Here is a 144,179-nt window from a genome sequence, read left to right as displayed (position 1 = left end):
TTAAATAAGTAAAGAGGCAGACATGGGCTATAATGGGGGACTAATCCATCTGTAAGACCCAGGTCTGATTCTTCTCTTTTGCAGCGGCGTGGAGAATTTGTTCAAGCCACCGTGAAGTCACTGCAAATGTTTCTGTTCACTTCTCTGCCCTTGAACTAGATTTCAACCTGGAAGCCCTGAACTCAACTGCTAAAAGCAGCACGAGCGAGAGACCTCATTGTACTGCTGCGGCTTCAACAGTAAAATGACAACAAGAACATACCTCATTTTTAGCCCTACTCCAAACAGAAGGAGCAACTCTTTGTGTAGCTATCCTCACAGTAAAATGGTTAATGCCAGTACCCACTGAGAAGGCAAGCCTGAAGGAATGTGGTATTTTGTGTCTGAGATATATTTAGATTAACATTGTTTACTATTAATCTTCTCTGCAAAGCCCTTTCTTTCCCAACAGACAAAAAACGACCAGTATCGCTCCACCCTTGTTATCGTATGTTCTTTGGAAGACGACCTTTTCCATGGCCCATCAGACAGCACAGACTATAATTAAGGTGCTTATAATACAACATAGTAAAAGCAGGAGCTGGGGCACAGTAGCATTTACTGCTGTGATTGAAAGCCTTAAAGGTTATGTGGAATTTACCAAGTAGTAATTTTATCTGTTTGGAGCTGGCAAAAAAAAGAAACTTTGTGCTCATTTGAGAAGCTGGTCTGCCACTAATGAAGTCGAAGTAAATAGGCTGCTTTCCTACTTCTCCTGAATGCATGCAATGAAGTATTATCCCAGACAGGTGCTCTCTCTGAAAAGAAAACACGCATAAAGATTTAGCTACTTTTTTACTCTGGATTTCTTTTTTCTCACCTTAAATATGCCTAAAACAAACCTGCAGGCTCCCATACTGTTACCTCAGGGAGAACACACAGCCCACCTTCGCTGGTGACCTCTCCTGACTCTAACGTGGACCATATTAAAGTCAGGTTCAGAATACGATAACACCCTCATGCAGAGCAGTCAGTCATTTCATACCAAGAGTGACGGCTAATACTAATACAAAGGAAATTCAGTGCCAAAATAAAAATTTCTTTACTTACTTCTGGCATTTCATTGTACCTTTGTGCAACCACTCCTGAGGTTTTTAAGCAGGATTGTTCTCTGAAACAGGACTCTACCAGCAGCACAAAGTTCAGACATCTGGAGCTGTAAAGCCATCCTCAGTATCAAGGCCATCATAAGGAAAGTGTCAAGTACACAAGTCAAGAGAAAATTAATCTAACAGCAATCCTGGGGTCTGGAAGTTGGTCTGACTTTTCTGTTTGCTTTTCATACTATGCTAGTATTGCAGACATTTGAATGCTTGCCCTGTAGCTAAGGCAGCACAGTAGGGCTGATTCTGAACGGTTCTGTCCTTTACTTACTGTCTGAAAGAAGAATAAGGAAGACAAAAAGCCCCCCTTTTTCAGTTGATACTCCTATTCAGTTTCTTGATGGGAAGATATGTGAGGTTACAAAGACAAAGTCTTGATGGGTGTATCATGAATTAAACAAGACTGAAGGTATTCTACTTTCTGAAGGTAATTTACATTTTTAGATTAATGCCTAAGCTGGAATACACAATTTAACCAACTCTAAACTTATTTTAATCCATAGTCTTCAAGGACAATCTTCACAACAGGAAGGTGTTAATTGCTGAAACTCTACTGGGTTGTCAACGGTGAAAGTTACTGAATTCTTGGATGTAGCTTTGTATTAGCACCAATTCCTTTGGTGATTATTTAATGTGGAGGTTGTTTGGTACCTAAGTGCCTTAATCTCATAGCCATTAATTCCTGGAGGATAAGAAAGGTAAGTCACCCATGCATGTAGCGCATGAGGTCTCTAGGCTGCGATGGCACAGGCAAAACAGTCTGTAGAGAAAAAGAGCGCTGCTGCAAAGAAGGATAAACAACTCAGGCCTGTGAACACCATTTATTATTGTTTCTTTTTCACTAGGAAACAAAGATTGTGTTTCTCAGCAGCAGTTTTACCATTACAAACAGCAATCTGATTCCATGGTATCACAGCTTATTCCTAGCACTAGGAGTGGGTGCACCAAGGAAGGACAGATGGAGGCTGTGCCGCAATCAACATTCAGTAGGGTGTCTGTCCTCACCCACTCATCTGCCTTCTCATTCCTCTCTGACTGCACTGGGACTACTCTGACCCCACCCCATAAGCTGTTTCTTCCATGCTGTCTCCTTAGTTGTTTTTCAAGAACTTTCTTGCTGCCCACATGTGTCTCCTTCTCCTCTTGGATGCTGTGTTTTCTACAGAAGCAACATATTGCTGTGATGTTGTCCTTTTGATCTAATGAGAAAAACTCCTACAACAATGATGTGCATGTGTTTCTCTCCACATTATTTAGCAAGGAGGCTTGGAGGAACACATCTCTCCCAGGATCCTACTTCTTTTGTAGGTCCTATCTTGACTGCCACTGCTCTCTCACCTTAATAAGCTTTTCTCTCCCCCAGCCCTAAATCTGCATCGTTTCTTCTTGCTGTCACCACGTAGCCATGAGAGTCCCCACACTTTACCTGCCCTCCCTGTGGACTGCTGCTACTATTCTCCGAAGTAAAACCTTTTACACACAGCAAGTGCAGGAATTATCTCAATCTCACTTCACGTAACCTGATGTGCAATGCTTACTAAGTTTTTAATCGTTGTGTATTTGTTCACGGCTTGAGTACAACACAGGGTTTTCCGAAGCCAGACACACAAGCCCAGCTGGCTTCAGTTGGGGCAGAATGGGCTCCAGGGTCACTGCTAAAACACCGTACAGCACTTGTCCATTTTTTCTGCTATCCCATCTCTGGTAATAGCTCATCAACAGGATGAGCTCTTTGTGGTTGAGCTTTACAGGGATATCAGGTTTCTTTCTCATTTTTGCTCATGATCATTTTATTTCTGAGTCATGGACTCCAGGATGGATTTTAAAACTGGCAATGATCATTCCTTTTACTGATACTGTTCTAAGATCTCAAAAAAACTATATTTTCAGACAAATAAATTTAGCCATTCAAATCATCTGGCGAAGATAAGAAATAGTTGTACTCATCTTACTACAGGCAGTGAGGTAGTTACAGATCTGCCAAAAGACCAACCTGGGTGCTGGTAGTAAGAGAACCCAGCTCCAAAACTTGCTCCCCAAATCATTTTCTAAACCCCTCGGAGCATCAGCTAACAAATCAGCTGAGTCTTTGTGCCGTGGTTAATCTCAGTGCAGAAATCGGCACTGCTTAGCACAAAAGCCAACTCTCACCGACCGAAGGAAGTATAAAAGTCCATTTTCCTAGTAATAAGAGTTGTACCTATCAAAGGGAACTTATTGCAATAGGCAACATCAGTTCTTTGCCTCTCGTTCCCTTCAACAATGTAACCCACCTCGGGATTCTCAGTTCTTTTTAGAAAATTCTCCTTTACATGTCTCACCTTCTTTCTCAGCACTTTACTGGATCGCTTATATTTCTCTGTAAATGCCACCGGCCTTCCAAATTCTCCCGTCTCCCCCCACAACGGCACTGGTGGGCTCTCTCTACCACTGGTGTTGACTCAGCCTGGGACCATGTACAATTCGCTACAGCTCCCAGGGCTGCAGTTTGAACCCCATAAAACAGCTACTTCACTTCTGGAGGCTTGAAAGACTATGTATGCCAAGTGCTAGCTTGGCTCCTCCCATGCAGACACCTGGTGAGAGTGTCACAAACTAATAAGGGACCGGTGGGCAAGGGTGCTGTGCTCTCTTGAAGGAGACAGTCAGAAAAGCAGATCTGACACAGAGTGGGAGATGGGCTTCACACACAAAGCCTGGCTGCCCGTACGCCTCCCTCCCAGAGCTCCACTATCAAGGCCACAGTATTAATACACGCAACATGTCATGTGTACATGGAGGAACCTCATAGAAGTTATATATCAGCTCCTGTGTGAAGCCACGTTGAAACATCTGGCAAGCCCCAGGCACAGCAAGGTTGCATACATAACTTGGAGTACGTTTCAGCTTACTCCATTCAGCATATGATGCAGAGTCCTCTGCACGTTTAGGGACTAACCAGGAGCAGGCCCCCAGTGTGCTGCTGCTGCTATGGGGTCCTTGCCCAAATCGGGGATCCCGGCTTTATGAGAGCACCGGACATGGGATTCTTATCCAAGAATAAAGCGTCTTTCCATCACTGCCAAGTGGACCGAATCTCTCTGAGAGGATGTTGACACCTACACAAGGCAAGTCTCATGCATGTACATACCTCTACTCTTCTCAGTAGAGAAGTGACCCTGTTTTTTTTCTGGTGTTAAAAGTGCCTTTTTGGTCACAGCATGGCAGGACTATGAGCACCCATTCTGAACATACCCTCTGAGAGCCAACCATGCACTCAGACTGCTGCCATGCGCTGTGTTAAAGTGGAAGAAAAAAGAGCAATGGTCCTGGAGCTCAGTTAGGTCAAATAGGAGGTTTCATTTGCCCATTTGCCTCATTTTGCCGTCATCTTGAAGGCAAAAATAGAGGGTGAGGAGGCACCAGGAGAGAAGAGCATCATAAATCATTCACTGTATTAGCAGGAGGCTGGATCGGCAAGCCTTGCTCATTTAGCTACCTTAAACTTCATCCAACCTGCTTATCCCCCAGCTGCAGGAATAACAGGCCACTTGAAAGGTAATATTTTTGCTATTAGTGAAGAAAGGAAAAAATGTGATCTTTGCTGTAGCATGGGAATAATTTTTCCAGAGCTACACAGAATGAGCCTGAGTGAATACTGCTATTTTTGGCAATAGCCCTCCTGCTTAGCTCACATCAATAATTTTAATGCTTTATTTGTGGTTTGGGCTGTAAGCAATGGTGAAAGTCTGTGGAGAAAAAAAAGTGGCAAAATTTGCTAAATAATTTTGAGTTCATGACATTCATAAAAATACACGAATGTTTTCAGAATTCTTAAGAGTCCATACATGCTCATAAAGTTGAGCTATGAAAGCATTTTATTTTACATATGCAAACATCACTGAATTACTCTTTATGAGGTTTTAATTGGAGCTTTAAGGTTTCAGTGGTTACAATGACAGACTGTCAAACACGTTCTTAGATTCCTGTGTCTTGCAATGTCATTAGTATAGAGAATCTCATGTTTTGTCCCAGTAGTGTTTCTCTCAGTAATTTTCATTTTTTATATCACAGCAGCACCCAGAAGCCCCACTCAAAGGTCACGGCTCTGGTGTTTCAGGTGCTACATAACCAAAGAACTAAACCAGACTATGAAGGTCTCAAAGCACTTCATGTTTTATGGGGAGATATTTCACTATGATAATTACAGCTTATGTTGTATCGTCTGCCTTGCGTTCCTACAGCAGTTTTGACCCCTAGGTAGGTGGCCTGCTTTTCAGAGCTGCAGAGATCCTAGTGCTCCTTCCGAATATCACTTCTCCTCCTGCGTGCCACTGCTTACTTTTTCTCTTTCTAAATCTGCTTTGAGAAAAAAAAGCAGTACCACTGGACTGTATTTGGAAAACGATGTACCATGTGGGGACTTATTCAGCCAAAAAATATATTGTCTCCCAAAGCTTACTGCAGACTGGTCACAGGGCTTAAACCACTATTTCTTTCAGAAGAAAAAGCTTGATTCTTAAGTGGAGAAAATCAGCAAAGCTCCATGAATCTACACTGATCAACCCTACGTATCATTGGCTCAAGTCACAGTACTATGCACTGAGCAAAACCATTTCATCATGGAAGACCAGATAAAAACCGCAGGCACATCTGAACTCCTAGGACTGGACAGAAAAGGGCTCTCTTGCTCCTGAAAAGCGTTCCCTTCCTCAATTTACAGAACTTATCAAAAGTATCTCTAATTTGTCAAAAATGATACCCAAAAAAGTATATAGTTGACCATCCCTACAAAAAACACATTAAAGCATGAACTGGCTCATAACAGTCCCAACCCACCCAAATATTCACAACCTCTTAGGTACAAGAGGAATCATACTCTAGTTAGTCATACTACTCAGGTTACTGTAGTTAGGCATGTACTTAATTACTCAGTTGGATCAGAAGTATTAGCTGGGACAAATTTTGTCTCAAAAAAAATCTATTAACATTCATGAAAGAATAAAGATATTCTTGTTTTTTTAACAGGCAAACAACTACACAAGCATCAAATCGGGCTCAGCAGATCTAGTTTAGGACCGTTGCTAAGTGAGTAACTTGGGCTAGAGGAGGAATAATCATTTTTACTACTCCATAGCAACTCTGTTTTTTCCTTAAAATTACATGTTCTGCAAATTCTGCAGCCAATGTCAAATTCAAAATGATCACATTAACAGAAGAAAGTGTAAAAGTGCAAGAAGGGAAATTCTATTGCCTTCCTCCAGTCAACAAATACACATTAATGATGTCAGGCTGAGACTTACACATACAGGGTTAAGTGACCAGTAAATTTTATTTTATTTTTTTTAAATTGGAAGCTAACAGGGTAGCAAGGCCATCTGCATCATGTTTACAACACCATGTACTGGTTGCAATTAGAAGTTGTGGATTTGATCATTAGTTCACTGGTTTAAACACAAATGCATTGGCTGAAATACAGTCATGCTGGGTTTAATAACAGCAGTTGCAGAGTACATTATTTTAGTTCATGCTAGTACTATGAAGACTTGGGGAAAAACTGCTTGGCAGACAAACCCATCTTTTAAATTTTGTGGAGCAAACAACTGACACGCTGGCTCCATGCCCCTTAATCAAAGTATACCCAGAAAGTTTATCTGGACCAGTTTCCCAACTAGGCAGTACAGTGTATTCTGGGCTACAGCCCCAATAAGCCCCTTCTACTGGTACTCCTCCCTTATTTGAAGAACCTCAAAAAGCATCAAGCCAGACAGTAAGAATGAGAATGACCTACAAATCAGCAGCCCTGTGGACTTGACACGCACCTCGAGGGCAAGAGACCAATTGCAGTGAGTGATCCAGAAAACACAATGTTCTCTCTTCAAAATGAAAACCCAATCCTAAAATGTAGTGATTAAGACCATTCCTGGAAGCTGGAGATAGAGGTTAAAGTCCCTCTGGAGAAAAGGGACTAGAACTCAGCTTTCCTACAGCCTGGGTAAGAATTCCCTTTATTAGACTCACTCTTTTTTAATTCTATAAATCTAATAAGTAGTATTTAATAAAACAGCGATGCATTCACACCCAAGAAAATATTACCGATTATCAGACAAACTAAAGATGAAACTAACTGGGAGCAGTAACAACTGCATTTTCTAGCAAAATTACGGTTCTGAAAACTAAGCTATAATTATAAAATATTAATGTACAGCCACCTTGATCAACTGAGTGTGCATCCTCAAACGTTCACAACCAATAACTACAATTGCAGCAGGATCTTCGCTTAGAAGACAGGCGTTTTCACAATGTCTCTCTGCAAGATGATGGATTATCTTTCACCATATTGCAACATGTTCAAATTGTATAGACTATCCTCAGCCCAAGAACACCCCTCCCTTTTCACACATCTCTTCTTTAAAACCAAAATTGATATTTTAAAGTATTGTAGCTTTGCTGCATAACCTTCTAGCTCAAGTCACTGCCTGAGGCACAGTTACTGTGAATCATTATATAGAAAAATATTACCCAGCATAAAGCGGCAAAAGTACATTAGAAAGAATATCAGTATCTATATACCTAGAGCCTGACACACCAGAGAATCAATCCAATATAACTTGATGAGAACGAGCGAATTTACAATAGCATAAAGCTGGAATAACAGCGGTTGAAAGGAACTAAATAGGAATCAGCCTCAAACTGATTAGGGGCCATAAGGGAACATGTGGCCTCAATCATGACAACGCTGGGTTTTGAGAACAAAAGCTACTTCTCCCTTTCATAGGGACACTTCTTGAATTACATACTCCTTTGAGACAGGAGATGTGCTAGGCCATGATACGCAGATAACCACTAGCCTAGGCAAAAGAATTCCTTCTGCTCTACACTACTTCAGTTATCTTAAGCAGGATTTTACAAATACAAAGCACTACTTCCTAGCCCCTCATTTCAGTATATTCCACCCATCACGATATATTCCAGGGACCACAAACCACATGCCAAATATGCCCTCTGACTTCAGTTCAAATAGCATATGGCCAAGGGCTTCCGAGTTATTATTTGGTAATACTGAAAGGTATTACAGTGTGTGGTCTATCGAAGGCATCTGAACAGTCCATTCACCCTACAGCGAAGGAAGGTTTTCCCATGCTGGTATATCTTAGCCTGCCTGTAATTTGAAAAGGATGATTTTTAGAGCTGGTTACAATTTAAACCTTCCAACTTTGAGCAGTTTTTGGACTATAATGTCAACATTCATTAGGGAGGGAAAGATGAGAAAAATTTAGAAAGCTTGAGACAATTGTATTTCATAGAACCATAGAACAGTTTGTGTTGGAAGGGACCTTTAAAGGCCATCTAGTCCAACCCCCTGCCATGAGCAGGCACATCTGCGACTCATCAGATCAGGTTGCTCAGAGCCCCGTCCAATCTGACCTGGAATGTCTCCAGGGATGGGGCAACTACCACCTCTCTGGGCAACCTGTGCCAGGGTTTCACCACCATCTCTGTGAAAAATATCTTCCTTCTATCCAGTCCAAATCTACCCTCTTTTAGTTTAAAACCATTACCTCTTGTCCTATCGCAACAGGCCCTGCTAAAAAGTTTATCCCCCCAAAAAGTTTGTTTTACTTCATATTCGGAGGGCTTCAGCATCCTTGTACAAGTGGTATTAGTGGTAAATGCAGCATAATGAACTGTAGTTCAGAAGGGGAGCACAGTTTTATAGAGTCGAAATCATGATGTCTCCTCACACATCAGAAATTTACATTTCAGCCTAATGTGCAAAAACATTATGTAAATGTCCTTTCCCCCTCCCATCCTTAATAACTATTAAACCAACCAGCAGATTTCAAAGACATTTAACAGAGCAGAAGAGATTTCTAAGATATTAAATGTCTATGAACTGTGTGAAAGTAGGTATGTGGGTAGACAAGAAAAAGGTGATTAGTGCTTCCAGCAAGGGAACGGTTGCAAAATGGGCTTGCACTTAATGAGACATGGCCGACTATTTTCCACACTGGAAATGAGAAGTATGATGCTTTTCCCAGTGGTGAGATATTTAATTACAGTTTTGACCTTATAGTCACTAAAAAAATCCAACACAGAAAACCAGAGTCAATGCATTTTACTACTCCTTGTTTGGACTAAACTCCTTGTTTGGAAAACAAGGTAATGAGAAAACTTTCTGATTAAAATGTGACAGTTGACCTGCAGGTGAAAGGAAGTGTGCAAACAAAGAGAAAACAATATCAGCGTTTTAATTAAAAAAAAAAAGGGAGCACCTCCTAAGTTTCATCAGATTTCCTCCTCTCACCCCAACCTGCAAATATAAACAGATGGGGTGCCTCAGGTAGAAGATATCTGGCAGCATGGAAAGATCTCTTCCCACTGGTAACTAGTAGATGGATCATATTTTCTTAGTAAAGCAATTATGATTTTTAATAAAGTGTCATGGGGTTTTTTCCTTCCATTTCTGAACAGATCATGCTGGGTTCAAGGTGAAATCATCTGGCATGTTGCTAGGATTGATCTGTAGAAAATGATGGATTAAAAAAACCCCACCCAAACCAATACTAAATGACCAAATGCTGTCGCTGTCACACATTTCACTTCGATCATTGTTGCAGCCTCAAACCTATCATTTGTACTGGGCAAAGACCTCCTGATGCAATTAATTCCTTTTAAAGAATTGTAAAGACAAGTAATGTTCATGAGGTTGAGTGCGGAGTTTCACCTTGTCGCCTGTGCAGGAGTCCAGGAAGGCTGCACAAAGCAGTCATTCAGAGAACAGGAGGGCTCTCATTGACAGAAACACTTTCCAAAACATTCTTAACTGGAATTTTGGTGGAAGGTGTTACACAGCTCCAAATATTTGTTTCTTTGTTTCCATGGGAGCAACAGCACTGTGGTTTAATAATAAAACAACATCGATCCTCTGAGTTTGAGAGAGCTCCTTGATTTTTGTTTTGAGTTAAAAATTTAGTTTTCCATGTGTTTCCCCTCTCCCCAACAACCAACAAGTTGCACAGTTTAATGCCCTTTCAGCACTTTGCAGGAGGGATTCAAAACATTAAAGACAAGTCTTGCAAAACTTGTGTTATCCCGCTGCATATTATAAGCCAAGCACTGCATTAAACACATTCTAAGAAGTCTGTAGGTTATTTCATATCAGATCCTCAACATACACAATTCTTCAGTCATCCTCTCTCTGTATTATGGAGAGTTGGCATAACGTCACTGGAGGAATGGAGGCCAGAAGTTAGGGCATAAGATGTTGCCAGCACTTTAACTTCTAATCCTAGTTGCAAAAAGAAGGGAGGAAATCAAGAGGTGGTTATTCACACAGGTTTCTTTTAAAATTTTATTCTACCTAATTCAGACCTTCTCTCCAGTCCATAGGAAGAGGAAAACTCTTCCAGAGGGTGATTCAGAGCAGAAGTTTACTCGAAAAGCTTCTGCAAAAGGCAGCTTAGAGTCATCTATTCATTAACTACACAGAGAACCCAGAGACAGTGCCCTCTTATGACAGACACCTAAATTAATGTTTAAAGTTGGGCTGCGTTTACATTCCCCAAGGATTGTGTGTAATTTTGCTGAAGTTACTGTACCTGAAAGTGGTAGGTTTGTTATGTAAAAAACTGGAATTGTGACATTCATTTCATTGGTGGTTTTGAGATTGAAGAAATTTTTTCCTGATGAGACAGAAATGTATGCTTATACCTTATTCCCAAACCTGATGTATATATCTGAATATGTACAATTCTTATTAAAATACCTGATGCTCTTGGGCCATCAGCTGTAAGTGGAGATTCTCAAAATACACAAAGGAATTTCTTGCCTCTTAGTGAGATGTGGACGTTTAGGTACATTCTATGCCTTTCCTTCTCCTAAGCATTAGTGTCACTAATATTATTTTTAAAAACATGGAAATTGTGGCCTAGGTAGCCGCTCGGCTAGAAGTGAATCTTGTATGATAGGCTATGGAAGAGTTTAAGGCGAATCTCAGCACTACTAAATACTAACCATGCCACTGGAAAATAAATAGACTGACAAATTATTGTTGACGTAATCCCTGTGAGAGTGTCTAGACTAAGGGAGTCAAACCTACTGTCCGTAGGCTGAAGCTGGCTCCCTGGAGTCTTTCCACCAGCCTACAGTTTCTTGTGCAATATCCACTGCAATTCAGCCGACAGGCACCTGCTTGCTCGTCGTCCACGAAGGCCAGAGAGTGTAGACAGAGGGACAGGGAATTAATTCTGCTCCCCCCCACAGCTGTCTTGTCTTTCACTTCTGTGCCTGCAGCCCAGAAGCAATGCAGGAAGCCCCCAAACATCTACTATCTCTCCATCTCTCCATCAGGCACAGCATCTCCAGATCTGGAGAACACCTGATTCTCTCAGACTCACTTTGCGTTCCCAGGTCTGAAAGTGGTTACTTTTCCACAAGCAGTGCCTCCCTTTCGTCTCCTGCCAAGGGAAAAGAGAGTCAAGATGCAAAGGAGAGATTTTTTATTTCAAGTGGAGATGAAGAGAAGGATACTGGAAGAAACCCAAGCAAGAGCCAGAAATGACTAACATGGAGAGAAAGGCCCAGAACAATCAGAAGTTGGAGAAAAAGCTGGGACAGAGATTCCCTGAAAAAGCTACTCCTGAGGAGTGAGAAGGAAAGTAAGAGACACCGAAATGCTTCATTAAGGCATTTTCTTCTTTAGGGGAAAAAAGTCTTTTTTTACTTCAAATGAAATCTGTAACATTCAAAAATAAATAAATCTCTCAGCAGTGTGACAGGAGTGCAAAATGTGTCTCTTCACTTATCAGCCACAGACTTGAACTGAAATAGTAATTTGGCCCTTGCCAAGGTGTACAACCACTTAAATAGCAGTGCTGTAAATCAAAAGGTCCCCACAGTCTCCACACAAGCAAGAGTTTGAAGGTCACTAAGCATGATGCAACAGTCAGGCATGAAATATCTCTAATCAGACCTGGACCTTGTACCTTATCATTAATATTGGAGAAAAAAGTCTTCTACCATCCACCTGCGCTCCTTCACATCTGTCAGGATGGGGCAAGATAAGGCAAGCAGAAGCTAACAAAGGTAGACAACACAGTACAGCCACCCTGCTAAAACATAACAAAAATAGCTTCCCCAAGCAGGGTGGAAATTATAACTTCCCTGAGATTTGGCAGATCAAATAGTTGTGGGCAGTTTTGACATTTCCCTAACATTTAAATCTCTCATCAGGCAGGTGACTTCATTCTTTATGCCAAATAAACAATTCAATGCTTGCTCACAGTAAGGAGGCTCTTGTACTTATCTCCATGCCACCACATCATCAACATCAAAGAGTATGAACACCCGCTTCCCAGTAATGAAAAAAACCAGTACCTGTGGTAATTCAAGGCCTGATCCACCTCCCATTTTGTGAGACATGGCACAACATGAACATCAACTGATGTGCGAGCTACTAGAGACAGTAATTCCCAACAGAATCTGCTTTGCTCTCAGCAACTGCACGTGGCCTCGATGGCCAGCTGTGTACACCACCACCATGGGATGAACAGTCCTGCTGTTTTCCAGGCAAGTGACTGTTGCTGCCAGTTTGATTAAATTACAGATGCTTTCAGAGACTTAAGCAAATTATCAAAATGAACAGAGCAATCAAAACTATCAAGCACAAGAAATCATTAGTTGTCATTCAGCTCAGGAGGGAAGAGGGTCCACAGCTACTTTGAGTCTTGGGAGAAAAGCGTTCAACTACTCAGAGAGAGAATCCAAATAAATCCCATTTCCTTGGGGAACCTACATCTTGCTCTCAGCCTGCCTTTCAGATCAGTCTTTATTTAAGCTCTTTCACTGGACTTTTGGCTGAAGCCCACTACCTATGTGTTGTTTTCCCAGCAGAGAAAAAACAGCTGCTTTCCCAAGGCCTGAGAAGACCCATCTGACATGTTATACTCAGGGCAGAACAGGCAGCCTACAAAACAGGCAGGGAACCCTCCTGGCTCTTGGTGACATTACAACCGATCTACACAAAGAGACCTAAACCTCTGGTTTTCTTCCAGACAAACAGTGCTTTCATTTTTTAGCTGCTTCCACCATCTCTATGTTACCAATGACTACACCAAAGAGAAAAACAAAGTACACAGAAAGAAAACAAAAAAAACCCCCAACCAAGCAAACAAAAAAAAAACCCCTCTGTGAAAAAAATATTCCCTGTGCCAGAACTATTAATTAACAAGTCTGATTACTGGAAGGCATTCTAAAGCCCTCCTTAACTAGAACAAAAAACCCAACCAAACAAACACTAACAACAATATATGAATTAACTCCTCCCCAACCTTTACTGGGGGCTGTAAACTCTCTGCAGAGGGAACCATCCCCTCGGTTAATGTATCCCCAGACACACACCACGTGCATCTTCCCTGGGCCCACAAAGGACTAACCACGCTGTGAGGCACAGGCAGAAGACCCATGAGACGGCCGAGGTAAACCCACTTTTTCTTTTTTTAAATAGATGTCACTCAACAAAGAAATCCATCTCGTTCAAGCTCTTCTGAGATTTTGCCTCCTGTTTACCTGCATCTCAAACAGCTCCAAAAACACCTCAAATTCTCACAATTCCAAGCAGATGTGGTAAGGCTCCAACTTTTTGCTTTGAGATCTCCAGACAAAAGGAGATATTCAAGTGCCAAATACCATAGGTTTCTAATGGTCTCAAGTATCCTGAAAATATGCTATTTTTAGTATGTGGTTGGCAGAGAAAGGAAGTGTTAAATCTTGGACCAGTATCAAATCTGAGTGAAAATTAGCAGCTAGGAACATCCTCTTTCATTACCTATTCCACTTTCCCATATCCAAATAGCCCCAGAGGGGTAGTAACAATGACAATCACTAGGAAAACACCTGATGATAGCAGGTTAGCACAGAGCTCTCCCCATGAAAACATCCTAGAGTTTGTTTTCTCATTTTTGATGAGCAGACTCCTGGGGTAAGCGGGACGGTCTGTCAGAAAAGGGCCCCTCATGCTTCACTGCAACTCCTCCACTGCAACACTTGTAACGGAGCAGAAGGAGACAAGAAGATAATCCCAGACAATCCACTTCCAGACGCTTTTATTATTTTCTCAGAGGTCCTTATGGTGAGAGAACAGCCTGCAGAGTGCCGAGTCAAGTTGCTTGTATTTACAAACACAGCACAAGAAGCACATTACAATTTGTCAGTGCTTGTAGAGGCTTCAAGACCTTTCCTCTCAGTATCTGCTAGCTTCTTTCTAAATTAAGAAATGTGATCTGCCGCAGTTTTAACAGCATTTTGATCTCGATTACATTTGGCATGGTGCTGGGCCAGCCCCGTCGAAATCACTGGAGTGTCTATGGGCACCAGTCAGCATAAAATTGGAATTCACGCCACTTGCCTGTGGGGTGGATGTGGCCTAAGAGAGGAATGGTTGAGCAGGACACAGCTCTAGCATCACATTTCTCATTTATTTAACACTAAATCAAAATTCAGATGTCAACACTACTCGCCCAGCACTCTTGGTTTGCCCACACTGCCAGACAGTTGCTGAGTCAATGGCTGTCAGCTCTTCAGCACCATCCTCAACAACCAGCACATCTCCTGCACCGCAGGACAGTCTCACTCATCCGCTTCCTGCTCACTGTGTCCGAATCTCGCCCGCCCGCAGCACCACACTGGGGTCTCTCTCTGTCATGTTCCCTGCCCGTTAAAGGCAGCAGGCAAGCTTGATCTGTGAGACATCAACCAGCTGCATCTGCACAGGGAGTCGCAGAGCAGGAGGGGATCTGTGGTGCTGCACTGCAGCTAGCATGGGCATGTTTGCTCCCGAGGTGCAGAATATATGATGACGTCCTTTAAAGAAGTTGTTTTCTTAGTGGCAGTCAGTGCAAAACTATTGGGAACCTTTTCCCTTGGCAACCTATGAGGCTTGGCTGCCATCTCCTCTCACCTACTGAACCAGCCAAGCTTATCACCATCAACCTGCTCCTAGCAGCAGAGGTTTGGGTTTTGATTCCCATTTTGGCTGCCTTGCTGCAGCAGAGATGAAGACTTAGCTCCCATATGCACAGAACAGCCTCTACTGAACTACAAAGCAGCATTCAAACACTGCTCCTCACCCCCCCAACTCCTGGCGTGACCCCAGAGCACACTATGAGGTCTCAAAAGGGCAGGCGTGCCAGGGCAGGGCATTTCCTCCAGCCAAGGACAACACAGACAACTGTCACACATGCGCTGCACCAGAGGCAGTACGCGAATAGCTACAAAATGCAAGGGGAAGCCTGCAGTGTTGCTAACTAATAAGGTCAATACAAACGACATCAACTCCTTTAGGTCAGAACGAATGACAACTGGGACGTGCCACAGAAGGCTGCATGGAGAATTCACAGATGGACAGGCAATCTCAATTAAACTGTCCTCCCCTCTCATTCTCCTCTGAATTACTGCTCTAAAACCCCTTAATTATCTAAATTCAATTAGTCTTTGAATATTTGAAGCTTCCTGTTCAGACTAATTTCTCTCTCTTTCCTCATTTGGAGTGCTTGACTTGCATTAAAGAACACTTAGTGCCTGTGGTAAGGAGAACTTTACAAAGGCAGGTCAGGACTTCAGGGTATTCACAATCTCCCCTCTATCCTTCCAGCGCCTGAGAAGATCGTGCACTCAGTCTATGCTTATATGTATCCAGATGAAATTTCAGCATCTCTGACATGCTGCTTTTTTTTTTTAATACATACCTTAAGCCAAACATTTTCATTGCTAGTAGCAACTATCATCCATTGCAGCTATTTTCACTCCTAAAGATTTCCGCATGTACCTTCCAAAATTATTCACAAAGCAGTAATTTTCTATTACTGCTCTTATTATTCCTGAGAACAAAAAACATCGTGTTAATTCCAACAAAAAAGAACATCAGTGACAAAGTAGATAGTAAGACAAGACAATAGAAGGAAGCAGTTAAAAGATTCCCTTTCGTTTCAGCAATGCAACTTCTTTGTGCAGACTGAACCTGCACATTTTCATTCAAAGGGCAGCAATAAAATCACTGAATTCGGAGTCTCCTACTGTTTTAGCCTCTGCAATGATGGAGACCAATGTGAAGACCTCTCTCACTCTGTATTTCCTTCACTTTCTATTAGAGCCTTGCAAGAAACCTCAGTCACAAGGTTTTGTGCCCCTCCTGAAGTCCAAGTATCTCATTCTCCCTACAAAACACATATGAATATAGGGCCTTTTCAGGTAGGGGAGCCCACAGGATAATGGCCCAACTAATAGCTTTGTTGGTAGACTCACACCTCCAGGATTGCCTAGAAATGATTTGATCATTTGTGCAGGAAGACAGACAAAAGGTAGTTTCTGTCCCTCCAGACAAGGTTTAGAGAAAAAAGTATTTTTTAACTGCAAGGACATGTGTACACAGACCTATTAGCTTCATTATTTTGATTCAGTCAGATTTTTAGCTGTGCAAAATATGTACATTGAGTTGAAAATCAGCTACTTTAGCTTAAACCTATTCCAAAAAAGCTTAAACTAACCTTAAAATGGTTACCTTGCTTAACAGGTTGTACTAAATTATATCACATCTGTACTTAAACCAGTTCACTGATGCCTCATGCAGGCAAACTCTCACAGATAGGAAGCTGAAGCACAGACAGATTAAATGCATTGCTCAAGATTAAATAAGAAATCTCTGGGCAAGCCAGAACTGAACCTAGTTTTGAGTCCCGATTCAGCACATTAACCACAAAGCTGTCTCCATTAGTGTACTTACTGCCTATGCTATGGCTGCTGTGTGGGATCAAATGCAAACTGCTTCATGGCAAGCTCTATCAGGGAACCAGACATCTCCTCTGACTAAGGTGCAGTAGCAGGATTACACTTCTCCTGTTTAAGAGGAAAGCTCTCTCTCCAGCCCTCCACAAACATGAAATTGTTCTGGCCCAGAACTGGCTGGAAAACAAGAATTCCCATTTTGCAACAATTTTTGAGGTTTTCGTTTTATTCTTGCATTGGGATAACACCAAAATTGAAAATCGGACTTATTTTTCACCAAAGCTGAAGAGAAAAGAAGTCAGGTAAAAAAACAAAAAAGCAGATGCAAACCTTTCTCTCCCATGTCCATTAGAAGTGCTCCTATAGAGAATACCACCCATCCCCTGCACTCTCAGACCCTCATATCCTGCAGTCTCTTCCCTCCAAAAGATTCATCTCTGAGTGAAGAAGTTTTCCAAGAGACCAGTTTCTTTGAAACTAATACATTTCTACCTAAAGTTCTGTTATTAGCAAGGCATTTTTTCCAGCATTAGAATTATATTTTCTTTAGGTATATAACTACAGGAAGAGAAGGCCATAAACCACGTGTTAGTCCTGGGCCTCAAGACACAGATTATAATGCAAAGAATCATTTTGTGCAGTCTATAGTTGAAAATGTCTTGCAGGCCCATTTATCTTTTCAGGTCACGTTTTGGATTTATTTTTTTAGGGTTTTTTTTTTGTTGGTGTTGTTTGTTTGTTTGTTTTCTCTTTATAGCTGTTGATACACAAGGAAATGATTAAGCTTTGAAATTGTTTTGTAAGTTTTTAGGCTTCAATCTAAAATACACTCTTCATATGAACCAGGCAATAGTGTAACTCCTCTTTCAGGCGAGCATCAATTTGTTATTGTGCCTGTTTCACCTTTTACAGGAAATCTATGTACAGAGTTTGGAAGAATGTCACTTAGGTTCACAGCCCAGGTATGTTCCCACCTTGCAAAAGCCCAGATGGGCTCCAGCTACTGCTGAAAATGCCAGGTTGTCATTTTATCAGAGAAATTTCTGCAGTGTCGAATTTGTATGAACTTAAAGCCTGGCCCTACAGGTATGAGCAACACTTTAGCCAAAAGGCTATCATTTATGCAAGTTATAAAAACCTGTGAATACTGATTATTTCAGCACCCAGACAGGAATAAGAAAACTTTCAGCTTTGACTTGGGTAAGAGCCTCTTTCTTTCACCAATAAAACGTTGTGGAAAAGACTAAAGTAAAGCTAAAACTATATAAACCAAAGTTATTTTAACAGCTTGTAAAGACAGATGAGAGTCATTACATTATTTATGCACACGAGGGTACTGGGACAGACAGGATTAGATGATTTACCCAAGATCAAACAATGAGTCAGTGACACAGTTTTCTGCTGTCCAGTGAAAACACGGATGTACAGTAAGCTGAAAAGAATTCATTTATTCCCCATATCAAAAGGATAAAGGAGAGAGCATTCCCTCTGCTATCCGAGCTCGTGGTTCCAATAAGTGTTGATAGAACCGAATTTGGCAAGCAGGAAATTAGCTGCACTAGTCACATATGCAAAGCATTTGCTGAAAACAAAAATCTTGAGTTACTCAATTAACAACAGTTTTCACTTGCCGAAGCCACAGGCCTATCTATCACAGCAGCGATTTACTCTTTGCCGTTTCCTTGAGAAGTTAGAAGGATACAACCCGGAATGAGAAGTTAGAAGGATACAACCCATTCAGTGTCCGAGGCACAGCATAATCAGTCAGGACATTGTGCAATTCCAGAGTCTTGCTTCATGTCTGCGTTCAAATTGCACTAAGTAAGTGAGTTACTTGGTTTCAGTCAACACCAACTTGGATGGTGGGATTTTGAATTGTTCATGGATCAGATTTTAGTGGGTCGATAGGATCAACATGAAGAAGGAACAATTCAGCTGAAGGCTTGTCAACCCTCAGAATGCCCTGAAGTGGGACATATCCTGCCATAAATATTTGCACAAAAATCCTGCTGACCTCAGTGGTGGTTCTCAGTACAAAATGATGGCAGGATGTGGTCACAGTGATCTTTCTAATAATAGGTTTTCCATTGAGATCAATGGACATTGGGCCTCATTTCATTGCCAAAGCTTGGTTCTGAGTTCTAAAGAGAGACATTGTTTTCCTGCAGCAGGGAGCACACAATTGCCAAATTTACTTCTGGCAAAGGCAGAGGTTTATTTTTAATGCTGCATAACACCAAAAATGTCTGATATTAATTAAGAGAGTGTCTTCCTTCTGCATATCTCAAAAAAATTTTTTTCCAGTGTTGCTGTTGGAAAGACACACAGAAAACAGGAATATATCCATATGCAAAGTCAGACATAAAATAAGTGAAAACCACTTTTCTGTTACCTGAATGCAATTTTAAGGTGAGTTTCGCATACGTGGAAGTAGCAGGTGCTCAGCAATTCAGGGAAGTCAAGTCAACTTAATGTAGGTGTTGAAGACCCAGGCCCCCACATCAGTTCCTCACAGGAACATTCCTAAGACTGTGGGCAGCCCCCTTCACTCCATTTTTCCTGAGCCTATTCCTCCCTTGGTGTTCATTACAGCTTTGATGCCTATATGTAGAAATCCTTATCTTCAGGATGCTAAAGGATGACTAAATGTTTTCCAGTGTTTTATTCATTATCTCAGTTCAACTTTGACTGATTTTAATCTTGTGGTTCTGCTATAAAGATAAGCAGCAGCCTGCCAGGGAAATAAGCATTTCACAGGTTAACAGCAACCTTCTAAAGAGGAAGGAGGTTTGTTTTCTGCCTTATTTTCTGGAAAATGTTAAAACAATAAAACGAATGAGAAGCAGTGGAGAACAAGTTGTAAAGGAGCTGACTTCCTGCTCCCAGCGGCTCTGATAAATTTCAGCCTTAGATGACAGGGGCTGTGGAGAGCGAGGGGAGGGGCGGCTCTCTTCCTGGAAAGCCAGACAGGATAGGATTGATCTGAGACATCTTCGTTGCCAGAACAGCCGGTATTGGCTAATCACCAGAAAACAGAGACTTCAACCTACAGGAAGCGGAGAGCAAGGAAGAGGTCTGAATCGAACCTTCAGGTTCCAAATGTGTAAAAGAACAAAATAATAACAACAACAACAACAACAAAAAAGCCCCCACTCACACACAAGCCTTCCTGGAGACTGACAAATGCCAAAGGAAGTGCCAGTGCCCTGACTAACAAAAGAATCCTGAAACGCTGCAGGCTCCGGTGCCAGCAGCGGCAGAGCCGGCACCCAGTTAAAAGTGGGTGGCTGCCTGACACGACGGCTGCCGGATGGAGCGGACAGCTCAGCATGAATCATGGGGCAAAGGATTCCTTCAGTCCGGGAGGAATCGGTACAATACACAGGCTGCCTGCTGCTTTTTTTTTTTTTTTTTTTTTAAATACTCCTGACTTTGAGAGACCAGCCGTTTCCTTCCTGATGTGCTCTGTGGGCGTGCAACCGGCAGATGACTACTCATTGATGGCACTGTGTGTATGTGAGCGAGCGCATGAACGCGGTCATGAGAGGTGCCAGACTGAAAAGCCCCAGGGACTGAACTCCCCTGGGTAGCCCACGCAACCACTGCTGTGGCCAGCTACTAAGAGAGCAGATCTCCCATCATCACCCTCTCAAGAGGACCTGTTCACACAGGTCACACTCCTTAGACACACACATATAGACACATGTCAATCCTACAGCAGATTTAACGCCTTTGGAAATCCTTCCTGGAAGGAGAAGTCTCGCCATCTCCCTGGCCACAAGGCTGGAAGCACAGGGTAACAGAGTAAGGGGAGGGCTGGCTCTCTTCCTGGAAAGCCAGACAGGATAGGATTGATCTGAGACATCTTCATTGTCTACTACCTCCAAAAATCTACAGGAGCTCCTTAATTAGGGTTACAGGCAAAGCTGGCTTTGGTTTACTGACTCCTCTTGCCCCAGAATGGGGAGGTAAAATGCTTCTATTAGCCTAACCACATATCTTCAGTCTCATCTCTGTATGTCTCGGAACAATCTGAACTATCTTCAGTCTGGGGAACCACTTGAAATTATTCTCACTAGCTATTAAGACTTTTGGTCTCTCTATACACCCCAGGTCTGTTATCAAAGGTAAGGTTAACATAGTAACAGGCTATCTTCTCTAGACACTTCTAAAAGGAGAAAACTGATCACAGTCTCCAGATATGAGACCACCACTGTGGAAGTTTTTAAGTCCAAAAGATTCACTCAACATTTCAACTCTATTCACTGCTATTACCTTTTGACATGTTCCTTCAGATGTATTTTGATTTGGACTTTTCATACTGTAGCTCTCCTAAACACTTCAGAGAAAGACGGATTGAAACCGTAGCCAAGGGAAAAGTGATTTTTAATCAAATATAGACTGATCCAATACTACTGACATCAGTTGGAATCTTTGCATTTATTTCAGTGGGCTTTACATCAGATCTATCACCAACTGGCAGGCTACTCTGAGAATCAACTGTTTCAAAAGGTTGTCTCTGATGTGTGCTACAGGAGTGCCTATATGGAGAGAAGAAATGAGACCAAACCGATCAGAACAGACAATGCAAGGGGAAGGTCTAGTCAAGTTGGCACTCAGCATTCAAAGAGCAGGAAGGACACACTTCAGTCAGATCTTATGGTATGATGAAGGTGACAGTGACATGCATCTCTGCTCACATCAGAAGAAAGTAGCTGCAGCAGTACTCTGACTCCCTCACCTGACTTCGTGAAAGCTTTTTGTACCTTCCACTGCTCTGCTGCTGAGCTTCCAAGTTCAGTCATTGCCTAAGTATCTTCCAGCATTGCTTGGCAGGGATCGTACATCTGCGCTTTCCCATTAGCATTAGCGACATCTTGCCCGGCTTCAAACTTTCTCCATACTTTTATCTTCCCTTTCTCCAGTCAACAAACTTGATGCTCTCTATGCTTTATTATTCTCTGTTAATCCTTGTATTTCTTTTCCCATACTTGCCTTCTCTGCTGCTTTTGCAGAGGAAAATTTCTGCCTAAAGTCTACCCCTGGAAACTGATTTCCATCCTTTTCTGTCCTGCCACCTTTCTACCACTAGAAATTCACCTCAGTAATTTATCTGTAACCCACATTCATGACCTTAGCAGTCTTTTCAGCTCCTTTGACCAGCCCTCAAAAATTGCTGCCCAAATACTCCCTTTCTTCTGTCCCCATTTCTCTCTCTGCATTGGACCTGGCTTATTACTTCCAAGAGATAAACCGATAATGCACAATGTGTTCTTTTTCTTTTCTGCCAATAAGGACCTCTCGCATCCCATAGAGAAATCTCTTATCTCTTTCCCTCTAGCTTCTCCACTGATCCACAAATGAACCTTGTTTTCTTTTTGTTCACTCTTACATCTTTTCTTCTGCTCCTGTGCTTATTTTCTTTCTCTCTACAGTACATACTTGTGCTTGTTTAAATTTCTGCTAACTTAAAAGAACTCAAAACCATTCTTTTTGCCCAGCTTTGCCTTTTCTGGTACTGCCCATTCAGTGTCCCTCAACTCCCACCTCCTCCTTTTGTTTCTAAGATCACTGGGTTCACCACTTGCAAGAACATCTGGACATCTCCTCCTCCCAGGTTCATGCCAGACTCTGTGCAGTCCACCTCCTGCTCCTCCATTCCACTGAAATCACTCTTCTCTGTTTCAAAAGGCACTTGCCAAAATTTCAAATCAGTATCTTTTCTCTCCGTGGTTTGTCAGCCAACTTCAACACTTCTAATCAACCTCTTCCCGAAGTCCTGTCATCCCTTGGCTTAGATGATTCTTTCCTCTAATGATTGCCCTCCTCCCACTCCAATCACTCTGTGCACATGTTCCAGTAAGGATCATCCGCTGGCTCTGTGTTACCCATCTTTTAGGGGCTTCTCAGTTTCTTTCTCTACACAGAGAGCGCAAGAAGCAAGTAAGAAATCTCATCCACCCACAGTCATGAAAAAAAAAATCATAGAATCATAGAACCATAGAATAGTTTGGGTTGGAAGGAACCTTTAAAGGTCATCTAGTCCAACCCCCCTGCCATAAGCAGGGACATCTGCAACTCAGTCAGGTTGCTCAGAGCCCCGTCCAACCTGACCTGGAATGTTTCCAGGGATGGGGCATCTACCACCTCTCTGGGCAACCTGGGCCAGTGCTTCACCACCCTCACTGTGAAAAATTTCTCCCTTATGTCTAGTCAAAATCTGCCCTCTTTAGTTTAAAACCATTACCCCTTGTCCTATCGCAACAAGCTCTGCGAAAAAGTCTGTCCTCTGTCCTCATCTTTCCTATAGGCCCCGTTGAAGTACCAGAAGGCTGCAATAAGGTCTCCCCAGAGCCTTCTCCAGGCTGAACAAGCCCAACTCTCTCAGCCTGTCCTCACAGCAGAGCTGTTCCAGCCCTCTGACCATTTCTGTGGCTGCCTCTGGACCTGCTCCAAGAGGTCCTTGTCTCTCCTGTGCTGAGGGCTCCAGAGCTAGACGCAGCACTGCAGATGGGGTCTCACCAGAGCAGAGTAGAGGAGCAGAATCCCCTCCCTCGCCCTGCTGGCCACGCGGCTTTGGGTGCAGCCCAGGACATGGCTGGCCTTCTGGGCTGCGAGCGCACACTGCTGGCTCGTTTCCAGTTTTTCATCCACCAGTACCCCCAGGTCCTTCTCAGCAGGGTGGCTCTCCATCCCTTCATCCCCCAGCCTGTGCTGATACCAGGGGTTGTCCTATCCCAGGTGTAGGACCCTGCATTTGGCCTTGTTGAACCTCATGAGGTTCACACGGGCCCATTCCTCGAGCTTGTCCAGATTCCTCTGAATGGCATCTCTATGCAGACAGAAATCCTTCTGTACTCCAGACCTTCAACTCAAGTTCAAGTTCCAACTGAACACGTTCTTGTGCAACCTGCCCTATGTGATCCTGCTTTGGCAGTGGTGTTGGACCAGATGATCTTCAGAGGTCCTTTCCAACCCCTACCATTCTGTGATTCTGTGATTCCATCAAATACATGCAAATAGCACCAGGAGGTTAGAGTTTGGTTTTAAAACAACAGGAAGGAATGAGATGTTCAAACAAGAGAGCATTATCACCAGCTTGAAAACAACTGCAAACACACCCAATGCATATTATTTGCCATATTTTTCACTGATTAATTAACGGCTAAGAAATGTTTCAGAAGCACATAGTATCCTAAGAGTGGCAGTCAATGGCCCTCTCTACCCTCACTCTCACCTTTTTCCACTCACTTAATACAACAGCTTGCGACTCACACTGCTCTTTGTACTTGCATTTATCATGACACTCAAGGCTACCAACAGCAGCAAGTTAACGTATTTACTTTGGGAAAGGGTGAAAGGAACAAGTTCTGGTTATGGTATCCCATGTTTGGTCAGGAACCATAAACTTCCTGGTCTTGCCTGTTCAGCCATGCTCTGCCATGGCTCCTGAATCAATCCCGCGTGGCTGAGCTGTGGATAGGGGAAAGCTCACAGTTAATTGCTCACTGCTAACAGAAAAATGGTTTGCAAATGAGTTGCTATAATCCCAAAGAAGTGTGTCTCCAATGGCTAAATTTTTTAATGGTTACACTGTACTCTTTTAACAGGTGTTTCATTCCACTAAGTAGTTCTGATTTTGTTGACAGCAGAGTATGCTGCATCTTTGTAGAGTGACAATATCATCCTTTCTACCCACATTATTTTACCTTCTGCCCAAATTGTACAAAGATTTTGTTTGGTCAAGGATCCATTAGTCACTTATCAATTAGAAAAACCTGGAACGGTAACTTAAATGCAACAGACTAAACAAACCAAAGTAAAAAGTAAATTCTTCACATCTGTCTTTCCACTATGTCTGAAAATTCACCGATTCTGACCTGCCACAGGAGATACATCCTTATATAACAACATCATATAAACAATTCTCATCCCGTTTCTGTGGTTTCAAGAGTCTAATACTCATATCCTCAAAAGAATAATTTAACTTTATCTCCACATCCCAAAGTGATTCAGTCTTTGAAAAAAGAGTACTGATCTGAGTTCATCTGACGTTTCCAAATTTCATACAACAGGCTGAAATAGAGTATTGGCATTTACAACAAAACCACAGCATGGTAGTTCCATCAACCACTCCTCCAGCTTCTAAGACCTAGTTGCCTTCAGTGGACCACCACTTCAAACCTGAACTTTGCTGACCAGCTTAACAATTTGTTCCTGGTATCATGTGACAAGCTTTTGAAGCTCACATGTGTAATGGGGCATTTGCTGCTAGTACCAAAAGAAGACAAAAAAATTTAAAAATGTAGTACAACATGAGGTTCCAATTGTATGAAAAACAGAAACATCTGTTGAAGTCATGAGCAGCTGATTAGTGGAGTTCATTTCTAGGGTAAGGCTTTGGTAGATCAGCTCTTCTACCGAAGTATATAATTGTAGTCACTGGAAGCATTACAAAGAGTTACAAAGAATAGGCAGGAGAGAGAGAAACAATTTCTTAGGGTGCTAGTATCCTTAAAAGGCAGCTATAATGTACCCATCTTCAGCACAGCTTTACATGATACCAGCATGTGAAACTAAAAGCTGTACTTAAACCTTACTTTTATCCACAACAGCTAAACATTTGCCAGTCTTCCAGTTATAAACCTATACTATTTTGAAGCTTGTAACTAGAGACTGTAAAAATTCTTTTGGAAGATAAAACACAACATACAAGCTGTCAGTCTGAGCACATTTCTTACTTGCAAAACAATCAGACCAAGTTGGGTTCAGTCTGCCAGTCAAGACAATAACAAAAACATTAGTTGTTTTTTAAGATGCTGCTTGGATTTCAACCTAAAGCTTTTCCAGCTCGTTACACTAACATAAGGATTAACACCCTGGAACGTTTGCACAGAAAGCAGAGGTTAATCAGAAATGCTAATTCAGCACTCTAAAGCACCAGTGATATTGGACAGGTAGCTGAGCTGTATCTATCTACTACTTTCATTAAGGCTGCTGTTGCAGATCTGTGTTCATAACACCACAAGCCTTGGCACCCAGGAGTACAAAAAACCACTGGGAAGAGGATGTCTTTAAGGTTAAGCTTCTCTTTCATTAGCTTGAATATCTAATTGAAGGTTTACTAGGAATCTTAGCCCTAGCTCTTGTTCAATTCCCGGTGACAGTGGCCTGACCTAACCTCCCAGTTTCCAAGTGCTCCATCTGCATCCATCTGTCACCTCATGTGTACTCCCCATACAGGAACAGGGTAGTGTTACATTAAAAATAACAACTAGACCTTGGTAGCAAGAAATTTCCTGACTTTACTATTTCATCTTTAACAAAACCATAAAATAACAAATACAAAATAACTTGTAAGATTGGTGGATTTTGTGTTCAGGTACATAGTTTGAGCCAACATATTGTGCAACCCTACCATGACTCTGGGAAGACATCAGATGGATGTTTTATTATACAGAAATTAAAAGGTGTCCCCCTTTTATCATGAAGGACAAACTTCCAAGATGCTACAGCTATCTAAGAAAATGGCAGTTACTGAGGGATAGTCAGTGTTTTGAGTTGCTTTCAGTCTACCCTAAGGCAGAAGAAACTCTTCACACTTTTTGAAGTAAAATTCTATTTGACTGTGGAAACTACTATGAGAGGTCCCTAAAAGAAACTGTTTCCGTCTGAACAGATTCAATTTTTGCAAGTATTCTTCTATCTTTCAGAAGGTATTGCACTCCCACCCCTGAAAACCCTTCCAACCTTTCTGGTTCTGTTTAAGATTCTTCTTTTAATCTTCCTATCATTAAGACCCTGCTATGAGCCTATTTTCTCTTACCTAAGCTAATAGGCGGGGGGGAAATCACCTGAAAGCACTGTGCTTGAGATGCTAGCAAAAGCAGAGATGACCATTGTCTCTAGATGACAGATCTGATCATGCTTCCCTATTTGAACATGTAATCAACTTCTGAATCCACACGGTACAATCTGTGGTGAACCTCTGTGGAGTGAACAAAGTCCAAGCATCAACCTAGTTTGGCCTTTCTAAGCACACAGTGTGGATCCTCTTGCGAGTGTTCCTTCCTGAGAATGAAAGTCCAATTGTTGGACTTCTGTTGACCCTGATGATTCCCTTGTAACTTGCATGCACTCTTCCCTGTAACCTCAGCTGGAGAAGGAGAGCCCAGCTCACTTTGTAATCCTGGTGGGCCATATAATAGTGAAACCACAGCAAAGCAGACCAACTGCGAGTTTAGAAGTATGTGCAAAGCTTCTCTTGAAAACTCAAAAATCAACTGTGTGCAGATTACCTTCTCTCAGCTTCCTTATAGCTCTAGTAGAGTCTCTGTGTTATATTAGGTCGTCTGTGAGGGTACAGGATCCGGGCAGATGCAAGGACTTTCTTCTGAACCATACAGCTCCTTCAGACCAGCTTGCTTTCTATGAATTAGACTAATCCTTCAGCTAAACCTAACCTCTGTGGAAAAGGTACATTCACTTCTTCTCCTCTCCCACATAGCCTGAGACTTCCTATGTGAGGTTTCCCCCTTTGTTTCTTCAACAAATCTTTTTACAACCCCTTCATGATATACACGAACTGTCTTTTACAAACTAAACTGAACTCACTGGATGCAAGTCAGATGGAACATGAAGTTCAAAAACCTACACAGGCACGGCTGTATGCCGAATAAGCTAGCTGTTGACCTAATAAACTCAGGCCCTTAGTAGGGGTTATTGATTCAGGCCACAAGCTACTTTAACATAAGCGCTTAAGTCCTCTAGTAGAAATAGTCTACACTTGGCTATCTTGACATCTGCTCTATATGAGCAGACAAAGCTGAAGTCCATCCACAAAAGACCCACAGACCTGCCCTAGGTCACTCCTGTCAAGCTGGAGACTTTCACTCCCTTGTTAACTTTATAAGTGCCACTTTTTGTCCAAAACTGCAAGCATTTTCATGGATTGCCATTAAGATTTAATGACAGGCTTTGCTTCTTCAAAGACATCTCATGACACAAAAATGTCATTCCATCAGCTTCTTAATATCATAAAATTAACTCAAATTTATATCAAAGACCTCAGTTCCCAAAATTATTGGTGCTGCCGCACCTCTAGCTCCATGATGAAGATGACAAGTTCTTAGCAAGAAATAAGAGCTGAGATGAAAGATCTTTGGTGAGCCACATTACCAGAAGCCTTGGGGACTCAGATGTTAGCTTTCTCTCTGCCATGATTTATGAACAATAGAAATCTCTACCTGATCTGCTCATCGGTGAGTGAGCTGTGGTACAGCTCTGTGCACCTTTGCATCAGAGATGGAAGAAGATGCATTGAACCGGTGCAGAAAGATATAGAAGTGGGAGACACAGCTCTGTCTCTTCTCCACATCATCCCCCGTGCACACTTACTGTCTCTCAAACTGCAAATAGCAGACTTGTGCTACCAACGTAGAGCCATCACTAGTACTGCTACAGAAAACACACCCAAGCTTTGGATTAATAGTGGTTTGGGGATTTATCTCATTAGTGGGCTTAGGAAGGATAAATAACACTCAGCTGGCAGGATCTGTCTCCTTTCTGCCTCTCTTCCTGAGAATGGATGGAAAGAGCTCTTGTAGGAGGCTTTGGGCTAGACAGAACAAAGAGAAGGGGCATGTTTCTTCCAGCACTGAAATGCTTCTAGGAGCCACAGAGCACACAGAGCAGAGGAGGGACTGCTTGGTTTCAATGTCTCTCTCCGTTATGAGTCAGTGGTGCCCTGACAAGAAAGCCTGAAGAAACTGGGGTGTGGCAGCTCTTTGGTGCAGCAAGAGAGAGCCCAGAAGCCTACACAGAGGGTTTCCTCTAGGATAGGCTGGAGTACGAGCCAGGGCAGGAGGTTCCTGTGCCACTGTGAGATGGGCTCCAGCCTCTGCCAGAGCCGTGTGACTCATGAGGCCGGGGGGGGAAAGGCAACACTTGGCAACCTGGGCTGCCTCACACAGTAGTAGGTTTTGTTCTCCATGGGATAACCCAAGGCCTACGTGGCATGTGGTCAAACCCTTCAGTAAAGGACTGCAGTCCTTGTCGCTCTCTGGTCGTCGTCTTAATAGCAATGAACCCTATCACTTAATTCACGCGGCATACAGGGCTTGACGTGTCCTGATTCTCCCCGGCACCAGCTGCCCAAACGATGGTTAGCAGGCTGTGGAGGAGTGATGCTGGTGGGACTGTCAGTCTCCTGCTCTTTTTCCCCCTGCAGCAGTTAGACCAGCCAGGCCCCAGAAGCCAGCAACATCCGTCTGGGACACGATGCCACTCCCACGCAGCATGGTGAAACCAGCACTGTGATTCACAAGTGGAACCACTTCCCTTGGGACAGCTGTAATGGCTCCCATTTCCTGCTCTCTACCCTACCCAATTTTTAAGGTTCCCATCCTCACCACAAGAACCAAACAGCTTGCACAATGGATGCTGGTCTGCTGTAGTTTACAGCCCAGCACTTCAAGGTGTTTCTAGTTAGTACCTTTGAAAGCTGGGCGTGATGAGAGCCCTAGAAAAGGCCATCTTCCTTTTGGTAAACTCCTTTAGCATCATCATACGTTACTCTTAGGGCACATGAAAAAAAACTTGGGCCTAATGAGTTGTATTAAGCACCCTGACACTATTTTAGTACTTTGCCTTTGGCAATGCAAATAGCATGTAAATTATACAACCTGGAGAATACAGAGAAGATACCTTTAGTCACTTTTTTCCACAACAAGTCTCACTGAATTAACTGGAGATTGATGATTAGACAATGAACAAAGGACTGAGACTGCACACAGAGCTAACACGAGGTTTACCATTAGATAGTAGGACTTCAGACTACGTCTGTGATTGAAAGGGCCCCAAGTTTTCTACTTTTCAGCTTCAAAAGATTCACAAGTTTTCACTGTTTTATCAGTATGGTTAAAGCAGTGAAACCTTCTGAAGTCGGTAGCTTTGTATTTTCTGAAGTGTGATTCTACAATTAACTTAATTCGCATACTGGAAGGAGAATATGTCCTTGATTTCACTATAACTGTGTTCAGACAAAGGAACGCAGTTGGAATATTCTATAAAAAATATTAACATCACTAAAGTTGACCGAGTTTCTCTGCTACAAATTTGTACGTAAACAAGGACTAGGGAGAGCTCCATGCAGAGCTGCTACGTTTTGGACGAAGAAAAGCAACACAACCACAGGTTGGGAATGGCACTACTGAGCATGAGATGAGGGCTGTTAATTCAGATTGACTGTAGTTAGGGTGCATTCAAGTGCTTTCTGTATATACAGAACTTTTCTAAGAGACAAAAAAATGCTAAATTTTTCTAAAATTTCTAAAAGACCTTGACAGTTTAGCCTGCTTTAATGACACAGTATGGAAGACAGGAGACTTTGCAGCAAAGTTGCTTTTCACTTTAAAAACTACATGTGGGCACTTTCTGAATTCAGAATAACTAATTGTGCTTCTGGCAGTCCTCCCACCATCATGTGTGTATCTTCCCAACAACATACATCCTTCCAAAGCTCTGGGTTACAAAACGTGACACACGCTGTATGTTAGGACCTCTGCCAGAAGCTGGCCAAAAATGCTAAGGGGAAGAATTTCTTTACTGAGTGGTATTTCCCATATTCCAACACAATTTTTTCTGACTACACCCTACCCTGTTTGGCAGAGGCAGGAGCATCCCTTTACCAACGAGGATTTTGTTAAATGTTACTCTGCCGTATTTAGTGTCCAAAACCTATAGCTGTAAATGGTTTTTCCCCCTAAATTATCAAATTCCATAGCCATTGGTCAGACATGCCATCTCCTGCCTCATCATACCAGAGCTGCTATCACCCTCTTCCTTATTGCCAGATCAACGTTTCTCTCTAATCATCCTCTTCCTTATTGTCTGATCTCTGTTTCTTCCTAAATATCTCCTTTACTACCATTCAAACATGTGAATAACTTGTTTTAACATGTTTTACATGACAGACATATTTAAGGAACCAGCAGTATAAAAACAACACTAGAAAACACACAACAGATCTCAGCTAACGATGTGCACTAAATGAGTGCATGGCATTCTGTTTTGTTTTGTTGGGTTTTTTTTAAATCTATACCATTAGTACTGTTAACCCCACCTACTAAATCTACAGGCACACACCTAGCACTGGTACAAAAAGAAAATGAGCTAGAAAACAGTTTATAATCTCAGAAAAAGAGAAGATGGGGATGGTCTGACAGATTCATAAAGAAAAGCAGTATTCCATCCTTGTAACCGTGGAATCCGGTTTTGTAATAATAATTGTTTATGCTGCTGACTTCCTTCAACACCTGTGACCCTGCTTGTCACGGCCTCATTGCCTGCTGGAAACTTGGCAAAAGACAAGAGAAGAGATATTAGGGAACCAATGCTACATCCTGAGAGAGGCCATAAAGTCCAAAGGTTGAACAGAATTGCCAGGAGCAGTCTGATAAACTACGGAAGTATGTGGCTCTGAAGGGACAAACCGCTGTGCCCAAGGACAATATGTTCAAGCTCTGCGAGCTGCACCCCAACATCTCGCACGCTCGAAAGAGCACACTATCCAGGGACTTTTCCCAAATAGCCCCCTTGAAAAAGAACTATCTTTAACGCCCCTTTCTGAAACGAGTATGTGCACTTGGTGCACTGCACATGCCAGAATTTCACAGATCTTAAATTTGTAAAACAATCCTCTATTTTTTCAAATTAAGCTAGGATGATTTGTTGATTTAACAAAAAGAAAAAAACCCATGTAAAACCCCTTCTGAATTAGCATATTCAAGTCTTTCCAAAATCTGGCTCCAGTAAAAAACTTGTCCTTAAAAATCTATCAGACTGTAACTAAGCTTGTAACTTGGCATGTGAAATAAATAAGACAATAATCAGACCCTTCAGAAATTTTCAATTAAACCTGTAAAAATACCCAATGAAATACTCAGCATTTGAAGAGTTTTTGTTCAGGAGAGTACAGCAGCTTCAGTTTCATGCTAGGAAGAGCATGGGGCATTAATAACCAAGGGTTTTTCCCCCCTCCTTCCTATCCACCACTCACTCAGTTACACCAGTACAACTTTTTGTGAAGCAACACTGTAAATCTGAGCAGAAAACTCTCTTCTGGCTTTCAGAATAAATCAAACCAAGAAACACAGCATGGCCCCCACAAAGAACTGAGCAAGCACAAGCGAAGAAGCACAGGAATGGCAGCCAGGGGAGGGAGCAAAAAGGAGGCGAATTGCTTTGAGCTCATATTGCTACCGAGTGCTTTCTATTATAAAACCCATAACCTAATGCGCTTTCAAGACTACAGCTCTGAACTGCTTCACACGATGCACCTCCTTCCCTACGCGGGACCCTACAGGGATCCATACCGATGCAGAAATGTGCCTGCGCAGAGAGGCTTGCGGGCTCAGACACTGCACCCTATTATACTTTTCATTATTCACTGCCTATTCACTAAACGAGAGGATAACCCCAGCAGTGCTTGTAAACACAACGGCCTCCTTGAGAGGCAACAGCAAAATCCATAAGTACGGCTCTCCTTGTAAGTAAAATGCCTGACTTGGGAGGGCTGTCCTCCCTGGGGAGCTCAGCTGTGGGAAGCGGGAGCAAGGAACTGCCTTTTTAGGCCTGCGGCTGAGCAGAGCTGGGAAGCGCTGGGGCAGGAGCAGGGCTCCCGCAGCAGCTCGCCGGCCTTATAAGGAGAACGCCAGGTATTTCCCCAGCCCCGTGCTAGGAGCTGCACGGCCAGCGCAGCCAGGTAAGGCGAGGCAGGGCTCCCCAGCGAGCCTGGCCCGCCACCGGCCGCGGCGACCCTTGGTGCTCCTGCTCGGTGCCGGCTCCAGCCTCCGAGCTATTTCAAATAGGCCTTATTAGGAAGCAGAGAAGCTTAATTAATTAGAAAGATCGTTTTCAGATCTGTAAAGCCAGATGGTTTGTGGGCGAACCGTACTTGATTTTAATGTGACATTTTAAGGCATTCAAGGCAATGTTTCGGAGTGCGAGTCTCTAATGTCAGGCATCTTTTTAGCTACCTACATAAGAGGGCAGGTTTTCAGAGGTGATGAGCAACTGGCTTTTCTGAAGACTTTAACAGAAGGGGCAGGACACTCGAAGCCTCAGACACTCAGCAATTTGTTTAAGCACGCTTTAGGAACACACATGATTAAGACTCCTCCCCAGCTGCCTAAAAATTAAGGCTGCTTGACAGAAAAGCAAAAAGATTTTAGTTTCATTTAGTTTAAGTTACATTTCTTTTTATGACCTGTTTTACTGTCCTAGGGAGCAGAACAAACTAAACCACTTCAGGCCAAATCCATCTATATGAGATATATAGGTAGGCACCCTTGACCATGAACTGTCCCACATTGTTGTTCTTTTTACTTTCCTGACTCTATTTTTTAGAAATAAAAAGAGGAGGCTGTCAGTTAAACAGGGAAAAAAAATTTTCCCCAACAATATTCATTTTTATATTTGATTTTTAAACCTTTCTTAGAAAATGGCAACAAAAATGGAGTGTCCTTGAATATTTTTCTTTGGCCAAAAAAAAAGAGTAATTTTTCTTTAGAGATGGTTAAAAAAAATAATTACAGTGTAACATTAAAATGAGACACTACCCATCCAGGAATAATATATCGTCCCAGTTCTGAATAGGGAATGGCATACCGAAATTCAAGGAATTACCCATACATTTTGCCATCTTAGTTTCTTGAGGTTAAACTTTGATAACTGCCTGCCTTGAGATGCTGAATAGTATAGGTTTAAATGAAAGCCGCAACTTTTAAGCTAGAGATGTGAAAATAGCTCAATAGTTTTGATCTGTACAACTTTTTAAATCCACAGGCAAGTGTCTGCTCTACATCACAAACTACTGCCATCATTAGTGCCTTCAGGTAATAATCGCAGCAGGAAGACCAAAACTTTGATTAATCTTGCCACATCCCACTTGCAACATATTGGCAAGAAAACATGGGGAAAGTACTAATTACCCATGGATAATCACAGGGCATCCATTTCTAGGACTCCTTCTGAGAGCCCCATCAGGAGAAACGAGGCCACAGACAACAGGAAAAATTATATTAAACAACTGAAAAATACCTAGATATGTGACAAACTTACTCAGCATGAGCTCAGATATTGCGTAGGACTTTCTCCAATTGTTGATTGGGCTGGGATTACATTTCTATAGCTCCAAAGGAGCACTAGGGTAAGACTACTTTCATAAAAGGAGCAGAAGTTCTGACACCAGGTTTCATATTGTAAATTTCTCCTTTAAAATAACTTGCTTGCCAAAGCAGTTCAGCTGCCAGAAAGGCAGAAAAGCAGGCAAACTATTCCCTTAAAAGTAATGACTGTGCTATGCTGCTCAGGTACACGAGGCATTGCTCCAGAACTAGGGAACATTGGCTCATTAGGAGCAATTAAAAAAACTCTGAGGGGATTTTAAAAACAACAACTTCCAAAAACAAAACATGCATATATACCACATGCATTTGTTTATGCAGCTGTAATGAGTGATGAAATCCATTTATGAGCTGAAGTCACAAGATTCTAAGCAGGTCTTTGTTTAATCTCAGTAAGTTATGACATTTCTCTACTACTTATAATAATGTGATTTGGATCAACATTTTCAAGCTTATGCACCTGGTTTTTAACAGTGCTTACCAATTGCATTGCTCATCTGCTTCGCTGGAGACTGAACAGTCTACTTCTGAGCCACTGCTTTGATTAAGCATCCTAAAGACAGATATAGAAACATTGGTTTAGTTTAAAATACAACTGTAATTCTTGAATTCAGCATATATTCTGAAATTCTTACTCAAACCGAGACTCTGTGCAAGCTGCAAAGAGTGTAAATAAAAATCAATGAGACCATTAGTGGAATTAATACTTACAGCATCAGGCCTTCTACAACCATAAAGTCTATCCAGATGGATGCCCTTAAAAGACTTAAGGTTTGCTGTAGACAATGGCTTTCATTCCAGCATGTTGGTGTGGCTTGGAAGAATAAAATGAAGATAAATGCAGCAGTTTGCTGCTTCCATTAACGCAGCATTAGTGCCCCAAGTAACAAAGGTAGGACAGAGTGTGCAGGGGAAAAAAAGATTCAGCACAAATAACTATCAAGTTAGACATGTTTTCTGTGTTTATACAATGTGCTAGGCTTTAGATGTATTATTATATAGCTATAACAGTACACGAATTGGTAATACTGCATATAAATCAAGACAACATTTTTAGCTTTGATATTACGGAGGAAAAAAGAAGAAAACAAAAAGGTATTTGCCACTGCTGCTCTTGCCGTTACATTTCTATCAGCTTTTGCAAACACCTGAGTTTATTTTCCCACTAATATATCTAGCATATATAAATTGATGTGGCATTAAAAATATTACAGATTCTTGTTTGAAATGTCTATATATGTTTTGTGACTTTTTTACTTGAGTGATGCAGCCATCCTAAGAAAATGGAAGCCAACAAAGCCTTTATACTGTCCTGTGGAGACTGTCATCTCTCTTCCCGAGTCCATGTAGTGCTCATGTGTAATGTAAGAACACATCCAATAGGTGCATGTAACTGAAAATGGCAGAAAAGGCATTTCCCTGGCTCACGTTGATAATTATTTTAGAATCTTTTTTTAACATTTGGAAAGGCACTGGCAACAGTGCATATTATTTTCCTACGTCAACAAAAATAGATTGTAAAAAATGCAAAGTCTGGGAACATACTCTGTGCCAGTTAGGTTTTGGGGATCTACTGTGCCAGTGTGCCAGAAAGAAAATGGCTGTAACTACTGAAGTCAGAGTAACAACTGAAAAATACGTATCAGTAGAAAACATTATTTAATATGCTAGTCCATCTGAACTAAACCCAGCTGAAAAGCTCTGAAAAGGCACATTAAAAAAATAACTGTGAGTTAAGTAAACAGTTCCCTTACTGGATTTGCTATAACTGACTAAAACCTTTCTTCCCTTTTCCACATTAAAGGAGAGCCCTAAAACCACATTTTGCATATTTTATTAGTTCAAATCTTTTCTAACATGGTTCCCAGGGCAGGCCAAGTCTAACAAACTTTAAAAAATTAATCTAACATTGTTCTAAAATAACAGTATTAGAATCTGGTGGAGTGTGAACAACAGGACTATCAATAACTGCCTACTTATTCCCAGACCCAGATGGAATTCTAAAGAATTTTTAGCCCCTAAGATTCACAATGTATTGAACCTGAACTTTCACACCACCTTTAGGAATCAATGTTACCCATCTCATGCCTCTGATTGCTTTCATCGGAGAGAAGAATTGTACATTTGGGGAAAGAAAAACATTTTTGTGACTGTTTTAAAAATCGTAGTTGACAGATTCTTGAAAGGTGAGAAAGCTAGGAGTTAGCCTGCTAGAAACAGATTAGCAAGCAGAGGGTAGGCAATGTGGTCAGGGGTGTATGGGAAGTATAATCTATCAGATTGATAGCACCACTATGTATACGCTACAATTATATCTTATCTTCCCAGCCCTGCAACCAAAATAAACCACATCGAAGTCTTGGAGTCTGATTCTGTTGTCTTTAAGTACACACCCCTTAGGGTGGCGACCCAGGACACACCACACATCTTTTACTTCATGTAAGACAAAATCAAAACAAATATAATCAGTATTTTTCCTTTTAGGACTCTCACAGAGACTCTTTGATGTGTTTTCCCTAATTGTTTTATCTTTTTAATCATCACACTCAGGGGTTTCTCTGAGCTTACAATGGTCTAGTTTTCATGTAACCTCTTCCATGCGGGCGCCTTCCCAAGCTCCCAACACAGCAACTGCTGTAACAGTACACAGCAACACTACACCGAAGAATACCTTGTCCAAATGAAACCAAAAGGGAAATTTAGATGAGTACATTCTACTTAGGTTGGAATTTTGGCTCAGACACAAGAGTTAATACTCCTGGTCTTGCAAAAAGAAGCTCTAATGGAGATACTGAAAATGAAAGTATCCTACTTCAAAGCTGAAAATCTGTCCACTTCTTCAAAATGTTTCTCTGCTCAGGGAAATTTTACTTATCTATACCCATTCATGAAGGGGAAATCCTTGGTCCTGTGATTTAGCAATGGGTATGCCATTCACTGACCAGACCTGAGGCTCCACCAGCATGATTTAGTACTTGTGGTGTAAAGCTAGTTAAATTTCTAATTTCTATCCGGCTGCTTGCCAATTTTTCTTTGTCTTAGGAGCAATTATTCACATTTACGTTTTATCTTGACTCTCTTTAGCAATATCCCTATTTACATAGAGAATTCTTAAACAGATTACCACATTCTTTTCAGTGTTACCTAAGAGGTCCATTGCTGTACTACAGCTGTAAATTTTTCCAGATCCACTATTAATAAAATGCCTAAACTTAAAATAGGCACTACGCAAAACCCGCATAACTGGAACACCTATAAAATGCTCTGTAAACAGCTGCCTTACGTTGAAGCTGCCAGTAGATTCATGAAGTTCTAGAGTTAACTTCCATTTATCAGCTAAGATTTACTGAAACCGCCAATACTTATTTCTGTTGTTCTCTGCTGTGCCTCGTCAAGACACTGCACACGGAGGAAGCAGGACCTAAGACAAGAACTGGAAACATTTCCTTCATATGGGAGGGTGCCCTGCTAAGAAACTGCTTATTGAACCTGACAGCAAGCATATAAACAACATTAGAGGGAGTGCTCACACATGTACTCCCAATAAAGGGGAGGACAAGGCGGTGAAAGTCAGAGCTATTACAAGACAAATACAAATTAAAGACACTTTTTAATCTCCAGGATACTAAAATATTTTTCAGAGCTCCCAGTGTTTGGGGGAGGCGGAGGGCAGAGAAGAGGGTAAGGGGAGCAGAAAGCTCTACCGAGACTTTTCTTATGGTTTGTATCACCTTCTGTGGGAAAATCATTCTAGAAAAAAGCAACAGAAGATTTTGAAACTAACAGAAAAACACTTGCTAAAAGGTAGTTTGCTCTGTGTAAAACTTCCCATGAGGCCTGAAAAACCACCCTGAGCATGCGCTTTACCAGACAGCTTTGCATATGAAATGCTGTTTGTTTCAGAAACAGTTGTATATTTTTACCAGGGGGTTTATTCCTGTCAATTGTCCCCTGATTACTGATCTGTGAGAAGCAAACAAAGGAGTCAGAGCTACCACAAAGGTATACGCATAACTATTTAAGTTCATGGGATTTTCGACATTCCCCCTCCTTACCCTTAAACTTTAACCCTTGAGTGAATGCTGCCATATATATATCCTTTGTTTGGCTGTCTGGTGGGCCACCTGGAAAGCATCAGCACTCGAAGAAGAGAACTGCTATTGTTTACTCGGAATGCCCTTAAAACAAAATCTTGCTGTCCATTACCATTTCCCAGAAAGGTATATTGTTCTATCACCACCCATATCAAATTCAAGTGCAGAGACATGTTTACGGTACGTGCAGCGGCTCAGATAGGCTGGGCTGTTGCAATCCTGTTGCAATCCTGTGCAGAAAACAGAATGTTAACAGTGGCATGCTGCTCCCACGCCCTCCCCTTTTCAAGCTTTATACTAACTCAGTGACACCCTGGTAGGCACAAGGTTTATTTACACAAAACAAAGTCTTGAGACGAGCCTTTGTTCGACTGCAATGTTGACAAGGCTTATGAAGCACTACCGACTATAGTAAAGGTGTGTTAAGAATCAAGTGAGGACCATGTATGAATGAAATGTTTTGAAACTTGCTCAATTGAGTTTCCAGCGGCAGTGCAATTCTCTTTTAGCTAGAAGCTGTTGGGACAAACTAGTGAAGCTCCTGGCTTTCATGGAGACCAGTGAATCGCACTAACACGGTGGTTCCACAAGGACTTTAATCCAGGATACACTGGTGACACCCTGAAAAGAAGCAAATGCCTCTCTCCCCAGCCATTCAGGTTTTCTGCTGGGACAGATTTGAACGGGATGTATTTCCCAACACGCTTCACCTCATGGCTGTGTCAGCGCCAGGGAGGGGATAGCGTGGGAGCAGGAAGAGGGCAGGACTGCCTCCTTTGTCAGCAGTGACGGCCGAAAGCACTTGGGGAACGAATGACATTGTGAATTGTGCTGATCTACGCCTGCTAAAAAGCGCCCCTTAGTCTTCCTTAAAAATTATTGCTATACGTATAGCATTTTAAAAGTTAACGTACATGTAAAAACAGGCAAGAAAGCTTAAGTGCAGATTTGCTGAGTGGAACTGTCCAAGGGGGGCTGCAAGCTTCACCTCCCCAGGACGAGCAATATCCACTCCTGCAAGGAGGGAGCGGCTGTTGCACTCACCCACTTTCCCAAGGGATGTATAATGCAGAAGAGTTCCTATGTTTCACGTGATTATCTTCTTGTCAAAATTCTGGACTAAGTATCAAGGCTTTTTCTTCAAAGAAACTATCTGTGTGATTCTGGAGAGGTGCTGATCGCTGTGCCTCACCTTCCCCCTTCTGGGAAGCTGTCATGTAATACTTACTCCTACACAGCATTTTTGACATTAACAACTCCCAGTCATTGTCAGAGCCTCTCACAGCAGAGACGCTAACTGCAAAGGGGAAAAAAAAAAAAAAACCTCCAAAAAAGCAAGCCCATAGCAACTGGAAGATATTTGGTCAAAATGTCAGAGAGTGACCAGAGAGTGAAAACGGCAGAAATCTAAGTGCCAGCATATGCTTCTACGTAGTCCTGGGTCAGATTCAAAACACATTACAAGGCTGATGAACCAATAAAAATGTCAATGGTTGATATCCTAAAAGCAAATGGGGCCAGTAACAAATATTTTATACCAATAAGTTAATCCTAGATGGTCTTCCAGATGAAATTCCATTCCTTTTCTGTACATTTTTCCTTAAAGCATTTTTTAAAATAAAAATAGTTCATACCACTTGTACAGCATTCATTCCCTATAGATCTACATGATTTACTACAGTCTTATTATGCCCATTTTACAGGCAGGGAAACCAAGCCAGAGAGATGCAAAAAGTGATTAAGGGTCATTCAGCAGGGAGGCAAAACTGGAGAAGACTACAGTTCTATCCCATTAGAGTTCATTCTGCTCTCCTGTTTTTCTCTACTGGTATAGAAAATATGATTACTTCTCACTATACTCACGAGCTTACGTTAAAGAGGTGAACAAATTTTTGCTTCACTTTGTAAATTCCCTTGGTTGTCTTGAAGGTATATATATTCCCTACCGCTACTGCTACAGAGTTAGGTAAATGCTTTGCAGACCAATAACATAAATGTGAAACACACCACTGTTCTTATTAATATTTATGTAATCATCTAGGGCTGAAATTGGCTATCATTGAATTGACCTCAGATCTTTGACATAAATGCCTATTTGAAGCACCTGGCAATAGGCTGTAAGCATCCACACCCAGAACTGCTTTGTCCGGGCTTGCAGTTTTGCCAGCCACACACCTTTTCCTATACTGACAGTAAGGAACGCAGTAACTGGAAAACATCAGCACAAAACATGCTTATATAGAACAAGGCTGTGTTGTACCATTAGCTCTTACAACACGCGTGCTTAACCTCTCTCACATGATTTACCTGAGTCCACAGACCATTCTTAGCTGAACAGAAGCCTCTGCAAATATGTGCATGCTGGTGCTGGTACCCAGATCTCTAAATACTATACAGCCACTTTTGGAATGTCTTTCTAGTTGTGCTCCCTAAAAAAAAAAAAATTTTAAAAGAAGTAGAATTTTTTAAAATCTGAATTTCAGTTACGAGTCCTCGTAGCCCTTAGGCCTTTGCTTTATTGTTGTCCTTTTATCCTAAAAATTTTCCTTGATCTCATGAACTTGTTTATAATATATTCAAATGTTATGGCCTTTTATACGTTTCATATGTTCTCAACAGACTGTGTAAACAGTCCTGTGAGCTGACCAACGCGTCTGCCAAATGCACTGCCGGCTGTTCATGCAGTACTTTCTCTAGCACATATGTAAGCAGTGCTCCTGAACCCGCTGTAAAAAACCAAGATATCAGATAGGAATCAATACTGATTCTGGACTAAATTTTCCATCTCTGCTTCCTTCTGAAACAAGGGAACATACAGACACTGCAGTGTTGGCAACTGCGTATAAATTTTACTGAAGAAAAGAGGAAAGAACAGCAATTTTGAGGCTTTTGAATATCCTGGTTCTTCTCCTTTGGAAGTCCTAAGGGGTTGCTGTGGACAAGACCAGGACATTCCCATCCTGTGAAGGGACAGGGCTGCCCGGACCACTGGGGAGCAGCTACACAGTCGCCGTGCGATATGTCAGCTGTGATCAGAGATCAGATTGTTTATTATTAATCAGACGGGATTGAAGAAGAGTAGCAGTTTAGTAGCATCTTCTCCAAAACTGAAGTCTTTAACTCTGCCTGTACTTTCAGGTATTGCCCTACCCAGGCCATGCCCTTTCCTTCCTACAATGCCTTCCTTGGCTATTTGGCAACCCTAACTGCTCCCACACCATGACTCCAACATAAATGACTGTCATCCAGTGTGAATGTTTCCATTTGCATTACATGAGCAGGCACTCTGTAAACTTCCCCACAGGCTCCGCCACTATAATCCCTGGGAAGAAGCAACCTGCAGGACCTACTTTCACTGTTCAATGCTTTCTCTGTTTATTGGTATTACTGTCAGAAATATCACTCAAATTCAGAGAGGTGTCCTTAGATCTGTCAGCCACCAGCCACTGGTGACATTCAGTAACAGAAACTCACTTCCTATGTCCAAGCCTGAACCCACATCATAGAGAAGGAAAGCTTGATTGCTCACTGGAAATCCCTAAGCTCTATGGTGCTTTACACTAGGCATTTTTGGTCTCACGCAGACTCGCTTCCTTTCCTTCTCCTGTCGCAAGCACTGCTTTATCCCAGGTTGCCAGGAGCCTACTGTTCCAACAGCTGCTAAGACAGAGTGAGGTATCAACTTTGACAGGATGCCAGATTGTTTATTAATTAAAAATCCAAGCATTTTTTATCTGTTCTCAGACCCTAATCAAAACGGAGCTATTTCACCAAGGGCTCCAAATGGTTAAATCCAGTTATTCTGAGGCTTTCAGTCATGACTGGCAACGATAAATCAATACATTTTGTTGCCGCTACTTTAATACGTGTTTATTGAAACATCAAAATACCTGAAAGCTAACTTCAGTTCTCCACAGTGAAACTGGGCCTCAGTAATCCCTGAACAAAAGCACACTTCCAGCAGAATCTTTGTCCCCAAATAGAGCAAATATCCTTTCAGAGGTGTTCATCTGCCTCCTCAGCACTCACCATTAGTATGCTTCTATTTGTATGGTAAATTTTTTCATGCTGCCAGCTCACAACGCTGAGCGCAGCCGTCTGCTTCCCATATGCCACATGTCCTCCAGTGCCTCCTCTACTGCTTACCTTCACTCTTTGGGCTCCTGTTGCGGATCAACTGCTATTCTGCCAGCCTTGTTTGTGTGTAGAGGATTTTTCCGACTGTAAGCTCCACAGGACAGGAACTTTGCCCAATTCTCTATTTCTCGGAGCACCAGCTATGCTATGGTATAGAAATAATAAACACAGGGACATTAATGGTGTGACATTTAGATTTGTAACACTCTAAAAAAGCATGGGGAGCAAGGCCCCAGGGTTCCTTTCAGACACATCTCTAGACAATGTAGTTAACTTCTACTTGGTCATTTTTTTGATCAAAGATTATACAATATATACAGCTGTGTGAATAAAAAAAAAAATATAGTTTATTACTTATTTGAAAATGTATTTCTGAGAACTTGCAGTGACCACTGAAATCCTCTATAAAGCTAGCTGGGAGTGGGAAAAGTAATAGTGAGAAAACTAGTATAACTAACTATTGGGTAAAGAGGAGATCATCCTATCTACTTTAGAGACAATCATATCAAATCTTTCATTCAGATATTGCTGCACATAAACATCCAGGGTTTGTATTGCTCAGCATCCTTAAGAAAATGGAAAATGTTTTTAGTGGTTCCTCCCCTACTTCTGCAGTCTTTCTCTGTGTTTACAGTAAGTGTTGCTGTCCTGCCCCAGAGGTAACCCAACAGGTCTTGCAAAGTCTCCTAACTTTGCCCCACCTCCATCATTCACAATCTTGTCTCTCTAACCTACTCATTTTCCTCCATTCCACAAACTAGCAGTTTCAAAGAAATTCAGAGATTAATTAAAATGATTGGTGGGATGAGTAGGTGAGGGGGACAGGCTAAAGGGCTTGACAAGAATAAAGATGAAAAGGACTAAACGCGTATAGCTTGGTTATGCGATGACTAATTGAGGGTGGAGGAGATGGACACGATACTCATTTACAAGTGCCTGTAGTTCTGAGGAGCATTTTTCATGTGCCAAACTGAAGACTAGCTCAAGCCTAGCTTTCGGTCTTGTTGTACAGATACAGTTCCAGGGTCCTTCACTTCAAGCTGTGGGTCCCACTCTTCCCCTGGCCTATGCATTCCCACACGTCCCTTGTATCCTCAAATGCTTGTTTTTTTTTTATTTCAGCTCAGCTTTCAGCCAGATTCAGTTCCTGGATCTCTACCTGGCCACATGAGCCCTACTGGGGGCAAAGAGCAAAAGGAGAGGCCATGGAAGCTGGGGGTGGATGAGGTGGCACTCCTTTGCCACACCTCTGCTATGCTGCAGACTTAGGTGGACTTGAACCAACTATGAAAATACACCTTGAGGAACCAGGGAGGAACTGGGAACAAGAGCACCTGTAAATTATTTTACTTCCATTTAGCCTAAGGAAACTCTGATCCTTGTGCCCTCTCGCTCCCAGCTTCTTTTACTACGCTCTGATGTAGCAAATAAAAGAAAAATACTTGCTCCTTCTGACTCTGCAAACTCTTGCCTCTAACTATAGAGCAGTTACTGCTCTATAGTAATTCCTTAAGCAAGTGAAAAGCAGTACGAGAAGATCCAGTAATTCCCACTCTTATTCACTTCATGCAGAGGTGAAGCAGGATATCACATTTGAAAGCATGGAGAAAAAAAACAACTATACAATAAAAATGATTGTCTATATAACAAAAATATTGTGGAAACATCTCTGATGACGGGAAAAAGCAAGACGGTATAATACATCTAAATTTTTTTAAAAACTGTACAAAACCAAGCCTTTTCTTTCTGTGAGCACCGTTTCCAACATAAAAGAGCAGAAACCATGATTTATCCTTTTTTTTTTTTCCAAATGGTCTAGAAATAAGTCAAAAGCATTTGTGATAGAAGAGTGAAACAACACAATGAATCCATTTAATCCTGGACACGAAATATAATTTAGACGGATGTGGTACGTATAAGAAATTTTAATTTGTCCCTGAAAAGCCATTTAATTATTCAGATTATCTGATTGCCTCAGTCAGTCTTGTATTGATTGATTAGAGAACTTTATAAATCAAAATCTGCATTACTGCTGCTCCAAGCATCTGCCTCTCACAGCAACAGAGATATATAGTTCATTTCCAATCCCTACCCACAAGTTAGTTTATTGAGACATGTAAATGGCTATGGTTTATAAATGGATCAGTAAGTGTTCTTTCATACTACTAAAGGAATATTTACTTGAGGACATCAGGAAAGGGGGAAAAAAGCCCTAAAGTAATAGCTGTTTAATAAATCAGAGCACAGTCACCAAAATTCCCAGCTCCTTGGCTAATGGCCACGAAGGATCACTGTGTCTCTGTTCATGGGGCCGGCTTCTGATCTGCGGCACTCAGCAAGTCTCGGGTGGTGAACTTGGGGCACTCAGATGAAATCTAAACTGAGACCTCCGTAAGCATCCGCTCACCAGTCAGGCCCGAATTAGGTAGAAAATCCCCTCGGAGCAGCAAAGAGCATTTGTCTTTGATTTCAGAGCTCTCCTGCTATGCACAACCTTTATGACCAGCTTGACTGCCTATTGCCAGCCTCGACCAAATAACCTCTGAGTTGCAATTAACATAATGAGTGGACTGATGGGTGTCCCCCATAGCTACAGGCCTCAGTAGCAACACGTCTCTGGCAAACTGGAATGTCTAGTCCTGAAACTCCACCTCTGTAAAAGGAAGGAAGTAGAAAACTAAAATGGGTGGGGGAATAAAAAAAAAAAAAAAAAGAAATTAAATTACTTTAAATTCATATCTCCAGCCTGACCCAACACTCACTGAAGCTAATGGAAAACTTGCATTGATATCAGTGGGGCTGAACTGGACAGACTATAAAGGCATGGTTTTTCAGATTATACAAATATGTATTAAATAGAGAGGTTAAAGCTACACTGACCATGTTCCTTATAGTCCAAACTTAGCTTTCTAGGACAAAAGAAACATGCAGAAAAAACTCCAAAAGATAAAACTGTAACAAGTTAAATATGTCAATAATTAATCAGAACAAACTTAATTACTATTATTACTCCTCCCAGAACACTGACTAAAGCAAATTACTTGCATTGCTTCCTATGTAACAGAAGCCTGAAAAAAAAATTTTTAGCTTTATTTTAAAATAATTTTTATTTCGCAACAAAAACCTCCACACAACACAGCAAACTACTTAAAATTCATGTCATACATTTCTCCAGAATTTCTTCCTTGCATAGACAAGCCCTTTACAAACATCAAAACTGCATGCTGACACAACAGAGATCATTTATGGACTATCTTGGGGGAATTTTAATGCAGCAAGGACCGCCACATCAGGTCCGACTAGATACCCTATCTCTGACAGGAGCCAAGAGTGGATACCTGGAGAGGCACACAAAAGCAGAGCACAGCAGTTTTGCCTCGGGATGCTCTCCAAGGCACAAGCCATTTGCAGCTTTGGGATTTCCAGAGCCAGAGATGCACTGCCTTTGATAGCCCTTAAATGATTTCTCTTCTACAAATTCATCTAATCACTTTTAAATCCCTCAGTCCACACAGTACTCTTGCCAAGGAGTTCCACAGCTTAACTACACCTCTGTGAAGATATTTCTCTTGTTTGTTCTGAGGCTGCCAGTTTCATTTGATGCCCCTTGGTTCATGTGCCAGAAGAGTCAGTCACTGACCTCTATTCATCGTGTATGTAAAGGTTAAAAAGGAGTTAAACAACTGCTTCTAGCATTCACTGCATTAATGAATTTCTGAGATTTTCTTATGTGTGTGCAGTTTGCTGTTTGGCAAAACTATTTCCCGCTGAAGATACCAGCAGCAGTTGAGTAGTTTGAGTTCCCTGCAACACAGACAGATGCTGCCTATGAGAAGGCTGCATGTATTCTAACGGCACACAGTGAGCCCCGCGTTCCCAGACAAAACTTTGTATTTCATGCCACGGATTGTTCACACAAATGTACAAAAAAGTGCATGTATTGCTTGCATAATTTCAGTTAGTATATAAAGCGACACCAGTGCCCACCATGTGGTCAAATGAACACAGCGGCTCAAGTCAGGTGGGAGCACCAGGAGAAAATGGAGAAGGAAAAAAAAACCAACCACTTCAAACAAGAAGCTAGACCTTCACTTTTCTTTCACAGCTGCTTGTGTTTCTGTTTGTTTCATTGTTGCTTCCTATACCGTAACTGCTAATTATGTCATTATGTCTAGGAAAAAATAGCACTGAAGAATTTGAAAGTGCATTTTCAAACCTAGACATAAGTTTGTCAGCTTCACATGTCGTGAAAAGTGATTGAACCTGATAGACCAAGTTCTTCACTGACATAAAAAGCCGGACCACCCAACAAGAGCAGGTAACAGCTCTGTGTTGCAAGCGGAAGGAGCACTTGTTGCACTGTTGGCAACATGATACAACAGTACACCCCTTCAGTCCCTGTCCTACACCGTACTGTCGCCGCCTGTCCTTAAATAGCTGCTGCACTTTATTCCAGAGGTAGCTGCCTGTCAGCATTCACAAACTCCCAGAGAGAAGGGCGTGTGTGGGGCAAAGTAAGAAAAATGAATCCAGGCAGTAGGGCACACCCTTTTATTAGAGATATGCGCTGCACCGATGCACGCCACGTCCAGCGCAGAGCAGTTACAGCGAAATGGAGATCACCCATCTGTTGCTCTGAGGTGACAGCGGCAGCACAGACTTTTCTCCTCTATTGGGACCCTTCAGCTCCTGCCTTCACCTTCCCTCCCCGACAACCTGCACTTCCGCAGTAATGCCAGGGCCCTCTTTCTAAAATTAGGCCGTCGCTGTCCCCTCCCCTTGAAGGACGAGTTTAGGGAAGCCCATCTGGAACCAGGCTTTTTCCTGTCAGGTTTTATTTCCCCCCTCTGTGATCCTGGCACGTTTTTGAGCCGGGAACTGACATCCCCGATCGCTGTAGCGGCAGAGCCGTGCCCCTACAGCGATCGGGCGGCATCGGACGACAGCCCCGACAGCCGCTGGGCTGGGGAAGGGGCGGCCGCGGGGCCCCTCAGCCCCGCCGGAGCGCCCTCCACACGGCCGGCGGCGTTGGCGGCGCTCCGGGAGCCGGGACTCCCTTCCCGCACGGCGGGGCTCCCCCGAGAGCCGCCGGCCCCGGCTGGAAGGCGGGCGAAGGCGAGGCCTCGGCCGCCGCCAGCCCCAGGCACGCCCGGCCCGCTGGCGGGAGCGGGGCGGGGGAGGCGCCGGGCCCCTCGGAGGGGAGCGAGCGGGCGCGTGGGCGGGGGCCGCCCCGCGGCGGTTGGTGCCCGCCCCGGCCCCGCGTGCGGCCAGAGCACCGCCTCCCGCCCTGCCTGGAAGCCGCACAGGCGGCGGGGCCGCGGCGCGCAGGGGAAATCACGTGAGGCCTCCCCCGGAGCGCCACCTGAAGGACCGTACCACTAGCGAACGGGGGGGGGGGGGGGGCGGTGGGTCCGACAGGCCGAAACCCGCCGGCGCGGGGCGGAGCACGGCTCGTCACCAGCCCGCCGCAGGGACCGGCCGGAAAACAAACTAACGGAGGCGAAAACAAACCGGGGGAGGCGACGGTTTGCGGGCGACGGCCTCAGCGGCGCGAGGGGGCTGAGCGGCGCCCCCGCCCCTCCGGCGGGCGGGTGGTACGTGGCCGTTAAGGAGGCGCCGCCGGCAGCCAACCCCGCTCGCGCGCTGGACGCGGTAACCAGATATTCAAAAACAATACGTCAGCCCACAATGCCCCGAGCCGCCGCCAGCATTACCTCATCCCACAAGGCCCCGCGCCGGCGCTGAGAAGCTTCTAGGGGCGGGGTGGCCATGGCGACCGGCTGATATGCACCGGGCCCGGCCAGCGGCCCGCCTCCCCCGGGAGAGGCGGCGGCAGCCAATGGGGAGCCCGCGGGGTGACATCATGGGCTATTTTTAGCGGGCTCCCGGTCGCTGATAAGTGAAGGGCTCCACGCCGGGAGCGGGCTCAGAGCGCGGGGCGGGCGGCAGCGCGACTCCGGCCGCCGGGTGGAGGCGAGCGGAGCGAGCACAGCGCGGCCGCGGCCAGCACAGCAGCGCCGAGCCGGAGAGGGCGCGCAGGAAGGCGGGGAAAGCACCCGCGGCAACTTGTGGCGGCGGCAGGAGGAGGAGAGCGGCGAGGCGCCCCGCTGAAGCCCCGCGCCGCCCCGCCAGGCCAGGCGGACTCTCAGCGCGTCGGCGGCAGGGACCGCGGGCCCGGCCCGCGCCCCGGCGAGAAGTAAGGCTCGGCTTTCTCCTTCCCCCCTCCCTGCGCCGCCGGGAGGACCGGGGCGGCCGCGCGGAGCGGGGCGCAAGCGGCGGCCGGGCAGCTTCTCCGCGCTGCCGCAGCTCCCGGCGCCACTCCGCGGACTCTGTTCTATGAGTGCAAAGATGGAGCCTACTTTCTACGAGGATGCCCTGAACGCCAGCTTCGTGCCGCCGGAGAGCGGCGGGTATGGATACAATAACGCCAAAGTGCTGAAGCAAAACATGACGCTGAACCTGTCCGACCCATCCAGCAACCTGAAGCCGCACCTGAGGAACAAGAACGCCGACATCCTCACCTCCCCCGACGTGGGGCTCCTGAAACTGGCCTCGCCTGAACTGGAGCGGCTCATCATCCAGTCCAGCAACGGGTTAATCACCACCACGCCGACCCCGACGCAGTTCCTCTGCCCCAAAAACGTTACCGACGAGCAAGAGGGGTTCGCGGAAGGCTTTGTGAGAGCCCTGGCGGAACTGCACAACCAGAACACCATGCCCAGCGTTACCTCGGCTGCTCAACCTGTGAACAGCGGCATGGCACCTGTGTCCTCTATGGCCGGCAACAGTAGTTTCAATACGAATTTGCACAGCGAGCCCCCCGTGTACGCCAATCTCAGCAACTTCAACCCCAACGCACTCAACTCTGCACCCAGCTACAATGCAAACAACATGGGCTACGCACCTCAGCATCACATAAACCCCCAGATGCCCGTGCAGCACCCCAGGCTTCAGGCTTTGAAAGAAGAGCCTCAGACTGTACCTGAAATGCCGGGGGAAACTCCTCCCCTGTCCCCCATTGACATGGAGTCGCAGGAGAGAATCAAAGCCGAGAGAAAACGCATGAGAAACAGAATTGCGGCATCCAAATGCCGAAAAAGGAAGTTGGAAAGGATTGCCAGGTTGGAAGAAAAAGTGAAAACTTTGAAAGCCCAGAACTCAGAGCTGGCATCCACTGCCAACATGCTCAGAGAACAGGTTGCACAGCTCAAGCAGAAGGTCATGAACCACGTCAACAGCGGGTGCCAGCTAATGCTAACACAACAGTTGCAAACGTTTTGAAGAGACTGTCTTAGACGAGAACTGTGATATTGTTGTATAACTAAAACAACAAAAAAACCCACAAAAGTGGAAGATGCATAAAGCTAATGGTAAAAGCTGAAAGGCTGAGTCCTGCCTGCACTCTGCAAAGCGCATGTGTGGAAAGACTGGCAAGCCTTCAGCTTGAGTTAGTGAAGCGGCCAGCACCACTCCGAGAAGTGCTGTTCCTGCTCAGATGAGACGTCAGATCTTCGTTTAACATTGACCAAGACCTGCATGGACCTAACATTCGATGATCATTCAGTATTAAAGGTTAAACTGCAATAGAAACTGTAGATTGCTTTATGTAGTATTCCTTAAGAAAAAAAAAAAAGTGGGAGGGAGGTTTGTGGGAGGCTGATAAACAAAAAAGAACTATTCTGCCTGCCTTCAAGTAAATTGTGTATGTACATATCTTTTTTTATTTTATTTTATGAAAGTTGATTAATGTCAATAAACTACTTCATGACTTTGTAAGTTATTTTTATGTTGTTTATTTGGGCACTGCCCAGTATTGTTTGTAAATAAGAGGCTTTTTTTTTTAGCACTCTGAGTTTACCATTTGTAATAAAGTATAATTTTTTAATGTTTCTGTTTCTGGAAAAAATCTAGAAAGTTATATTATATTTAAGAAAAATAAAATACTTAAAATGCATTTCCCCCTCACACTTTTTTTTGCTAGTAACTGAGTTGGGAAAATGCCCTTTATGCTGAACTCTGAAGGGTAGGGATTATGTGAGGTTTACTCTGTACAGGCATCTCCTGGATAATGTGTGAGGAGGAGAGGGAGAAGCTAGATCCTGATCACCAAAGTAATACAACTTTTTGAGTTGTCCTGAAGCTGTAGTTCCCAAGTGTAACCTGACCAGCTTGCCTGCCATAGGCTAACTTCAAGGAGGTTGTAGAGGGGTAGAAAGCCAATGCATGAAACTGCTCCATAACTGGAGCAACTGGCTACTTGATCTGATATGCTTTTTATTAATGCCCTCAAGAAGATAAGGCAAGTGATTGTAGTTTAAAAAAAAAAGTGCTGTAGACTTCAAAAATAGAAATATTCCCTTTTATTCCTCTGTGTTCCTTCCTAGGTAGGTGATCCTTGTTTGTTGATATTTATGACAATGCTGCTGTTAAAATTATTTTACTGTTATAACCCTCTCCCTTTTGGATGGGTTAGTATGGGTTCTAAACTTTTTAGCAGTAGAAAAGCTGGGAACATGGAACCTAGTGAGAAATGAAAAGAGCAACTTGCTGAAAAACAGCAACTCCCATTGCTTGTTTTCAGCAACTTGCTGAAAATGTCAACTTATCTGGCACTTCCCATGTTTTTTTTTTTTTTTTATAAAATGATCGTGGTTTTTAGTACAATGACAATATATACCTTAGAAACATGCTACTTAACTCATGAGGGAGGCAAATAATTGTTATACCAGGATTTTCAACACTGTACCCAATCCATTTAGTTTAATAAGAATATATTTGAAGGGAGACCAGATGTTTTTCTTCTTGCTGTTTAGAGCCAAACAGCTAAGAGGAAATAGATGCTATCAAAAGACAGCCAGAAGATATTAGAAAGTCATGATTAGTGAATGCTAACTTTTTTAGAGTAGGCAGTCTTAAAAATATCTTTTTTTTCCTAAAATAGGAATAAGCATAATTTTAATGGAAGTGACAGTCTTGTTTAAGGTCCCTTCACAAGACAATGAGATAATTGGAGCTATATATACATACCTTTACTGTTATCAAAATGATATCCTGAAACTTGCAACTACTGTGGGTCAGTTCCTTACAGGAAGCATAGAATTATCATTCCTCTATTTTTCCCCCCCATATTATATGCATTTTACATATGAGGGGTTGTTTTAATGTTTAAAATATAATATGTTAATCTCCTCCCACATCATAATCCAAGTGTCAAGGTAGGCACTGTTTAGATGGTGTATGCTGCTGTCAGAGGAATACAATTGTAATAGCACCAACCAAACAAAGGGTTACTAGGAGGATACTGTAGTTTGCCAAGAGTACATTTTGCTGATGTCAGCAACCCGGAAGGTAAGTTGATTTTGACCATATGTAGGAATAGACAGCAGAGGGATAATACACAGCACTGCTGGGTGTGGTTTTACAGGGATTTAGCAAGTGCCAACTAGCAAAAGAAGCAGGGCAAGGAGATTAATTACCTGCAAAGGTGCATGTTTAACTCCCAACAGTGCTGGGTTATGGAAGAGATGTTACTAGCAAGCATTTTGCTTAATCACCTAATTACGTAAAAAATAAATACATTATATAAAATACTATGTTAATTAAATACAGCTGAGTGACAGTCTGCTCCACCCTATCCTAATACGCACACACAGACATTCAGCATTGCAGTTACGTGTTTTCTCTCTCAAGTACGACGTTCTGTAGCACAGGCAAAAAAGTTACTGAGTAATAGGACTCAATTAACTCAGATGCCCTTGATAAGTGGGCATCATCTGACCGGCTGCTTCTGTGACATGAGTTAACTTGCCTTGGTCCAGCTCAGGAGGTATTGGTGTCCAGTCAGAGAATGTACCATCAAGCAAGGTGGTTTTCAGTGCCAGTTACGCAGTTTCACAAGGAGACGAGGGGCGATTTAGATGAACCCTGTCTTTGGTTCCACACTTTGTTTGACGATCAGGCCTAAGACAGGGCAAAGTAAGATTATATTCCCTCCACCTCCATCTGTTTTGTAAACAGTGAGGTGGGCTATGAGCCTGTTGCTGTCTGTTTCACTTCAGCATAGATTAAAATTCAGCACTCTTAGTATATCACTTGGTGATCAGTAAGCACAACTGTAATGGAAGACGTGCATTGTATGCATTTGTATGTGGTGAAATGCAAAGTTTTAACACTTATTTAACTGCCAAGATTAAAATCACCCAATGCATTATGTGCCTTGCTTCTATAAGGAATAGGCAGTACTCTCTGAGATTCAGAGAGAAACTCTTTTTGTTGCCCCAGCTGTACTCACAAGGGAATATTTTGCAAATAACAGCATTGTGAACATGTATTTTGTTTGGCTGTGAGTGTTGTCAACGGATTCAGGAAGTGAAGTCAGAAAAAGGCAGGGTTTCAAACAGGGCAGGCTACACAGAAATGCCTAGGCAAAGAGCCTCTAATCAGAACAACATGTCTGGGACACAGAAATATTAATTAGAATTTGGGTCTGTACTAAAACCAACAAAACCCTCACACTTCTACCCCATAAACAGAAGTGAGCTACAAGGGGGGATTTGACCATGATTACTCACTGAGTAATTTTAAATGCAAAGTACTTGTCATTACAGAAATAACAGTAACAATCTAACTTATTTTACAGTGGGAAAGAGTTACATACCAGCCAGTTTCAATCTCAGGACACAGTAGCAGTTACTAATACAGTCCCTATCCTTGAATTGCCTATGTCTCTATAGGTCTAAAAAATACTGACCTCAAAACATGGCACTTCAAATACCAGCCTAAGGCAGCACATACCCGTTCAAAGATGAAGTCTAGCGACCAAAAGATGCCTTAGCCATCTTTCCATTTTACAGGAAGCTGTCAAGAAATACAGACAATATCCCTCCAAACATACATAAAAAATGACTGACAGTTTTGTCCCATGCAGAAGCCTAAGAAATCCATTGTAATAATTACTGTCTGAAAAAGTAAATAGGCCTTTCAATGAAGTATATTTCTGCAGACGCATTAATGATCGTATGCCCATAACTCTGCAGGAAGCAAAGAATCTAACTTAAAGACGCCCAGGTTACTGTACAACAGGCTTACATCATTTATCTAGTATCCCACAGCACATATGGACACTTGCACAGTGGAGTGTCGAGCCTGAACCAGCGGCAAAATTGGAAGTTATAGAACTGGATCAGCACAGTACTCTACCCGAGTGAATAACCCTGACCAAGGCTCTGGGGTTATTAGCCCAGGCAGCGTTCCTGAATAGACTGCGGAGGCAGATGGACCAGCTCAGGCTGGAACAAGCTTGGGCATCTGTGGAGTACACCACGGAGTGTGGTGTACCATGTCCGTGAGAAGTACAGGCAAAACTGAGAAAAAAAGAACACTTATCTTTAGTATCAAGCCTAGCACTTTCTCTGTTCTGCATGTCTTCCTCTCTACCCTCGTTCCTGAGACTTGGGTATAACAGCATAGAGTTACCCACATCAAGAAACTAAAACCAGTTCAGGCAAAGTTTGCTATGTAGAAAAAAAAAAAGTTGCAAACATCGTAAGCGAACACAAAATACTGCTAACAGGCAGATGGACAGCAAGGAAATAATATTTGAAATTACCATATACACAAGCCCATTAGGAAATAGAATATACCTTAGTAACATCTAGCAAAAGCTTAGGGACAGGACAAGGAAGGTGGTATTAGCCTTCCAACTGAAGAAAAGGAAAATTCAAAATATAGGTGGTTTGCTTTTTGAGAAGGTAATTCTTCCAGAGCAGTGCTTGTTCTTTAGAACAACATGCTCTGCCAACACCAGCGTCTGCACCCAAGGACTGGTGGCAACCTTAATTCTACACATATACATTACTGTTGACATGAACATTATAATATATCCTGTGAACAGAGAATGGTACTTCTTACAAAGAAAACTCGTAGAAAGTCATCATATAATTTACCGTGAAAGCCCCTGATTACTTAAACAGTTTTAGAGTGGTTTTGCACAGCAGGGCCCTCTTTTCCAATTTTGCACATTATTCTTTGCAGTACATTTTTGTTAAGGAACAATGGAACTACAAAAATCAAATTAGACGTTCATCACGGTCCCTTCTGTCCTTAAATATTCTGAAATATTAGAAACACAGTTACAGTGGGGAAGAATGGCTTTTTAAAAAGTCAATTGAATATTGAAAACACTGCTAATTTTCTTACTTACAGAGTAACAACAGACATTAGGGGAAAACAAAATAAAAAACTAAATCAGAAAAATGAGCAGAGTAACCTATTTTTGAAATCTCATACAGAACTCAATAGATTATGACTGACCTGATTAATCCAAATTTCTATAAAATATATAGCAACTAACTCTGTAAACAAATGTGGAGGAAGAACTAATATTTCTTTTCCTCAGTCTCTCAATTATTTTGTGTTTTGAGCCCTGTATTCTCCAAGCAATCTTTAGGTTGATTCCTTAAACAAAAGGACCATTGACTTGCTAGAAATTCCTCCGAACTGTGAACTTTGTTCCTTATTCTCTTTTAAATTAAGAACAACTCCTGTGAAACCTGGCAGCATAACACCACCAAAGATGTGGGAAACAGGACACAATTCCAGCAGATGGAGCTCAAAAGCAAACAGTCCTGGAACAAGCTGCACAGATGCATGCAACAGGAGCCTTTCCTCAGATGGTGTAGTAGCCAGAAAAATCTTCAGATGAAACCTGCTATCATGTAAACATACTAAAAAGAGATTAATTTTAACAGCTTCACTGAATTCTTAAAATAATCAATGCAATGAGTAGGGAGATCCTGCATCATTTTAATCACAGAATAACCACAGTTATTTCAGAGGACACTAAGGGTTCAAAACCAACTGTCCATGGCTATTTTTCTGAATTCTCATCCACAATGATGCATTGGTGGGCATGAATTCTAGACGTCTGCTGTTATCATGCCTTGTATGTCTCAGATAACAAGTCATGAAAACATGCACAATGCAGGCATAATCCAGTGAATGTTGCTATTCAAACTCACAAAGCCATTCACATAGCACTCATCTTGAAAAGAGATAACTTAAGAAGTTTTGAATCTCCACTGAATGGATTACTGGTAGGTTTAAGAGCACAGCCTAGCACTACCAAAAATTGGAGCCTACCTATTTCAAGTGACGTGATTCTCAAAGTTGCTGACCTCTGTGTGACCGCAAGACAAAGCACCTTGGCAACTATGAAAAGTTCATTTTCATTTGTGTCCAAAAGTAGTTTTAGAACTTTTAACAGTAGTAAAAATTGTGAGCTGCTGCATCCACCTTGCAAGCTCTGGCGGTTGTTTTGTTTTCACCTTCAGAAGTCAAACAAATAAAGTTCCTTTTTAAATGAAGCTGTAACACTTTAAAGATATATCTCAGAGTTTATTCAGTTTAACTTCTGACACCTAACCAAGTTATCTAGGTTAGGAGGCACCACAGGTTCTCCTCACAGTTAACAGAAAAGCGATATGGGTAAACTAAATTGCTAATTGGAACTGCCTATGACTCAGCAGCGTATTTTTTTTTAACTTAGGAGCTCTAGTCATATAGGATAAAATCAGGGTGTAATGATTACCTGATTAGAATCAGGAGACACTTCCTTTAATAAACAGAAAAGTTCTGCAAACATCCACCATGTGTTAGTGATGAACAAATTTCCATATGCAAAGTTTTACTCTACTGCATTATATACATAATGTACACTCTTTTTTCCCTATACAAACACTAAGGTATCCCCAAACGCTAACTGTTCAAAACTCCTTACAAGAAGTCATTAAAAACAAGACTTGCTATGAACCCTGCAGTGGTGTCTCAGGGCCCAGTCAAGATATGATCTTGCTAAATAATCACCAAGTGTCTGACCCAAATACCTGAAGGGGAAAAAAAGAACCCAAATTCTTAGGGCAAAATCTATTTCTAGTTTTCTGCTTTGGCTTTGCCATCATACAGATTGTCCATTCTCCCTGCTTCCTGACTGAACCACATAAAGTATTTCTAAATACATATATTCCAGTTAGTTAACGAAGTGCTTTTATATGCAAAATTACATTAAAACTATGTAAAGCTCTGCAGCAAGTATAGCTGACTTCAGGACTGAGAGTACAAGGGTTTACAGTTAGTCTGCAACAAGGTTACTGACCAAAGCTAACCCTTGAAAAGTTAACAGCAAAGTTTCCTTCTTTAAAGGATGTAATGTAAGCAGAATTCAGTGGTCTTTGCTCAGGTTCCTTCTCCTTGAAGCAGAGAGTTCTAACCAGTAACTTTCCAGTGCAGCACGCAGGTAGCAGCACATCTTACTCTAATTTCCCACCACCTCAGTTTTCAGGGCTGTGACTTGTGAAAAAGCAGTCTGCTTTTCTCTATGCAGATTTATCTGTGCTTTTAGCACATTTGCTTAGTTAAAGACTTCTGAATTTCATTTCCCACCTCCGCACTCCCAAAACCACCTCAGCTTAGTATGTGTAGGGAAGTGCCCCTCACTAAGCTTCACAACTACTGACAGCTTTTGCTTCTGTGTAATTTTGCGAAAGTAACAATAAAGTTGACCAATTTGATTCTTTCTCAAACGATGGATTAACAGTTACCAAAAAGTAGCACAAGTCCTAAAGACGCTGGATATACCAGTTTTGGAAATCAGGCCACTGATAAATATTGGGAAGAATACATGTTTAAAAATCGTAATATCATCTTATGTTGGGAAACAGGGATGTCAGGATTTCCAGAGCAGAAAAAGAAAGAAAGAAAATGAGCAAGGGCAAAACATTTTGTCCCAAGAGACTTTTTTTCTTATCAGGAATTTGCTGAGCCTCAGACTAAACTTTTATTTTCATAAGAAAGTTACATAGCTCTAGCTTTCTAAAACGGATCGTTTCAAACTGGTACACAAGTGTGCACAGTCTTACTTTTTCCATATAACTTGGGGTCTTGCTGCATGACTTCGAGTAGCTTTTGCTGTGGTGTTTTAAGAAGCTGCCAATACAGCAGTTTAGGTTTATATGCCAGTTTGTGGCCTGCAGTAGCTAACAGTTGGCCACTACTGCTACAAGGGCTGGTGCTGCCAGGCGAGCACTGACAGATCTGCCTCCTGGCCTAAGGGAGCTCAGCTTTGATCTGCGTAAGCATTTTTTTCCACATTGGTGCCAGCCTCAGCAGCCACCTTTTCTGTCCTCCCTTGCCTCTTCTTTTCCACTCCGTCATTTGTGCTGGTAGTGCTTTTGGGAATATTGCAGGATACCCATTTTAATCTGCATTGCTCCCCTTATTCTGTTAACCACGCAGCTCTACAACCACCTGAAATAATGGGGGGCAATAGGAGAGGTGGAACATAAATGCAGGTACAAGCAGTAGGGATGTGGCATCTTCTGAAAGAAATGCTCACCAGCAATCTTCAGATTACTGCAGATTGAGTCAGAACTCTTGAAATCATTCTTCCCAATTTCAATTACACTACAAAAATGCCCAGGAAGATTTTGCACTGGTTTAGCTAACTTAATTTGAATTCACACTTTTGGTTAAACAAGCTCAGCTTCCCATATGGACAAACCTATAAAACATGGTTTGACTTTCATGGTGAACATTTTTCATGCACCCATTAACTTGAACAAGAACTGTGAGTCCTTAGTATACCTGCCTATGAAACTCTTTCTGTTAGATGACTAACTTTATGCATATATATTTAAAATTATTTAAGAAGGCAGTGAGGTTATTATTCAAAGTCTTATAAATAGAATTTCTTGCACGTGTTCCTGATATTGGCTTCCATGTCTGTTTTGAATTTACTTACAAAATCCACTACCACACCCAAAATTAGTTTCAAGCTATTTCCTTGGCCCCCTCTGTACACTGCATTATCATTCATATGTGTAGAAATTCCTTGTCTTTTTCACTGGAAGGGAAATGCCAGACTGGCAATATGAGAAAGGCTTGGGTTTTAACTTAATGTTAATTGTTGTTGCTTCCATGGTTATGTGACTGTGTGTCGAATGTGGCAACTTGATTAACAAAATGCCTTCACAGTTGGTATCTATAATATCTATTTGCTACTAGCAAAGCCAGTTACATTTCCAAACAAACTCTAAAGATAACAATGACAAAGTATGGTGAGAAAAGCAACAGGGAAGGAAAGAACTTACGAAAATCTCCTTCTCTTAAGAACAGGCCTATCCCCAAACCTGTTGCAAATTAGGAACACCAGCAGCTCGGTCGAAGAACAGTGCTGCCTGATTTCCTGTACCCATTCTAACAGTATTCTCTCCTGAAATTTCATTCTAAGTCTTTTGACACATCAACAGAAAAGGTAACCTTATCCCCTTTGGGAATACACTGCCCATCACAGCACAGAAGTGCAGGCCCATCAATCTGTGAAAGCACACTACCAACAATCTCACCGGTTCCCTGCCTCTTTAGGAGGGTCTAACATCTATGGTGGCAGTAGTGATCTAAGGGCATTAAGAAGAAATAAAATCCCTTGTCTTGTACAACTGTACAGAAACAGGAACAAGCGAGACCTAGCAATTAACATACAAAAATAAAAGCAGCTTCCTCGGTGTTTCTGGGGTTCAGCTGATACCACATCAGAGAGTGGCACAATAAGTGATGAATTTGAGTTCAAATTCCACCTACAGCTTTACATGAGGAGCTACTTCATAGTCCCACACATGATTTTCCCTAACTGCTGGTTATGTGAAGCAACTTCTACAGTGCAGAAGAGAAGTACTGTACTTAATTCTTCCTTTTGCAGGCAGTTCAGATCTTGGCTTAAAAAACAAAGCTGAAAAGCCGCAAACCAAAGAACTATGTCTTGGCCTATCTCCTCCCTCTGGTTTGGATCTTCAGAAGAATACTGACTTCATGGAGACCTACACTCTGACTTAAATGACTCTGCAACTCCATGAGTCTATGAGTTAAAAAAGAGAAGTTTTGTAAGTCTAAGTTGAAAACAAACAGAAACTCTCCATGTAGCCAGTAAAAATTATCACTTTTGCCTACACAACCAGAAATGATTATCTATAACGATGAAGCTCCAAAAATAGATTAAAGGCTCTTCAAATTCATGAGAAGAGTCAGAATAGAAGTAGAGCTCTCAAATACTGAGAATTTTTAATGGCTTTCTGTTTCTTGACATCCGTCAGTATTTGCATAATCTAAAGCCTCTCACCTATGAACAATGATATATTAAAATGTATTTTGATTCACTTATTGAACTATAGTTAACTATACATTGCTGTATTTTGATCTAAAACTGGAGTACTATGATTCACCTCATTACAAAAGCCCTGTGATTCTTTAAGTTCATTTGCCCAGTATATGCTTGCCATGCCTAATATCACAAGACTCATCCTAATCTTGAATTTAGCTATTATTTGATACTTTATGCTCTGGGATTCCTTCCTTAAGTCTGAAACCTTAATTGAAGCCAGCTGTTCCACAGTAACTCAACATGTGTGGGATTTTCCCACTGAATGAAAATGATAACTAGGATTTTTTTTTTTTTTTTAAAGAGACATAATGTCTGTTGTCAGATGGCTCCTTTTAAAGACAGACAAAGAAACTATCAAAGTTGGTTCACCCATGTAATATGAAAACGATCCTGTGAAACATAGCTGTGTTACTTTCATGCTTTGACCATTATGGTTTAATTTACAAAGTTATGTTGGCTTTTTTAGCTTTCCATTTTTACTCAGCTATACAGTTTATTTGAAGCTGATAATTAACATGTGAATATTAATATGTTTGCCCTCTCAGCATCATGGTACGATTCTGTTCTTTAAGGCAGTAATATACTGCTGACACTAAAGTTCACATCCAGTAAATCCTTCTCTGAGCACAGTGGTAGTCCTACTGCCATTGACAGACTACTACCATAGCGCCTACGGTGCACGTGAATTGCTGGCTGTGGTAACCTGCTATTTTGCCTCACTTTTATTCAAGACAGTATATAGCTGAAGAACAGAGAATTAATGTAAGCTATACACCTAATCTAAAATTTTACCTCTGCCAACTGATTATTACGTTGCTTGGCAGTGGTGGGCACCTTTCTAACAATAGCTGCAGAAGAGGATGGGTGACAGGTCTCTACTGTCCCCTCCACAAGGTCACACGCTGACGGCAGTGTCTTGCACCAGTACACTGTGCTGTGGATCGGCACATCCCAGCCTGCTGCCCTGTCTCTGGGAGCGGTAGGGGCAGAAGGGTGGGAAAGAGAATGAGTTAACCAGCGTAACTGCACACTGCAAAGCCCGTTTGCCAAAGCTCTGTGCTTCTGTGAACACTTTTTTTTTTTTTTTACCAAATATTTCAAAATACTTATACTGTATACAGTAGTTTATGCAATATATTAGTGTGAGAATTAACCATGTATATGCAACTATAAAGAAATTCTACATCTTTCTATTAGAAGCACTTGGTTCCCTTATATTGAGTACAATATTCCAAAACAGGATTTTTTATTCAAATTAATTTACTTCTGAATAGCATACACTGAAGACTATTGATGTTCATGGTGGGGGATATACGTATACAAATGTATCTATAGAATGTTACTGGTATATTATTAAAATACAGAAAACTTTAGCATTGAAATACATCGTTTTTCAATACCATTTTGATCACAAGAAAATGAGCTCTAGAAAAACAGCAGTTATACCAGATGCAATGGCATGTAAAGGGTTAAAAATCAACGCAGTATTTAAAAGTAACAGAATGTTTTCCTGTAAACTTCTACGGCGTGATCTAGGGGAAGGTCCAACTTAAGTGCTGGATGTTCATACAGGATTTCCTATGACTAATGCTGTCAGCATTCAAAACTTTTAATTTAAAATGTGGGCGTTCTACACAGATAGGAAATTTACCATTTAAAATTTCTTATTCAAAAATGAATGGAAATTACTCTGATTTTCAGATTCATCTGCTGTACGTGGAATGATAGCATAAAATAAGGAAGTCACTAAGTGGCATATGCTGGGATTGCCTGCCAAGCTTTTACACAAGTCTTTTGTATCTGGATAGGATTCACAGGAAGCTTGTACAGGAAGGCCTTTTCCTTCCTTATTTTTGAAAAGCTTTGTTGGATGGAAATTATGCCAGTGAGTAAAAGAGGGGAAGGGGGAACAAACTACCATTCTGGTGGTTTTGGTGCCAATCCATGCAAAACCGAAAGTCACATCCAGATAACGTTAATGCAACCTACTGTAAAATAAACTAACGAAACGCAAGCCTAGCGAGCACAAAAGAAGTTTAATCGTTTTTTTATTTAAAAGAGTCAAAAAGAAAACAATACAGCTACCAAACCAAAACAGTTTGGAAAGTGCAAATCGGAGATGTGATTTGCTAAAATTAAGGTAAACTTTCCAATATTTCTTGCAAGTACACCATGGCTCTATATACTCTCTAGTAGGTTTGCTCTGAATTCTATTGCAAGCTCTGGCTGCTTCAGACAAATTTTAGGGATATTTTATTGAATTAAACATGAAGTTGCGAATATAGCTTGAGCTGTCGCTACAATATCCCTTCTTTCATTTCTTAATGTCATGTTGATCCCATTTTCATGATGTTATATTAAATTTTAGTTGAAACTAAGCTTTCCCTACGTCTTGTGACACAAGGGAAAAAGAAGGTTGATTCTCTAGCTCATCTCTTTACTTACTGCAGCTAGTTCACAGCACAAGTACTTGCTAAAAAAAAATCACTATTCTTTCCTTAATTTGGGTCTTCTACAATCCCAAGAGGGCATATAACTATTCTGTGTACTATTATGCTAATACATATTGAGCCAAAGAGTTTGGGGAACCACAGCAGTACAAAATATACCTACAGGTAGACTACAATGGATCTAGATGCCTCTTCGGCATCTTTCACATCACCTGGTAGGAGTCCTAGAAGTCTCAGAGAACACAATTTAATCCTGAGAGTCTTGTAAACCCGGAACTGCTAGTTAGGCAAGGGGAGAAAAACAAAAAACCCAAGAACAAACCTTAAAAACTTTCTCAAATAGGGAATGCTGCTACTCCACAGTAAAGGAGACCAAAGTTGTAAATGAATGGGTTTGATAATACAGGAATAATGGCAGAAAAGGAGACTCAAAAAGGCATAAGGCAGTAATATTCAAAGGATGAAGAGTAAAGTAGTACAGGGGACAATGGAAGACATCAAAAACTTTAGAAAGAATGACTGAAGAGCATGCAGGTCTTGTAAAGACTGTTGGTGGAGGTGTGCAATTCTCTCCAGCTGGACATCAGAACCAAACATTCAGAGTATGAAAGCTATTATTAAAATAAAAGGATGCTGGTATAATGAGTCAAGCTTGTGCTTTGTCCACAGAGTGGCTACAGCACAGGTAACAACCATTTGTATTCATCTGCTGTGAGAAAAGGCATTCCTAGAGGAAATAAAATCCATGATGATGTGTTTTCATTGCTCCTGTGACCAAAGCTAGTGTTGTTTTTTTTTAAAAAAGCCCCTTCATGCAGCAAACATTTTTCTGCTCACAGTGCAGACTACAGGAGTAAGGAATAGAAGAATTAGTTCCAGGAATGGGAATAGAGAAGTCTGAAATGAAAGCTCCAGTTCAGATGAGACTGCACATGATTTGCAAAGCGATGGAAACTGAGGGGGCAGCTAGGTCATGCCTTTCCCCTGCTGCATGAATCACTCTTTGAATGGAAATTTGAGTAGGAAGACATAATGGCTTGGGAACAAAGAGTGCTGCTGGAATATCACAGGTGCAGCTGAACACAGAAGGATGTTTTGGGATATGCCAAGGAAAGCAAACACCATGAATCTGGAGGAGTTGTCAGGACTTTGTGATTTAGGGATCTATCCAAATCAACAAGGGTATGTCTCACAGAGTCAGACAGACAGGAGTACAGCTGAGGGCCTGATTCAGTGTTCCAATTAATCAATTCCTTAATGTTAAAGCATAATTCAGAAAAAGATAGGAGGTACTAATGTCCTCATGAAGTTTCTGGGAGTCAAACTTAGACTCCGCTGAGGCACCTCTCTATAGTTAGATGTATAATTACATACTTTGCTGAATTGGAAGTAATGAGAGGTGCAGGAATCCAGATCCTGACATACAAGACACATACATTCTAGGGGAACCAAAGTAGTCAGACAAAGCCAGAGGGTTCAAACAGAAGACAGGAGAAGCTGTCAGAACTGGAAAGAGGAGATAACATGTGAAAGAATCAAGTCTATATTCCTCAGAAAGCCCCCTAAGCAATGAGAAATACTGTGAAACTGAACAAAAGTTACTCACCAAGTTACAGAACTATGAACAGATTAAAACACTAATAAGAAAGAAACAATTACATGCCTATGATTTTCTAACATTGCTATACTAGGAATGTTAAATTTCATTTTGATGTACAGCAAACATAAAGTGAATGCAAGTAAAAATCCAAGATTATTTTAACTAGTTGATGAGGATGGAGTACAAATGAATGATAATAAAGGTAATCAGGAAAAAAACCCAAATGCTTCCATATATTTTTCCAGAATAAGGAAGGAAAAAATACCAATTTAAAAAAAAAATGTTGTTACAAGCAAGCCCCTTGAGTAATTTGAATTTTCTAAAGACTAGGAAAGTGCTATACATAGGGAGACTTAGATATACTGGTAATAGATATCTGAATAGTAAGACAAGTAGAATTTATATGAAAGTTTTATTTTAGTCATTTAATATGAAATAACCAAAATCAACTTACTTCTTCTCTAAATATAAAATTCTAGACAAAGAAAAAGTAATGAAGACAAGCTAAACCTGCATTGCCAAGCAATCTTTCTTAATCCTGAGTTGCCTTGCTTTTCCATACTGCAGTGACAATGCTATTGAAAAACTGAGAAGCAAAGAAGTAATGTAGGAATTGGAGTCACTCAAGGGTCACAAATAAGCTTGCACAGAATTTTTTAAATGGTGCTAATTATTATCAGTCTTCTGTAAAACTATAGCAATAAAAAAAAACCCTGAAGGACTAAAAATGTGATAGCCACCTTCCCGAACTCAGAGAGCAGGGAATACAGGAACCATTTTCAAAGTAAACAGAGAAACAAGAAGCAAAGCTAAAAGGGAAAGAAAAAAATACCAAAACAAAACAAACAAAAAAAAACCCCAAAAAACACACAACCTTGTGGAGGCCTAAAATGACAGCTGTGGAGAAGGCAACAGATGCAGGGAATCTTCTCTGTTGTATTACAAAATATCTATCAGGAAGACCAGTTAGACTCAGCCAGGCCCAACTGCTTCAATTGCCCTCTAACAGGTTTAAAAAGGGAATTAACTGAACCCTTATTCACTACTATCTGCTCTCCCACTGGCAAGACAACAGTATCTTTTTGCTGCTGATGGTGTTACTAGAAACTAAAGCTTACCATCACTAACTCAGAAGACATGCTGCATTTTTTACAGAGTAATTATAACATGATTTTTCTTACTGGAATAAAAAAAAATATTTATATTGTTTTCCACACTGAACTGAAGTAAGTTTTAGATTTCTTCAAGTTCAGGAAAAAAACCCAACCACCTGTGGAACGAAAATAAATGGCTTTGACATAATAAATAAAATTTATATACATTTTACTGTAAATGGATTCCTCAGGGCAAAATTTCAAAGTGTATGTGTGGAAACTTCATTAGCAAGACATTGTTTAGATAAATGTCTGTGCTATGTCTGATGCTTGACATCTAACTTCAATAACTTAATAAATAATAGCAATTATGGCAAAACATTATTTCCTTTCAAAGTCACAGTAGTAGTCTCTAGTCATATCTACAGCATTTTATAATCAGTAAGAAAAAAACCTCTGCCTACGTACTGGTGTAAATTCACAATAATTTTTCACAAATTGCTCCACATCTACAAAGCAAAACTGGCCAAAAGGCTTCTGTGGGAGATCTAGTGGCATCACCATATTCACCTTCTGGGACTAATGCTGCCAGTAAGGTTGGCCAAATGAGTACAGGGGGTGTAAGGAGGATCTTGATCTTCAATAGTTAAAGCTCTTTTATAAAGTATTTCCTCTGTAAGATTTCACTGACAGAGTGTATGTTCCTGACTCAAAACCACAAGGGCTTGTTTGGTTTAAAATGGAAAAAAAATCTGCCCATTTTGGAGAAAAACCTTGGCCCTCTCCATTTGGTTTTGCTGATCCTTGAAGCTGCCTCAGCATTTGGTAACTTAATACTTTTACATGACTTACATTTTATGCTAATGATATGAGGGCTAGCATTTTGCCATAACTGCTTTCTATTAGCGCTGGTCTGAAAGGACACATTTCAACCTCTGAAATTATAAGATAAAAATCATGACACTGATACAACTTTAAGCCAATTAATTGGAAAATGGCAATCTCCTCATGAGTAAAATCACTGTTAATGTCCAGGTTTAGTTAACAGATTAACAGGCAAATTAGTTCTTAAATTTAAATTAAGCTTGTGAGAGTAAAGACTTCTGCAGAATAGATATGAACAGAAACAAATAACTAGTAATACTCATCACTTAGACAAAACAATTGTAATTTTTTTTTGCTTTGCATTATGAAAATCGCAGTAACTAAATATATATTTCATCATATTACCACTAACATTTTTTGTGTTTGTTTCAAACCAAATTTTATTTTGTTATGTTCTGAAACAGGAACATTGCTTTTCCTTTGCTCTGTGAAGCTAAGTTAGAAACCTTTTTTTCCTTCTAGCTCCACTACGTAGCTTCTCAGATAACTACGGGGCAAGTATTTCCATGATGAACTTTGGGAAGATATTTAAGCCTAATTATTCAAAAATCTGAATGGCAAAAAATGGTTTCTAAGTATTTTGGTCACTCTTCTTGAACTTCTCTAATATGCGTGGTAAACTTTAAAACAACCCTAATCCTCACTTTGGCTGAGCTATGTATGGTAAGCCTCATTCCTGCAGTTCGATCCAGATAGACAACCTGCTTTATCAGCATTTACAGCCATCAGTGACACTTTGCAGATCCGTATTATCCATTTGCAATTACCCCATGCTGGGAACTTCACAGAAGTACAAGCTAAAGTGCAGGGAAAAAGAACATTTTGCATGTACGGGTGCAGCGTTTAACACAATTTTTATTTGTTAATACTTGAGGAAATAGTACTATAGTGTTGGGATAACATCATGACTTGTATACTTAGTATTTTGAAAGCATCCATGAATAGTGCTACCCCTTTCAAGTATAGGACCTGGTACAGGACTCCGCAGGGGTGGTTATGCCCTGCCAACGTGTAAGCTGCAGAGACGATAAGATGGGAGCCCGGCGTGCTAGTCTGAGATGCAAAACGTCAGCCTGGGCAAATCAGCTTTCCCCTCCCTCCAGCAGGCCACGCTCAGGCCCATGATGATACATGTGTTCTGTGTGTGCTCACAACCACTCAGAGGATGGCACTACTCTAGGGAACATCTCATATTTAAATACCAGCCAGGGTAGAGATTTCTCGGCACCAGGAAGGCCCCAAGCCTACTCTCTACAGAAGTATGACTAACACAAACAAGATCACTCAGTGCCAAAACTCCCCTTTAGACTTCCCCAATTTACTGCAGTTAATCTTTAGGCAAAACTAAACTCTACATTTTGTCTCTCTCGCAGACATTTTGACTAGTCAGCTTCTCTTCCAGTGTTGTAATAAGTCAAGTACACTCTAATCATCGTCATCATGAGCACTTCTAACACTGCTAGAATCTAGCTATACCTAAATATAGTTCAACCTTAACCAGCTAGGCCACATGTAGATTCCTGGTTATCCAAAACAAAGCTTTTCTCCTGAGCCATGCTTATTAATGAGAATACCTTGATTGCCTAGATGTACTTCTCCATCCCTCATGATGTTTTGATAATGACGGTGGCTTTACTATCTCTTACAGACCAGTTATTCTACAGTGAGGTATGTTCCCAATAAACAGTTGGCATTACTGCAAACAATTGTCTTAAATGAAATTAAAATACACATTGGGAAACATAAAAATATCATGGTGAGTGAAGCCGTATTATTAATGTTTGGCTTTCCATCACCTTTATCAAGAAAATGCCCTAGAGACCATAAGAAGTTACTGGAAGTCATTCAGCTGCACTACATGCAGTTTCAGCAGAAGACGGGAAGCACAGCTGCAGGCTCCAGGCAAGCCTCGGTGGAGAAATGGTGACCTCTTCAGGTTCCTCACTCCCACAGCCACATCCCCTCACGCGTTCATTTAGCAATATGCAAGGTGTAGTTTGGGTTGCTTTCATCTTCGAGAAATTAAAATGGAGAAAATTAAATGTGTATTTCATGATGACATAGCAACAGAAAATAAGCTAGAAAACAAGGGCACGTGTTAATTTAAGAAATAAATGTTCATCTTGGAGAAGTCAGAAAACAATACTTCAAAGGACAAAAACTTCAAAGCACTCTATGACTTCAAAGCACTGCAGCACCAACATTAATAAACACTTAGGACATGTCTGTGAGGTAGAAAAAAAATTTCCTCTTTTAATGCTTGTGTAAACAGGGCACATAGATTAAGTGATTTGCCCAAGGACACAAGTTAGTAGCAAAACCGAGATTGCACGTCAGAAATAACTGGCTCAAGCCTCCTTTCTCAGACCAGCTACAGCTGAGTTAAAACAGTGAGCAGATGTTCCCTATATGGACACTTATTTAGCAGAGCCCAAAACAGAGATCTTTCCTATCAATAGCATCATCTGCCCTTTTTCAGGTCTGCTCTAAACTCTGCCGTGTTGTTTTCAGCTGATATCCTCCCACAGAGTCAGTGCCAAGTAGACACAGATCGCTCTGAATTAAGGTAATCTTAAATATACACAGAGTCTTACTTCTGCATTTAGCAATGCTATTAGAGCTTAAGTGGTCTATGTGAAGATTTTTGTTATTTCTATGTCATGACAAACTACTCGCTACAGGCTTCTTGACAATACACTGAATTAAAATACAATCAGCGCACCTACAGCGTGAAGTTTCTCTGATGACACTGTTGAAGTTGAACGTGCACTAGTATCAGTGTTTTACTATGTCCTTCTAGAGTAAAACATACAATTTCTTCAATGCATATAAAAAGATCTGCTATATACCCATACTGCTGAACACAAAGATCCTTAAGTGCTATCTGACAAAGAAGTCAGAAGCAAACCCCATCATTTTCTTTTCAAAATAACCTAATAAGGAACAGTCCTTGGATACGTGGTGCTAAAGAAGCCAGCAGAAATAAAAGTGCCTGTGAAGTACTTAGCAAGAAAAAAAAAAAATCACCTTATGCCCCTCAGACAACAAATAAATGTAAAAGATAACAAAGGCACCCAGAGATTTGCTTCTTCCTCTTTTTTCTTAGATCTTTAGTAATATTAAATTTTGCCACTCTTATTTTTAATGAAGAGCTTCCTGGTGATCCCAGGAACCACATGTGTTTGTGGTCTCATGCACTTAATTAAAGGAGAAGAGGTGTGGAACCTTAATATTTTTACCCTTCTGTAAAACATTTATATGTCAAATAGACATATAAGCTAAAAATATATAAACAAAAAGCATGCTTCAAAGCCAATTCTGAAACTCTTCTCAACTGTTTGGGTTTTTAATCTTTTTGTGAAGTCATTGTTGGAACAAAGGCTTAATTCTAAAAGTAGTTAAAATACTAATTAAAAAATAAAGCTTTTAAAAATATAGTTTCTAAAAACCAATCCATACAACATGCTTCCAAAATTTTATTGTCAAATGTGAATCTTGTTTTAAGACAGAATTTCCTTATAAGTCACATACTTATGGTGAAGAAATTAAAAAAAAAAATGTACAATTATATTTTGAAGACTGTGATTGGCATTTAGTAATAAGTAATTTGCTGCACATTATTTTCCCAAAATAAAGTCCCACGGTGGCCCTAAAAGAGATGCTGCCTGCATATATTGTTCAAATGTTCCTCCTCAAGGCCAGTTAGGAGTACTGCACCCTTTCGTTTGTACTGTTTACTAGTAAAATTTCTGTATTCAGAACACTAGGAAATTACTCTTAGAGAGTATCACAAATTCTGTTTTTAATTTTTTCAGGAGTTCCAAAAATTCTTGTGCTGCCTATGTTAATGATACTGCTGAGCACTCACATAACATTTTCCATTGCCAGAACTCAAAACTTTCCGGTGAATGTAATCAAGTATTGCTATCTCTAGTTTGTATGGGAACAATACTAATGATGACATAAGGATCCCATTTCACCAAACTTTAAGTAAGGACTATTAATTTACTCAAGACATGGATAGATCTTCAGTACTTTGTTAAGTCAAATCTGAAGACTAAATAACTCGCAGATCACAGACTGAGTCATTAGCAGATTTGGGAGCACAATTCTGACCTCCTGACTCCCTACAATAAACCATAGTTTTCCATGTTATGCGTTAACAATCATTAACTAAATGACAAAGGGTTTGCCGTTCTTGGTGTAGTGCCCTTCTTTGCATTTCAGAGGAATTGTTGGGCTCTTAAATTGGCTGTCAAATTTGCTGACTTGGTAACTGGCTGGCTTTCAAAATATATATTAAAAGTCTTGTCTTTCCTGGCTATTTCTTCAATAAATCTCTTTTTTTTAATAGACTAAGCTTTGCGATCTTACTTATAAAACTAAAGTCAACAGAAAAAAATTAAAAATCTTATCAGTCACATTGTACATACTATTAAAGAAAATACAAGCAAAGGCAGCAGGACCCAACAGAAAGGGCACTGAACTAAGAAACAGATGGAAAAATTTTCCATTTGCTTAAATAAGGTCAAACTTTCAGCTTTCCAGCTCATTTTACTTCTAGCTTTTACAGAACTCTGTAATCTCAATTTCTCTCTCAATTGGTTTCAAAATGTGTAGATGATTATTATTTTATTTCCTTCTCTCCATAAGGAATTTTAACACCAATAAGTTAAATTAATTACAGCTAGATTCAAAGGTCGTAGACCCATATTGAAGACTATACATATTCACAGATTTGAAGCTCTATTTAATTTTACTTTAAAGGTTGCATACGGAATCACACGCCTTGATCCACCTCATGTAAAAGAATTAAGTTCCAGACAGACTCCGAGTTACAGCAGGAATGACAAGCTAAATAGCCTTTAAGTAAGTTAAATATACCTCATAGACTGAAGTTGTAACTCATATTAGAAAGGCTGGATCACTTTTTATAACTAGCCGCTTATACAGTTTATTTTTATCTAGGTCTTTATGTTTTTATTTCATTACACTACAGAGCTTTCACCTACCTAGCTGGCAATGTGTACTCTTTCATTTAAGATCATACAAGGTATGTAATCATGGCAACAGTAACTATGCTGTGAATTTTCTTTTGTCATGTTTAATAGACTGGTCATTTAGGCACCTACAAAAAACAGCTTGGCCAGAGGAACAGAAGAACTGGATAAACAAGTATCTTCTATTCAAATATCAGATTCACAAAAGCATTTCTTTGTCCCCAATTGTGCGTATAAAGTCTGGAAGAAGTCTTCCAAGTGGAATATCTTTACATAACACAGGTTTTTGTTTTGTTGTTAAACTCACTTGTTGCTAAGGAAGAACAGAGAAGATCAAAGGACTTCGAACAACTAGAAAACCAAAGGTGAGGGAGTTTTGATTTCTTTCTCATTCTTTAAAGATTTATTACTGAACTATAACAGTTGCTGGTTCATAGTTCTATGAAAAGAATGGGTGAAATGATGAGAGTCTGATTTGCTATCTCATATTTAACTTCAAACATTAAACAATAGTTCAATTAACATTTTGATTAGCAACATGATCATGCATTCAACTAGCCTGTTTACAAATCCATACGCAATTGAAGTCCTAAGGACTAAAAAAGAAGAGCTAGTAGAAGGCATAAATGACCCAGACCATCTTCTGAACTGGCTGATAGACAATGGTATTTTTACCCCAGAAAAAAAGATGGTCATGAGTTTCTACAGGACACGGAGAGAAAAGAACTCTCGAGTTTTAGACATACTAATTTCTCAAGGTGAACGAGCCTGCAGGCTCTTTTTTTATCCATGTCTAAAGCAGGTGGAGCCAAAACTTTACAGCAAGATGAGAAAATATGTCAGTGAAGTAAATGAAAGCATTGGAGATGCTAGAAGACAACTGGTAGGTTATTTACTTGAAAAAGACAAGGTTTGGTCTGAGAACAGCAGTGAGAGGCATGAGGAAAAAAAAGACAGTCCTGGAAGAAAAAAGCAAGAATGGGCTATTAAGAAGAAAGGAAAAGAAACTCAACTTTCAAGGGCAGCAAAAGCTAGGAAAGGTCATGCCGACGTTGACATCTTTGATGCAGTTGCTAAAGGCTATCTTTCTGAGTTAGAGAAAACATTGAAAGACAATGATATTAATGCACTAAACTCTTCAAGTGAAACACTTCTGCATGTTGCAGCTGCTAATGGACATCTAACAATAATGGAATATTTGATCAGCAAAGGTGCAAAGACAGATGCAAAGGACGAGAAAGGAAGAACACCACTGCACAGGGCTGCTGAGAACGGCCATGGTGATGCAGTGAAAGTGCTTCTCCGATGTGGTGCTTATATGTACAGTTTGGATACAGAAGGCAAGACACCACTTCATTTGGCTGCACAGAAAACCCACAGTCACATATTGAAGACGCTCTTGACAGAAGAGGCAAGAAGCTACAGGAACCAGCGCAACTTTTTGCACATGGCAGCTCTTAACGATGAGAGCGGTCTGGCAAATATGATTTTAAAGGCTGGCATCTCCACTGATGGAAAGGATGAAAGAGGACAGACTCCTCTCAGTTACGCCGTTTCTCAGGGGTCTGAAAACACTGCAAAAGTACTGCTAGAAGCCGGAGCCAGTGTTGATTCCAACACGGCCGAAAAAGCCTTCAACAGCAACCACCCATCCATCTTCAAAATACTACTAGAATGTTCTAAAGATTTGTCGTCTGACATAATGGAGTCAGCTCTTTTTAGAGCTGTACAGAAAAATCTGCATGGTATTGTAGCAGGTTTAATTGACAGAGGTACAGACATAAACACCTACAATGAAATGCAGTACACTCCTTTACTCCTGGCGTGTGAAACAGGCAAAGCTGAATCAGCAGAAGTTCTAATCGAAAAGGGAGCAAACTTTGGAGTAAGGACTCCTGCTTCAGACACAGCTTTGCATTTGGCAGTTCAAGCTGGGGCTGCTTCCATTGCAAATCTGCTTCTGCGCAAAGGGATGGAAATTAACCTCAAGAACCAAGCTGATGAAACCCCGCTCCATGTTGCTGCACTTCATAATAAAGGAGCATTAGTCGGCCTTTTAGTTAATGCTGGGGCCAAAATTAATGCTGCCACAAAAGAGTTTGTTACTCCCCTGCATATTGCAAGTCAAAGGGGTAATGCTGATGTTGCCCAACAGCTGTTGCACCACAAAGCCAATGTTAATGTTAAGGATAAGCAGTCAAAATCGCCTTTACATTTTGCTGCTGAAAGGGGAGACCAAAGGATGGTAGAGATGCTTCTGAACGCTAATGCTGACCCCAACTCACAGGACAAGGAGAAAAAGACTCCTCTGCACACTGCAGCTGTGAGAGGACATCTCAGTATCATGAAAGTTCTGTTAGCTAAAAAAGGAAGATTTGGAGCTAAGGACATGGATGGATGTACTCCAATGCACTATGCAGCCATCAAAGGAAACACGGAGATCGTAAAAATTCTTCTGACATCAGGGAAAAATAAAAATATTGATGATCAAAACATTTGGAGAAAGACCGCACTGCATATTGCAGCAGAATATGGACACAGCAACTTGATAAATCTGTTACTGAGCTATGGGGCAGCCATTAATGCCTTAGATAGCAGCAAGGATACTCCACTGCATTGTGCATGCAAGGCTGGTCATTTTAATGCTGCAAAGTCCCTCGTAAACTGGTCACAAGGTGAAAAAGCAAATTTACTAGCTGCTAATAGTCTCAAAAAGACCCCATTGCAAGTAGCAGAATTTAATAATACAGAAAATCAGGCTCAAATTGTAACACTTTTGAAAAAGAAAATGTTAGTAACAAAATGAAGATGTAAAGCAAAAACTTCTAAATATAAATGCAGAATTATCTTTTAATGTAATCTGGATAGCGCTGTTGCCTTGTATGACTGAGAATTACGTCAGGGCAGGCAGAATTACGTTAGCAAAGGTGGCCATGGAAAAGAAGGATCTTAAAAACCCTGTTAAACTTCTAAGTATTGATTAGTCTTTTGCTTCTCTTATGAATCTCATACTTGGAACCTATTTAAAAAGAACCAGTCTTAAACACACTGTGTATGACCTCCTCTAGTATAAACCAAGACTTTTAAAAAAAGCAAATAACTTTCCCTATCTGTGAATATTAGCCTGCATGGATAGCTTAGTTAAGCATTGTTTGGTAAAATCACATTTTTAAAAAGCCATCTACTATGAATAACGAGACATCTGTATCCTCAAGGATATAGAGCATATAGATGTTGGAGTAGATAATGCTAGTTTTGTTTAGCTTAGGCAGACCTAACTGCAGGGTGCTGCCAAAAGAGTGATCTGCCCTCCCCTTCAGCCCAGTTATGCATGCCTGCTCTTGGTTGTATGTGTGAGCTGATCCAACTTATTCCACAGCTATAACTGAACAAAGGGAGAAGCAGGGTAGCAAACAGCTGAACAGCACTGGCTCTCTGGAGGGTAAGGTGGTATTAGCTTAGTTTTTGCTATTACAGTATTGCTCTCTGAACTAACTGGAGATCAGAAGGCACCTCCCTGCACATCTACTAGTGTGGGGTTGCTCTACTCTATATTTACTAGACCCACTCCCCATGCTAATAAATCCTATCAAGAGTCTTGGTATAAACCAACCAGAGGAGTAGTGTGTACCCACAACTTTGCTAACACAGTGATGTTTTCAGGACACTATTATGCGCTACACTAACATTCAGTATTGGGCTGGACCGTCTTCAGACATTTCTAGATTATATCCTACAGCATGGCATTGACGGATCCCACGACTGTAACCATTATTTTTCCTTCTATCTTCCATCATACCATTTGTCTAGATTTTGCATTTTTAAGTAGAGATAATGAAAACAACTATATTTGCTGTTAATTAATTCCACTTTCAAATCAATTCCTGCACAAAGATGAAATATTCAGAATAAAAAGGCTGCAAGAGAATTTATTCTTTCAAAAAAATTGTATTGTCACCTCTTAAAACAGAAACACTTTCTTGAGTCGATGGATGGTTCTCTGTGGTCATTTTCTACATCATGATAATGAACCCTCATGGTTCTTCACACTTCCCTTCGGTATATGATTAGACGCCCAATTACCAAGAAGGGACAAATACTTCTTGTGAAGTGAAAACAGAGATTTAAGAACGCAGGGGAATAAAACTGTGACTTTTATAGCCGTGTTACAACACAACCCGCGCAAAACCCTGCTGCCGTCACCTTCTAGATGAATAAAAAGGCATGAGGGCCGCTTGGCAGCACACAAACTGAGGCTAGCAAAACCGACACCTGCAGCGCGGGGCACCGAGACAGTCTCCCCCTTCGCTGAGGGCAGCCCTCTTCACCGGGCTCGGCTCCATCCCGGGCAGCTCGCAAACCGCCGCCACCCCAGCAAAGGCGAACGGCCCGGCGGGCTTCCGGCCACCCCACGGCCCTGCGGCATGGGCCCCGGCCTCAGGGACGTATCTCCCCGCCAGGGACGGGCCCCGGCCTCAGGGACGTATCTCCCCGCCAGGGACGTATCCCCCCGCCAGGCACGGCACCTGCCCTGGGGCACGGCCCCCTCCCGTCAGGGACGTATCCCCGCCTCAGGCACGGGCCCCCGCCTCAGGCACGGCCTCCCCCCGGAGCGCTCCCATCCCACAGCGAGCGCAGCAAGCTCGGAGGAGCAGCAGGCAGAGGGGCACGCGGCCTGGGCGGGCTCCAGCCTCCCTCTGCGCGGCCCGCTCTTCCCCCTCACGCCAGCGCTACCTCCTCAGCCCCCGCGCTCTCCCAGCCCTGCCTGACATTCATCCCTGTCTCCTTCGCTTCTACCCTGGGAGTCGCCCGCCCTCAGCTGCCCCCGGCGCGCCCCGCCTACCCCAGCGCCATCTCTCCGCCCCGGCTTCTCCTCAGGGCGCAGCTTCACTGAGGGTTGCTACGCACGCGCTGCTCTCCGCGCATGCCCAGTTACCGGTGCGGCGCTCCAGCTCGTCTCGCGAGATCGACGGGGCCGGGTGTCATGGCGGCGGCGGCGGAGGAGGTGGAGGTGGACATTGAAGGGGACTCGGCGGCCGTGTCTGGAGAGGCGGTGCCAGGGTGAGTGAGGGCCGTACTGTGGGCCGGCAGCCCGGCACTCCGGCGAGCGCGTCCCTTCCCTCCTGCGGGCAGCGTGTCCGTGAGGGGGCGACGTGGGGGAGAGGGTCCCCAGGGGTGCCCCGGCAAGGCCGCGCTCGCCCGGGGTCCCGGCTGCCGGCGGGCGCCTCAGGGGAGAGACCTTGGGGTCTCTTTGAGGGCCCATGGTGGGCGGAAGCGCCAATGTAGGGCACGGAGAACGGGGCCTAATGAAACCATTGAAGTACGGTGAATGCAGAGCTGCCGTCATCAGATCCAGCAATGAGTGAACTAGGGACACTTGTGGGTGTCCCGAGGGGTGAGGCTGCTGGGAGGCTTCTTTGAAATACATAGACGGAAGGTGCCGTGTTGCATGTCAAGTGGTGAACTTGCTGAGGCAAGGTTTAGAAAACTGAACACAGGGAGGGTCAGAAAACTGATTGAACAAGCTCACGGGTCAGGGATCTGTAAACAGGTGAAGTGAGTGGGCAGCAATTCCAACACCACAAATCTAGCAATTGCAGGTGCTGGGAGAGCGTGAGAGGATTGTGTCAGAGACAGTGGCCAGACTTGCTTGCTGTCCTAGAGTAGCATCTGCTATTGCCACTGTTGGAGACAGAATACTGGGCAAAGGGAACTATTCATCTCACCTATTTCTCGATATGGTCCAAAACTAGCAGTTTTATTGATTTCTGGCTGTACATAAGTGAAACAAGGATCTAAAACAATTATAAGATTTTAGCGTATGTAACTAATCAACTGTAAGTTTTGCAAATTTCTTAATATATGTACTTTCTGGAAGGTTATTGATTACATGATTAGTTTAACTTTAGTATAGAATTCTTTAGCCTAATAACTGTGTGATTATGTTTAACGGCCTACTATCATAGTCCTTAGGCTGTATTTGCCTCAATGCTAACATTGTAACTATGTGTGAACAGTTAATCACGAGGAAAGCAGGCTTTATGAAAATTAAAACAAGGAAGAGTTAAGAGCAAGGACTGAGAGATTAATGAGTACAGAGAAGATATCTTAACCTTGAGCATAGAGACAGACTGGCAGGAGTACTTAAACAGGGATGATAAGAAGGAACTGCTTGGCTGAACAATAGAAGGAACAAATATCCAAGGAGAAGAAATTATCCTCAGGAGACCTGTGACCATAAAAGGGAAAAAGGAGTAGGGGGTAGCTCCCCAAATGACCACCGATGACCACCCAAGACTCCTGCGCATGTGTAGTGTAGTTTTGCAATGCCAGCATTAAGTAAATGTAGTAGGTAAGCAAGGAGGCGGTGATTTCTTGGAAAATGTGTGAATATTCATGTCTTTAAGGTATATAAAGGATGAACTTTTGTTTCAGCGCACGCATGTTAGGAGGAGATATCCCCCATGCATCCAGCGCTGCAATAAAGATGTCTGCTTAATAACACGTTGATGTTATTGAGTTTAAATTTCTTTGACTTTTTTGAATCATAAGGATCTATCCTTACCTGTAAAGAGATGTTCGAACTGCTGGTGCAAAGCAGTTCAGAAAAATACGAGAATTTAATTTTAGTAGCATTGCAGAGCATATAGGGCTAAGTAGCCTTTGGAAAAGTCTTGAGCGTTCTGGAAGCAAAGAATGACAAAAAAAAAACCCATTATTTACTCAGGAGATTTTATGCTGCATTAAAATAGAAGAAAGTTGATCAATGATGTTTAATCAGTGACAGTAATAAGTAGTTATTTACAGCAAAGCTCAAGCATAACCTGGATGAAGTCCGTAAGAGCACCAACAATTCTGCATGGTAGGATTCTATTAAACCTTGTGTAAGGATGAGCTTTCCTCAGGAGGAAAACAGTTTTTTTGTTATAAGGATGTCTTTTTACCTTATTTGGGGAAAGATAGAGAAACGTTAAGTGGAGATGATAGAACTCAGTGACACTTTTAGTATTAAAAATATAGTTCTTTATTTGTCTGTCGAATTTTGGCTTCTTTAATTTGTGTGTATTTTACATGGTCCCTCATGCTTTCAGTCTTACTGGAAGAGAATTTTCACTGTTCAGGGTTCACTGGTATCACATACAGTCTGCAGTGAGATAGGTGAGGAGTTGCTACTGAGATTACCAAGAACGACTTACTGAGGGAGATTTATGCTATGTCTAATGGAATATTATAAGAGTGTAACATTATATTATAGTCTGAAATATATGGTTTCAATATTAGTATCTCTTCTGTCATCTTCTGTTAATGTTTTTGTTATTTATTACACCATTATTTTAACTCTGACAGCATTCATTTTGTTTGAATATGTTTGCATTGCTTTGAACACTGGAATCTTTTTTCAGAGATCATGAAAACACAGCTTCCAGCTTGCTACAGGATCACTATCTCGATTCATCTTGGAGAACAGATAACAGTCTCGTAAGTATTTTTTAAATGAATGTTACTTCTAGCAAGATTATCAGAACATCTATTTTCTGCATTCTCTTTCCCCTCTTTCAGGTTTTTAACCAGTGCTTTTTGTTTACTTTTAGAAACTATTATATGTCCTTGATACTCAAGTAACAGTGTGACAGAATTCAAATACTAAAACGCATTTGTATTGTTTGCAGCCATGGACGTTGGACAGCAGCATTAGTGAAGAAAACAGGGCTGTCATTGAGAAAATGTTGCTGGAAGAAGAGTATCCTTTTGATGATTTGCTTGTATGTTTTTCTGTATAACAGTAGAAAACTTCTTGTCAAAGGAACTGGACAAATATTTTCTTGTTACGGCGACTGAAGCACTGTCATCTTGTAGGTAGATTGCAGAAATCAAGGAGGACCCCTGAATTAATCACCTAGCTACCTGCAGGTTCCTCTGATGCTTCTGATTCTTCAGAAAATTACTCCAAATACTTGTTGGACTTAAGCTGGCACTGGCACCAAAAATAGCAGTATTCGTCCCCGCTTCAGCTGCTTGTTCAGTGCCACCTCCAGTGTTGTGCTGACGCAGCCGTTTGTGTCGCTTCATTGTGAACCTGATCAAACAGCTGATCTGGCTAAAAATAGCTAGTTCTTTTTGCTGAATTGTTCTTCACTTGGACTGTTTTACTGTCTGATTTTGTTTGGCTATATTCACACTTGTGCCAGCATGCAAGATAAAACCAGGAAGGAACAGCTATTTCTTTTTTTCCCCTTTTTCTTTTCTTTTTTTAAGCATTGTTGGCTTAAATAGTCTTACCAGTAGTAGAGTTTCTGGCATAAGTTGACCTCACAGACTAGGTAAGTTATAGCAGTAGTAATCACAGACTAATTTATTTTCATGTTCTTTTTGTAATTGGATGTAGTACAGTACACAGTAATAGAGGAACAAGAAAATAAATAAAGTTTTCCTAATAGAATAGATCATTGAGGCTTAATTTGAAAATAGATAAGGTTTCAGTACAACGAAAATCACTTTAGTATGTTTTCTAAGTTAAAAAAGAAAAATGCTGCTGTAGAAACAGGATACCTAGTTTGCTGCAAGTGAGCATGGGGGTTCAGAAGTCAAATGTCACTTCTTCATGTGTCAAACTAGTAGGAGTGTGTGAAACTGTGTATTTCAGTTTTGAAAGCAGTGCAGTATTTGCTTCTACAGCTGAATAATTATGAACAAGTATAACTTACATGTTTATTAGAAGTCTTATGTGTACAAATATCTCTGTTTCAAAAACTTCCTTAGTAACTATTTCAGATATTATTTATCTAATAAATCACTTTCTGAAAAAATATGGCTCAATCAAAAGGAAGTTGAGAAAAGATCTATGAAAAGGTAAGATGCATTCTGGGAAAAATTCTCAGTTCGATGAGAAGAAATGAAAAGTCCTTCGGAAAATAAGGTTATTTGCTGAGATATGCCACAGTATCACAATTATTAATTTTTATTTTCACTTTGTTTTTTATTTGCAGCCCCCATAAGAAAACTGGAAAAGTCATGTGCGTACATTTTAATGATTGAGTTGCATTTTTAAGTGTGGTGTCTGATTTTTGTTAAGTTACTGGACAATATTTAAAAAATAAAAAAATTACAGTTCCTTAGTTGCTTTTGTTTGGCTGTACAAAATTATTTAAGAGACCTTTCAATGCAAGGAAATATTGTTGTTTCTAATAATAGGCCTGTAGTAAACTTGTTTGGTTTTTTGTAGTGCAGTGTTCCTCATGAAAAAATCCCTTGTTAATTCTAGTTGGCTTTCTTTCCTGAACCTATTTGCTGCTTCTATGTATTTCTGTACCGTTAGTTACTGATGAATGTTGTGTTGCCTTGAATCTTCCTTTGTGATGGAGAAGCTGACATGATTCTTGGTATTTTATTTATCAGCCGCATTCATGTTTAAAACAATACCTTGAGAGGGAGTGTAGTCCTCCTGTCAGAAGTTGCCTTCAGTTACTAGGATTTAAGAATATATATTTTTAAGTAAGCACTAGCTTCTGTTTCTTATTGTCCTAGGGTGCGATCACCTACAAAATCAGCCAGCCACTCATTAAAGTGGACATCAGAAGAAAAAGAACTGTTTGAACAAGGACTGGTAAATTTGTTTATATATGTGATATTTTGAATGGAAGTCATTAGTTTATCTTAAATTTAAAAATAACTGTAACATGCTTATTTATATTAATTATCTGCTTCTGCTTTTTTACTTCTCGTGTTAAAAATAATTGCCATCTACTAAGAGTGTAATGATAAATCAGATTTATATTGATGAATCCCCCAAAATGGCTTTGCTTACCAGATTTTGTTCATGTGAGGCTGATTACAATTTGAGATCACAAAATATCTCAAATATACAGCTTTATGAATTGCAGAACCATAATGCTGTAGTCCACTACAGCAAGTATAGTGTGTGCTGAAGGTAAATCAGCTAATAAAGTGAAATCCTTTAACTGCTGTTGTAAGGTTTTTAGAGGTTATATGGTTGTACAGTGCGGAATGTAATAGGGTTTGCTTCGTGAAGTACAAATTAATTTCAGTAGGATTCCTTGGGTTAGCAGGCAGCATAATTTACAGTGTGCCTGAATTGGGTGAAGAAGATCCTCTAGTTAAGAAGAATAGCAATAACTTACTGTTGGATGCAATTTCATTCTTTGTAGAATAAGAGCAGCAAGGTTCCTTACCATAGGTTTGCTGTAATGTTTGTGCATTTGTAATGAATAATTGAGTTTTTAAACTCTTTTGGCATGTAAAGTGCAATGTCTGGAATGTTAGAGTTTGGGTAACTTAAATGTGCTTTCTTGTACTAGGTGAAATTTGGCCGCCGGTGGACGAAAATTGCCAAGTTGATTGGAAGTCGTACTGTTCTACAAGTGAAGAGCTATGCTCGTCAGTATTTTAAGAACAAGGTAAGCAGAGTATCTCTGTAGTTAGCAGAAAGGCTATTTAATGAGTATGCTGTTGTACATGTAGCTTGGTTTTTATCTGTCTTTTCAGGGTACTACTGTTTAAAGTACATACTCTATTTCGGTATTCAGAAGAGTGGAGTTTGCTTATTTGCAGATTTAAATATGAAGTCAGACCTGATTTCAAATTCCTAGAATGACTTCAGTATTTTTATTGCTGGTATAACTATACAATAAATGTTGTATAATTGTAGTCTGTTACCACTGTTGATTGTTAGTCTGAAAATACTTGTTTTCCACTGTACAGCTGTTTCAAGCTGTGTGCTGTAGTTTTAGCTTTAGCCTCATTTGAGACTTCAGGGGCGTTTAAGAAGAAATTACTACTGTCTGGCGTTTTTTTTCTGTTTTCTTTTTAATGGAAATAAATATTAATTGGCACTTGGGCTAAAATTATACCTGTAATGCCGTGTAAAAGTCAATTGCAATGGATTAAAATGTACTAAAGGGGTAAGATGAGGAAGAAACACTTCAGAATGTCTGCTGTTCAAATAAAATAGTTCTGACTATTCGGGAAGCAGAGGGGATTGTTTTGTTTTTCCCTCCTAAAAGTATTTTATGTTTTCCTAAGGCAAAAAACGGTGATTCTGAAAAAGAAGAGCAAAGTCAGTGTGGTAGCAGTCTTCCCACTGAAGATGGGATAAGGGTAGAAGCGTGGTCGTCTGGAAACTTGAGGGGCCGTGCAGACCCCAACCTGAATGCAGTGAAAATTGAAAAGCTGTCAGATGATGAAGAAGTAGACATAACTGATGATATGGATGAACTACTTTCTCCTACCTTCCAGCAAGAAACTGGAAAATCTGAATTACCTGTTATTTCAAAAAGTCCAGGTGAAGAAACGAAAGGAATGGAATATGTTTTTTCATCTGTTGGACACAGTTCTGGAATTTCTTTACCTAAAGAAGATCCTCAACATACCAAGCAAGATACAGTGGATGCGTTAGTATTTTCAGGTGTTACAGCAACATGTTCTCAGCACCTGAACGGTGATAAATCTGTGAACTTAGATTACCAGCAATACAATAATTTTATTGAGAAGACTGAACAAGGCAGACTAGTAACATCTCATGGTATTAGGCAAGTAACTGATCAGGAGCTTAACAAGGAACAGAGAGACCTGGCTGATAATGGGTTGCTTTTCCCTTTGCCCTGCCAAGTGGTTGAAGATCATCAAGAGGAAGCGGAGGAGCTTAAGCCACCTGATCAAGAAGTGGAGGTTGACAGAAGCATCATTCTGGAAGAAGAAAAGCAAGCTATTCCTGAATTTTTTGAAGGGCGCCAGGCCAAAACACCAGAGCGTTATTTGAAAATTAGGAATTATATTTTGGATCAATGGTAAGATACATTAATTTCATTTACTGAAATAAGTGATTGAGATGACTCATGCCCTGCTTTGTTGCAGTTAAGACACTACTTAGTACTAATAGCTTACTTCTGAAAAGAGTAAAACTAATTTTGTGGTAGCATTATAAAGATTGCCAGTGAACAGCACTGATTATTAATGCTTCTTTTGCATCTTCCCATTATTTTTTTCTGGCATTCTGGAAGCTAAGCAATGAAAATGCTTTGAAGCGTTATGAAAATGAGTGTTCTATATCAGACCTAGCTGCATCTATTTTGGTTATGTGATTTTTCTTCCACTTTTTGTCGTCCTGTATGTAAGAATGCGTGTATGGTTTTAATAAATGATTCCTCAAAATAACTGATTAAATTAATGAAGTCTGTAGCAGTACTGCCTTTACAGAAGGGGAGCTAGAAGAAACAGTCTGTGCTGAGCAAATAATGTTGACCAAAAAAACCCTTCAAACTAAGAAATTTCTTAGACTAGTGCTTGTACACTTAAATATTTTATATTCTGTCTCCAAAGAATCAGTTTAAGGACTCTCAGTGATTTGTGGTGGCAGGCTTAAAATACAATTTATGCTGTTAACAGTTTTGTGTGCTTGTGCTGTTGGTTAGCTTGCTTTTAAGTAGAAAGAATTGCCGAGTTTAATTCTGTTCTCATTCAGTTGTCTTGTGTATTGACAGTTTACTCTAGCTGCAAAGAAACTCTAAAATTCCATACCAGAGAAGCGTTGAACTGAAACGATTCAGTATCAGTTTAAAAGCAAGTAATAAGTGCATAGAGAATGAAAACAGGCTTCTTTATTACACCAAGGAAGCCTATGATTATACGAGCCATTTAGACTAATCTAATGCAGACGTTCTTCTGTCAGTTTAGCAGCACCGTAGTACTTTTGAGTAATTCATTGCTTCCTGGCACCAGTCGTGTTGAAGAGTTTGTTTTAACGCGTGGAACATAAGTTTCACTCTGCAGAAGTATGAAAGTGTATGGAAAAACCCTAAAATAAATGGTATGTGTTTTGTGGAGTTTATATTTGTGCTGTGATTGCCCTGCCGAGTGGTGTGTAGTGTGTGCATCGGGGGGCGGGGGGAGCCACTTCACTGGCTCGTCTTAACCTCACCTGAAGTCACACAATTCCTTCTTCCCCCCATGATTTGTTTTACTATTTGATGATGTGTTATACTTTATTTTAGGGAGAGATGTAAACCCAAATACCTGAATAAGACTTCCGTGCGTCCAGGCCTTAAAAACTGCGGTGATGTTAACTGCATTGGACGGATCCACACATACTTGGAATTAATAGGAGCGATTAACTTTGGCTGTGGTAAAGATATTTTTATTGGAATCAATTCAGAACTAAAATTCTAATCAGTTCTTGCTGAACACATCTATTGTTGACTCAGCTTTTTTATTAAAATGAGTATTTTCATGTGAAGGGTAAACATTAAGGTTAGTAGATGTGTCTTTAAAAGAAAAGTTGTAAATTCACTTCACTGAAGCGTGGATGACTGCACTTAATCGGAATCGGGCATCCATGTGGATAATCTTCAGACTTCTCTGTACTCTTAATGTCTTAAATGTAGCAACAATTACTATTTAAGTTCTGTAGAAGAGAATCTTTGGACTGTATTTAGTCTAGTCATGTTCCAACCCATATGGCTGTAGCCTATTTTGGTATCAATGTTGAAGGACTGCTTAGTGCCAGGGTATACTGCTCCATGCAGAAGGATACACGTTAGTCCTTACTATGAAGGACCTTCTGACCAGATTGTCTCTCATGACCTTTGAAAATCTAGAGGTGTTTGTAACCTCCTTACAGAATTATGGATTTTTGATTTTACACAAAAGACCTTTTCTTCTCCTACCCATGCTTACCGTACACCAGCTGGTGGTTTTTGGATTTTTTTTGTTTGTTTTGTGCTTTTCTGTGTGTCCATTATTGGGTTTTTTTTTACAATATCTGCTATATCTGAAATTTTGCCCTCCCTCCGTGTAAGATGGAATTGAAGTTATTGTTTCTTTTTCCCATACTAAATTATAACTATTTGCTAAATAAAAAAAACAGTGTCTTTGTCCTCAGGGCTAGTTTTTACAAGATTCAAATGTTAAAATTAGGTGACATGTTAGAAGTATGTATACACCTAGAAGTTACTGTTGGTTTAGTCTCTCTGGATTGCTTTTGGTCGCAAGTTGAATCATAGTCACTTAGGAGAGGAGGAATGGCCTGCAAATACATTTTGTCTGAAACAAACTAACAATAAGGAAGGAGGTTTTCCTGTCATAAAAACGCTGTGGTAGTGGGAGAAGGCTATATAATCAGTTAGTAATATGACCTCCAGGAGTTGTCTTTTCCATGTGGGTTTGTGTTGCTTTTTTTTTTTTCTTTATGGCATTTGTTGTTACCACTTACCAATGTCATTCTTGGCCCTGTACCAGAAATAAGTGGCTTCATGCTTTACCGAAGTACAGTGTATCTCTCTTCTGTATCCTGTAGAACAAGCTGTCTACAACCGACCCCAACCAGCTGATAAAACGCGGTCCAAAGAAGGCAAAGACACAGCGGAAGCATACCAGCTTGCTCAGCGGTTGCAGTCCATGGTATGTTTTGGGGAGGGAGGTGGGGGCAGCAAAAAAATGTTCATCATGGAGAAAGTCTTTTCAGTCCTGATTTTTCAAGTGGGGACATCTCAGGGAATTTCTCCTCTCGTTCCATTTGCAGTTTCATTAGAATGCCCTGTAATTTGAGTGTCAGTCTAAGTACAATTTCTGCTGACAGGTGTCTGCCCTAACTTCTGCTATCTTACACGTTTGATTTCTGTACAGGTACTTAACTGCGATTGTGTTTCAGTCTTTTCCCTGCAGCCCCAATCCCTTCGTACCCACCTCCCCGTAATTTGTTAGCCTGTATTAGTCAGAAAATAGTGGAGTGTGTTGTTAGTGTGGAATTTGCTTGCATTTTAACTGTTAAGTATACTAGGTATATGACTTACCGAGAGCCTCATGCACACAATTAGTAGTAGCTCTTTTATCACTACATGAATTACCAAGGCTTGTCATATTTAGTTTTCATATTCACGATTAATTTAGCATTTTTAAGTACTTCATAGCAAGATAAATCAGCTGATGAGAAGAAAACTAAATCAATCCCACTAAAAAAAAGTTAAACATAAAGAACTGTAAACATACTAGTTTTATAGCTTTCTGTTTTGTCTGAGCTGTAATTCAGAGCTGGATAATCACAGAATCACAGAATCACTAGGTTGGAAAGGACCTTTAAGATCATCAAGTCCAACCATTAATCCAGAACCACCATGTCCCCTAAACCATGTCCTGAAGCACCACATCCACACGTTTTTTGAACACTTCCAGGGATGGCGACTCCACCACCTCCCTGGGCAGCCTGTTCCAATGCCTGACCACCCTCTCAGTGAAGAAATTTTTCCTAATATCCAATCTAAACCTCCCCTGGCGCAACTTGAGGCCATTTCCTCTTGTCCTAATAATGCGCTGTTGCTGTCAGAGGTGTTGATGATCCATGGAGCACCAACCAGGTGTTAGGCGTTACAGCCTTAAAAACTGAAAACTTCACTGATGATATTTCGTGACAGACTGTGAACAGCTTAATTCTGCAGAACCCCAGGGTGATCATTCTTTTCTGGAAATATGTCACAGTGTTCGTAACATTCACATGGCAGTAACCTTTTGGACGATGTTCTCGTGGCTGAAATAAAATAAATGCAGTTTTTTCAGGATTATGATCGTTGACTCATATTGATTTGCTTGCTGCAGCGTACAAGAAGACGGCGAGTGCGAGACCCTTGGGGAAACTGGTGTGATGCAAGGGATTTGGAAGGACAGACATTTGAGGTAACCCTTCCATGTTTTAAACCTTCCTTACAGAATTAATTCTTGCTAATTGCTAGCAGGTGGTGTTGCATCAAATATACAAGGGAAACAGTTGTGTAATAGGTATTTAACCTCTCTTTGTGGAAGCAATAATTTGAAAATAATGTAGCAGCTGTTACATCTTTATGCTGCTGATAAATACAGCTGTACTTTGGTGTTTACAAAGGTGTTCATGTTTTATGCCTATAAAGCTCTTTGCCTTGTAGGAGGTTTCATGACCCTTTGTTTTCACTTAACTGCCTTACTAAAGCGAACAGTAAGGCATAGGAGTATAATATTTGAGGTTGGGGTTTTGGGGGTTTTTTTCAGTCCTTGATTTCTCTGTGCTTCTAATGCAGGTGATAGGAGTGCCTAATGTTAACGGTGCTACTGGCAATATCCCCAGAAATAATCTGGTTTATAAAGTGCTTAGAAAAAAATCTTACAAGTTTAACTATTTTCTAGAATACTTGGAAATGTAATGTCCACTTGAGCATGTCCATTTCTACAACTTCAAATTATAGAAAAAGTGAGGAACTGTAAACATGCTCTTTTTCTTGTATAGAAAAACACTTAAACTTGCAACCTTCAGTCATAAGTATCTGGACCAACTACTTCCATAATGTCATAAAGCCATACCTCTCTTTGAGTAACTGTGGTTAATAATTTTAACACTTTCTGAAAAGTACATATTTGGATGGAAATAAAGTTTGAAAACACTCATCCCTAAAGAAATGTCATGATAAATTCTGGCCATGGATTGTGATGGCAGACTTTCTCCTTAGTTTCACCCTTGCATTTATGAATGGTTTGCGATATGGGCTGTGATTTTACTGAATTTGATTGACTTGGGGAATGTAAGAATTCTTTCATTGGGCATCTTACAGACTAGATCTCTGATTTTCGTTACTTCCGCACTGCTTGATTCTGTTATGGTTCTTGCCTTCTATCTTGAGTAGCCCTATCTTGAGTAACACGGAAAAATCAATAGCGTATCAAGAGGACGCTGATGTCAAGAATTTATTCTGGGCTGGTTTTGGAATCATTACTGAAAGACCACTTCAGGCACTACAATGGATTTCTTTATTTTTTTTCCTAAATTTTTTTAGCATCTGTCTGCTGAAGAATTAGCAAGAAGAAGAGAGGAAGAAAAACTGAAACCTGCAAAATCTTCTAAAGGTTCAAGACAAATAAAAAGGTATTATTTGATGTACTTGTGTTCAAACATAGGTCTTGTAGAAATTAAACAAAGGTCTTGGGTAGTGTCAGGCCAGAATGCTGTAAATCATTAATATATATTAATCTATATTACGGTCTGAAATAACATGTATGCATTTCAGATGTTTCGTATTGAAATTCACAAGTGTGGGTAGTGAAGTTTCTGTATTTGGTGGAAGTCATCCTACTGTGGGATGAGAAAATCCAGTAAAGAAAACAAGGGTATTCCTCCTCTGCCAAGGAAGCAGAGGGAAACTTGACAAGTTTCCTGACTGTCCTACATCTTTAGAGAAATTTTCTTTCATTTTATAGTTCCTTTGATCCCTTTCAGCTGATACCATGCTGTTTATTCTCTGAAGAAAAACAGGTATGTACCTACAAGTGAATAATCAAGATTGCTTTATTACTTAGTTACTTTTCTTATACTCATTATTGCATTTATCATTTCAGGAACCTTTTCAGGTGAAAGTCTCTTCCGAAGCACTGTTAATAATGGATTTGGTGAGGATTAAGTTTTATCTTTCAGAAAGTGAAGATGTAGATGTTGTAGGTTTTTTGGTTAGGGTTTGTTTTGGTTTTGTTTTTTTTAACGGGCAATATAAGAGGATTGAGAAATACAGTACGTAAGTTAACTTCTTTCCATTCAGACCTAGAATTGAGAATCTAGTATTAAATAAAACCCCTAAAGGTGATTTTTTTTTATGTTGTGCTTACAGTTTCTAGAAGGTAAATGGTTATACACTAAGAGCATTACTACTCACTACTCTCTGTCATACGTTAAATATAATTTGCTTAAAGCTACTTCGTAAAATAGACAGCTGTTTTGAGATCTTATGGGTTCATTTTCTACTAGTCTGGGAATGGATTTTGCATTTATAAAGCAATGTGTGGGTTTTCCTGTTTGGGTTTGTTGTTTTTTTTTTTTTAATAACAGGTTGTACCAAAATTGGTGCAGTTCAGCACTGCACAGCATCGCACAGGCTTCAGGTTTTTTTTTCTCAAAACTAGGAGAAATTATGCAACTTTAACATTAACAATTGTTTAATATCATTTTAGCACTCTCATGTGTCTATGGCTGAAGTAATTGGGCTGTTAGGTGGAAGATACTCTGAAGCTGATAAAATTGTAGAAGTAAGTGTTTGTCTTTTTTATGTTTTCTCTAAAATATTAAAACTGTGATGATAATAACATTTACATCTATTTGAATTACATATATTCTGAAGGGCAACTACTTAAATATATTTAAAGTTGAAGTCACTTGCTGTAGTCTTGGAATGTTAGAGTTATGCTTATGTTCAAGTGTTGGCCTGTCAACGCTACCACGAGTCTGGTATAGGACTCCTAACATTCTTTAAATTGTATTTAACTGATGGAGATTTCTTGCATTTATCCATCTGGAGACTTCTTTAACAGGTTTGTGCAGCAGAGCCCTGCAATAGTCTCAGTACAGGCCTGCAGTGTGAGATGGATCCGGTATCTCAAACGCAGGCCTCGGAAACGCTGGCAGCCAGAGGGTACAGTGTTATTGGATGGTACCATTCCCACCCAGCCTTTGACCCCAACCCCTCAATACGAGATATTGACACTCAAGCTAAATACCAGGTACGTGCTGCTCTCTACGTTAAAAATTAATAAATTGAAAAAAACCCCTAAAGCCTCCCTGGTATTTACGGTGTTGATACAGATTATTGCTCTAATGCATCTTAAAATAAGTTCATTCATAAATTGACATAAATTCTATGTTTTTTAGTTTCAGAATGCTGTTGTGAAAAAGATTGTCTTTTTTGTAAGTTGGGGGTTTTTTGTGTGTGTTTGGTTTTTTAGAGTTATTTCTCCAGGGGTGGAGCCATGTTCATTGGAATGATTATAAGTCCTTACAACCGAAATAATCCTCTTCCGTATTCTCAGACTACTTGTCTAGTAATTAGCGATGAGATCAGTTCTGACGGTTCCTACCGTAAGTACCAATGTTTTATCCACTGTCTTAATTTTTATTTTCCTTTTGGATACTAAAGGGAAAAATGTTTGTCTCGAACTTGAGAAATCGGTATGAAGTATACTTATGGTAGTAAGTTGTGCTGTACAAAACCGGGAATTTCACTTAAGGAGTAATCCTGCAAGTAGTCCATGCTGTCACAACAAGAATATACAGGTATAAATCGATAGAACATTGGTTTTCTGTATTAGTGTTTCCCACAGTACGTGGAAGAAATGAAAGGGTTGGGACAAGGGTCACTGTTACTTACATACAGTATCCATGCGAATAGCTGAGCAACTGTTTCACGTGTATTACTTACACCTTGCTGTGTTACAAAATTCTGAACAGATCCTCTGATGGAGGAGACAGGAGGAGGACAACGGCAAAGAACTGGCTGCTAGCGTGGCCAAAAGTCCTAATTTGAGTAATTTAGCATTCAGAAGGTCAAAGGATTAAACTTGACAGCTGTCCAGGAACACACAAGATATGGGAGATGAAATGCTGTGCTGGCACAAATCCCAATGTATGAGAACAAATTCTTGATTAAAAATGTCACTGGTATTTCATGCAAAGGGGACGTTTTCCTTTCTTGAATAGTTAAGAACATATGATATAAAATTTATGATACTTCAAGCGATGATCGGATCTGCTCATTCCCTGATGTTAATTTGAGGAAAATTCCCATGATAACAGGATATGGCTATGGTAGCTGCCTCTTCTCTCTCCTTCTCCCTCCCCCTGCTTAAGTCCTGATTTTTTACATCTAGTTTCCAAGGTTTCCAATTTCCTTGGCAAGGCCCAGTGAGCCCACAGCTCCCCCCCTGTTTTTTCCTGTGGAAGTAAGGAAGGGAGACCATCTGCCTGGAGGCTTGCTTCGTAGTCCTAGGGGAAGTGAAGTGGTGGCCACATCTGTGCAGTAATTCCTGTTTACCGTACTGACAGTACCGCAATTTTATCCTCATTTCCCACGCATCCCAGCCTTGTGGTGGGGAGTTAAAATACTGTCTGCCCTTAGAAGTAGATATTTTTGTGGTCGCATACATTTTCTGTCTGCGAGGACTTTGCATTTACATTCACCTCATGAAATCAACTTTCTACAACATGGTATCTCCTCCAGCTCTTTCGAAAAGTTATACTGTGGCAGTAGCTCTGTAGTACTGTGCAAATGAACACAAATTAGTATTTCATATGAGCCATCAATATTTCTGTAAATCAGTTCTTACTCTCGGAAATGCATTCTGCACTGAACACTTTTCACATTTGAGATGTGTTCAAATAGCAGATTGCATTTATTGCTCTCTTTTCCCTTACTCTGAGGTCTAGTTGGAGAGCATGCATTCTTACGATCTTGGAAAAGCTTTTTTTTTTTTTTTTTTTTTTAAATGACTTAGTGAAATATACAGTCTCTTTCTCTCTCCCTGATTTTTTGGTAACTGAATTGTGTTCTGCAGGTAATTTTCTGGTGTTCCTTTAAAATTCTTTCTAAATTCCTCTTCCTCCACCTGCAAAAAACTAGAAGAATGTCTTCCTTTAGGAACAAAATTCCTCTGAATTCTACAACAGTAGTTAGCCACTTCATCAACTGGTTCGTACATAAAATACAAAACCTTTTTTATTCATTTAATAACCACATGGATCTTAGAGACTACAAAAGTGGTATTAAGTTATAAAAACTCAATTCATTTCACCATTTTTCTGTTATGTTGTAGATTTCTGTGTGCTTCTTTATGGCATGAGGAATTGGCAAGGGCAGGGAGGAGAACAGGTTTGTTCCCTACTCCCACCAAAATTAAATTTGGAATCCGAAATACGTCATACTTTTACTTTAAACTCCTTAACATTGGGAAGTAACAGGACTGCAAGCTTCTGCAGTCGGGAATAAATGATGAACAGTTATGGGGAAGGAAGGGATTGCACCTAAAACAAAAAAAAAGAAAAAAAAAAAGTTAAAAAGTTGAGTGTACTAGAAACACTGGATAATCGTGTTCAATTGATTGCAGGCCTGCCCTACAAATTTGAAGTACAGCAGATGTTGGAGGAGCCTCAGTGGGAATTAATATTTGAAAAAACAAGATGGATTATTGAAAAATACAGATTCTGCCATAGGTACATGTCAACTTCTATTATAAAGAACAGCCAGTTTAGAATTTTTGCATGTTTATTTTATTGATGTTTCAATAAAGACACATGTCTGCTTTCTACTATTTGTTTTTCTTTCAACAGCAGTGTTCCCATGGATAAAATTTTTCACAGAGATTCTGACCTGACTTGCTTGCAGAAAGTAAGTTTTCTTCTTTTACTTTTTTAATTTTAAATGTTTTCTCTTCTATACCAATCTGTTTCGTATCGTCAGAAGTGGCCTGAAATTACATTTTCACAATTCACAGATGTAAATTAATGACAATAAATGACTTCTGTGGTGAAGCTTATTTACTTACAAACACAGTGAAAATAAGAGTGCTCATTTGAGGGATTTGGGGCCAACAGTTACGTGCAGATACAAGTTTTTGCCACAGTTTGGAGAAGAATGAATGACAAATTAGTCATGCCTCTTCTCAGCACATTTTATGCTTTCTGTGTCAAGAACTGCACACGTTTCAAGAGAAGATTTGGACTTTCTAGTCCTTTGTGCTATCAGTAAAGTAGTGCTGTGCCACGTTTGTCATGCATAAGTGAGAACTTTAATTTTCCAGTCAGTGTAGTTGTTGCTATGAAGTTGTAAATTACTACAGCTGCAACGTTAATGGCACAAACAAGACACAAAATCTGCCCAAAGCAGAAGACATAAACAGAAAACACATACGCAATGATAGCCCATGTCTAATTTTTTTTCCCTCTCAACATGAATTTGCTTATAAACAGCTTAAATCTGAAATCGGGTTGGTCGAATACTCTTGAACTTAGCTGTTGTGTAACTGGTTTTAAATCACCCATGTGTTCCTGTGTGACTGTTTCGTTCTAAAATTTATATTGTACAGGTGAACACTTTCTGTAGTGTTAATCCTAAAGAAAAAAATAAAAATCCTTTTGGAATACTTACCAGATAGAAGGGGGGAAAAATAAACTCAGGAAAAATGACAATTTTAAAAAAATGTCCTTTTCTTTTGACTAGCTTTTGGAGTGCATGAGAAAGACTTTGGGCAAGGTAACAAACTGCTTTATTGCTGAGGAGTTCTTGACTCAGATAGAAAACTTATTCCTTTCCACATACAAGCGTGAGAAAAAGAGTAATGCCGAAGAAAGTGAGAATGAACGTTCAAATGAATTGCCAATGTGATGACTTTAACAAAACAAAATCATGGAGTTTTCATTTTATTTTTTCATTTTCTTCCCCTCCTCCCCAATATGTCAACTCTTTCAGAATTATTATCCATTTTAATAGTAACTGTTACAGAATCCAGTGTCATCTTATTGTTATGGTTTAAAGGTAGTTTGAAAAACTCCTAATGTGTGTGATCTGACTGCATGAGGAATGCTCAATACTAACATTTTGTAAAAAAAAAGAGTGCCACAGAACTAATTGATTGACCAGCGGGCTGCCCTTTGGGAAGAACGACAATCTGGCAAGAATACTGTGCTTCAGTCTTCAAGGAGAGTTTGTCCTCTCGCCAGTCTTTCAGTTTGGGAATTTTCTCTTACTTTTTATCTACAGGTACACATCTAACTCGGAATGAATTTGCTCCTTAATGCTGTAGAGATTGTAAGTTTGAATGAATTCACAAAAGAGAAACTTACAGCTTAACTGAAATGTAATTTTGTAGCTCACTGATTTCAAACTTCCCTGGTATCCAGTCTGAAGTTTTACTCAGTTGTGGTTTAATAAATCATCTGATTTTTTTATTTTTATTTTTTCCCCATTGCTCCCTGTGGTCAAGTAGCTTTTTGGCATGTTCTTTGCCATCTTGCTTTTGTATTTGGGGAGGAAAAGCTGGCAAGTTTTCATGACTTCTCAGTAGTAGTTGTGCTTGTTTCCAGTGGAAATGGTAATTCCTGTCTTGTTACAGGTTGCAATCTTTCTGATCTTCCATTCTATGGGGAGATATTATGTTGTTCTGCCAGATCATTGTGATTTGTCCACTTGTAATTGCCACTGTTTCCTGTGGAAACAAGAGCTCTTGATTGAGGGCAAACTTAGTGCAAGGAGCAGAAAAGTATTTGTCTTTTAAAAGAAAAGCAACCCACCAACTTTTATATTCAGAGTCTTCTCTATAATGCACAGTTCAATAAGAAAACATACTGTTTTGTATCAGTTCTTCAGTTATAATTTCATACAAGTATATATTCAGATAAATTAGTCATGAACAGATTGGTCTTGATTGAGATGTTTCTTGACTGCAGCTTGGAACTGTTTCATGAGCTATATCACTGTGAATCTTTATAGAAAAAGTGTGCTTTAAATTTTGCGTTCTAAATCATGAACAAACTTGACTTGTATACAGTTATTACTATTTACACTATTACTATTTACACAGAGTTATCCTGAGCAAAGTTTCTGAGAGGTCTAAAATATATTTGAAAACATGAAGCAAGACCTTGAGTTTATATCTAGAGGGCTGACAATGGACTCAGTTCTTATTTTAAATATATATCTGTGTGTATATATCTAGTTCTACATAACATGAATGGAATTTTAAGATTTCATATGTTTACATTTTTAACGTCAGCTTTTCATTTGTATAAAGAGTTTGAAAAGCTTTAAAATTGTAGAGTTGCATCCCAAGGAGGGAACTCCTTTAAGGAAGTTAAAATTACTTTTTTATCATGCTTCATACAATGTTAGTCTCTTTCTGTTGCGAAATGGAAGGTGCAGAACCTGATCGTATGAAAACGTGAGCCCTTGGTACTCGGTGATTCTCCCAACACAGATTCAAGAGCTACGGACTTAAAAATATTGGTGAATGTTGTGTGCTCTCTTCTATGTTCAGATCTGCTGGTGCACAGCTTTACATCCCACTGCTATGTATACTTTACAGACTCAGTGTATCCATCTCTAAGACACATTGACTCAGTCTGCATATATTCTAAAATGTCATCTTTGGGACTTCCTAATTAAAAATAGTGCATGGTTTTCTGTATTTCTAGTTTAAACTACACTCTTGGTGAGAAAGCATTCCTTCCCTACTTAGTTGTGGAGTGGCCTGCAGTGTAAGGTGTTCTTCTGCAGTTTTGCATAGGTTACTCTAGAAAAAATCGCACAGTATAAGTGTATGTACTAAAAGCTGGCATTAGTTCAGATTTTCAGGAAGAGAATTTTGAACCTCTTGTAACAGCAATATGAAGTAGATAATGCTCTTTGTCCACATACAGTCTATTTGCAACCATTTAAGGATGGATGTCAGTATTAACCAAGTAGTGATAACAATGTGCTGCCTGGTTCTCCGCTTAATGATTAAAAAGAGTTAAAGTAATACAGTTGTATTAATGGGATTTAACAGTGATATTCCATAAGGAAAGTTTTGAGTAAGACATACTCTTGAAGCGGTTTGTCTCCTGAGAAGAGGACACGGTGCAGTGTTGAGCATTTGATAGGCACACAAGGGCTCCACATTTTTTAAGAGTTTATTAGCAGGGTGCTGTGGGAGGAAATACAACTGCTAGTACCATGGTAGTCCAGTATTATCACACGATATTGTACGTGAACTGGAAATACCACATTTGTGATGCGAAGTAATAATTTTGTTGTCAGGAGCCATGGTAAGAAAATAACCTACTTTCATAATTTATTTTGACTGTGTGGTTAATAATACAAGTTTGGAAGTTGCATGCTTTTAAGAAGATAAAAATCTATTTTACTAATACTACTGGTTCTGCTACCAAACACATATATGGCATTAAATATTTTTATTGGGAAGCTCTTTCTCTTTTTTTTTTTTCCATTCAGCAATTCTTTTAATGCTAGCTTTGTTTTAGTGTACCCCTTGTGGATTAACATGCTATTTCTTTATGTAAAACTAGCTGTTATGCTTTGCCAGGTTGTTGCTCGGGAGATGGGAAATGGCTGAGTAGCAAGTGGAATGATACAATTTAAACTGAGAGAGTCAACAGTTTCAAACAAAAAAAAACCCCAAAACCCCCAAGCTGTAACTTTTGGCCAATATCCTTTATGGGCATTTGTTGGCCGCGTCAAGTTTTGCTATCCCAGTTATCAGCAGTGCTTTTTCACAGAGGTCTGTGCCTTGTGTTCCAGGGGAGGGGAATGCCCACATTCCTTTTTTTTTATATAAGTAGCTCTCCAAGAACAATTCAGTTGAAGAAAACAAACAAAAAAACCCATGGGCTAAACCACACCACCCAACCAGGCAAACAAAAAAGTTATGTTGCCGTTGATACCGAGTACTTTTTCTCCTTTTGCTTGCTGCTTTGATACTCCTGACTGATGGTATACAAGAGTCTACTAATAAAGACTGTATATGCAGTATCTTGAAAGGTGTGTTCCGCATTTGTGATAGCTGCTTCTCTCTCAAGCCTGAGGTCTGGCATTTACTTTCAAGTCAGCAAGAATAACGACGTGATTCAGCTAAGGTTAACACCGCTAGAGGGACCTTTGTCACAGCTGATACAAAAAAAGGGGTTTGAACCAAGAGCAAAACTCTTCGTACCAGTGCGTGTGAACTTCTGGCTAGTGATTAAATGTCACGGGCAGCAGCCGTGTACCCTGGTATAGATTTGTTTCACTCATTAAAGCCTTCTGCTTTAGTCTCCTTCAGAAAATTACCCAATGGTACTTTGGGGCAGGGATGTCAAGATGGTAGATCTGTATTTTCCACGCTGTTTTCACAGATAATCCTGGCAGCAGGATGACTGAAGTAATGTAATGGGTTTGTTTTCATGGGCAACTCTAGGGAATTCTGAAGGTGACCATCAAATTATTTCAAACAACTCTATTCATTGCCTAAATTTGATTCAAGTGTGTTGGTTCTAGCTCTATTTCTGCCAGCAGCAGGAGCCAGATTAATTTCCCTGCTGTGCTAGCAGAGAATTTGGTCTGCTGGGCATTACTGACCTCTGAGGACATCATGTTGTGTAGGGGAAAGCGAGGCTGTGGAGGTGGAGAGCAAGCAGGGTGGAGGTGTAGGGCACACCTCGAAAGGCGCGTCAGAGCGGTGCGCCCTGGGTCTGCACCGGGAAGGAAACATGCTGTGCTGTCGCTGTGAACCCCGCTGAGGAAGCAAGGGACGTCGGGGTGCGTGCAGGGCAACTTCATCCGGCCCCACAGAGCCGGCGTGTGGGAAGTAGCTGGTTGTTAACATCCCAGTGAACACTGTAATCATATTTGATACCGAACAAAGTATTTAATGGCCTAGATAAAAGCAGTCTGGTTGTTTAATTGGAAATGTCTTGCTGTTTTACACAGACCTAGTGCCCTATTTTTATGAGATTTAGAATTGTGCCGAGAAATTGTTTCCATGGAAGCGGAGATCACTAAAGAAGTAATGCATTCCACATTTCCTACAGGATTTTTCCTTTTACAGCCTGCTGTTTTAAATACTTAACTCTTGTAGTGCCACTACAGCTTAGCATGGATTAAAGGAAACTATACTTTTTATTTTGTTAGTGTCATAGAGGCATTACATATATATCTATATAAATAGATATTTGGAAATACTTTTGTCTTTAAAATAAGTCTGTTCTCTCCTTATTTACAGAGGGGGAAATCCATCAGTACAAAAAAGTCAATTGAAAAGTGCACACTTTTTTGGCAATTTATGCAGCTCTGTCAGGGAAACTTAAAATTATTCCTTCTTTGCCCTTCTCTTGCCACTGTTCTGCACTTTTTGCTTGGTGATGGGTATATTCTAAACCCGTCGCCATGCTTCTGGCCCCCTGTGAGGGAAGAGACGATGCAGTTTTTAATTAAGGTAACAGCAATGAAAATCTTCTACCAGAAGGGAAAAGGGACCGTCTCATTTAGTTATCAATGATTTTTCTTCCATATATTACTTTTGACAAACTCCTTTTTCTCAACTTCACTGTGTCTGTAAGAAAGGGAAACTCAAACAATATGAGGCTGAGACTATGCACGAACATCTGTAAACATGATACAAGCACAGCACTATTTACTAAGAAGTCCTGCTTCTGCCTACCAGACTCCAGCACACTCTTAGTGTACGTCGGTGAGCTTGTGACTCAACATGAATTTCACCACAGAGCTGGTAAGAAGAGGAATTGAACCTCTGTAAAAAGGACCACAGCCTAATGCTTCAATGCTGACACCTTACCTGAGACCTTCATTTACTGATGACTATTCTCTACTAACCACAGATACCAGTGCCTTATACTTAATTTTTGGTGCATGTGCTGGTATTGTTGGCACTGCTCTCAGCTTACTCCTGCGTGCAGAACTTAGCCAACTGCGAATTCTCCTAGGGGATGACTAAATCTACAATGTAATTGTCACCACCCATGCCTTTGTAATAATCTTCTTCATAGTAACACCAATTATAATTGGAGAATTTGGGAAGGGGCTAGTATCACTTACACTGGGTGCCCCTGACATGGCATTCCCACACATAAACAGCATAAGCTTCTGACTACTCCCCCTATCTTTCCTACTCCTACTAGCCACCTCCACCATGGAAGCTGGAGCAGGCACAGGATGAACTGTATACCCACCATTAGTCAGCAACTTAGCCCATGCCGGAGCTTCAGTAGACCTAGCCCTTTTCTCCCTCCCCATGGCAGGTGTGTCCTCCATCCTAGGAGCAACCAACTTCATCACAACTGCTATCAACACCACCACGCTCACAATATCAAATCCCCTTATTTGTGTGATCTGTCCTCATTACCACCATTTCACTACTACTATCACTCCTAGTTCTTGCCGCTGGTATCGCCTTACTAACAGACCAAAACCTAAACACCACATTCTTTGACTCTGCTGGAGGTGGCGACCCAGTCCTAGATCAGGACCTCTTCTGATTCTTTGGCCACTCAGAAGTCTACATCCTAATTCTACCAGGCTGTGGCATCATCTCACATGTAGTAACATACTACGTGGGCAAAAAAGAACCGTTCGCTATACAGGAATAGCATGAGTTACACTATCCATTGGATTCCTCATGCTCACCACATATTTGCAGCAGGAATGGATGTAGACACCCGAGCATACTTCACATCTGCTACCATAATCACCGCCATCCCAGCTGGCATTAGTCTTTAGCTTACCAGCTACGCTATGTGGAGGAACCATGAAATGAGACCCACCAATACTATGGAGCTCGAGGCTTCATCTTCCTTTTCACCACTGGAGGCCTAGCAGGAATTTTCCTCGCAAACTCCTCACTAGACATTGCCCTTCATGACACATACTATGTGGTTGCCCACTTCTACTATGTCTTCTTGATAAGGAGCCATCTTTGCTATGCGAGCAGGATTCACCCACTGATTTCCACTATTTACAGGCTATACCCTACACCTCATATGGCGCTTTCTAAGCACAAGGGCAGCGCAGCTCTCGGCCGTACAGAAATTGCCATCACTTCACCGAAGCTGATTGTGAGCTGCAAGTTTACAGCAGTTGATGCTCTGTCCTCCAGAGAGAAGAAAAACAAACCTACTCTCTCTAAAGTTCATAATGTGAAATAAAGACAAGATATGAGTACATAGGTGACTGTTAAATGGATTTTGACATTGAAGGAGACGTGAAATTCTTTTTAAAAGCAGATTATTATAGGTAAATGAAGGACTTGGAAATTAAAAATGGGAAAATAGTTACTAAACTATTATCAAAGAATCATCAACATGACAACTTGAGATAACTAGCAATTTTTATAATAATTTAACTGTAGATCTCAATTACTTTCTAAGAAAGGTAACAATGGTTATTTTTATATAAAGAAGGGGAAATGGAGAGGTGTGATAATGTGCCATAAAGGAGCCAGGAATAATTTGAAAAACTTGTCCCATCTTTGCTCCCTCAAGTAGCGTGTTTCTGTGGCTTATTTAGAAATAGGTCTTGCTGCAAAGTTCGACGCCAGATTGTGCCCTTCTCTAGTGGCAGCGGGTATTTACATCTGGAGCTCTTATTTTAAACCTCTACCATGCTATAAATACTCACTGGCAGCCAGGGTGACTTCCCACTGTTCACACAGATGCAAGCCATCACAACAAGTAGCCCAGCTTGCATTGATTTGAAGCAGGGCAGGCCCTGGAAAGAGCAGCACAGGTAAAAGGAGCTGACTGCAAGGCAGCGTGGAAGTTGTGTGGATGGGAGAATGGTGTATACACTGTTGTGAGGTCGTTACTGGTCCCAAAAGAATGATTTATAAAGTGTCTGACTTTAACAAATCAGATGAATGGGACTTGCTTAATGCAAACTGGAAAATATCTTTCAGCTGCTGCCAAAACACATGGAAATGGTAACTCATGCTTTCTAGATCATTAGGACACTTGGGAGCTACTGGAGTGTACTGCGAAAGGCATTACTCACAGTTCAGATTGAAAAATTTCTTCAGAAACGGCTAACAACTTTGTAAGGGTAATGCAAGCATAAAAATCATCATTCCTAGTACTGCCTTGGGATGAGTATGTGCCAAAGGAAATGGGGGAGAGAAACTTTGTGTGCTGGAAGCTGAGACTGGGCTCCTGTGCTCTCCATGTAGGAGTGTGGCCATCAAACTGATAAACAGTCATTCCTCCTGAATCAGCAGCTGCTCCAGGCAGCATACATAAAACTCCAAAAGGCTTTATTTCATAAGTACATGAAAGTAGAAAGGAGGAAGTCCGTAACTGATAAGAATCTAGACAGTTGAATGATACAGAAGTTGTGTGATGAAAGACGGCAGGAAAAACCATGATGGAAGTGGGGAAGTAGGATTTCTTCCAACAGAAATGGAAGAAGTTCCTTAAACGTGCATTTACATAGTACATAAAAAGTCTACTGAGGGAAAAGGGCAAGCTGCTTGTGCTTTAATCCATAAGGGAAGCCCAGGGCAGGAGCTATGCTTCAGGTTGGCTTTATGTCCCTTCCCTGTTGTTTCCTCATCAAGCAAGAGGGATGGCAGGCATCTGGAGGCAGGCATTGGTGCCGCTGCCTGAGAAGTAACAGATGGAAGTGCAGCTTGCTGACTTCTCTAGGATTTGGGTACAAGATGCCAGTTGTTTTGGAAGGAGAACCTGTTTGGTGGGTGCAGTTTGAATCTTGATAAAGGAGCAGCACACCAGAACGTAGAAACGAGTAGACTCCATGAATGGATTAAAGCTTCAGATATTGCCTGCTATCACTCAGGACTTTATCCACGCTTTTCGCCTGCAATATGGAGCCTCTGTTTGGGGTTTTGCTGGGTTTGATTCTGGTCGTAGCTTCATCAGTGCAGAACAACTGTACCTGTGCGACCAACAAGTGGACGGTATGTGCCCAGGACAGATCTGGGAACTGCACGCACACGCTGGTAGGCTCAAATCATATGGTAGACTGTTCAGCTCTTTGCTGATGAAGGCAGAAATGATCCCCCTGAAGGAGGAGCACTTCTGGGGCCATCCCCGTGGGCTGTTATATAATGATGGCATTTACAATCCAGACTGCGAGGACAGTGGTATCGTCAAAGCCAGGCAGTGCAATCAAATTGATACTTGCTAGAGTGTGAACACTGCTGGAGTAAGGAGAACCGAAAAGGGTGACAAAAGCCTGAGTTGTGGTGAACTGGTTAGAACAAGCTGGATCTACATTGAACTGAGGCACAAAGAAAGGTGCCTTCGATGCTCCCGATGTAGCAAACGCCCTGAAACACCTGTCTGAGAGGCGATACAAACCACCCCAAGTACATCTCAATCTTTAAATATGATTCCCCAATTATCCAAATCTGCCCGAACCAGCATGACTCTCAGAAATCTAGGTGTGATGTAGATAGATATAGCTGATGTAGCCCATTACTTTGGAAAAGATATGAGAGATGACTCCCTATTTCATGCTAACAGTACATGCACTGTCTCCATCAATGGAGATGCTCTGGATATTGGAAAAATATGGATTTACTATGTTAATGAAAAGCCACCAGAGTTTTGCATGAGACAACTGGTTGCTGGCATTAGTGCTGTGGTGATGCTGGCTGCTGGCTTTGGCATCACTCTGCTGGTTATTCTGAGGTGGCTGTGGACAAGAAAATATGAGAAAATTGAGATTAAAGAAATGGGTGAAATAAGAGCACTAAGCTTACCACTGCCCTGATCTGAAAAAAGAAGAAAGGCAACAACAGGAAGAAAAGAAAGAAAAAAAACAAGCACAAAATATAAATAGCCTCAGTGTATGTGGGTGAATTTGGAGAGGTTTTATCCTTTCTACAGGAATTTGTACAGTGATTGTTCTAAATTATTCTCGCTTAGTGAGAATGACTTTTTTGGGGTTTGGTTATAAACTAATTTGAGAATCAGTTACCTAAATATTTTTAATAAGTCTCAATATAGAGGCTAAGAAAACTGTTACAGCTGTCTTTTCAGCATAACATAGAATGCTTTCACTAGTACTGCAGGCCTGATTCAAGCTTGCTTAAATACTCTTTGAGTGGCTCTTGGGATATCTACTTATTGAAATTCAAATACTTGTGTTGGCATAATTGGTTTATATAGAGAGAGCTGCTTTTCTGTTGGCAAAGACTTTTTAAAAAATGTGGGATTTTTTTTTTTTCTAAGTTGCTGTAACTTTTTTTATCAACAAATAATTTCATAAATATTACTAAAAAAAAAAACAAATAAGGTTTTGATAAAAGCCTCTGGTGCTGTAGAGTATCTTATACAGTCATTTGTTAGGAAACATTCCTGCAGTCACTTCCAGGTGTGGAGATTCCAAGTTTGTATTCAGGCAGCACAGTCAGCTATTCCCACTTGTGCTCTTTAACAAGGGTCTGACACTCCTTGTCAGCAAAGATCCCTTGATCCCAATGCAAGTGTAAGTTAACCTTGGTGTTCTGCCCAAATTCAAACTCTGGTAATAGCTTTCTGTCTACCTAAATTCCCCTTGCAATTTTAATGGGAGGAGATATTTTCAGTGTTGCACAACTTCACAGAAATACTACACAATGCTTCAGGACAAGCTGAAAAAGAGCTTTATTCTAGTAGAGCTGCAGGGGGAATTTAACAGCAGAGTGTAATTACTGAAGTTGGAATTTGGCCAAGACATTAGAACCAGACTTCTTTGCTGCTTACTCAACTGCTGCACTCCTTGTTTGGGAGGTCATATCCACTATGAAGGCCATTTTAAAGAAAATAATGCTAGTTGTTAAAGGTTGAAATATTGGCAGTTATATTCTCTGTACTGCCTGTGGATGTCTGAAGTCACATCAGTCTAATCTGCTTACGTTCAAAATAAGACCATTACACCTAGGCACTGCAGCAGGGTCAGCTCTTTTATTCCGTTGATTAGTTTCAACGTTACTAGTTTGTAATGTTAGTAACAGTCAGTAATACGCTACTTCTACGGCAAACCATTGAATATGCACCTCTTGATTCTACTGAATAAATAGGACAACAGGAAAAAAACAAAAATGCTTTGATTCTGGTTTTGCCTTTGTTTATACAGAAGAGAAAGAGACTTGCTCTTTGGGGGGTGGCTGTGTTTGTTTAATAATTTTTAGCTCAACATACACCATCTCCATTTAACCTCATTCTTGTTCACTTACCTACTGGAAAAACTTGTGCTTTGGATACACAGGATGGGGTGGATGCATCACATTTCCCCAAAATAAGGTATTTATGCAATTGCATCAGGAGTATTAATACACTCAAAAACTTTTGGAGCGGGGTCTATAATTTATTGTGTGCCTTATGGCAACACATCCAAGCTGGTTGTTTTTCGGTCAAGTATATGTATTAGTACTGACAGAAGATGAAGTGAGAATTTAATATCTAGGCTGAATTTTCCCAAGCCATAGGAAAATTCAGAACTTAGCCTAACTCCACACAATTTTGCAATTAGGCTTTTTATAAAATGGATTAAATTAAAAATCTGGAGCTGAGTAGCCCTCAGTGCTGAAGAAATGTAAGATGAGAATAAGAACTTTCCAAGTACTTTGTGTAACCACTTTTTTAACTTACGCAGAGCTGATAAAAGCTATGTGTTTGACAGATTGGTGCTGTTCTTCCATCAGAGATCAGAGATGTATCATCTTTTCCGGGGATTTACTGTGGCTTTCAACATTCTTTTAAAATCACTGCATTTTTCTCATTTCTGTCAAAAAAATTCAAAGTGAATGATGGGATTTTATATTAAAATAGTATATAAACATGGTGGCATAATTTTGATTAGGAGAGGTAAAAGTGACTAATTGTTGAAAAAATCTTAACAGGTAACAGTTACAGCATCTTGCTTTGGCTCCTGCTTTTCATTTCAGAAGCTGAGATCGAGAAGAGAGGCTGTTGTGGTGCTATTCATATTTTTTATTAATCATTAAAGGACTGCCCCATGAAAATCATGTGTTGTGGACAGTTATTTCCTTGCTAGCTATCAAGCACCAGTAGCCTGCATGCTGCTAGGGGACTGGAAATGCACTGCGGCCATTTAATAGGAGTGCTAAGGTATGTGTCTGCAATTAATCAAAAGAATGGGAAGATTAATTGCAGTGCAGAGCTCAGAAAACCTCTCTTTGGACTAGATCATTCTACTTAAATAGAGCTATGTAAAGCTACTGTAGGATCCGGACTTTAATAAACCAAACATACCCATTGCTCCTGTCAACTACTCATTTCTCTCCTGCTGCTCCAGTCATTCCACCTCTCGGGCTATATATTAATATCTTTTTTGCACATGGTAGATCAAGTATTTTACAGTAACAGTCCATGATATTCATCTTGTTTGACTTCCTATCCACTGCTGATGTTCTCACTGAGAAGGAGAAAATGAACTCCTTGTAAGCTTTGAATTTTGCAAAATTAAAATGCTTTTATTATTCATTCTCATTTAGAAATGTCTAACTCTGAAATTTCTAGTTATCCTTTTCCTGATTACATCATCCTGTTTTAATGGCGTGTTTGTTGTATTTAAGTAATCAGGCTTTATACTCTTTGCAGTGGGTTCTGTGGGTACAGCCAGCATGGTGATAGTGATGCTGGCTTTATGTTCTAGGCAGCACTGGCACTTTCAAGCAGTTCCCTGAACAATATGATTAACATCAATCTGCTATCAGTTTCTGCGGGGTCTGCTCAGGCATAAATGTCTTCAGGGGATTGTTTTGGTTTGGAATGCTGTTTTAATACTCTGTAGGTCTAAATACATACATATTTATGCATCTATCCGTGTGTAGATACAGAAATAAACCCATAGCTGATACGAAAGAATGCCTTTGTGCTATTACCTACCTGGATTATATAACAGAGGGTACGCTTGCTTTAACTAAGCTAGAGCTGTCTGTTTCTTAAATTATGTTCTGCAATTCCAGCTGGTGAAGGGCTGCCTTAGAAAGCTCAAAATAAGTACTGGCAGAGAAAAAAATCCTGTCTCTGTGCTATGACTCTGAAGAGGGTAGTACTGCCCTTTCTGTACAGTGCTACTACCTTTGTGCAACTGCATAAAGCCAGTTTTGGCCACTGCTTTTAACTTTCAGTTAAAACTTTTTTAACCACTCAAGATCTGTGGACAGTGCCAGAAGCAATGCCTGCACTACAGCAAGGAAATGAAAGATAAGGATTCATGGAAAGATTAAAACCCTCTTAAACTCTGCTCCCTCTAGTCCTCCTGGTAAAATCCATGCCTCTTTATGTAAGCAAGTTATGTATTCGAGAAGGCATTGACACCAAATCCCTGCATTAGTTTGCAAATGCCTGGTGTGTGTCCACACGTGCATTCCCACACATACTTAAAGACACACACATCACTATTTGTGTTAGAGCAGGCAAGCCCTAGGGAAAGCTTTGTGGCAGCAGATCCTAGGCGGCATTCAGCCAGCCTGCAGACTGCTCTAGCTCTTATCAGCGGTAAAATAGCCCAAACCGGCTGCTGTTCTGCAACAACAAAGAGAATCGTCGTCTTGTCCCATCTTCCCACCCCCCCTCCCCGATGAAGAATAATCTCTTTATGGATGTTTAGACTGGGATTATGGCCAGACTAGGTTAATGATGTGAAACAAAATGCCTGCCGCATAAATGCACCCTGATCCTCCTGGTTTTGATGGTAAAACACCAGCGTGTCTGTGATGTTAAGCACTTAACGACAACTCGATACAAGATTCCCCCAATAGTCCTTAAAATGTTTAAACCTCGGGGAACCACCTTAGAAAAAATCAAACCACTTTTTCAGAGAATAGTTAAACAAATTGGCCCTTCCTCCACCTCTCTTTAATTGGACCAGTTAATGCTATTAAACAGATAGTCTTCCTCATGCAGGTATAATTATCCTTTCCAAAGCATTTCCACTGATTTGCCTCAGGGTTTTAAGTATCACAATTACCTCTGATTTAATGCTAAAATTAATCTTGAGTCATTACAATTGCTATCAGAGCAGGAAAAATCAACTTGTAGAACTTTTATAATTATTATTCAGCAGTTCTAACAAAATGTCTTGTACCAGAATTTATCTAGTTAAAATTTCATACACGCCAGGGCAGCCTGACAAGATTCACATCTCATTTTCATGACGATCCCTATTCCCTGAGGAATAACACTCTTACAGTCCTACTCCAGCACAAAGCAAGCACCACAGAAACAATTAGGGAGACTTTGTATTATCTAAATGAAAGACTGAATGAGAATGCATTTCTAATTTTCCACTGAGAGTTTTACATGTGGGTCCAACAGTATTGGTGGCATAGGTACCCAACCTTTTTCACCTAAGTTTCGTTTGAAATAAATGTCTGTCCTTGCAAGGCTTGAAATAAGAAATCTCAGCATTTTTGCTAGTCTGGTTGCACCCAGAAAAGCTAAGTGGAAAAACTGTAAAGTAATTGGATGTGGCTTTGCTGTAGCCACCGCACTGTGCAGTGCAGACACACTCATTTTTAGCACTGGTCTGTTGAGTTCTCCTTCTTTCTTCCTAACTTCATGTGCTCATTTCTGTTGTTGGAAATAAAATAGCTTTATAATTGCGTCAATTTTGCTGAAGGACTTAAGCAAAATCTCTCAAGTATAGAAAGTTAACGAATGCTCCTTTTTTTCAGTCTCTCCAAATAAATGTTGCATTTTAGAGATTTAGTAGAAGAATTCTGTCTTATCCACTATTTTCACTTATATTTTTATGCAGGTCAGCTGCTTCAAAAGAAGTTTGCAAATTATATGCAAGAATTAGAAGCTAGGAGAATAAAAACTATTAAGTGAGAGATTCTCAGAATTTCTGCCAGTTTTGCAACTACTAAGCATCCAAGTTGCCCTTTAAAGTGTAATTGTTGCCAGATCTGGCAAGCTAAAAGCAATGCTGAAGTTCATTTTCATTACTTCATCTTAAGGCCCTCACAATCAGAAGTTCCTAAAATGTATTTAATCTGAATGTTTGCGCATCTGGTTCCTGAACTTGCAATATCTAGTCTATATTTATATTACCCCAGAGAAGAAGAACAGTAGCTAACAACACACTTAACTCTGGGTTGACCAGCATCCTGGGCCAGCAAGGTACTCAACACTAGTGCAAGTCAGCATTAAGACTGGCAGCACTAAGTGATTCCCAGGAATGCCAGCGCTGAATAAATGGCACTAACAAACTGGACATCCAGGATATCAAAATCAATTCTGTAGTAGGAAGGGATACCACAGCCTTTTGTGGCTTTCCTGAGAGTCTTTCATTAAAATATTGTAAAATAGCAAACAAAAGAAAAGACCACTCCTTCTTTACAACCTCTTCACACGTATTTTGGAAAGAAAGGACTGTATTGAATTATGTAACAATTTTTAGAGGAACAGTTTTGCAGTACACTTCTGTTTGGTTGAGTAACTTAATCTTCTGGATTTTGAATCTACTTTTTTTCTTACATCAACAACATAGATAATAACCAGATATAGTTATTACTTATTAACAAATTCTTAAATAGCATCTATTAACTGGTATGTCAGTGGGGCAAGGGAGGGCAAAGGACTGTTAGTACACAATACAATACACTCAGTGGATCAAGACAGGATATTCTAGTGAACAACATTTGGCAAAACCTTGGTATTTATGAAAATTGTTGCCTAGTCTTTTAAGTGAATGTGAACTCCTGAGATTTCAACTGGCCAAACAGGCTAAGTGGCATTAAATCCAACTTCTGACTTGCAGAAGGCTGATGGAGTGCATTGTTTCTGCCTAGATTTTAGCCCAATGCTAATAAGCAAAAGTGAATTGCACTGAAACTTGAGTGACAAAACCATCAATTAATACTTAGGTTTTGCTTAGACTTACACAAAAGCCAAGTATTTTATTATTTTATAATAAGTTTTTTCATTTGAAGCTGAAGACTGTACATTTTAACTGAAAAACTTTTTAATTGTGATTATCAAAATTGGCAGTAGGGAGACTTTTACTACCAAATTGTTTCCACCTGAATATAAAGAAAAATTTTTTTTATATTTACAGTGAAACTGCTTTTCATTACTTTTATTGTACTTGACATTTGCTTGTGTGAATAATTTCATACATATACAAAAATGTCATTCAGTTATATAGAGAGATACACAAATACTAATGGACACATCTACATCGGAAAATTCTACCTGCTAAAGTGTTAATTGGTTAATTGTACTAACGACTACTGCATAGTGTATTTGTACAGTGTACATGGAGAGCAAAAGCTTTGATAAGCTCGTATCTAGTCAGTCAAGGGGTTTTGACATTAAGTGGTTTCTTCCACAGCAACTCGAAGCAAAGATTTGGGGACAGGTAACAATAAATGACTCTGTGAGCTCCATCCTACCATGTACAGAGTTCACAGGTGTTTCATATGCATTTCATCTCTGAAAAAAAAAAAAAAGGCAGCTGTGAAAATGCTTCATAATCTGAACTCATTCTACCCATCAGATTTTCAGCAATGAAATTCAGTGCCATGCTGAGGCTCGTTAGAAAGCCTATACATCACTTAGGACCGCTAAGTAGGTCTTATGCAGTCTTAAGGCATGAAAGCTTGCTTTCTGGTCATGTTCAGAAATGTGAATTACAGTCTTCATTTGAAGAAGAGATGACACTAGTAAGCAAACTCTCAGCTACAAAACAAGTCTTAACCTATCTCTCTAAAGCATAGAACTTTCTATCTTATTTCCTGAGGAAAAAAAAAATAGTTATATGCATATATAATCATTAAAATTCAAGAGGAGCCATGGTATGACTAGTTAGAATGCCTTTTTTACTATATGTCTATTTAGAGAAAAACACCACTTTGTAACTATCCAATTGCTCAACTGTTTACCAGACTTTCACACAGAGAGACATTTAGCCTTGGTATCTGATACAGAGATCCTATAATTACCTGTGGTGCTGCTTGTCTGCTTTTAAGTTTTAATTGCAAGTGATGCCAGTTGGGGAGGCTTTAGAAGTGCAGAATGTAGAACACAATTTTTAGCTCCGTCCTTGCATACTCAAAACATTCATTGAGTTTAAGAGGAATTTAGGCAAGTCAGGAATGCAGAAATAGCTCTTACGCCCCCTTATGCTGACAGAGTTTAAAAATGTACTTTGAGAAACAAGTAACAGCAAAAAGAAATAGCAAAGAAAAAAAAAATCAGCAGACTTGAAATAAAGTGGAGACTGTGAGGTGGAAGAATGACATTCGCTTCATGGAAGAAATGGTAGAAAGCCTTCATGCTTGACTTGGGAATGGAGAATTTTAGATAAAGACAAGAAAAGCAAGCAAATACAAAGTCTAAGAAATAAGGATGTTAAAAATCAGGAGACATTCATGAGAGCTTCCATCTCAGTTCTTCATTTCTTGACAGATGGGACACACACTGGCCTTAGGTGAGACAAAGTGCTTTGCTGCTGCTACAGCTTAGCTGACTTTGTGACTGCAGCTGGCAGTCACAAAAATTAATGCTCTGCTAATTGACTGACAGATTTTACTCTTCATGCTTCTTATGATAATGGCAGCTGGGCAGGTCTTAAAGGAATTGTGCCTAATGAAAACAGACCTTCTACCTATCACTATATAAGGTTTCTTCTCGGCCTGGACTCCAAGATCTGGTCACTATGTATTTTCCTTGGCAGTGGACATCAATGCTTAAGAACCATCACAGAAGAGGGCCTCAGTAATGAAAAGGGATGAACGAGTGAATATCTCAGCAAACTGAACAGCACTTGACTGTGCTCATACACAAGAGTATGTGACTGCTGAAGGCAGAGATCTGTGTTTCTTTACCTTTTGCAATGAGAGGACCTTTGTTCACAGAGAAGCCTGAGGGCTTGTATGAAGCCTGGGCTGCCCTGTCATTACCACACATCCCAGGCTCATCCTTTCATTCAGCAAATACATCACATCATTTAAGATGTACTTCTATCATCAGCTAGATGTGTAGGCCAAAGTTTACATACTAAGTTAGCAGCTTGCCATTTCTTGCATTTGGGAGACGCCAACATGACCTCCCCACCTACCACTGCTGCAGCAGAGCCGACTGCTCCCTTCCACAGGAGTCACCAGTCCTCTCTGGTAACAGGAAACACTTCAGGTCTCCAAAACTAGCAGCAAGCAAACCCAAGTCATAACACCCCTGAGTTCTGAAAGCTGGAGAGGCCTTAAGGTCTGGCTCAGAACCTCTTAACAGCCAGGTCCAGCCGTGAGATGAGGTAGGGCAGCTCACAAGCCTCACAGCAACACCGTGGGTAAAACCAGGGGAAAGGCAACACAGAGGAAAGAACGGCAGCAGCATGACTCCCCACTTCCCTCCACAGCCGAGCCGTAGCTGTCCGCTCCGCCACAAAATGGCGGCTGAAGTCGCCTCGGCCAACCCCTTCCCCTCGCGCGCCGGGGCTCGAGGCAGGGGGCGGAGCCTCCACGAAGGGGAGCGTGAGGCGGTCGCGCGCGGGCCTTTCCCGCCTCTCCCCTCGCCTCGGCCCAGCACTGGCGGCGTCCCTGCGTCGGCCCGGTCTGACCCCTCCTCCGCCGCCTGCCGGGGGGTGAGTAGGGGAGCCCAGTGGAGGAGACCTTTCCCGGAGCGGATCCCAAGGACATCCAGCTGTGACAGCGGCCAAAGCTGCCCTTCCCCGCTTCCACCCGGGTCGGGCGCCTCAGAGTGACACGTCTCCCTCTTCTTTCCCCCTCCCCCCGTCTCCTCACGCCCGCCCATATCACGATAGTGGCGCCAGAGCCGAGGTTGGGGAATGCCGGGCGCTGAAGGCCGGCAGCCGAGGTCAGCACCCAAGGGCGGCTCGGGGCGCCAGGCCGCTGCCAGAAAGGGAGAACAAGGAAAAGACGGGCGGAGCCGACCGTGCGGTTCCTCTCTCTGAGGGGAGCGGCGACGCCGGCGGCGGGGGGGGGGGGGGGTAAGCGGTGGCCGCGGTTAGAGCCAGCGGCTGAAGATGGCCGCCGCGGGGGCCCCCGAGCCGGGGGGGGGGGGGGGGGCCGAGACCTGCCTGGTGGGGTGGCGTTTCCATGCCCCGGGAGTCAGAGAGTACCCGGCTGGGAGACACTTGGTTTCGCTGTGTCTTGTTTCCGAGCTGGGTGCAGCAGATACGCACCTTGCGTTCAGGAGCAAACTCTGAGGGGAGAATGCTCAATAGGTGCTGGTTTTCCTCAGTATTTATGAAGGGCACCTGTGGCAAGGAGCCAAGCACGGAACGGGGATGAGGCACACATGTCTTCCACAAGGGACACCTGCAGTCATTCTGATCTGGTGGCAATAAAAGGAAAAAAAAAATACCCTTTGTTTTATTCGCAGTGATATAAGACTTTTTCGCAGTTGAAAGCAGGTTGGTACCTTAAAACTACAACAGGATGCAGTTGTAACTGACTTTTTTATGCAATGCAACTGTTGGCAAACAAATACATGGTATCTGTTCGGATGAAGTAACGTTTCAGAGTTTTGTGTTTGGGTGGTTTTCTTAATACCTCTCTGCTATTTTTTTCTTTGTTTCAGGGTAACCAACCAAAGAAGCTATGAGTATCACGTGTGGTCTAAAGCTGCCGGGCAGGAACTGTATTTTCTTTCATTTGGCTTCTTTGACCAAGCAGGCGAAGTGCAATAATCTGTACAGGTCTTACACACGACATTGCCAAAGTGAAGTCAGTTGTACACGAGGGAGATGCCAAAGGCTGGATTTGAGTGGAAATACTAGGAACTGTGTTTTGACTGGAAGTCCTGACTCCTATAGAAACTTTATCAGTAAAGGATTGAGGTGTCTTTTGAATGTCCCAACTACAGAAGTATGCCAGAATGCACACCACAGTTCAGAAAGATTTAGCTTCCAGTCTTTTTGGTCATCAGGGGAGAAGATCACACCCCTCCAGATCAGTTCTGTAGAACAACTCACACATAATTTTTCTGCTTGGGACATTCAGATCATCAGGTCTTTTCATACATCACCATCATTTCAGGCTGCACCAGTTCCTCTTTTCTGGATTATTGTTAAGCCAGCTCAGAAATTATTTGCTATCATTCTTGGCAGGTAAAATATTATCTTACTTTGTCTCTCAGTGTAAAACCGCATTATGCAAAGATGTGTGCATGAATTTATGGAGAATGGTAGGTGTATTTGTAGTGTTTTCATTTTAATCTCTGTGCAAAATTTTGTAGGACTGGGGCCTGGACTGACAGCTCAGCAGGAAGTTGTTTCCATTATCAGAGGTGTTGGATGTATCTTTTGCTCTTGTTCACATTTACATATGGTAGAGGGAGGTGAACCAAGGCACTAAGGTGCATTCCTTCCTCTCCTGTGGGAGGGAAGAAATGGAGTGGGGTAGAAGCCAATTACAGTATAAGCTTCCATAAGCTCTTACATGAGGCGAGACTGTAATAGAGAATACAGCAAGGGCAGACACTAGCAAATTCCTTTTTACCTATGTCCTAAGTTAACACTGTTTGTATCTTACAGGAGCATAAGAAATTGGTGGAAGGCACTTCCTCCTAATAAACGGGAACTTTTTAAAGAAAGTGCAAGAAAAAACAAATGGAAAATTCTCCTGGGTGTCAGTAGCTTAGGAGTTTTATTTGTTATGTTTTATTTTACTCACTTGGAGGAAACACCCATCACTGGGCGTGCACGACTGTTGATGTTTGGAAAAGAGCATTTTAGGGAACTGGCACAGATGGAATATGATATGGTAAGATTTTAAAGAAAAAGTCAAAATACTTTAAAACTGTTAATGCTTTTTTTTAAGCGATAAGATAGTCCGATTAATGAGATGGGCAAACAAACCTTTTGGTGTCCTTGATAAGTTTTGAACTTTGTGCCCAGAACCCTGCAGTGCACCTCCATCAGTTACCCCCTCCTCTTGTCCCCACAAGAGTTCCCTTTGTATATGGCAAACGTTTCCAACTGGGCTATTGTAATATAACAAGAAATACAGAAATCTGGTAAGAGCAATAAAAGTGTAGCTAATAAATAATAAATAAAATGCTGAGATCTGTCTCATTTTCTGTGCTGATTTGGGCATTTTTTGGCACTTGTTAAAGGTCCTCTGTTCTAAGCTGTCCATATACTCTTCACCTGCATATAATTCTACTACTTTTTTTTTTTTTCAGTGGATCAGCTCATTTTTATTGAACTGCTTTCTTTTAAACTGTTCATGGCACTAATTTCTGTAACTTTGAGTTCTGTGACTTTCCATTCTAAAGCCAGTGATACTTGATAATACATATACAAATGTCATTGTATTCCTGTCTGACAGAGAATGTGAGATAAGAGCAGAATTAGTACAAGGATATATTCAAATTTCATCTTTTGTTTAAATTTTTCCACCTTACAAATTACAACAGAAATATGCAGATACAGAAAAATTGTAAATTCAGATGGAAACTCAGGAAGGTATAGAAAGGTTTGCCAAATGGTGATGCTAACTTTAACTGTGTATTAGGAGGCTGTAGGGCCAAGCTTATACTATCTTATTTTTGATTTGTGGTCAGTTTACTTCCTTTTAAGTTTATTAATATTTAACTTGTGGGTCTGAAAGAATGAACTCTAATATATGGCTATATGAAGGAAAGATCTATTAAAATATAGATTTAACGAAGTTGCAGTTTTTTGTAGCCACTAAATTAGTTTACCAATTAGTCATTTACTCTGTGTTTGTTTGGCATGGCAATCAACGAATTCTTTTTTTTTTTCTTCAGTGGATGGAGGAATTCAAAAGTAAAATGTTACCTGAGACAGATGCACGCTATCAGGTTGTGGAGAGAGTTGTTGGTCATTTATATGAAAGCAATAAGGACATCCCACAGGTCTCGGCGCTCAAGTGGGTTATCCATGTGGTAGACGAACCAGGTGTAAATGCTTTTGTGCTTCCAGTAAGTTGAACCCAATACAAAAATTATTGGTAATATTGAAACAGCATTTTATTTATCTGTCTTCTACTTAATTTTCACTCTCTTTTTGTTTACAGAATGGTCAAGTGTTTGTTTTCACTGGATTGCTAAATGCAGTTTCTGATATTCATCAGCTGTCTTTCATTTTGGGACATGAAATAGCTCACGCTGTGCTGGAACATGCAGTAAGTATTTAAAGAAAGCTGTCTAAAATTCCTAAAATAATTCTAATTACTTTAGTTAAGATTTTTCCTATCGCTGCCAACCAATGTTTCAGTGTGACTCTTTCTATTTAATGAAAAATAAGAGTTTGAGAGTATTCTGCTACAGTATATCCTTTTTACTCATGTAGTACTTAATAACTGTCAGAAGTCCTGTAGTAGTCAGTGTTAGCACAAAGTTTGCCAGTGCTTTTTTCATAACTGTACAGATGGATTATGGCTCACTGTTAACAGTCATTTAATGTTTCTCTCCTCCTATAGTACAGGCATAAGGAATAGAGGCACTCAGCAACTTGGTTTGTTACTCCTGTACTTGTTGATACTTACAAAGTGGATAACTTTAATAAATTACTCCAAATAAATTATATTTTTATTATAGTATCACACAGTTTTAGAATGCCAAATTCTAGAATGCCAAATTCTAGAATCAAACCTGGAGTTTGATTCTGCATTTACCAATGACTGCTTTCACAGACTTAATTTTTCCATATCCTGACTTGGATGTGTTGAAATAGGTAGTTCTTTGCCATTTTAACAGAATGGATGTAATAATTTTGTTGTGCTTTGTAGGTACAACTATGAAAAAAAGAGGATGATATAGAAATATGGCTCATGTTGTTCTAGATTGAGGTGATTTGCTAGAAAGTTATGCTTTGCCTCCGAATTGGTTTCTTTCTGTGCACGTAATTTAAAATAATTGTATTCATTACCCATCCATCAGTTTGAGAAGACATAGTGAGAACCCTGTAAACATAAAGATGCTGCTAAAATTGCAAAAATAATCTGGAAATGGTTAATACATTTTGAAGGCAGTGGAAATACAAGAAAATTGCTTTACTGCATCTTGTACGATTTTGGATGAGCAACAGTTCACATCATAGTTTCTTGGGCTCAGTTGAGCCAACTAACTTGTTAAACTTCAAAAAAAACCCCAAAAAACATTTCAAATAATAAAAAAACTTTACCTTGTTTGTATGGAACCTGTGTCACCCAACTGGCATAGAAAGAAGTATTGCATGATCTGGCTTATTAGTGCTCAAATCAATTTGTTGCATGTCAAATAGAGCTCTGAAAACCAGAAGAATTTCAATTTCTTACTTCAGGATCTCTCAGTTTCTGAAATTAAAGGAATGCAACAGAAATCAAATAAATACATTATGCCTAGTGTCCCCTTATCCCATTAGTGTTCCTGTCTAAATTATGTCTATCTCTTACCAAATTAATGTAAAGAACAGTCTTCTAGGTCTTTTCATAGATTTTTCATTCCAACTGAGGTGTTTCATGGCCTTTTTTACTAAAGAAGTCAGTCTGCATGCTGCCATCATCCTATCTCAAGCTTTGAATCGCTCAAATTGTCAAAATGTATTTGTTCCAGCCATATTTATGCAGTTGGTGTGGATTCTAGACTGGCAGTACCTTGTATCCAACTGGATTTTTTTTATGTAAGCAGGGGAGCTTGTGCTTGCCCTGTTTCTGTGGCTGCGTAGAAAATAATCAGTGATTTTTAAAGTGCTTCCAAATCCTGTTATGTTCTAAAGAAACATCAGATAGTAAGGAATCAAAACAGGACAATTTCTATTTGCAGGCAGAGAAAGCCAGTCTGGTTCACTTCTTGGATTTTCTATCACTCATCTTTCTCACTATGATTTGGGCCATCTGTCCTCGTGATAGTTTGGCAGTTGTTGGCCAGTGGATTCAGAGCAAGTTGCAGGAGGTAAGACGGACATTTCATATTATCCTTCCTGAGTTCCAGGGAAAAGCACTTTTAATCTTGGGGAGATAGTACCACAAAACAGTATGTTTGGGGAAAAAGGCAAGAGGAGAAATATTATAAGCAAAAATTAATATTTGAGTATGTTTTTGAGTGAAACGTTTTTATAAATCTGCATCTGCTTTAGTTGATGTATGTTTTCATTTGTTGTCTTGAAGAACTTTAGATCTCCCTAAATGAGTGGATTTTGTGGGACAGGCCCTGAGTAGCTGCTTGCTAATTAAGTTAGATGATTGTCTTTTTGAAATGTAGCTCACCCTCTAAAGTAGTATGTGTTGAAATACCGTGTTTTTATTTTGAGTAGTTGTTAAATTGTTTCTAAACCAAACAAAATATATGGAATTCTTTAAATACAATGTTAGTGGTAAGAATGCTTTCCAAGATAAGAAAATTGAGAATCTAAACACTCTTAGTATAAACCTTGCTATAATAAAACTTACTGAAATAATCTTTTCAGACAACATGTATTCCAATAAAGTAAAACTCAGAGGCATTGTGGTGCCGCTTTTCTTCAGCAGTCTAATTTACTGTCTGCCTCCGGACAGTTACTGATCCACTTCTTCCTTAAAAAGTTGGGGTTTTTTAAGAGAAATTTTGCTTACATCATAAAACTTGAACAACCTGAATTTAAGTGAAAGAGCTCTTTGGTTTCTTTGAATTCTCTTGATGCCTTTCCAGATATTTCCCCCGGTTCCTCAAAAACATGAAATTGAACATAACCAATCTGTTTTGGTAGTTCTTATGCTAATGGGTAGATGTGTGGTTTCTGCACATAAATTATCTCTAAAGAGCTTGGATATTAGTACAAGTAGCTGAGAAACCAATACATTGATGAATGCTAGCCAGCATTTTGAAGAGCTGAATTTGGAAAAAAGAAAGTGTGAATCAATCCTGAGACTGCTCATAATTCAGACAGCAAGATTTAACTCTCTGTCAGCATCTTTTCTCCTCTTATAGGCTAACTGCAACTTGGCATATTTTAGCATCGTGCATTGGAGTTGCGCTTTCGGTTGCAAATACAATCTGTGTTTAAGCTCAATAGTCCTATAGTGTGCTATAGGAAAGATCTATTAGATATGCGGTATTTTACAGTAATGTCCTGCTTCAAAAGTCTGATCAAACTCATCTTCAGTAACATTAATCATACGCATATGTAATGCAGAATAAATAAGTCATTAGTACTTGCAAAGTTTTCATCCCATATACAAGAAGTGCTGAATAGAAATTTTTGTTTGTTAGTCACCCAGGAGTACAAAGTCTGTTTGTTTCCTCCATTGAAAATTTGCCTATTGTGCTTAGGTGAAAATGAATCTTTCTGCACATTTTCTCAGGATGTTTCTTTTCTTCTTGTTCCATAACTCTATTTTGCTTTCGGAAGTTCTAGCATCCCACTCTATGAAAGCGTTATTTAAGCTGCATTGCAGTACTTGCTTCTGTTTCAATATTTTTTTTTTTTCTTTAATGTCCTCAGAGGTTTAACTCTTTAACCTGCTGACCATTGTTCATTTTTTATTATTGATGGTAAGTAGTTTCCAGTGATTCTTTGTAGGCCTTTTGTCACGGTAGCTCCAGTTCTGCTTTTTTCTCCAAAGCTAATGGGTTTCCTTGCCTTAAGAAATTGTTAATTTCTCTTATGAGATTCATTCATGATTGTTCTTTAGTCCTATATTTCTGACCTGAAACATGTTGGCTTTGTTTTTACGGCAGCAATTATTTTACATAGGAACTAAAGCTTAGGAATTATTCTTGGAATAGCACAGAGCATGACTGAGTTTTATTCATGTCCTGCACACTAGTATGTAGAGATACAGCACTTCATATTCCCTTTCTTGTCACACCGTCAGATTTGTATTCCATGTGGACACTGGCAATTTTGGATAGTCAACTTACCTGGAACTTCCTTTTCTTTAACAAACACAGACAGCTCTGGTAATTGATTTGAAAAATCAAATCTGTCATCTTTATTATGTCCAATTTCTGACAAGGATTTCAGATCAGATTTTGAAGATCTAATTTTTCATTCCAGCACATTCAAAAAAGTTTTTTTTTTTAATTCACTTTTCAGTAGCAGACGAGTAATATTGTATGTTAGATGCCTCAAGACTCTTTAATGTGACCACTGCCAAACCTTTATTGGCTAGAAGCACACTGTGAAAGAGAGCCCAAGTTTTCTCAAGAGATTCAGATTATTTTATAGTTTTAATTTTAGATCTGAAGAAGAAACACGTAGAATTCTAAAAAATTGCAGAGGAAGCATTTAAGTCTCTCGTATGTTAATGAAATTTTGGTAATGATCAGAACATAACAGATCTGGAACCCTACTTGGTCATAAGCTGTATCCAGCATAGAAACTGCTATATGGAATCACATCAGAGTCTGGTTAGGCTCGTATATTGTCTGGGACTGGTCAAGAGCAGATACATAGAGGAAGAGTAAAGGAAATAACGTCAATTAAAGGATGATAGTTTCTTCAGATGCCATCCCTGTTTCTGCAAGCTGTAGCACGGTAGGTCCTGAACTACAGATTGCATTAGTGTTGTATTTATTTCTAACAATACAGCCATATTTTTGCTGGTAGCATTGGGATAGACATACAGGTAAATAGTCATACCCCTGTACTTAACTGTAAATGCAAATAAAACTATTTAAGGGGTAAGAGTTTAGATGCTGATGTTTTTATTGCCATCTTGCTGTCCCACATCTCTCTCTCTAGATGGTCTATTAAGACACATGCATTCAGAACATCAATTTCCTAGTTCTTAATCTTCTGCAAATTTTTTTTGAGATGGATGCTACCCCTGCTTACTTAAAATTGTTGTAAACTTCCCAGAGAGGAAACCCACAAGTTGTTGTAACTGAAGAAATAGAAAATGGCCTGCTTGTTTAAGCCTCTATTACAGTTAGTGCTTTGGGTAGTCCTGTTGCCTGTTACCAGTTTCGTTTCCCTCTCTGAAAAATATGTACTAATTAAACAAATAGTTTAACAATGATTTGCCCACGGAAAAGGACCTGGGGGTGCTGGTTGACAGCTGGCTAAATAGAAGCTGGCAGTGTGCCCAGGTGGCCAAGAAGGCCAACAGCATCCTGGCCTGTATCAGAAATAGTGTGGCCAGCAGGAGTAGGGAAGTGATTGTGCCCCTGTACTTGGCTCTGGTGAGGCTGCACCTCGAATCCGGTGTTCAGTTTTGGGCCCTTCGCTACAAGAAGGATGTTGAGGTGCTGGAGCGTGTCCAGAGAAGGGCAACGAAGCTGGTGAGGGGGCTGGAGCACAAGTCTTATGTGGAGCAGCTGAGGGAACTGGGGTTGTTCAGTCTGGAGAAGAGGAGGCTGAGGGGAGACCTTATCACTCTCTACAACTACCTGAAAGGGGGTTGTGGCGACGAGGGTGTTGGTCTCTTCTCCCAAGTAACTAGTGAGAGGACAAGAGGAAATGGCCTCAAGTTGCACAGGGGAGGTTTAGATTGGATATTAGGAAAAATTTCTTTATGGAGAGAGTGGTCAAGCATTGGAACAGGCTGCCCAGGGTGGTGGTTGGAGTCACCATCACTGGAAGTGTTCAAAAAAAGTGTAGGCACTTCAGGATTTCGTTTAGTGGGCATGGTGGTGTTGGGTTGATGGTTGGACTTGATGATCTGAAAGGTCTTTTCCAACCTTAATGATTCTGTGAAATAGTTTATCTGGCTAACTGGGAGTTGGTGCTTCAGGAATATATGACAGGCTAGCTGGGGATATCTTTGCTGTTTAGTGAATATATGCACTCCAGTAGACCCGGAGCACTTTTCAAAGCAATAGAATTATATATTCCACTTCAAGTAATGACTTTATCGTCAGAGGATTTAAAAAATATATTTATAATTACAGTGTTTAAGGTCTGTAAGGAAACTAAGAATTTAGAAAGTGACCTCATCTATGCTCACTTATAAACCAGCATATATGCCTTTAAAAAACATGGAGAGGATCAGCTTTGGTTGGCTTTTATTTTTGATCTAGTAAAGAAAAACTATCAGTACTACTTCAGAAAGAAACAAAAAATGACCCATACCTTTATATACTCAAGGGATTGGGATGCTGCTTTAGTGCTCTTCATTTCTATCTATTTTGTCTTTTTTTTTTTTTTTTTTCCCCCCTGGAACTTATAAGGAGGACGTATTTTTATAACTAGATGAAGAGCTGATAAAACCTTTATCACTTCACTAACCTTGCACATCCCCATTCTTCAGTTGATATTTCCTAATTGATGCCCAAACCAGAATGTTGTTACATACTCCTTATCTCTGCAGGAGCAGGCTGTTTTAACAAGTCCTGATTTGCATTTACTATAACCTGAGGTATTAGGGCAAGACTGCCCAAATCTACGTGCATTACATATGCCAGAAGATGGTATCTATGACTAAATAACCATGTGAGAACACTACCACTGTCTCTTAGGGTGTGTTAATACATTGTCATACCCTAGAAAAAAGGGAGAGGAGTTGGTCAGATTTATGTCCTCCAGTTTGATTTCTCAAGGGCAATTTGCAACTTGTATTGGGGGATAATCATGACAAAGGAGTGATTTCTGCATGGAAATGTTTATGGCTATGTTCTATACTGTGGGCTGTTTATCATACAAAATCAATCATACCAGGCTTAAAAACAGTCATCATAAAAGTTTAAGGGAGCCACTGGAATTTTTACATACAGTTGCTACAACAGATATCTTAATGCCAATAACAGAGTAAAATGAAAAAATTCTAAAGTTGGCATTGATCCTTCGGTTGCTGCAAAATTCTTCGAGAGTGGCCACAAATATATGTATAATTTGAATAAATTTCCACTGAATATAGGATCAATTATTTACATATAATGGAATTAAAGACTACATTAAGAAAATTATAACTGATCACACGCTATGTGAACGTGATAGATAAACACTATTTCTTATGAGGCTAGAAAAATAGCTACAACACTCTAGCTTTCTACACATTCAAAACCAAGAAATACAGCTTTGATGTGCTTCTTTGCAGTTTATGTTTGATAGACCATACAGCAGAACATTGGAAGCTGAAGCTGATAAAGTGGGACTTCAGTTTGCAGCAAAGGTAACTACAACTGGTTTGTTTTATTAGTAATTTACCAGACACTTCTTGGTTTCTATTATTATCAGAGGGAGTTTCACACTTCATATAGAGGTAAATTGTGTGTGGGAGGGTTCCCAAAATTTTGAAGATACGTAGATTAGTGAAGTAATGGGAAATAAAACAGTTTGTAGGGAAAGACAAAGTAATTCTGGATAAATTGTATGTTATAAAATCGAAGTTTGTGAAGTTGTGCACTATTAGCTGCACAGTATACTTTCTATATAGTTTATTACTATTAGAAGAAAAAGCTACATATTTATAAAGAGGAGAATGCCAAATAGTGAGCTTCCGTAAGAGTAAGATATAAATTGCCTTTTAAATTTTTGTTTCACTTAGTTTCCATCTATTGTGGGAAGTTCTAAGGAATGCTTTGCTATATTGTAGTGCACTTAAAATATTCTTATATATAGTATCTATTCTTATAACAATACAGTAAAACTTAAGAACTTTTTGATACTATGATTATATTTTCTGTGATTGCTGATGATTACAAAGTATATCAATATTGTTCTAGTATTTAAAGATTTAGTTTAAATACAGCCATAAAAATAATGAGGCTTTGGTAAAATAAGTAAGAAATCTGGTCAGAAACTACTTAGCATTTTTTTCATAATTTGTTTTTTCGGTCACTTTTTTTTGTCCCTGTGGATTTTAATTCTAAAGTAAAGAAACTAAAAGAAATATTTAATTTCTAGCTCAGTGCAATAGATCTAGATAAATGTTAGGTAACTATGAGAGCAGCACCATCTAGTGTTAATATGGCATAACAAGAATTTTCTTAATAATTATTAATATTTCTTCAAGGAAGGGCTTTTAAAATTAACTTTGATTCTGGGACTGAAACTGCATTTGTCGTTTAAAGTCATCTAAGGGAATAATATTATCCATGAAAAAAACGTGACTGCTGTGTGGGTGCTTACTGCATTGTAATACCTAAGATGTAGGGCCATACTGTAAAGAAATAAGCAAAGTGCTATCTCAGCATTTATCTGCTTGTGCAGATAATTTTTTATAACAGTTTTAAGAAATAAATTCAGAGGATAAAGCACCCTTTTGTATTTTGGGGGGGAAGTAATTTTTTTTAGCTTTGAAGTACTCATCTCTCTTTCTCTTAAACAAATTAAAATTAATGTAAGAAATCTTTTTTTTCCCCTCCACTTATATGCAAATATAAAGGAGTCTGGTGGTGATACACAAATGCCATTATTAAAATTCGTGTTCCATGACTTTCTATGGTTTAATATATACTTCTATGAAGAGAAATAGGAATTCTGCAGAATTACTGTTTTAATCTGTTGTGGATTACACAGATCATCCTTGAAAAAGGCAGTGTAATCACTTACAGAAAAGCCTTTGCAGTTCATTTTAGAGATATTTAAGTATGAATTATTATTACTTTATATTTTTTAGTCTAAACTTCTTCCTGTAAATTTGCCTAAACCTGTGGATATAATTAATTTGTTCTTTGCTGTACTGTGTCTAGCAAATATAACTTAGAATAAACAGCTGAGTTTTTTTTAAAGAGCAAGTTCGTGCCAGAAATTGTGAATGTTTTTCTCCTGAATTGTCTAATTCGGGTCTAAGTTTTTGAAGGTCGGTGGAATTACATAGATGTTAAAAGGAACAAATTCAGTGTCTATCTGGATGAGGTTTTTTTACTGTGCCAAGATATTTTAGAACAGCTTTTTCCCGTCAGGTATGAGAGGGACCATCTCAACAGGGTTTAGAGGTGTAAAATTGAAGATGTCTTTTGTAATTCAATACCCATTAGGATGTGTATTGTATTACTTTAAAAATATAGTGGTGTATACATTTCCTTTCTGTTTTCAGGCTTGTGTGGATGTACGAGCAAGCAGTGTATTTTGGCAACAGATGGAATTAGCAGAAGCCATTCAAGGGCAGCCCAAGTTACCAGAGTGGCTTTCCACACACCCTTCTCATGAAAATAGAGCTGAGCACTTAGACCGGCTTATCCCAGAGGTGAGCAGAGTTAAAGGAAGTGTGTCTCCTCCTCTTAGGAAGGCTGCCAGAATTAGTTTGGTATTGATTCACAAGCTGCTTTGGTATTGATTCAGAGTCTACTCTTTTAGCATCATGCTTATCTTTCTCTTTATCATTACAGAAATTTTCTGTTACAAAGCTTTCAACCTTAAAGGTTTTATTAAATGAAGAAAAAATTAAGATAGCACAGGTGAAATGTAGTTATATTCTAGGGTATTTTCTTTTCTGATTCTCATAGAAGTGTAGTATTTTTCCTTTTGAGTGGCCTCCCTGGTATAGATGTGATGCTGTCACAGGTCTCATCCATTCTTTTCTCTTTTTTGCCATTTTGGAAGCCGGTTTTTAAGTTGGATCCCTAAACTGTCTTGACTTCTGTTGCTTTGGTAGCTAGCCCTAGGCTGTCAAATAGAGAATACTACATCCTATGTGTCTTTCTCACTGATGCGGGATTGAATACACCTCAAGTAGCTGTGCCTCAGAAGAATGTCAGATCCCCAGTAGAAGATTTCTTAATAGCCCTAGTTATGATAGGTCTCTGTGGATTTTGCAGCCTGCTTTTTTCTTCACATCTCTGTTCTGTCACATCAAGGAGGAAATTTTACCCCACTCCAAGGAACTTGAGTTAATTCACAGAATTGCCCATCAACCTGCAATCTTTTCTCTGTTCTTTCTTTCAGATTTCCTCTCAGAGGAATGCCAGGTGGATAGCTACTTGGGGATTCTCTTAATTTGTTGTGCTACTTGCTGGTAGCTTAATGAGAACTGTTCCAATTTAGTAATCTTGGTTTGTTGACTATTTCTTTAAATAGTGGGGTTTATAACTACAGAAAAATAACATGGATTATGCTTTGCCTACTTTTTTCTTTTTAAAATAGTGTTGAAGTACTTCAGGACTGTTTTTCAGCAAGCTAAACTGTGTTTGGAAATTCCCTTTCTTATAGCCAATTGGTAATTTCTTCTTCCTCCTCTCTTTTTTGGTTTGTTTTTTTTTTTAACTCTCAGTCACTTTAAGTCTTTCTAAATTCCAAACTGTAAAGACAGTTGAAGATTTATTGGCAGAGGGAGCACTAAAATGTTGATGTGTTGGCTGATTTCAAAGGAGAAAAAAAGACTTTCATGAATCCTTTGATGAGAATGAATGCAGTAAATATCCTAAATGATGGCATAAATCAAAACCAGCGTTAGGGGTAGGAGGTTGGAGACTGGCTAGACCGAATATTGGAGACTGGCTAGACTGAATATTTTAAATTAATATACACAAATTCTGTACTTTGAAAAAACAGGTTGTGAGATTATTTTGATGGATTTTCTAACACATCAGAGCAGCTTGAATGGAAAACTATACTTCTTGTGGAACCTCAGTTTTAGTTAGATCGAACATAAAGGGTTCGGGATCCTTTATTTTCATACAGTTATGGACTGGCTTATAAAGTGGTAATGAAATAAGTTACCTCATATGTTCTACCCCAGGACTGAGGAAATAAGTTAAATAACTGAGCAACTGCGTGGAACCGGCAGTCATGTTATTTCTGTCTTATCTCTTGTGGTTTAGCAAGTGGAGCAACCTGCATCTTTTTATAGGCACTTTCTCTTCCTAAGAAATTTTCTTCCAAACGATAAATGAGGAGGAGATATTTTCATTTGTCCCTTACCTTAAACATTCTTTGGAGTAGGATGAGAAAGCAGGGGCTGAAAGCTTCCTGTTTTTAACAGAAATTCACTAGATAAGTGAGGTTGATACTACAAAAGTGGAATAAAAATGAAACAAAGTATGTAGAGGTGTTAATGGAGGCTTCTCTGAAGCACTGACTCCCTTTCATTTGAGAGCTGCCTTCTTGAAGCTGGATCTCGGGCATTTAAAGGAAATCCCAGGGCTTTGTTGTTTTTCAGTATTAGTGCCCTTTTGGTTTATTGTTCATATGCTTAAAGCCTTTTAGAACAGTATGTTTACCATATATTAATGGCCATTAGATACTCTGAGCCCAGGGGGAAAAGCCAGATTTTGAAAAGGGCCTTTTTATCTCTCTAGTATCTCTCTGTGAAGCAACTGTACTTCTTAAGACTCAGTGTCAGATCCATCGTGAGCATTGTTGTGTTTCATATGCTGATGGTTTTGGAGCTGAAATGGTTTTCAGGACAATATGGTATCTATTATTAGACCAGCTACTGTAACTGGAGGAAATAGGGACAAGTTTTTAGACTTCTCAGGCTGCACAGATGTTTCTCTACAGACTTCTAAGCAAGTTCACAATATGATGCAATCATACAAAGTGAGAATTTTTCTTTAGGTAATGAAATAGCATGTCTCAATGAGGTGACTTAACGGTCTCAGGAAATGTAAATTAAAGCAGGAATATCACAGGGATTCTTGTTTCACATAATTAAAATTAATTTGATTTGCTCCCTGTCTTTTAAAGATCTTGCATCTGGTTTTCTGAACAAGATGGAAGCTACAGTCAAGCTGAGGAATTAGTAAATAATAGAGCAGTTACAAAGTGGTGCTCTCCTGGAAAGGAAATAAAGGAAATTAAAAAGACTTACCATGTTTTTAAAGGATTTCCCTCTCAGACTGGGAGAAATTTGGATTGTAAACTAGGAAAACAGAATATGCTGTTAAATAGGAAACTGAAGTCTCCTACAATTCCTACAAGGAAGGTGGTGAGATGCTCGATGAAGGCCTATGCATTTTATTTTTGAAAAAAAAAAAATTTTGTAGTAGCAGGCAGGATGCTTACTATTCTTCTGGAGAGAAAAATTGTGGAAGTGTAGTGCCAGAGAGATGCCATAGGACCTTCTAGTTCATCTCTGAACCTTTTATTTTAATGTTCTCTGACTTGCTACAGTTTGTCTACCTTCTTTTCTAGTATGTTGCTCAAATAGAGCACTCTACATCAGCTGAAGCCTCAGTTGTGCTGAATAAAGCAGAAGGTTATCTACTGAGCCTTGCCTGTGACACAAAAATTCATCTTGATGTGACATTTACTTTTGGGCATCATGTTGTTGGCTCAGAGTCCTTTTTTGATTCATTGTAACTCCTGTTTCCCACTCTTGTGGAAATGCTGTGTTGAGGTCATTTCGAGAGTAATACTATGTTGGGAAATGTCACCTCTACTGCTTCTCTTTTGTTTGCTAGGTCAATTAATTTGTCCAAAAAAAAAAGTTAGTTAATTTACTTCGGCAAGATCTGTTCTTGTCAAATCCACATTGGCTGTTCATTATTTTTGTTATTGTTTGGGTACTTGCTTATGCCTCAGTTTGCTGCCTTTTGGATGTTGAAGATACATTTATTTCACTTCATTTTCAAAAATGCATTGGTATATTTGTCTTTTGCTTGTGATGTAAAGATTACTTCAGATAGTTCTAGTACCAAAATATATTAATTAAGCCCTTTCAATGTGAAAATTTAAAGGAAAATAAGAATAAAATTGCTGAGCTATGTTTCTATTCTCCCCATAAAGCTGTTAAATATTTTGTCACCATTTTCCTTTTCTGTGCCAACAGAAGCAGTGAAAGATTTGAAACATTGGCATTGTATAAAGGTTGCTTTTCTTCTCCATTAAGTAACAAACCTATCCATTCTTTTAATCATCTTTTTACTACTACTTTGTTTGTAGAACCCGTTGTCTTCCCTATGCCTGCTAATTGTAATTCGTTTTGCAACTCAGTGTTTCTTATTTTTTAATTTCTTGATTTTTTTTTTTCCCTTCTTTTCCCTACATGCTTGTGCTATTTCTTAGTTTTTTGTAGAATTGTAAAGTCAGAGCAGAAGTCAGCCCTGCCGAGGTAATCGCACATAATACACAAGAGACTATAACCCTTGGCCTGGTTTGCGGACAAGAGAGTGATGTGACTTTTGTACTGAGCGAGCTGACAGCCTGAGAGGTAGGATGCACTCCAAAAGACTGTGATGGGCTGAGGTGCAGCAGTTAGCCTGGTATCTCTGACAGTGGTGAAGGGTTAATCCTGAGAGCTAACAACTACTTTTTTCTGTATTTGTCTCTGCTGGTAGGCTTTATATGAAAGCAGTAGGATGAAACGGACCTCCCTAATTCCTATGCCTTCCCCCCTCCCACCACATTGCAGGATGTGACTGCAATTGTATTGATAAGAAAAACAGCTTCACCTTTGTTACTTAGAAGCAATAGTTTTGATGTTTTATTTGAGATCTCCTGAAGCAGTAAGCATGCAGTGGTCTTTATTCTGAACAGCAGTACTTCTCTCTTAAGGTTAACCTGAAAGGAACCGCATTAAAGTACTCTCAGTTCCCAGGTGAATCTGCGTACTCACTCTAGCTAGTTATCCTTGTCTCAGTTCTGTCCGTCGTCTTTATTGAGAACACTCTTCACTATAAACAGTCAGTGAAACATGTTCTTATTATAACATCCATATGCATGTGCTTCATTAAGAATGCTTTTACTTGTCCTATTACCCAAACTGTCAAAAACCAATTTATTTGGGCAATATTAAATTACCAGATATGAAGTTGCTAGTGATTTTGAAAGTACAGTATGGCTGACCATGTTGGTCTGTTTTATTTTTCAGGAAAAATTATACTGTAAGCTCCTCAGCCTGTTACTGGCATCGTAATAACATTACAGAGCTATTGGCACAAAAAAAAATAGCAGCAGTCAACTGAGCCAGGGAAAGAACACTTTCTAACTAGGGTTGAATTTTGCATGGCCATCACAAACATACACAGAAAGACTGCTTTTGCTAGAGTGTGTAGTCATAGCTGTCTTTAACAATGAGATGACATGTCAACATAGCTTCCCATTCTCGTAACTGTAGTCTTTTTAATGGCGTGTGAGTTGATGGTGTTGAGCAGATGCCTTCTACCCCCTTGGACAGCTTTATGTCTAGCAAGAATGCAAAGACATACAGAGGGTGAAAATGTTAACTCTGAAGTATTGTTTTTTACTTTTGCTGTTGTGACTTTAGTATTTTAGGTAAGTGAAACCATGGAAATAGGCCAGCCACTATATAGCCAAGAAAACCAGAAATTTAAAATTGCTAAATTAGTTTAAAAGAGAATTGCGTTACCCTTTGCAGGATAAAGCATAAATCTTTATATTTCCATTTGCCTTGAATAATGCTGCTTGATACTAATGTAGTCTTGCAGCAGCTTATGCTCTGGAAGAGAACAAGAGAAAACTCTTGGTTTGTCATAAATGTCAATTTAGAAGTTAATTGTTCACTGAAGCAGAGGAGTGTTCAGTGGTACACTTAGATTTGGTGACTACATGGGCTATCATGCTGTAGAAAAACAAATACTGAAAGCTTTATTCATATTTGTTAAAAGGTAGACAAGAGGAGTATTTGCATGCCTAATCCAGACTTGTCTATCCTTTAATTTGAATGTTACATTTCAGCAAGAAACAGCTGGAGGAACTCTTGCTACATTCATGGAATGTGTCTTTTCCAAACCCAGTTGTTAAATTCTATTTGTTTCTAACTATTTACAGCAAACTCTTTTTCAGTTCACTGTAGTAAAGTTAGGGAGAAGTTTGGTACCTTCTTATAGAAAGAAAGGAATTAAGAAGCTCTGCTCTTCTATTTTAAAATCTGCTGTAATAAGATGTTCCCAGTGTCTCCTGTGGAAGGATGCCAAATTGTTTCAAAATGATGGGCAAATACTTCTGCATAGGTGTACTGGAATATTTGATTTGATATTTCAGCCAAATCTAGTGTATGTAAAGCAGATTAAAACTTTCTGCTCTGTTATTTAAGTGCAGTGGTAGTTCTGCTATGAAAACTGTTACCCTCTTCTTCCTTTTTAATCCATCTAGAACAAATGAATCAACCCATGCTTTCGGCTAACAGTCTCTAGTCAGGAGGCACCTGGCTACAACTCAGGACAGGTCTGGCCATTACTTTTCAAGAATTGACTGTTATGAAGAAAAGTGGAATAAAATAAACATTTGAACTTATTTTCCCATGAAAGGATTAAAAATAAAGCTGGATGTTAATCTGCCCATATTTTTATACTGTTAATTGAGGCTAAGATACAGATAATACTGCATAAAAGTGACTATACCACAGTGACCATTGATTAGTGCTAAATATCAGGCTAGTTTTTGACTTCATGTTTTGTTGGTGTTTCATTTTGCAAATCTTGAAAAAATAGGTCTCAGTGGAGGTGTAGAAACCTCTAAAATTCTACATAGAATATTTTGCTATATGATGCATAGGAACTTGCTTTTCTTGATTAGTTTCAATGGATCTTGTAGGAGAATCCGTGGAGACTAGTAGATCTGTGTACAACTGCTTGCAAAGTACTGCATTGGACTTAGTTGTGTGGTATCCATTGTTAGCTCTAAAACACGCTGACATTTTTCTATAGGCTAATTAAAGTAAGTTCAGCTTCATTACAATGAACACCTACTTAAGCATCCTTAAAACAGCTGACTTTATACTGTTTTATACCAATTTCTACACAGTGCCTTTGACACATGAGATCCATCTATTGTCATACCTTTCTCAGATTGCCCACAAGGCAGAATGATGTGAGGGGAGTGTGCCTGCGCTAGTGGATTTTTGATTCTTTGGGAAATTCTTTGGCTCTTTTGTGCCTCTACTTTCTAATCTGTAGAATGGAGGCAATGGCACTTACTCAGTGAGCAGGAATAATTTAAAGTTTGGTCTCTTAGTGCTAATCTTTTTATCCAAATAAATTTTTACCTTCTAGAGACATTGTTTTCTTAGAACACTTGAAAGCTATGCATTCAAATGCTTCTTGGAGATGAGATCACTTGTGTAACTGGACCTTAACTATACTGCTCAACCATCTGGATCTCTGTGCCGAATTGTTAAACGTCCATTATGATATTGGAGGCTTTTCCCTCCTTATTTGAGCCAGACATCTATATAATAGTTGCTTCAATAATAGAACATATCTGATGAAGTAAATTATTCACAGCCCTTTTTTTTTTTTATGCAGTCCTTTTAATTTACATGTGATTGTAAATTAAAAGGTAAAAGGTGCTGCTGTGAACAAGTATCATGTAAAATAGTTGGAGACCTTCCTATCTATTTATGCTGTACCTTTTCAAGTATCCATTCTTTGAGAGACTGTCTCTGAGAAAATTATTTTCATTCTTCGTTTTTCTCCATTGTTTTACCATATTGCTACATTTTTTCTCAGCAATTCTTGGTTTCTGTTGAAAAGTTGTTCGGTAACAACTCAGACTCAGTATTATACTCGCTCTCAGACTCAGTATTATACTCACTAAGCTTTATGTACAAATGCAGACCTTACTGGAAAGCCAAATCACTGACTGAAACCTTTTTTGTTTTTCTTATTTAAATGAGCTTGATTTGTTTTCCTATGTATTCACAGGCTCTTAAAATAAGAGAGAGCTGCAATTGCCCATCTCTTTCTGGACCAGATCCTCGCCTCATTTTCAAACTTAACATGCAACATCTCCTGGAATCATCTACAGGTCAAGAAACCCCAAATTCTACAAAGCGAGATCTCTCAAAACCAAAACTGGATTTTCCTCACACTCAAAAAGTGGAAGATATGCCAGTAACTTTTGCAGTTAAACCTACAAACTAATGATAATAATTTTCATGTTTTATGAAACTTGTGGTCCCTGAAGGTCTGTCTTGTAACAGAAATTTGGCTTTGAACCATAAAGAAGATGGAGCCACTGATATTCTATGTTTCTTCTATGTGATCTCTCACTCAAAGCAATAAGGAACCATGCCCACACAAGAAGAGCAGCGTGTTGGAGCAGAAAGTTTCTTATTCATCAAGAGTTACTAAAATAAATCACTTCTCAGGGGAAAGATAATCTCGTACAATCCAGTCACAGTGTCATTTTCAGCTTTATCAGGCTCACCTTGATCAAAGGACAGATGAGCCAGAAGCGTCCCTAAAGCAGAGGAAAAAATACAATTTTCATCACTTAAGTTGTCTGGTTTATCTTGCTGTAATTTGGGTTAGATCTGTTCAGCTTCATTTGAGAAATAATGAGGCGGGCTTACTGCCTATTCCACATATAGAATGTTTAAAAATATAAAGCTGAGATGCAGTAATAGCCTATGGGCTAGATACACCCCCACTTAATTAGGTGAATTTACTGCTGGGATTTTTCTTCTTTCTAAGGCATTTTGGAATATGGATTGATTCAACATTTCTCTTCAAAGCAAAGGGTTGCACAAAGTTCAATTTAGAAAAGGAGTTAAATAATTTTCAAGGAAGTTTGTCTTCTGAGGAAAAAAAAAAAAACCTACAAAAACACCATATAAGAACCAGTTTGTAGCACGAGAATGCTTTGCAAGGATACCTATTGTCTTTTTTTAAATGATCAGGGTGCCTCATCAGAGGCTGGCTTTACTGCAATAACATTTGGTTTGGATAGATCCATTTGGATAGAAGTGATTACTGGTGTGGAAATACATTATTTAGTAGACAAATACAGGAAGATTCCTTGACTACACAGCTTTCGCAGCTGTACCTTACCCTAAAAGGTGACTTCTCTTCAGGAAACTGGCATCTAATGCTGAGCATTCCCCCCCTCCCCCCAATCCCCCTGAAGCCACACATTTTATACTGTGGAGACCAATATGCACAATATAGGTAAAGCTCTGCCTGTCTTGATGGACTGACCGGTACAGCCAGCCTGCGAATCTTTATTTGCACATGTTTGAGTTATCCTAACTTTGCGGTTGATGAAAATATTGAAATGTGGATCTTACAAGAAGATGTAGAAAGAGGTGGAAGTGAGTGAAAATAAAAAAGGGAAATCCCGTTCCTTTATCTGTTAAGATGTACTTGCTGTTAGGTTTTTTGTTACTCATATGAAAAAAGAAGTCTGTTTCATGTATGGTAGGATTTTACATGAAGGGGACACTCAAAATATTTTAGTGTATTGTGTTTTGAAACATTCTTTTTTATCTATGGAGAATACTTCTTCAATTAAAGCAGAATGGAAGCTTTTTAAAAGGAAAAAATAATCTATTCAGTGCTGTCAGTGAATATAGCTGGAAAAAAAGATTGTGAAACAAGTAATTCCTTTACTGACTTCAGTCGACCAGCTGGGGTCCTTTGAGAAATGTAAGCAACTGCCTAACTTTATTCAGAGGTAAGTTGATGTATCTGCAGTGTTGATGATTCTAGGTCTGATTATATAGGTCTAGACTGGCTGCATATTGCTTACAAGCTGTTTTTAAATCTCTGCTCAATACTCTTGGCAAGAGGCAGAAGGTCCAGCCTGACCATTATTCATCCATCCATTTTTATTCTTACTGACAAGAGTTTTTGTAACAGACATTCAGTGATGTGTTGAAGTGTTTGGACATTGTCACCTGAAGATAAACAGAAAAATACACTGTTTAGATTTCCCTGTGGACCTTACAGTTTATACTGCAACACCAAGACGCCAGCACCGCTGCCGCTGCCTCTCTTGCTCCAGTGTCAAAACTTGTTTTGTTATCCAGGGCTCCTGGTTGATACACAACTTGCTGCTTGTGTCTGTTAGGACTAAGGAGAACACAGAACAATTTTTATAGCATTCAAGATGAAGTATAGAATAGTTTGGGTTGGAAGTGACCTTTAAAGGTCATCTAGTCCAACCCCCCTGCCATGATCAGGGACATCTGCAACTCGATCAGGTTGCTCAGAGCCCCGTCCAACCTGACCTGGAATGTTTCCAGGGATGGGGCATGTACCCCCTCTTTAGGCAACCTGTGCCAGTGCTTCACTGCACTTGGCCTTGTTGAACCTCGTGAGGTTCACGTGGGCCCATTCCTCGACCTTGCCCAGGTCCCTCTGGATGGCATCCCTTCCCTTGGGCATGTCAACTGTACCCCTCAGCTTGGTGTCATCTGCAAACTTGCTGAAGTTGCACTTGATCCCACTATGTCATTGATGAGGATGAATACTGGTCCTGATACAGACTGCTGAGGGACACCACTCGTCACCAGTCTCCATCTGGACATTGAGCCATTGACCACTGGCTCATCTCTGGATGCGACCATCCAACCATTTCTTCATCCACCCAACAGTCCACCCATCAACTCCATCTCTCCAATTTAGAGAGAAGGATGTTGGGGGGAACTGTGTGAAAGACCTTACACGAGTCCAGACAGATGATGTTGGTAGCTCTTCCCTTGTCTGCTGATGTGGTCACTCCATCATAGAAGGCTACTAGGCTGGTCAGGCAGGACTTGCCCTTGATGAAGCCATGCTGGCTGTCTCAAATCGCCTCCCTGTCTTCCACGTGCCTTAGCATAGCTCCTAGGAGGATCTGTTCCATGATCTTCCCAGGCACAGAGGTGAGGCTGACAAGTCAGTAGTTCCCAGGGTATGAAACTACACAAATTTACTATTTCTACTGTCTGTTTTAAGTGACTTAAGTATCGTAGTGGAGTGCTGGAGATGTACCAAGGGACATTTTTTTTTTTTTTTGTATGTAAATGGTCTTGTAACCATGATCATGGTGCTGTGAGGGAAAAGGTTTCAAGGGGGAGGTAATAGACTGACACAGGGTTTATGTACTTTTTCCAACTATACTGGTCTAATAAAACTTACCTCTCTCTCCTTACAAATCTTATATATGCGCATACACACATGTGTGTGTATATATATATAAAGTACACACACAAGTATTAGGCCTCTACACTAAAACACTATAGTTTTAAAGTCCAAAATGGGATGTTGAAAATGTCAGTTTTTACTTTACATCTTGGATTATCCCTAATATTTTTCTTAAATTCTTTGGGAGGGATTTCGTCTTTCTGCTCCTCTTGTGTCCAACACAGAAGATGCCTCTTGGAGGGCACTTCTTCGTTAAATGCTTAATGAATACTAGACATCTGTCTATATTGTTAAAGTATTTTCTTTTTTCTTTCTTGAACAGAAAAATTACAAGAATGCTGCTTTCCAAAGGTTTGAGAAGTCATAGTAAAAGTTGTGCTTTTTAAATTAAAGAACATATAATCATTTTTAGTTGTGTATATATAATAATACATGTTTATATATACCTATATATATAAACTAGAATATATTAATATATTGATCATAATAATTATAATCTTAAAGTATATCCCTTAGGAAAATACTATGGTTGCGAGCTCCTGATCATCTGTAGAAACTTTTCATTGCAGTTGTGTAGCTTAGTATGTCCCAGGAAAAATAGAACTAGAAATGTTCCTGAAGGAATCCAGTACTTGAAAGATGCATGGCATACAAGAGGGAGAATAGTGGCTAAAGTGAAAAAAGGTAAGATAGGTCAGTAAAAATTCATCGGCATTCCCACCACCAGTACTGCATGCTGTACTTCACAGCTTCCTGTTGAAAGACGGAAGTATTTGGTAGAAATTTCACTAAATTTTTTAATGCAGTTGCTATAGTGGGAGTGTTGAACAATTTGATAAGCAGGGGATGTGCATTCAAGGCAGTCCTGTAATAAAAATGGCTCCTTACAACTTTTGGGTTGTCATGTTTACTCTTTTTTTGTTTGTTTGTTTGTTTAAACTTGAAATACAGAAGTGCCAGGAAAGCAAATCAAAAAGCTGTTAGAATGTTCTTTGTTCTTGAATTCTGTTTGTAGTCATTAAAAGAGAACAATCCTGCAACCTTGATGCTTTTTTCATCTATTATGTGGGCTGCCACAGCTTTTTTTTTTGTTGCTGTGGTGTTGATATCTTAATACCCCTGATTGAAAAACTATTTCCAGTATAGTAGTCTGTTGTAAGCTGGCTTACTGCCATCAAAATTCTCTCTGCTGAAAACCCTGGTTGTTTCTCCAGATCTTGTGAGCTTTTGAAGGGGGAGCGGGATGATCACGAAGAGTGGTTGGTAGTAGAGGTGGCAGGGTAAGACTTTCCTGTCAGCAGTACACTGCGGTTTCTTTAGGTTTCCAGTCCATATTGCAGAGTGTGGTTTACTCAGTCACCCGCAGTAAGGACTGATATTAATAACTTGCATTTCTAGATCGCTTGAAGCACCTCATAAATACTAATTAGGTTTTTCCATAATACCTGCATAGGTGAACTTTCTAATACTTTTATTGGAGATACTGAAGCTCAGTAAGACAGTGATTTTAGCAAAACTTCGCAGAATATCGGTGAAAAAAATCTGGGGTTGGAACTCTGGTGTTCTGAATCATTCCTTAGCGTACTACAGCACACTGCATAATGTCTGTGTGTCTAAAACCAGGGTACTCATAGCAATTTGAAATGATAGGCTTTGCATGGTTGTTACATTTATACAGTTTGTCACCTTTCGGTGTGCATCTGCAGGGGTTGGATGTATCTCTTTATGCATACTTGACCAAGATAGTTGTTTGTTCTTGATATAGTTATTTCTTAGCTACTTTCTCCTGTGTGTAAACTGGTTATTGTTTCTTTACTGCTTATCATCACTAAGGAGCTGATGCCTAAATCTGTTGACAAAGTAGTTATATAATCTCAAAAAAGGTTTAACCTCAGTTTTGTGATTCCACCACAGAATCAGAGTTTATGGTGTATTTACTGTCACATCAGCTGTAAGATAACTCTGCATACAAGTTGGCTACAATTCTTACTTTCCCGTGCCACCACCCCATCTTTTTCTTGTGCCGCAGGTGTGTCTGCCAGAAGCAGCAAAGGCTGCTGAGAGAGGAGTCAGGATAAGCAGAGTGGACTTAACTAAATCAAATAAAAGATGGAGTTGAATGTTCTGCCTGTGATAACTTTATTGCTGGGGTTGGCAATTGTTGGCAGATCTGTAAGGAGAACTGACTGAGTGTCTCTGGTGTCCCTCGTTGCTGCCTACACATATTGCAGCCGTCCAGTAAATGTGCTGTTTGATCTCATGGAGTCTCAGGCTGCGTGCCAAATATAGGCACAGCATAATATTCCTGGCTACACTGTCCTGGCTGTGCTGGTTAAAGTTTGCTGTTCTTGGTACGAGCCAGGGGTTCTTACCCTGATTTGTGAATGGATGCAGAGAATTGTTATCTCTAGCACATAAATTCATTATAACTATTAAACTAAGCTGAAATTGAAACTGTTGACCTGGAAGCGAATAGCTCCATAATATTTCATTAATCCTTTGAGATGTTTAATTCCTGCTAATTTGATATTTCAGATATGATCTTCTCTACAGATATAATGGCTTAATTAGTATACATTACATGATGTCTCTTCATACTACAGCGTGTACAGTATTTATCCACTAGAAAAGTAATTCAGTAGAGCTCAATTATAATACATTGACTAGAGCATAAAAGTCGAAAAAGATATGTGCAATATTCATTATATTTTAAGCATAAACATTTTTTCAAGCAGTCTTCTATTTGTTATCTCCATGACCTTCTAAAAATGATGTTCCTAAATCTTTTGTTACAGCTTACTAAAATACTTGAATTTAAAATGGGATTCTGACAATACTGGATTAATTAGCATATCATAAGCAACATTTGGTGGGACAACAGTTGATAGAAACCTGATGTGTAACTTACTCACCTGTATAATATCCTTAATACAGTCTTTCATATTGTTGGAGACCAGCAAAATAGCTGTGAAAATATATGTTTGAAAAATAACTTTCTATTTGATACAGTTGTTTTCTATATCTTAATTTGACAAAAACAGTGCTGGCTGACAGCGCGTCTTGGTGATAGAACCCAAAGTATGTGCTGAACAAATTTATTTTGTAGCATGCAGCCTGGAAATATCTTAGCTGAAGACACCTGTTTCAGCTCTATGTAACAGTTCAGGACAGCAGTTCTGGAACTGCAGGGAACAGGCAAAGAGTGAGGTAATTAGTCTTTGGAATCTGGTCATTTTGCTGCTGCCTTCCTGTGAAAGTCAGTGGAGACACAGATATGAAGAAGGTCTGATAGGTCATCTTAGAAACAGTTAGTTTAACTAGTGGAAGTAAAAATTTTGCTTGTGGCATATGTTGTATGATCAGACTTGCCTGCTTTTTCCTTCAGCTTTCACTGGCATGTAGATTTTCATGGGAAGGATCTGTTGTAACTGTATTGGAACATACCGCAGGCAGCCTCTTGGTCGTTCTGTCTTTCATTTCTAAGGGCAGGTACAAAGACTGTTTTCCAAGGTGAGTTCCAATGATAAAAGTTGGTGTTTTTTTCTTATCTGTTTATAAGTGACATCGTGGTCAAGGCCCACCAGTTTCTCTCAGGTTTTTATCATGCCTTTTCTACAGAATCCAATGTAGACAATTCATCAGGTGCCACAGAATTAGGATGAGGAAACCAACATTTCAACATCAAGTCACTGTAAAAAAAGGGTGTAAGGTGGTATATGCATCAGCAACAGAATCTATTGAAAGTGCTAAATGGGCTGAAAACTTGATAAACTTGTAGGAAGCTCCAAAGTTCTTGTGCAAGTTTCATGGCAGGTTTTTCATAGTTTCACATACCACAGCCTTTCCAAGTGGCTGTTGAAGTCAACCCAGGGGGCCACAAAAGATGAAGGAGTCTGCTGGAAAAGTGGTGTTTCTTAACTCCCTCGCTGCCTGATTTCTATAATTGCATAGAGGATTTGGTATTTGACCCAACTGTCAGATGAAATATTTCCCCCAAACTTGTAAAGGATGTTTTTTTTCATGTAGCTATTGAAGTTGGGTTTTTTTTGTCACATCAGCATGTACAGAATAGTACTCGAATTTAGATGACTCCTGCCCCAACCCAGATGCTCCCCCTCCTACCACTCTCTGCAATCTAAGACTTGAGGTAATTAAATTTATCTCTTTTTCCCTTCTGTCAACATTGATGTATATTTCATATTTGGACTCTAGAGAATCAGAGCTCCTTATTCCTGACTGGGATATGTTGTCGTCAGATTTATTCCATATGTGTATGGAATAAACAATGAAAGAGTAAATGATGAAGGGATAACGTAGCGAAGTTGCAGCAGTGTGATTTGTTAGCCACAAGATGGCAGTTGGGCTGCCTGAGCTGGGCTTGAAACTGATGCATTGCAACACCCTCATTTTTAGTTTGGCTTTTAGTAAATTGTCAAGCTGATTTTCCCTTTCAGTGTTCAACTGCAATGACTCTTACCTGGAGTAAACTTGAAACATCGTCCTTGTGAGCCAGTGAATCTCATGTGGTTCTGTTGAAGGCTTTCAGTTCTTCATCTGGATAGCGGACAACTTTATAGAAAGCTGCTCTCTGGCAAGCCTTACTTTGCCGTAGCGGAAATGATCAGAAGGGAGTGACTGACTGAGTGAAAAATTGTACATGCAAAAATTAAGTATGCACCATTGGATTTACACTTGTAGTAGCCAGTTTTGAGCCCCCATTGCAAATCTGGTCTGCTTTCCTCCTGCTGTAGGGTAACAAATGAAGACGGAACATTTTATTTTGGTGCTGACAGCATGCTTGTCTCTGTCTAATGATTAAAGCAGGATCTGTGCTCTGAGGAGATAAGAGATGTGTTTCCACCTGTGTTTCTGATGTCCTGGGGCTGTTTTTTTTTCCTTCCTCTACAACCTGTCAGGTAGCAGCGAGAGTGAGGCTGCTCCGTGAGGAAAAGCAAGCCGGGAGCTGAGGGTGACCACAGTACCAGCTAGTCATCTCACAAGCAGGGTGAGCAGCATGGGGTTGGTGACAGAATTGGGTGCCCTTGACAGTCCAGTGATCATCAGACCAATTCCAGGTGACAGGTCTGCTCCAAGATCAGAGCAGGAGGCCCAACCAACATGTCAGGATCAGCAGGGGACAGGGCTGTGTAGAGGCTTACCCCCTCATCACACCTGGGGGCTGAGCTGAAATGGAGCCCTGGGTGGTGGGTACCTGTGCAGAGGTTCTTGCTGAGGCTGGTCAGGGCAATTAAGGCCTGCTGACACATTTGGGCACTGACATCCTGGGACAGGAGAATCTGTTTGACTGTATAATGTAGGAATGGACTAATGGTGAAGTTCCTAAGGAATGAATACTCCAGATTTCAGTTTCCTATGCCATCTTGCAAGGATCACGTAGGTTTTTAGTGTGTAAGTTTCTCTTGGGTAAAACAAAAATGTGAGAGAATAAATTCAAGAATATATCAGGATGGATATGTATCTGAGGTGAGGAGAAAATGAAAATATTTGGATAGGCTGTTTTTATCTTCTCTAGAATTCTGGTTTTAGAGTATGAGGGATAATGGAGAGGGGAAGAGATAGCAGTTCCTTAACATCAGCCAGCCCTACTTGTTCAGGAGGAGGTGAAATGGGGACTCTGGTTTTGTTCTGTGGTCTCAGTGGTTGGTGGTGTGTCTCTCTGTCCCCATTCCATGTGAGGTGTTCCATGAACTAAAAGTGTGAAGGGAAATAATTGAGCTTGGTGTTTGGAGGAGCTGAACATGTGTCAGCTGGATTTCAGGGACTGCCAGGTATACAAAGAGTGTCTTCAAATTCTGAGCCTGGAGAAGGTTTCTATGTCTTCTTTAAACACTTCAACAAAGTGGCAAATGATTCTCAAAGCAATCAGAACCTCAGCTAGCACTGTGTTTGGTGCAATTTTGCCCACTTCTTTGCTATATCCTCAGCTGTATCACGCTCCTTCTACCTTGATAATACAGATGAGGCTATACTGGTCTGTGTTTCACCATTTTTTTCAGCCAACAAGCTAGAAGGAAACAAAACCCTTGAGAAGCAACAGGGTCCAATTTTCACTGTCAACAATGAGGCCTCTATTCTGTTCACATTGAAATCCCTGGCAAAAGTCCCAGCAGTTAGATCTGGATTTCTCCCTCCTTAAAACAATATTCTTCCTTTTGTGCTTTATCCTCTGCTTGTCAGAATCAGCTGATTATGAGCTCCTGCACAGATGACATTTTATCTTCAGTAAGCAGGAAGGAGGCATGAATTAGGGCTTAGAAAAAATGTTCAATAATTAGCCACAGAGGAAAGAAAACATCCAAAAAAAGTACGCAGAAGGAATGACTGACTTCATTTGACAAGGCTGGAAAGTTCAGCTGTAATGACAGTGGTTAAATTAATTATGATGATTTGGTGACAAGGAAGCTAGCTTGTCCCCAAATGATGTGTATTATTTTTTTAACCAAGATGAAGTAACTGCACGCTGCTGCTGTGTTTCAGAATCATAGGTGTCGTGCGTGATGGCCCAATTTGATCACATGCTAACCCTCAAGCCAGAGTTTGGATAAATCTGTGGAAGGCTTTAGTGCTTTCTCTAAAGCCTTCATTATTGTGAATAGCTATGATAGACAGAGTCTTGGACAATATGGTGGATTGTGACCTCTGTCATTAAAAGGGCAAATTCTTGTATTTTAGCTGAAGCTAGGGGAAATGTGTTGTGGGGCTGTGCTGAGAGTACTACCCTATCTTTAGTAGTCACTGCTATCATGAATGCTGCTGATCATGCTTATAAGTTTCCTTATATCAGTAAAATGTTCCTGAGAGTCATTTGGACCTGGTGTCATTGGACCATGCACACAATTCTGCCTCCTGGAACAACAGGAACCAAGCACATGCAGGCAAGCCTTTCCTGCAGGAGCCATAAGCACAGCTCTTCCTCTCTAACAGTAGACAGAGCTGTTCTGTGACCTCTGTCTTCCTCTAAGGCTTCTTCCACCTAACCTTCTTTTATTCCTATTCCCTGCTTTTCTCCTTTAAACTTGGTTGCTTATGAAAAACGTAAGGATAAATCCAGATAGCTAGTCTAGCTACTACTCTTTTCTGCCTCTTTTAAAATAACAAGAAAAGCTTTGACACTTAAGAGCCTAGGCAAGATGAAGTGGCTTAACCCATGGAGTATGGCAGTGGCTGTAAGTAATGCATGGCATCTTGAACTCTTCCTATAGAGACTTTCACCCCAGGTGCTGATACATCAATGACTCTTAATGTGCAATCTATTAGCATGTTTCACTGTAACAGTCTAATGAGTTGCAGTAATCCAGCCTGGAGGTCAGAGATGAAAGGCTTGCTGTTGAAGCTGCTTATTGAACTTGATTCCCCCATCTTTAGAAGGTCAGAAAACTCATCTACTCAGAGAACGACCTTTGCCGGGTCACAGAGACTGATGGGCAGGTTGGCCTGTGCAAATCTGAATTCTGAAACCAGTCTTAGAAGCAGATAGAAGTGATTCCATGTTTTCAGTAAGACAAGGCTACTCTGTATCTTTGTTAGTTTAAAAGGCTAACATAGGAAATCCTGCGTCTTTTAAACTAAAATTGAATATAGAACAGAACATTTTCAGATTAGTATGCTGATAGGATTGGACTGTGGTACCTCATTGGACTCAATGAGATCATGTTTTTACAAGCCTGCTCCAGTCCATCAGGCAAACCTAGTGAAAAGGTAATAGAAAAAATGCAACAAAGACATGGTTGATACTGAGACAGTTCAATGAGCGTTTTTTGCTTCTAAGAAAATTACCTAAACAGAGAATAAAAAAAAACCCCAAAACCAACCCCAAAAACCTTGGCAAGACTACAGCTTGCTCAGGCTTCCTGAGGCTTTAGAGATTCTGGCACAAGGGTACCTCATAAAGCTGTATGTGAAAGGAAAGAGTTTTAAAAAAAAGGGAATCTGTATCTGTATCACTCGTTCCCCACAGGTGGGTTTCAAAGACCCAAAACTAGTCACCTACGAAACTTAAGATCTTGCAGAATTGTCTCCTTTAGTATAAATATTTTTTTAAAACCTCAGTATTGTGATTAATTTTGGCAGTAAAACATGTGGATTTGCCCACTGTGGAACACAAAGGTGAAATGTCTGAGGTCCCTCCAGGTGGGAGGCTTGAGCTTTTTTGCTCTTTCAAAGACGATTAGGTTTTGGCCAAAGTTTTGTGGAAGGAACAGAACCACTTTCTCCCCACCTCCCCTTCTCATTTCATAGATGCCATGTAGTTGGGGTTTTGTTCCCTCTACTTCCTTTGATTTACACTGTCACATAGACAAATCAAAGCTTACCCTTTATTTATTGCAGCTAGCAGGAGTGGGATACAGACTTAATTCAGGATATGGACTCAAATCCTTCCCTGGAGCAGAGTATAGTACTTTGTCATTTGCAAACACTTGGAAGCACAGTGCTGCAGAGTTCCTGTAAACAAGAATAAATTTAAGGAAAATTTTGAATTACATGTGTAGTTTGAATGAATACATTGGAATCAGAGTAGCACACAGCAAGATGAATCTATCCATCATGAGCATTTAGTGTAAAGCCTGTATTTGCTTTTCTTTACTATCCACATAGATTCGATCAACATAGCAGTTCTGCCATTTGCTAAATAGATGGGCTCTGCTCTCCAGGACACCAGCTCATCAGTTACCAAGTGAGCAGCCTGTCATAGGGCCTGCACAGACCATTTGTAACTGTCATGTACCCAGAGATCAGAATCTTCTCAGAGTCCAATCCTTTGATGGCTTGGAAATAGGCTAGTTGTACCTGATAACAGGCCTTGTTGGTTAGAAGGGAGGGTGCTGGACCTGAAACCTGGGCATGGGATTGGCACGTTTGTGTCTCCTGAAGTTAGATGGTGGACACCAGCCTGCAGCACGGTAGCTGTACATCTTTGTGTTCATTTTCCATTGATGTTCGAGAACACAGGCAATCACTTCAACTCACTGTTTATGGAATTGTCTCTCTTGAATCATAGTTGGCTGTGTTTCTTTAGAAAAGCTGCAGGAAAGGCGTGGAAATCATGTCACAAACCTGGGATGTGTAGACAACATCTAGGCACACCGAACAAATGCTAAGCGAGCTGCACTACCTGAACTGAACCTCACCCCACTCCGGAATGTTTTACCAAGCTCTTTCAGTTGCCAAACTACTGTGTGAGTTACAGGGTGCATTTTTTAATTGTTGGTCAGGTTTGTTTGGTTTAGTTTTCTCCTCCATATTCCTGCTTTCTGAAAAGATAAGAATTTACATCTTTTCCTGAGTGTGTTTATGCTTTCAGTTACATTGTTTTCTAGTCCTTAGTAAGTTCCTTAAATATGGTCAGAATGATAATTTGCAACCATAACTGTTTTGGTTCTTAAAGGTGGTTTGTTGTTTTTTTTTTCCCCACAGTCCAGTGCCTTCAGATCCTGCTGTGTTTCCTTGTACTTTTCTTCTTAGTTCTGTGCAGAGAGTCAAGGAGTTTCCTAATGATGATGCTGCACAGTAAAGACAGTTTTAACGTTTTTTAACTCTCCCATACCTTAAAAACTGCTCTAACATGTATCATGTCTTTGATCCTTAATCTAGACTAATTGAGTTCTCTTTTATTTTCTGTCTTTGTAAGATTATTCTTTTATTAAATGAGTAGCTGATACATTTAACTTCAACAGAGCAGGAGTTGTATAGTGGCTGTGTGTTCTAAGCCAAAATTTCCCAGGGATTTTGCAGTAAGGCCAGTTGCCATAGATTAAGTGCTCTTTAAGGACATGTTGAAATACTTCTGGTTATTTGGATTAAAGAGTCCCTGAATATTGTTGACATTCTAGGCCTTGTGAACTATAATACTTCTTTGGGAGCATCTGTATTCTGTCACTGCAGTATTGCATGTCAATGAAAGAACTAGGGTGACTTAGGTAATGTCAGTCATGTATCTTTTCATCCTTTCCTTTTGTCACTAGCAAGTAGAGGGGAAATTCTGGTGTCCCTTCTTGCTCCTGTGAGACTTCTGATATATCTCAGGTACTTCAAAAAATGGTAGTAAAATATTTTGTGTCTTGTAGACCTGTTGCTCATTAATTCATTTAAGGTTTGTGATCATCTGGGAAATTGGTATCTGCTCACATTTTTCTTTTTATTAAATTTATGGAAAAGGTGAGCTATGGATGCACTGCAGTGGGAGAAAGACCATGCTTATGTCCTTTTTCCAACTGGAAATTTTGCCTAGGCAGACCTTGAGACCTCAAGATGTCTGGTGAATTGTCCGTAACATCGCCTCCAGCATGTTATGCCAAAAAGCCAAGTTTTTAATGTATTTCTGATGCTATTACTTAGGACAGCTGCAGCACATGCTTCGTGAGTACATCACTGCTGTTAGGCTAAGCGGTACATGAACATGTATTTCTGTACTAGGAATATAGTATAGATGCAGCTGAAACCTCCTGTTTCCAAGGGAGACCCTGTCACAGCCCAGCAGATCTCGCTAATGCAAGACTGTTTCAGGTGTTCAGACTGATAGTTCTTATTCTCAATTTTGCACCATTACACCTAGATAGCTCCCCTAAGGACTAAAACTAGCTTTTTGCTCTTTCACACCCTTCAAATACTTTATGATGACATTGCATTTTCACTTCCCCCTCCCTACCCAGATAGCCTCAATTCAGACTGAATCCCTGCATTCTCTTATCATTTACATTTTCCCATTTTAGTTT

The 144,179-nt window shown here is 40.3% G+C and overlaps 5 protein-coding genes across 5 annotated transcripts; all 5 read left to right on the top strand.

Moving 5' to 3' along the window:
• Nucleotides 1-48,657: 48,657 nt before the first annotated feature.
• Nucleotides 48,658-49,602, top strand: JUN (Jun proto-oncogene, AP-1 transcription factor subunit; the record flags this gene model as incomplete). The annotated part of the gene is made up of 1 exon (XM_082003316.1): nucleotides 48,658-49,602. The coding sequence occupies one exon, from the start codon at nucleotides 48,658-48,660 to the stop codon at nucleotides 49,600-49,602; it is 945 nt and encodes a 314-aa protein (XP_081859442.1).
• A 21,504-nt stretch (nucleotides 49,603-71,106) lies between these two features.
• On the top strand, nucleotides 71,107-73,368 carry LOC309407365 (CARD- and ANK-domain containing inflammasome adapter protein-like; the record flags this gene model as incomplete). The annotated part of the gene is made up of 1 exon (XM_082002867.1): nucleotides 71,107-73,368. One exon carries the CDS (start codon nucleotides 71,107-71,109, stop codon nucleotides 73,366-73,368), a length of 2,262 nt encoding a protein of 753 aa, XP_081858993.1.
• Nucleotides 73,369-75,546: 2,178 nt separating this feature from the next.
• Nucleotides 75,547-92,785, top strand: MYSM1 (Myb like, SWIRM and MPN domains 1; the record flags this gene model as incomplete). The annotated part of the gene is made up of 20 exons (XM_082002721.1): nucleotides 75,547-75,623; nucleotides 77,966-78,041; nucleotides 78,233-78,303; nucleotides 79,335-79,412; nucleotides 79,550-79,576; nucleotides 80,088-80,166; nucleotides 80,879-80,977; nucleotides 81,603-82,366; nucleotides 83,570-83,700; nucleotides 84,871-84,974; nucleotides 86,166-86,243; nucleotides 87,371-87,459; nucleotides 87,792-87,846; nucleotides 87,930-87,980; nucleotides 88,536-88,610; nucleotides 88,893-89,081; nucleotides 89,304-89,436; nucleotides 91,458-91,563; nucleotides 91,681-91,738; nucleotides 92,570-92,785. The coding sequence occupies 20 exons, from the start codon at nucleotides 75,547-75,549 to the stop codon at nucleotides 92,732-92,734; spliced, it is 2,505 nt and encodes an 834-aa protein (XP_081858847.1). The 3' UTR covers nucleotides 92,735-92,785.
• Nucleotides 92,786-100,712: 7,927 nt separating this feature from the next.
• Nucleotides 100,713-101,679, top strand: TACSTD2 (tumor associated calcium signal transducer 2; the record flags this gene model as incomplete). The annotated part of the gene is given in 6 exon segments (XM_082003082.1): nucleotides 100,713-100,878; nucleotides 100,881-101,032; nucleotides 101,036-101,146; nucleotides 101,148-101,206; nucleotides 101,208-101,291; nucleotides 101,374-101,679. Coding segments are annotated over 6 exon segments (822 nt in total). The 3' UTR covers nucleotides 101,624-101,679.
• Nucleotides 101,680-111,428: 9,749 nt separating this feature from the next.
• Nucleotides 111,429-130,461, top strand: OMA1 (OMA1 zinc metallopeptidase; the record flags this gene model as incomplete). The annotated part of the gene is made up of 8 exons (XM_082003005.1): nucleotides 111,429-111,937; nucleotides 112,364-112,592; nucleotides 113,602-113,775; nucleotides 113,871-113,978; nucleotides 115,600-115,728; nucleotides 120,792-120,866; nucleotides 122,736-122,885; nucleotides 130,243-130,461. 8 exons carry the CDS (start codon nucleotides 111,429-111,431, stop codon nucleotides 130,459-130,461), a joined length of 1,593 nt encoding a protein of 530 aa, XP_081859131.1.
• Nucleotides 130,462-144,179: the final 13,718 nt, after the last annotated feature.

Source organism: Phaethon aethereus (genome assembly GCF_964289735.1).
Source record: "Phaethon aethereus genome assembly, chromosome: 8".
Lineage (NCBI taxonomy): Eukaryota > Metazoa > Chordata > Aves > Phaethontiformes > Phaethontidae > Phaethon > Phaethon aethereus.
The sequence above is the reverse complement of the archived record's forward strand: the minus strand, read 5'-3'. Positions and strand labels throughout refer to the sequence as shown.